The sequence below is a fragment of the Sceloporus occidentalis genome, unplaced genomic scaffold, assembly GCF_023333645.1.
Source record: "Sceloporus occidentalis isolate IW3139 unplaced genomic scaffold, rSceOcc1.0.p SCAF_14, whole genome shotgun sequence".
NCBI classification, from domain to species: Eukaryota; Metazoa; Chordata; class Lepidosauria; order Squamata; family Phrynosomatidae; genus Sceloporus; species Sceloporus occidentalis.
In genome coordinates this window covers 714,080-857,611 of record NW_028316994.1, presented here as the reverse complement: position 1 = coordinate 857,611, position 143,532 = coordinate 714,080, and the positions used below count along the sequence as shown (strand labels likewise).

At 39.4% G+C, this 143,532-nt stretch overlaps 19 protein-coding genes across 19 annotated transcripts; 5 read left to right on the top strand and 14 right to left on the bottom strand.

The window, feature by feature from the left end:
* Positions 1-8,900: 8,900 nt before the first annotated feature.
* LOC149303421 (olfactory receptor 11A1-like) lies at positions 8,901-9,941 on the bottom strand. Its single transcript, XM_089480702.1, has one exon. The coding sequence runs from the start codon at positions 9,927-9,929 to the stop codon at positions 8,901-8,903; it is 1,029 nt and encodes a 342-aa protein (XP_089336828.1). The 5' UTR covers positions 9,930-9,941.
* Positions 9,942-12,364: 2,423 nt separating this feature from the next.
* On the top strand, positions 12,365-14,749 carry LOC149303420 (olfactory receptor 11A1-like). Its single transcript, XM_089480701.1, has 2 exons — positions 12,365-12,406; positions 13,742-14,749. Exons 1-2 carry the CDS (start codon positions 12,365-12,367, stop codon positions 14,747-14,749), a joined length of 1,050 nt encoding a protein of 349 aa, XP_089336827.1.
* A 2,584-nt stretch (positions 14,750-17,333) lies between these two features.
* LOC149303419 (vomeronasal type-2 receptor 26-like) lies at positions 17,334-25,462 on the bottom strand. Its single transcript, XM_089480700.1, has 5 exons — positions 25,265-25,462; positions 22,267-23,076; positions 21,162-21,374; positions 20,472-20,598; positions 17,334-18,238 (listed from the first exon to the last, which is right to left on the bottom strand). The coding sequence occupies exons 1-5, from the start codon at positions 25,460-25,462 to the stop codon at positions 17,334-17,336; spliced, it is 2,253 nt and encodes a 750-aa protein (XP_089336826.1).
* Positions 25,463-31,314: 5,852 nt separating this feature from the next.
* LOC149303418 (olfactory receptor 2AP1-like) lies at positions 31,315-32,310 on the top strand. Its single transcript, XM_089480699.1, has one exon. It carries the CDS (start codon positions 31,327-31,329, stop codon positions 32,308-32,310), a length of 984 nt encoding a protein of 327 aa, XP_089336825.1. The 5' UTR covers positions 31,315-31,326.
* Positions 32,311-36,086: 3,776 nt separating this feature from the next.
* LOC149303417 (vomeronasal type-2 receptor 26-like) lies at positions 36,087-38,162 on the bottom strand. The gene is made up of 2 exons (XM_089480698.1): positions 38,045-38,162; positions 36,087-37,012 (listed from the first exon to the last, which is right to left on the bottom strand). Exon 2 carries the CDS (start codon positions 37,008-37,010, stop codon positions 36,087-36,089), a length of 924 nt encoding a protein of 307 aa, XP_089336824.1. The 5' UTR covers positions 37,011-37,012; positions 38,045-38,162.
* Positions 38,163-39,306: 1,144 nt separating this feature from the next.
* LOC149303416 (extracellular calcium-sensing receptor-like) lies at positions 39,307-40,908 on the bottom strand. Its single transcript, XM_089480697.1, has 2 exons — positions 40,156-40,908; positions 39,307-39,600 (listed from the first exon to the last, which is right to left on the bottom strand). Exons 1-2 carry the CDS (start codon positions 40,906-40,908, stop codon positions 39,307-39,309), a joined length of 1,047 nt encoding a protein of 348 aa, XP_089336823.1.
* Positions 40,909-51,066: 10,158 nt separating this feature from the next.
* LOC149303415 (olfactory receptor 12D1-like) lies at positions 51,067-52,002 on the top strand. Its single transcript, XM_089480696.1, has one exon. The coding sequence runs from the start codon at positions 51,067-51,069 to the stop codon at positions 52,000-52,002; it is 936 nt and encodes a 311-aa protein (XP_089336822.1).
* A 4,436-nt stretch (positions 52,003-56,438) lies between these two features.
* LOC149303414 (olfactory receptor 5V1-like) lies at positions 56,439-57,368 on the bottom strand. The gene has a single exon (XM_089481099.1). The coding sequence runs from the start codon at positions 57,366-57,368 to the stop codon at positions 56,439-56,441; it is 930 nt and encodes a 309-aa protein (XP_089337225.1).
* An 8,183-nt stretch (positions 57,369-65,551) lies between these two features.
* On the bottom strand, positions 65,552-66,484 carry LOC149303413 (olfactory receptor 6B1-like). Its single transcript, XM_089479949.1, has one exon. It carries the CDS (start codon positions 66,482-66,484, stop codon positions 65,552-65,554), a length of 933 nt encoding a protein of 310 aa, XP_089336075.1.
* Positions 66,485-73,766: 7,282 nt separating this feature from the next.
* On the top strand, positions 73,767-74,708 carry LOC149303412 (olfactory receptor 9K2-like). Its single transcript, XM_089480695.1, has one exon. It carries the CDS (start codon positions 73,878-73,880, stop codon positions 74,706-74,708), a length of 831 nt encoding a protein of 276 aa, XP_089336821.1. The 5' UTR covers positions 73,767-73,877.
* Positions 74,709-77,117: 2,409 nt separating this feature from the next.
* On the bottom strand, positions 77,118-78,098 carry LOC149303411 (olfactory receptor 6F1-like). The gene has a single exon (XM_089480694.1). The coding sequence runs from the start codon at positions 78,084-78,086 to the stop codon at positions 77,118-77,120; it is 969 nt and encodes a 322-aa protein (XP_089336820.1). The 5' UTR covers positions 78,087-78,098.
* Positions 78,099-84,849: 6,751 nt separating this feature from the next.
* On the bottom strand, positions 84,850-85,794 carry LOC149303410 (olfactory receptor 6B1-like). Its single transcript, XM_089480692.1, has one exon. The coding sequence runs from the start codon at positions 85,792-85,794 to the stop codon at positions 84,850-84,852; it is 945 nt and encodes a 314-aa protein (XP_089336818.1).
* Positions 85,795-93,140: 7,346 nt separating this feature from the next.
* Positions 93,141-94,076, bottom strand: LOC149303409 (olfactory receptor 6A2-like). Its single transcript, XM_089480236.1, has one exon. The coding sequence runs from the start codon at positions 94,074-94,076 to the stop codon at positions 93,141-93,143; it is 936 nt and encodes a 311-aa protein (XP_089336362.1).
* A 7,824-nt stretch (positions 94,077-101,900) lies between these two features.
* On the bottom strand, positions 101,901-102,833 carry LOC149303408 (olfactory receptor OR9H1-like). Its single transcript, XM_089479788.1, has one exon. The coding sequence runs from the start codon at positions 102,831-102,833 to the stop codon at positions 101,901-101,903; it is 933 nt and encodes a 310-aa protein (XP_089335914.1).
* A 6,770-nt stretch (positions 102,834-109,603) lies between these two features.
* Positions 109,604-110,536, bottom strand: LOC149303407 (olfactory receptor OR9H1-like). Its single transcript, XM_089480160.1, has one exon. The coding sequence runs from the start codon at positions 110,534-110,536 to the stop codon at positions 109,604-109,606; it is 933 nt and encodes a 310-aa protein (XP_089336286.1).
* An 8,949-nt stretch (positions 110,537-119,485) lies between these two features.
* LOC149303406 (olfactory receptor OR9H1-like) lies at positions 119,486-120,436 on the bottom strand. Its single transcript, XM_089480098.1, has one exon. The coding sequence runs from the start codon at positions 120,416-120,418 to the stop codon at positions 119,486-119,488; it is 933 nt and encodes a 310-aa protein (XP_089336224.1). The 5' UTR covers positions 120,419-120,436.
* Positions 120,437-127,441: 7,005 nt separating this feature from the next.
* LOC149303405 (olfactory receptor 6B9-like) lies at positions 127,442-128,454 on the bottom strand. Its single transcript, XM_089480404.1, has one exon. It carries the CDS (start codon positions 128,375-128,377, stop codon positions 127,442-127,444), a length of 936 nt encoding a protein of 311 aa, XP_089336530.1. The 5' UTR covers positions 128,378-128,454.
* A 5,510-nt stretch (positions 128,455-133,964) lies between these two features.
* Positions 133,965-138,379, bottom strand: LOC149303404 (olfactory receptor 6Y1-like). Its single transcript, XM_089480691.1, is given in 2 exon segments — positions 133,965-134,958; positions 138,369-138,379. A coding segment is annotated over 1 exon segment (993 nt). The 5' UTR covers position 134,958; positions 138,369-138,379.
* A 3,760-nt stretch (positions 138,380-142,139) lies between these two features.
* On the top strand, positions 142,140-143,099 carry LOC149303403 (olfactory receptor 6B1-like). The gene has a single exon (XM_089480690.1). The coding sequence runs from the start codon at positions 142,140-142,142 to the stop codon at positions 143,097-143,099; it is 960 nt and encodes a 319-aa protein (XP_089336816.1).
* The last annotated feature ends 433 nt before the right edge of the window (positions 143,100-143,532 follow it).

Below are 143,532 nucleotides of genomic sequence, written 5' to 3'. Positions count from 1 at the left end.
CAGGGTTCCAGTCTTGGTGTCCAAATTCCACAGTTCAGTTTCTTATTTCCATTCAGTTGATCATAACATTAGGCATGGCATAATGTGTTTGACTACATAAGAAGCTTTGTTGTTCTTGTTGTTTTTGTTGTTGTGTGCATTCAAGTTATTTCCAACATATGGCAACCCTGAGGCAAACCTATCGTGGTTTTCTTGGCAAGTTTCTTCAGATGAGGTTTGTCTTTGCCATCTTCTGAGGCTGAGAGAGTATGACTTGCCCAAGGTCACCCAGTGGGTTTCATGGTTCCGCAGGGATTTCAACCCTGGTCTCCAGAGTCATAGTCATAGACACAAGCCACTATGCCATTCTCGCTCTCCTGATAAGTTTTGCCATCGAATTATTCCACTGCTCAAACTACCAGCCTCCTTCCTCAAGACTATTTGCTGCCCTTTGCATCCCACCATCTCAAATTTGGGAAGGAGGGATTCAGTCTATATGGTATCAGTTCCATTGCATGTTTCTTCTTGCATTGCTGTGGTTCATGCCAATACACTACTGCAGCTTGTGTCAATAAATCAGAACAAGATGTTAATAATTTTTACTATGAATGAATCTACCATGAATCATTTGTGGAACAAATCTTTGTAGAACAAAAATATGTTACCCAGGAAGCAGCATTTTTGTGATGGACCTCACTCTAATATACATTGCATAGGGAACCCAGGCAAAGTTTAGATGCTGGGAGGTGGGAATGGTCAGAGACTGGGTTGGAGATTATCACCTGAAATGTGACTAAGGGCCTTTCAGACACTGGTCCAAAACCATGTTAGTTGGTGAGGGAATTTGTCAGGAAAATGCTGCATGCGTTTGTTCTATAGAATTTGTTCAATATGGGATTGATGATAGACTCACTCAAGTGGCTTCCACTGTCAGTGGAACAGTAAGTCTGTTGTGGATTTTATCCCAGCCTTTACAGGAGCCATCCAACATGGTGAACCGGGTTCAGAGATATATCCAACACCTTGGAAAGATCCTCTAAAGGATGACCTAAAAGATGGACGAGATTCACCATCACACTGACATGGAAGCCATCAACCACTGCTGTCAAGTCAGCTTTGACCCCTGGCAACCCTAGGAATGAAAAACTTCCAAGTCATTCTGTCAGCAGCTGTCCTGTTCAGGTCTTGAAAATTCCTAGCTGTAGCTTCCTTGATTGAGTCTATTATTCTGCAGTTTGATCCTCCTCTCTTCTTCTTGTCCTCTACTTTTCCAAGCCTTAATGTCTATTTAGTGAATTCGGGTTTCTCATGATGTGGCCAAAGTACAAGAGTCTCAGTTTAGTCTCCTTGGCTACTAGGGATAGTTTAGGTCTGATTTGCTCTAGAACCCATATGCTTGTCTTTTTAGCAATTTATGGTACTGTAGAACACTTCTCCAGCAGCATATTTCAAATGAGTTGATTTTCTACCTATCACCTTCCTTCACTGACCAGTTTTCCCAAACATACATAGAAAGTGGAAATACGATGGCTTGGACCAGCCTGACTTCAGTATTCAATGATACATCTTTATATAGCCATCACTATTTAACCATATATCAGTTTTCATTCATAGGGGAATAAGTGTGCTAGAACCATCCCCTCTTTATGTGTTCCTCTTGATCACCTCATGAAGAGAGCAACTTTCTGAAATACAAAGCTTGCTCTAACTGTAGAGGAGGTCTTGTAAGATCCGCCAACTTCCACCAGTGATCCACAACAGCAACTTGCTTAAAAGCAGTGAAGTTTATTGAGATACAGATGAAAGTGAACAGACAGACTTTTCAGTGAAATCTGAAAGGCAAACCTCAAACACCAAGTTAAAAGTACTCAAGCCCCCACCTTTTTTTCCTCTCCCGCCTTTTCTCCTCTCCACCTTCTTCCCCCCTTGCTTCCCAAGCTAACTAGGCTTGAGAAACCAACCTGACCTTGGACAGGCTCCGCAGATGTCTCCAGCTAATTAAACAGTGCATTCCAATCCTAAGTTGCAATCCTCCCCATCCCCCCTAGCAAAGCAAGCAAAGCTGGCAGAACTACAATTAAAGCCATTACCCAGAATATGAACAGAAACCAAAGGGAATGTGAATATTGATCAGTAATTGGCTTTGGAGTTCTGACACTCTGCCCCCCCAAAGCTCTATTTATCCAATTTAGGTTTATCAGGGTAAGCCAAATGAAACTCATGTATCAGCCGCTCAGCATTGACATGTTTAACCCCCACCCACTCAGCCATATCAACTGGGAAATGTTTCCACTGCACCAGGTATTCTAAGCCCCCTTTTACAACCCTAGAGTCCAAAATCTTCACAATTTCAAAATGTTCTTCCCCCTCAATGAGCAATGGCAGTGGAGCAGGTACTTTCAGTTCATCTTCAGTCCTCTTCCCAGCAGGCTTCAGCAGGCTGAAATGAAATGTAGGGTTAATGTGTTTGTACATCTTAGGCAGGTCCAACTCAGCAGTCACTTCACTAACAAGTCTTTTTACAGCAAACGGACCCACAAATTTGGGGCCTAATTTTTTACAAGGCACTCTACACTTTAAGTTCTTGGTAGACAGGAACACCCAGTCTCCCTCCTGAATGTCCCAACCAGGCTTCCTGTGCTGATCAGCAAAGCGCTTGTAGTCCAATTTGGCCTGTTTCAATGCCTCCTCAATTTTAGGCCAACTGTCCCGCAATAGCTGACTCCACTTTCCCACTGGCACCGGATCCTTTGGTTCAGGGGATAGTTGTGGGATGACCCTAGGCTCATAGCCAAACACCACTTGGAAAGGAGACATCCCAATGCTGGCATGACTAGATACATTAAAGGCCACCTCAGCATGGGGCAGCAAGTCCATCCAGTTATCTTGTAGGTAATTGACATAGCACCTTAAATAGACCTCCAGGCTCCGATTAACCCTTTCCGTCTGACCGTCCGTCTGGGGGTGAAAAGCAGAGCTGAACGCCAATTGCACCCCCAACTTGTCTTGCAAACACCTCCAAAATTTGGAAGTGAAGGACGATCCCCGGTCGGACAGAATCTTGTCCGGCAAACAATGGAACTTGTATATATTTTCAATGAAAAGGTCAGCCAGTTTGGATGCAGTGGGGACCCCTTTGCAACCCACATAGTGCACCTGTTTGGAAAACAAGTCTGTAACAACCCAAATGGTGTCTTTGCCTTTGCTTTCTGGCAAGTCAGTAATGAAGTCCATTGCAATGTGTTGCCAAGGCCTAGATGGGGTCTCCACCGGCTGCAATAGGCCACTCGGCTTGCCCGTGTGGGGTTTGGCTCTGGCACAAATTGAACACCCCTGTACATAAGCCTCCACCCCTTTACGAGCTTTGGGCCACCAGTACTTGGAGCTTAGTGTCAGCCAGGTTTTAATGAAACCCCAATGACCTGCGGCTTTGACATCATGACATAGTTCCAGCACTTTAGACCTGCAGGCCCCAGGCACATATATTTTCCCATCTTTGGTCCATACTCCCTGCTCTGAGCATTGGAGTTCAGTCTTTAGGCCTGCCAACTCCTCATCTGTTTCATATGCCTCCAAAATTTCTCTCACCATGGGGTCTAGAGCTTCCAAGCTAGAGTCCTGCTCCTTTTTGGCCTGGGAGCGCGTGGTCACTCCCAGCCCCAGTTGTTTGGAGGAGAACAGAGTCTGAAGTTCACTACGTTCTTGTTGTCCAGGGCCATGCATTCTGGACAACCCATCTGCCAGTACATTGTCTTTACCAGGGAAGAACTTTATTGTGAAGTTGAACTTATAGAACTCCTTTGCCCACAGCCTCTGTTTGGGAGTCAACTGCTTGGGGGTTTGTAGGGCCTCTAAGTTTCGATGATCCGTCCACACTTCGAACGGGTGTGGAGCCCCCTCCAAGAATTGCCTCCACACCTCCAAAGCCCTCTTAATGGCATAGGCCTCTTTCTCCCAGCATGGCCAACCTTTTTGGGTAGAATCAAAACGTTTAGACAAATAGGCGCAAGGCCTCAGTTTGCCCTCGCTATCCCTTTGCATCAGCACTGCCCCCACTGCTTCATCTGAAGCATCTACTTGCACCACAAAAGGCTGCTCAGGGTCTGGGTGCTTTAACACAGGCTCTGTACTGAACAATTTCTTTAGCTGCACAAAAGCCTCTGTGCACTCCCGAGTCCAGTCCACTTTAAAGGAAGGTTTCATTCGGGCTGCCTGTTCTTCAGCACTTGCAGGTTCACCAGATTCCCCCACCTTGGTTTTTAACAGATTGGTGATGGGTAATGCAATTTGAGCAAAATTGGGGATGAACTGTCTGTAAAAGTTAGCAAACCCTAGAAATCGTTGCACCTGTTTGCGGGTTTTTGGTTGCGGCCAGTTCATGACATCTTGTACTTTATGCGGGTCCATTTGTAATCCCCGGGTGGATACTCTATATCCCAAGAACTCCAAACTATCTGTATGAAATTCACATTTAGACAGTTTAACATACAGTTTGTTCTCTAACAGCCTTTGCAACACCTTTCGCACCAATTTCACATGGCTGGGAAGGTCCGGGGAGTAGATGAGGATGTCGTCCAAATATACCAGCACCCTTTCGTACAGCAAGTCCTGCAGCACCTCATGGATCAGCTGCATGAAACACGAAGACCCTCCCGCAAGGCCAAACGGGAGGACTAGGTATTCAAACGCCCCCAACGGGCAATGGAATGCGGTCTTATATTCGTCCCCCTCCTTAATCCTTACTCGAAAGTAAGCATCCCTTAAGTCCAATTTGGTGAAAATCTTCCCCGTGGCCAATCTGCTCAACATGTCCTTCATCAATGGAAGGGGATATTTGCTACAAGTGCTGATAGCATTCAAGTTCTTGTAATCTGTCACCAACCGCAGGGACCCATCCTTCTTTTCCCTGAAAAACACTGGCGCACCGAACGGTGAACTGGAGGGGCGGATGAACCCTCTGGCCAAATTCTTGTTAATGAACTCCTTCAATGTCACCATCTCCCTTGGAGTCATGGAGTACAGTTTGGGTTTAGGGAGTGGGGCCCCGGGGGTCAATTCAATGGCACAGTCTGTGTCTCGGTGAGGCGGCAAGAGGTCACACTCAGTTTCCTCAAACACTGCACTCAAATCCTTATAGACCTCTGGGAAACTCCCCATCTCCTGTAGCCGGTTGACTGTCGCTTTTGGGTAAGGGCCATAGACCGTCACCGCAGTGGCACGGTGCGGCTCTCTCCCCATGTTCCCTGCAGGCGCCACATGCTTACTGCACCCAGGGTCGTTGAACACCAACTGCTTGGTTTTCCAATTGATGAATGGGTTGTGAAACGCCAGCCAGTCTATTCCCAACACTAAATCGCAACCCCTGGTGGGCCCAACCACAAACCGGAGGGTTTCCCAATGTCCTGAAACCTGAAGCATAAGTTTCTCAGTCTGATAACTGCTGGGTTTTCCCCCCATGACCGTCCCATCCATCTGCAGGAAAGGGATCGACTCCGGCAAAGGCTCCTGTTCAATCTGGAGCGATTGCACCAGCTTTTCGCTGATTAGACATCGGGTGCACCCCGAGTCCAGAGCTGCCAGCATTGGCTCTGTAGTCCCTTTTATTTTATGTCCCAATTTAACTTCCAAGTAATAAATGGAGACCCCTCCACTCACCAAATCCGGAATGGCCTGGTCTTGGGCCGGTCCAGCTGGGCGCTCGTCCTCGGCCCCGGCCGGCTCGGCAGCCTGGCCGGCGGCCCCTTTCCCTGGGCCTCCGGAACCACCTGGCGCCGCCTTGGGGGTCTTTTTGCCGGTGGCCCTATCCGGGCAGGTCGCAATCATGTGGCCCTTTTTCCCACATGCCAAACACAGGCCCAGTCTCATCCGGCGCTGCTTCTCCACCTCCGCCGAAGTCTTGGGTCTGCCCTCTCGGCCCGGGGTCGCGGCCACCTTCCCTTGTTGGAAAGCTGCTCGCTGCTTGGCAAGCCGAATCCGCTCCCTGGTGGCCTCCGCCTCGCCGGCACAACGAATCCACTCTTGTAGGCCCACGGGCGTTTCTCTCATCAGGATCCACTCTAGCAGGTCTGCGCGGAGCCCATCCTGGAACTGGCGGGTCATCATCGCATCCGGATAATCCGGAATGTTTGCAGCCACGCTCCGGAACTCCAACACGTATTCTGCCACGGATCGACTTCCCTGCTGCAGGGTGGCGAACTTGGCCTTTGCCCGATCCACGCGGAACGGATCCTCGAACCGGGCTCGAAGTGCTGTCATGAAGGCGTCCAGGGACCGCAGCTCGGGTGCCCCACAATCATACAGCTGCACTAGCCACTGAGCCGCTTGGCCCTCCAGTCGGCCGGCCACGCATCTCACCTTCTCGGCTTCGTCCGGGAAGTAGTCCCCTCGAGCCCGCATGTGCCCCGCCACCTGCGCGAGGAAGAATGGGAGCTGTTCCGGGTCCCCGTTGAACTTGGCCTCCAGCTTGCCCACCAGCAGCTCGCGCAGCGCCTCGGCTTCTCCACGACAAATTCGTGAGGTTCCCCCCGCTCCTCTCCGACGAGAGGGCGGCCTTGAGCTCTGGTCATCCTCGTCCTCCATCTCCGAGTCGACGTCCTCCTCCAGGTCCACTGGACGGGCGGCCCGGGCGGCGGCGACTGCGGGTGCCTTTCGGGCTTCCTGCCCCGGTTTCTTCCCTTCCTTGGGCATCAGGGTGGCCATCATCTCCTTCAGTTGACGGATGTCGTCCTTGACACCTGCCACCTCCTCCGATAGGTCCTCAGGTCCGGGGCTCTGCAACATAGCTTCCCCCAGTCCTTGGTTCCACGCCGTCAGTCTGCCAGCCCGGCGCCGGTGTCTCCCGGTCCCCGCTGGCAGGTACCACCAGTCCTCTGGTTGGTCCTCTGAGCTGGTCCCTGTCTTGGGCCTTGCTCCCTGGCGTTCCTCGACGCCGCTCTTTCCCTCGGTCCCGAGGGCCCCGGTGTCTTCCACCACCTCAATCTCCAGATCGGATGGTTCAACCTGCACCTTCACCTCAGTCATGATGACAAGTAGATTACAGCAGATTTCACTGACTGTAAGATCCGCCAACTTCCACCAGTGATCCACAACAGCAACTTGCTTAGAAGCAGTGAAGTTTATTGAGATACAGATGAAAGTGAACAGACAGACTTTTCAGTGAAATCTGAAAGGCAAACCTCAAACACCAAGTTAAAAGTACTCAAGCCCCCACCTTTTTTTCCTCTCCCGCCTTTTCTCCTCTCCACCTTCTTCCCCCCTTGCTTCCCAGGCTAACTAGGCTTGAGAACCCAACCTGACCTTGGACAGGCTCCGCAGATGTCTCCAGCTAATTAAACAGTGCATTCCAATCCTAAGGGAGCCATCTTGGACTGCCTGAAGGAAGAGGCCCCTCCCTCTTCAACTGTCATCTCGGCCTCAGAGGGAGCCATCAGGCAGACCCAGCAACATCTTGGACAGCCTGAAGGAAGAGGCCCCTCCCTCCTCAACTGTCATCTCGGCCTCAGAGGGAGCCATCAGGCAGACCAGCAACATCTTGGACTGCCTGAAGGAAGAGGCCCCTCCCTCTTCAACTGTCATCTCGGCCTCAGAGGGAGCCATCAGGCAGACCCAGCAACATCAGGGACTACCTGAAGGAAGAGGCCCCTCCCTCCTCAACTGTCATCTCGGCCTCAGAGGGAGCCATCAGGCAGACCCAGCAACATCTTGGACTGCCTGAAGGAAGAGGCCCCTCCCTCCTCAACTGTCATCTCGGCCTCAGAGGGAGTCATCAGGCAGACACAGCAACATCGGGGACTGTCTGAAGGAAGAGGCCCCTCCCTCCTAAACTGACATCTCGGCCTCAGAGGGAGTCATCAGGCAGACCCAGCAACATCAGGGACTGCCTGAAGGAAGAGGCCCCTCCCTCCTAAACTGACATCTCGGCCTCAGAGGGAGTCATCAGGCAGACCAGCAACATCTTGGACTGCCTGAAGGATGAGACTTCTCCCTCCTTTAACTCTATTTTGTATTTTTTATGATTTTACTGTACACCGCTATGATCATCGCGGAATAGCGGTCTATAAATAAAACATATTATTATTATTATTATTAAGTTGCAATCCTCCCCATCCCCCCTAGCAAAGCAAGCAAAGCTGGCAGAACTACAATTAAAGCCATTACCCAGAATATGAACAGAAACCAAAGGGAATGTGAATATTGATCAGTAATTGGCTTTGGAGTTCTGACAGGTCTGAACACAAAAATGTTTGAAAAGTCCAGCTCCTTCTATATTTAGGCTAAAAAGCTCATTTGTTTAAAGTGTCTACTAACTGAGCTACAGATCCCTTGATTCAATAGTTGTTAAACACTATAGAGATTTGTTTTTATTTCTTTAAATATTAAAAAAGACAGTAGAATGAAGCTCAGCAAAAACCAAGTTCAGTACCATATTGCTAGAAAGAAGAAATTAAGACATGATGGGCTATTTCAGTTAGCATATCCATAAAAAACACCCCCAAACCTCAACCCTAACTCATTTCATTTCATTTATCAGTCATTCTGTCACCAAAGTTTCAAGGCAACATACAATAATTACAGAAGAAAACACAGTAATATTGATAGAATGTAGTGTTATATAGTCACAATTAAAAGCAATAATATAAAGACAATTTTCAGCACTGAAGAATATGAAAATGACAAAATTTACAGTAGTGGAATTTAAACAGGGGATGAATGCTATAAAACCATGGCGATTACAAACAATGTTAAAAAAACAATTAGACAATAACATAAAGAATACATTTGAAATCCTGAGGTAATTGAAAACAAAGAGTCAACTTATTTCTAACCAGAGCTTACTGCCAAGGATTTCCTGATAACACTAGCAAAGAACATCTCTTGACTTCTCCACCATCAGAGTCACAGTTCAATATTGGAACAAGCTGCTATGAAGAGTCAGTTCTTTTGATATTGAGCTTTCTCACAAGAAGTCCCAGTTGAGCGATCCAAGTTTTTGAACAGGGAGATGATGAATAGTTTGGAATAGCATAGGACCAGTGTATGGAAGCTGAAATATTGCCAAACAGTTTATTCAGAGTTTCTTTAACCTCTTTATTCCTCAGGCTGTATACAATGGGATTAAACATAGGAGTCAGGACAGTATACAGTAGGGAAAGTATTTTGTTAGATTCTACTGATTCTGTCCCTATGGAGACTGCATATGTAATGCCCAGTGTCCCATAGAAAGTACTTACTACAATAAGATGAGAACTACAAGTGGAAAAAGCTTTCTTCTTTCCAGAGGATGATGGGATTTTGAAAATAGTCAATAAAATATAGACATATGATGTGATGGTCAAGAGGAAAGGACACAGTGACACTGCAAAACATGCTACGAAAATAGCCACTTCTGCTCGGTGGGTGTCAGAGCAAGACAATTTCAACAAGGGTGTCAAGTCACAAAAGAAGTGATCGATATGATTAGGACCACAGAGTGTTAAAGAAGTGGATACAATCAAATTCAAAGCAGCAGCTGACAAGAAGCCCCATAACCATGTACAAGTGATTAACTTAAAGCAACAATTCCAGCTCATCAACTTTGTATAGTGAAGTGGGTTACAGATGGCAAGATAGCGATCATAGGACATAAGCAACAGAAGAAAACATTCAACAGTTCCAAGGGCACAGAAAATGTACAGCTGTATGATGCAACCTGTCACTGAAATGGTTTTCTCCTTTCTCAATAAATCTACCAACATCTTAGGGGTGATGTTTGAAATGTACCATATCTCTAGGAATGATAAGTTGCCAAGAAGAAAATACATTGGTGTGTGGAGTCTTCTCTCAAAAGAAATAGCTACTAAAATGAGAGCATTCCCAATTATCGTTAAGATATATATTGCTAAAAAGAGTGGGAAGATAAAAATTTGAAGTTCTTTCAGATTCCCAAAGCCATGGAGTATTAAAAATGGCATAGTGGTTCTGTTTCTATATGCGTCTTGCCTTGTGAGATCCTAATTTGGAGGAGAAAAGATATTTATAAAATTAATAATGTGTATATAATTATGGATTTTGCATTGCAAGTATTAATTTTATCTGCAGCATATAATCTATATATGTATGTGGGTCTCTAATCTGTAATTATTATTCCGTTTCTCTCTTTATACTGAATACTTTATATCATTTGAAGAGAATTTCTTATTACTTTGTCATGAAAAAATACATTTGAACACCCAAGTGGGATATACACAATATATACTAGCCTATTTCTGCAAGTTCAAAATCCCTCCTCATTTTGATAAAAGATGCCCTCATTACCTCCATGGTCCTTTTCTTTCTTGGATTCTTAAATCACACACCAATGCCACAATTGCCTGTTTCACGCACATCGAACCCAAACCGGCTGCACAATCTAAATTTCCCTTTGAAGGAATGACTTTTAAGCATGTCTCTTTATGCTATTTCCTACTTGCTCCTGTTGGCTGTTTCCTTGAATTAAAATTCTTTCCCTTGTGGCACTAAACTATGCTAACATTAAATTGTAGATAATTACCCCAGGGAATACTGCTGGGGGGTAATCATTTACAATTAAATGGTACAATAAAGGAGGTACATTTATAAACAGCACCAGAGATTATAGATTTTGAAGTCTGTGAGTTGTTTGTTTGTTTGTTTGTTTGTTTAAAATGATATTTGAGATTCAGTTTTCTATAAAGCCTTCCTACTAAAAGTGGTGACCCATGGACCAGTCACAAAGCTGCACTAGTTTCCATTGAAATGAGTTGGGCTCAGGTTAGCTTTGCGTAACCTTTTTGTGTTTTTGTATGTTTCCCCCAGTGATACTCAAGTGTGAGTAACTTTGTGCCTGAACAGACAGGCCAAAATAAAGCTGCTTTGGGTCAATGGGAAGTATGCTGTTTAAATGATGCATGCGTTCTAAGAGGCTGGAAGCCACACCAAATCCATGTTCCAATCCTAAGAACTGGAGCACAGCTTCTGGCCTCTTAAATGTGTGTGCCATTTAAACAGCATTCCTCACAAGTGACCCAAAGCAGCTTTATTTTGCCTGTTTGTTTGGGCCCATAGACATCAATTCTATGCAGACTTTTCACATTGAACACAGCAGGACTTGCTTTGAGATATACATAGGCTTATGATGTTTGTCTCAATCTAATTCAAAATGTCTAGAAAATCATGGGATCAAAATTTTGGGGGGAGGCACGATGGAAGAAAAATATAATAAATAAATGTTAACTATTTAGATTGGAAGCCCGAGGGCAGGGAACCGTCTAACTAAAAAGATTGCATGTACAGCGCTGTGTAAATTTACAGCGCTTCATAAATAAAGGTTAGTAATAATAATAGTTTATAGGCCGAAATCTTGCTGTTCACATACACATGTGTAACTCAGGACATATGGGAAATTGTATTGGGAGTTATTCATTAGCTCTTTGTGAAACATCCATCAACTTTGTCAGGCAGCTGTGAAGCCCTCAGAGGGATGCCACAGCTGTTTACTGGATGAGGAGGGGGAAACCAGTCAGCACCCATCTTGACTGCAAGTCTACAGTTGATGGAAATAAAATGAGGTTACTGTCCTACATCTGCAGTGAGTCAAGATCTTGGTCAAGGACCTCAGTTTTGTTCCCTGGGCTGCATAACTACATCCATGTGCCCTCTGGTTTTCCCTCACTCTGGAAGTAAATTGTTGTGGCAGAACTCTTGTGGCTTGACACCCACCTTAGTGGGGGAAGAAGAGTGATCTGTGGTTACATAGCCAGAGGCTTCTTGCCCACCCTCTCGCCACCAGCCACTGAATAGTTGTAGAGTGGAGTATAAGACTAAACAGTAAGTCAGGGAAGGGACTTTAGATGTTGTGGAGGTTGGAAGGGAATACCATCTTTCACACCCAAGCAAAGAAAGATGTAAACAGGTATAAGGGTTGGTTTTTTTACACCAAACCCACTTGGCTAAAAAAGCCTGCGATAGTTTTGCCTTGCGGTTACCATAAGTTGGAAATGACTTAAAGGCAAAAGGCACATGAAAATGTTTCATGCTTCTGGTTCCCATATTAAATTCGTTTCATATTTTTGTGCTGCGAAGACAAAAATTTCTAGTATAGAACTGTGATATAGCTTAACAGATAATTCAGTTTTCCACATGCTTATTGGTGAAACGAAGTATCATGGGGAGAGGTTCAAAGACAGAGCAAGAATATCTCAATGGTAATGTGTGAACCACTTCTCATATAAATATGTAGTGTAAATGACTAGAAAAAATAAAGAAGATTTTGAGCAGCGGTGGCAGCGGGAGAGAGCGCAGGTGGAGTCTCCAAGCCACCCCACCCCAAACCCATAGAAGAAGGGCACAAGGAGGGCTTTCATTTAAATTAGTAAGGGATTTTGGAGAGATGGCGTCTATTCCAGAAACCTACCAAGATGAATCATTGGAGGTATTTGAAAGAGTATAGACATGGTTTAATAAGATTATATACTATTCATTACATCTGTACTAAATTTTAACAACTAAAATGGGCAAAGATCAATTTTATATGTGGTGAGATGGATTAATTCAATTGTATTGCCCATATCATCAAGCATTTTGATGACTCAAGTAGCTTGCCCATTACTTTTATAGTTCCAAACATCAATTGAGACATATAGAGCAATCCTATACATGTTTATTCTAAAATGACTTTCATTGTACTCCATGAGGCTTACTTTGTGAAACTCTACATCAAATGGAGATTTCAATTAGTAAGATACTGGTTGCATTGAAATAAATATGTAAATCTTACTGGTGGCCAATTTCAGTCCCATTAACTTTGGTGGAAAATAATTGCCTAAGTTTCCAGTTGGCCTAACCTTGCGCAGTGAATCACACCATTGACAGATTCATATGGAGATTGCCCTGATCAAACACTATGCCCTTTATAAAATATTGGATCTCATATGTCACTGGACTTCAAAATTTCTATTTTCTAGAACTCTTCTTCAACAGTATTTTTCTTTCTCCAGTGCAAATCTCTGGTGTATTACTTTAACAAATAATGTAAGTACAAATTAATTGTCACAAAGGGGGGGGGGGGAGTGAAACACACTTATGTAATCCAACCAACCAGCCAACAGTTGGAAATACAAGTGGCATGGGGAGTGTATAAAACCCCTTCCTTACAAGCCATTACTACCATAGGAAGTGAAGATCACACTTCTGGTTTGGTCTACATGTGAGCAATCCAGGCCGCTGTGGTACTGATGTTACTTAACAATCTAAGAAAGAAAAGACAAATGGAGGTAATGGATTAAATGAGAAGTCGAAGGCTTTCACAGTAGGCATCCATAGTTTTTTGTGGGTTTTTCGCGCTATGAGGCCATGTTCTCTAAAGATGCCAGCCACAGCTGCTGGCGGAACATCAGGAATAAACTGTTCTAGAACATGGCCTCATGGCCTGAAAAATCCACAAAAAGCGATTAAATAAGAGTATTTGCAGTCAGATGTGGGGATGCTAACTTAACTGAAGATGGTTTTTAAGGGCAGATATAAAAATGGATTGCACATTTCTCTCTTACATGATGTGCGATCTTCAAAGATGTTTTCAGAAAACATTATTTTAGCTAAATATTTCTATAAAACAAGAGAAATTTAACAATAATCCTCAGCACAGAGACCCAAGTATATTTAATGTAACATGCAATAAGTAGTTTACTGATTTCATAATACATAATTTCCATTTGCTGGTCGATCCAGATTATTAATTTGACCTACTTCCTTCTTCTCCTCAAATCAGGATTCCCTAAAAGAAGACATTGTACATGGAAACAGAACAACCGTGGATTTTTTAATGCTCTGTGGCTTTGGGAATCTACAAGACCATCATTTATATTTTTTCCCATTGTTTTTAGGAATATACTGCATAACAATTATGGGAAATTCTCTCATTGTAATAGCTGTTTCAATCAATAAGAGACTCCATACTCCAATGTATTTTTTGCTTGGTAACTTATCATTCCTGGAAATATGGTATACTTCAAACATTGCCCCTAAGATGCTGGTAGATTCACTGAGAAAGGAGAAAATAATTTCAGTGACAGGTTGCATTATACAGCTATACATTTTCTGTGCCCTGGCAACTGTTGAATGTTTTCTTCTGTTGCTTATGTCCTATGATCGTTACCTTGCCATCTGTAACCCACTACACTATACAAAGTTGATGAGTTGGACCTATTGTATTAAATTAACTATTTGTACTTGGTTATGGGGTTTCCTGTCAGCAGCTGCACTGAATTTGATTGTATCCACATCTTTAACTCTCTGTGGTCCTAATCATATTGATCATTTCTTTTGTGACTTGACGTCCTTGTTGAAATTGTCCTGTTCCGATACAGATGTAGCAGAGGTTGCCATATTTGTAGCATGCTTTGTAGTGACATTATGTCCTTTCCTCTTGACTATCACATCGTATGCCTATATTATATCGACTGTTATCAAAATCCCATCATCCTCTGGGAAGAAGAAAGCTTTTTCCACATGTAGCTCTCATCTTATTGTGGTAAGTACATTCTATGGAACATTGGGCCTTACATCTGTAGTTTCTATAGGGACAGAATCAGCAGAATTAAACAAAATACTTTCTTTACTGTACACCGTCCTGACTCCTATGTTTAACCCCATTGTCTATAGCCTGAGGAATAAAGAAGTGAAAGAAACCCTGAGCAAACTATTCCGTAATGTTTCAGCATCCATAAACTTGTGGAATGCTACTCGAAAATATTTATCTCTCTGTTCAAAAACCTAGATTGTTCAACTTGGTTTTTGCTCTGGGAAAGCTCTGCAGCAACAGAAGGAACACTTCATCATAGAGTGTATCTACATTGTAGTAATAATCTAGTTTGACATCACTTTGACTTCCATGGCTCCATGCTCCAGAACACTGGCATTTGTAATTTTGTGAGGAACCAAAACTCTTTGGTAAATTAGGCTAAAGACCTTGTGAAACTACAAATCCCAGGATTCCATAGGATGGTGCTATGTCAAACTGCATTATTCCTACAGTGTAGATACACCCATAGTCTTGTAATGTTGAATTTGGACACATGAAGTACAGAATCCAAATGCAGTTGTTTGAGGGTGTTAGGCAAATGCAGTAATCAGAAATTTCTTGACAGCAGAAAAGCATTTGCAATGGAGTGTGGCTTCTCAAAGAACCCAACAAATCTGATTTCAAATACCATTTTTCTTATCTCATGGTTTCAGATTTCCTTTTATATTACTGAATTGTTGAATTTAATGTTGTTTGTATCTCCTTAGTTTTATACTATTTGCTCCCTTGCTATTTGTCAGTACTTTAAAAAAGTGCCTTGATATTTTTCACTACTGAAAACGGCGTTTCCACTTCTGCTTTTGTGACTTCATATCAGTATATTTGTATTGCAGTTACTGTGTTTTATTATGTAATTATATATGTTAGTTTGAAATTTAATAGAATAACTCCTTTTGGGGTGGGAGTTATGCTAACTGAAATAACCAGTCATGTCTTCATTTCGTGTAACTAGTTGTGTGTTTACCTTAACTTGAATCTTGATGTGGTTAATGCTGCTGTAGCTTTTTTTAAATAATAATTTTTTAAAATAATAATAATAATCGTATGGTGTTTATTCACTAGGATTCCTATAGCCTGGAATCTAGAAATCTGTAGCTCTATTAATGGAATTCGTGATTCATGAATTACATTGCCCATACAGGAAAACAATACATAGAATAACCAAAATAGGAGATCCTGGTTGCTCACAAAACTATGTATTTTATTTATTGCAAAAAGGATAGCTATTGAAGCTACCCAAGAAGTGCTATTTCACATTCATGACAGTTGTCCTTTGATTATCTACCAGTTATGGACATTGTGCCTAGCTTGTTATACTGTGCATTGTGATCTCCCTCTTTTAGGATGTGGTAGCTTCAACAGCCATCCTTTTTCAATTCATGCTTCTGACAGAGCTGGCCAGGCAACATTCCAGATGCTGTAAATGGTAAGTGCACCCCTTTCCAGATTGGATTGGCTGCAGAATTAAGATCAGAATACTTTGACATTGTGCTAATTGCTGTATTCTTTCTAGACAGGAGGAGATGCTGTGATAGATGTAATGCCATTATTTGAAGCCATACCATGATATTTTGGATGATGGACCTCTTTCAGGCTCAGTGAGCAGGCAAAGATAGAATGAATGGGTCAGTGGGGGAGTAGCTGGGGGATTGGAGAGAAGGAGGTGGCATGGATTCAGTTCCATGTTCTCTCTCACTGAGATTCCAGGGTCTCTCCTTATTTCTTTAGTTTATTTACAGTTATACACAATTATTTACAACTAATCATCATGTTGAGCAATGTATGTCTTTGGACACAGCTTCTGCCGCTGCCTCTGCCTTTCCCTCCTAAATTAAATTCCCAGAAACTTTTCACCTGGATGTAACAATCCTTTAAGGGGAGTATCACCATACAGAATTCAGGCCACTGACTACTGATCTTGTTTTGGTGACAAAAAAATTGCTTCTTTTGAACTCCAAGACCCTAGTCTTACACATCTTCCCAATCCTAGAGGTAGTCAAGAGGGCATGGCTGGGTATTGTCCTGTGGAAGCAGACAGGACAAGAGTACTCTTTAAAGTTTTTGGTCTTAGGAAGATTGTAAGCCTGGCGGGCATCCCTCAATTGCAGGAGGATGGCTGTTATCAATATCTGCCCATATTGTGAAACCTGAGGCATATCTTTAACTCTTCTGATTTGGCAGGGGCAGTTTTGATTAATCCTCTGTGGTCTCCCTATTTAGCTCCTTTTTAAAATGTCCCAATTTCTTTTTCTTCCTCCCACTTTCCCCCTTTGCCCTCAGCTTGCTTCAATCACATAAATTGAAATTCAAAGTGCAAAAGAAGTTTGCACTCAATTTAACAGGAGATAGAGGAGAGGAGGGAGCAGAATCTTGTTCTTCCCAGTAGCTCAGGCAAAAGCAAACTGCTGCCATATTTCCTTGCTTATATGTTCTTCTTCATTAATAACTTTTGCCATCTTGATCACACACTAATGTTGCTTGGCCAAATGTGTCCCCATTTTCATCAGTATGGAGGGCATACTGAAGCCTTAGGACACTTTTCCTTTAAAGTAAATCAGGAGGAGTTCCCAAAAGGACATCTGCCACAGCCCAGTTCTCCTGCAGTAGTAGGTTTCACTACTGATCTTGTTTAGTTTTGTTTTTAATATCTAAACTTTTGATCCGAGTTAATACCACTTGCCACCTTCCTCCCAGATGGCATGCAAATTTTTATCAAAGTAGAATGCTTTTGAAATGATACAGCCAACTAATGAATGCACTGAATTGTCAGAATTTAGGTTTATTTATTTATTTTCTCTTTGAATTGCTTCTTACAGTTGAGATCAGCTCTTAAAATAATAATGTAACACTTTGGAAGAAAAATGGAAGCCAAGAGGCCTGTGTTGGAGGCCAAAATGGCAAAAACTTCCACAGCAACTATGTATTTCCCATTAGTGCTCAGGTAACCAGGAATAAAGGAAATCCAAACACTGCAAAACACAAGCATACTAAAGGTAATGAATTTGGCTTCATTGAAACGGTCTGGTAATTTTCGAGCTAGGAAAGCTACAGTGAAACTGATGGTAGCTAGAAAACCCATGTAGCTCAAGACACAGTAGAACATGCTGAGAGACCCTTCATTGCACTGCAATATAATTTGCCCAGTCTGTGAGTGTATGTCAACATCTGGGAATGGAGGAGAGGTTGACAACCATGCTATGCAAATAACCAGTTGAATGAGCGAGCAGGAAATCACAACAGAAGTAACCATTTTTTTCCCTAGGCCTTTCTTCATTTTGTTGTCTGGCTTTGTGGCAATGAAGGCCAGGATTACAATGATTGTTTTTGCCAATAGGCATGAAACTGCAACAGTGAAAAGGAGACCAAAAGTGGATTGCTGAAGAAGGCAGGTCAGCTTTGTAGGCTTTCCAATAAATAAGAGAGATGAAAGATAGCAAAGCAAGATGGAACCAAGAAGAACACAGCTGAGTGTCTGGTTGCTAGCTTTGACAATGGGAGTATGCCAATTTTTTAGAAAAGTGTGAACCACAAGACATGTAATCACAACAAAAGAAACAGTAAGGGAAACCAAAATTGCCCCCAAAGGTTCTTGATAAGAAAGGAAGGAAACAATTTTAGGGATACACTGATCTTGGTTCTTGTTTGGATATTGGTCTTCTCGGCACTTGACACAATGAGCTGCATCTGAAAGAGATAAACCCGGTCATTAGCTGGGATTATAAATACAATGTTTCTTCACTTTGCATAAAAATCATGACACCCAGGAACCTATGTATCTTTTCTCCACAGGAACTAGAGTTTGCTCAAAAGAATGTGGAAAGCCCATAGTAGGTTGCATTTACAGCTGTGGAGATGCCATGACCATTTTCATATAAGGTTTAGACTGCAGATGAATAGTTCAGGAGACACTGCATGGATCAGTTGCAAAAACATAACTGTGTTGATCTGGAAAACCAGTATGCTAAGAATCTTGTAGCATCTTTGAGACTAAGGGAAAGAAAGAAGCTGGTAGCACAAGCTTTTGTAGACCTGAGCCAACTTCCTCATCTCATGCTACCACTTTCTTTCTTTCACAAAGGCCCATAACAGATGTGCCAAATCAAGTGGCTTCTGGCTATTTGGGGGGGGGGGGGGGGGTGTTAGATGACGCATGCTCTCAAAATGGCCAGAAGCTGTGCCGAGACTGCACCAAGCCAGCAAGAGCTGGCCCTTTTAGGAACAAATTTAATCTGCGTCTGACAGATGCTGGTTTCGGATCATGGCAGTAGCCTGCTTCAAGGATGGGCCGTGCAGTCGTTGCAGTCTCGACCCAATTGGAGCTGAAGTGGCTGGAGGCCAATCTTCCCAGGTCATATGCTTCAGCCCTTAGTCTCATAGGTACTATCTTTGTGTACTCAAAGCTAGACTGATCATGGTCCCACAGCTTTGATTTATAGTTTCTTCTGAAATATACCTCCCTGTGCTCAGAAATATAAGGTCATCTTCATCATCTCACTGATATTGTTTATGCTCTGGAAGGGGCTCTCCTCCCCCCCCCCCCCTCCATACACATACATACAAAAATGGAAGTGAGCAGAGGTTGTTTCCTTTATTCTCCTTACCCCTGTGAGAGGAGAAACATTGTGAAGTAACTATCTCCATAAACAAATTCCATAGGTGATGAGAACCCTTCTCCATTTCAAAACACACCTACCCACCCATCCAAGCAACCCCCCACACTTTTTTTAAAAAAAATGAGTGGAGATATGTGCTTTTATTTTGTTTTGTTCTAATTTGTTATCACATTGATTTACTTATGCCCCGTGGAAAACAATACAAGACAGAAAGGTATGAAATAATTTAATATATCTCTTTGAGAAGACATTTCCAGAGCTGAGGAAGAACCATCAAGAATTAATGTCTGTGTGTCTTTGGGGTCAAGCAGATAAGTGGGAAAATGCAGTGTATGGCTGTGCCAGTGCTGATCGTGCCAGGGCCGTGGAAACCGCATGTGCCCAGCTCCAATCTGGGTCACCACTATGGTCTTGAAATGGGCCACCAGAAAGAGATGCTTTGAGCCATTCCTTTTTGGCCCAGTTCTTCTGGATTGGAGCTGCTGTGATGTGACTTATGGCCTATTTGGGATGTGTGGTGTCTAAATACCATGCCCCCAACATGGTTGAATAGTGGCCTTTTTAGCCCATCTATTTGAGTCCTTTGTAGTCATGTATTGGCACATTGACAACGTACTGACAACAAAATTCATGGCCACTCAAAAAAGGCTTTACTGGACTATTATGTTTGCTAGAACTTCCAGTAGTGGCACTAAGTACTTTGGAGATTATTGATATTTTAGTGGGCTTCCTTTAGAGTGCTAAATACTTAGCTTCATTTGAGAGGCACATCTTTAAACCTCTTCTTCCCCACTTCATACCACTCAACCACCATTCCCTGATTTTAAATAACCTCTAAATTTCTGATATGCTATAGCAAGCAAAGAGAGAGGTGAACATGTTTGCTTTTCCTGATATTCTGGTTATGTGTACTTTCATATTTTAGATAAAATGAACCATAACACCATCATAATGAAATTTGTTCCTGCTCTTTTGATTCAACACACATTTACTTGGAAATACAACCTGTTTTTAGTTTTTTAAAGGCAAAAATTTAATGTAAAACACACACACACGCACACACACACCCCACACCATTTACCATTGGTAACCACCAGAATGGTTTGAGCATCCGTATTACAATTGGGAATACACTGTATAGGATGGATGTTAATTTTTCTTCCTGTCCTACAATTGTAGTTCTGAGGACTATCCTGAAATAAACCCCAGGAAACTAAACAAAAGCTCATGATCTAGGAGCATTGTAAATAAACATTTAGTAACATCTGAAAATATTGTGAGAACATATGTGTATTGTCACCTACCCTTGTGATCTGAAATCATGTCTTCTGAGCATGGAGTGCAATCATAGCAGCATATTGGTTTGCCCTCTTGAACTATCTTGCTATATCCAAGCTGGCAGCTTTCAACACACCTGGAATGTGGTGGTATCTAGTCAGAAACATGGTAGATAGAGTATTACTTTTTTTAAATAAAGAATGCACTAGTCCAGTCTTATTTATCTCAGGAATGTTTTGCTCACACTTGACTTTAATCACCACTTCTAATCAGATCCAGAATCACAACAGACTGTTAAGGGCCTTCCAGACTACAAAATTTGAGAAGGTTTGAGAAGTGACGCTAGACAAGTAGTTCTGGACTTCTGATGAGAGGTTCTGTTGATTCTGCTTCAGATGGGGGTCTAGATGTGGAGATCACTTGGAGTGTATTTTTTCCCAGAATTCCAGGAAGACTGCCTTTGGAGGATTATTGGTATCAGGTGATGAAGGACAGAATGTGGACATCCCTGAGCGTTTCTGATTTGATTGCTCATCTAGACCACTTTGAGATGAATCTGAAAATATTACCCCTTTGAATTCTTTCATTGAAAATGTACTGGAGGGTAATTTGTCACAGATGTGAATGCACTTAATTTTATATTCCGCAAAATTTAACCATTACAGCCATTGAATTCTATTCTGTTATGATTCTTTCCATGTGCAATCTATTCTTACCTGCTCCAGTTTCTTATGCCACACTATGGAATCTTCAGTAATGGTGAACCTTTGACCTGATAACATTTGCCCAACAGGGACTTTAAGGAAGGATTCATTGGGGAAAACAACCCAGTTGATGATATCATAGCTAGTATGAAATCCTCCATCCTCAAACAAGATTTCGTGCCCAGCTCCATTGTTAAACTGGATGTTTTTCATAAAAGAGTGAAGCTAGATTGGGAGACAATACAGCAATGGCAATGAAAAGGGATTCATAATTTATATACACTCAGGCTATAAGAATCAAGGTTTGCATTGGGCCTCTTCCATAGCCACCCCCCCCCCCCCAAAAAAAAATTAAGCCTAGATATCTAAAGCTTGACAGGAATGTTAAGGAGATTATGACAGTGGGTATTTCATTGTTGTTTTGTTTGTTTTAAATGTGTTTCATTAATTTTAATTAACTAAAACCTGTCTGTGAGAGCCAGTATGGTATTTGAGCATTGGACTACAATACTGGGTGACCAGGGTTTGAATTCTGGTTCTACCGTGTAAACCCACTGTGTGACCTTGGGCAAATCACAGTCTCTCAGCCTCAGAGAATGGCCATGGCAAACCCCCTGAAGAAACTTGCCAAGAAAACCCCATGATAGGTGACCTTCCATGAGCTGGAAACGACTTGAAGGCACACAACAACAAAACCCCATCTGTAGCCTGCAATACCAAGCTAAGGTCTATGGGTGGCACTGGGACTATGGTGGCAGATACTTGGTTCCTCAGAATTAAAAGCTCTGAGGTATGGTCTAAACACTTGCAGCTAGCTTTGCATGGGATACTATAAGATAAAGGTATTTCTTCTGTGTTTATATCAAAGACACCATAAGTTAAAGGTATTTATTGTGTGTATATCAAAGACTTGCTCCCTCACACTGCAATGTATGCATGACCCAAGCCACCTAACAATAGTAGGTATGTCATTCAAGGACAATAAAATGAAATAAAAAGGTGCCATATCATTTACCCTATTCTTTACAGAATGTTTTCTTAGAACCATTTCCCTAAAACTGCTTAGCCAGCATACATAATTATCATGCATACTAAGACATTTGCTTAAATGAATTACCTGCCATGGGTGAACATTTGGATCCTCCAATTTCCATTTATTCCGCATGGATCCTTGTCTGGAAAGGTACATGGCATGTAAAGCATGTGCCACAGCATAGGCAGCATTGTAGATACTGTAGCTCTCACCAGACATAGTCATCTCAAAAAAATGTGCAGGAAGATCCTCTAGTTTCTGTCCTCTACAGCTTCCACATTGTAAGTAAACACTTTTCCAGAGTAAACAGATAAAATCCATTAATGCTTTGTCAGAATTTAAGTTTTTTAGAAAGTCCTGGAATCCTGGCACAGATTTTGTATGGACTGTGAAAGAAAGTGCACCATGTAAAAGGTTGTTACCAATAAATTTTCTTTTGAATGAAATGCTGGGATACCACTGTGGAGGCAAAATCCAAACTTTCTTAATGGTGACCTCTCTGTTTTTCTCAAATCTTTCAAAGAAGATTATTAAAATATTGAGTAAACGACTGTCCATACTGAGAATAATCACATTGGCATCTGTTGAAACCAACCTTTGTATAAAATCTGGGATAGGTTCACCAGGTAAATTGTTAACATTATAATTTTTTTGTCTATCCGTTTGCAAGAAGGCAACACATATACTGTTCTTGCCAAGCAAAGGGATCAGTTTCTGTGCAAAGTTTTCACCACCGTCATCATCAGACACTAGAAGACCAATCCATGTCCATTTGAAATGTGAGAGTAGTTGAACAATGCCCATATGATAAGTATTTTCTTCTGGTGCCATCCAGTACAAAAAGGGAAAAGAATTTTTATCATTGAATGTAGCTTCAAATGAACCATAAACGAACTAGTGGGAAGAAAAGGAAGAGTGTTAAATTCTGGAACAATAACTACTCTCCAAAGCAAATGCTAATAATAATAATAATAATAATAATAATAATAATAATTACCAAGACAAATACTAACACCGAAAAAAGGAGCCATGAAAAATATTCAGGGGTAACCTTTTTGGCCATGATATATTTAGCCTTGGGGAAAAAAACTGGAAAAAATATTTTATTGGCAAAATTCACATTTGAGTAACACTTTTTTCTTGTTTCTGTGTGCCTTTAAGTCATTTATTTTTACTTGTGGCAACCCTACCATAGGCTTTTCTTGGAAGAATTTAATCAGAATCCTCTGAGGCTGAGAGTATGTGACTTGGATTTCCATGGCTGAGCAGGGATTTGAAACCTTGTCTCCCATCAACACTCTAGTTAATAATAATAATACTAATGATAATATTTATTTTAGCCCGGCTCTCCCTATGGTTCAAGGTGGGTTACAATAAAAATTATAAAATACAGTACATCATAAAATTTAAATTCAAATTGTTCAAAACAGTGAAAAATAGGCAGATAGTAAAAATAGCTATGGGCAGATGGGGAAGTCTTTTATTTTTTTAGTTGACTCTATTGGTCCAACACTCAAGCCACTAGAGTCAACTAAAATCCCACAGAATTGTTATAAGTGCATTCAGATTCTCCAGACAGATGATGATGATGATGATGATGATGATTATTATTATTATTATTATTATTATTATTATTATTATGCACCCTCCAGAAGTTGTTGGAATGCCACTCCTATCATTTCTTGCCACTGGCTATACTAGTTAGGGCCACTGGGATTTGCAGTCCAAAAACATCTGGAGAACCTCAGGAATCCCACCTCTGGACTAGATAATAGAAGTATTAGGGGGCAGGGAAGAAACTTGAAATCCAAAATGCAAGTCCTTAGGTGTACAGTTAAATATACTTCTAAGATGGAGACTGAGATATCCACTGGTTATTTATTTATTTATTTATTTATTTATTTAAATATTCTTCCTTTCTTCCAAGGTGGCTCACATATGAGTTACAACAAGGACCATGCATTTTTTAAAAAATAGTAGCAATTAAAAAAGCAAATAAAAAGGAATATTAGAACATTGATACTCTAAAATTATAAAATTGTGTAAAGCCATGACAAGAACAATAAAAAAAAAACAATACAGTGCATGAATCTCATTAAAAACCTTTTCACATAGCCACTTGGTTGTCAAATGGTTGACCAAATTTTTTAAAAAAGTCTCTTTGCTGGCAAAAAGATAACAGAGATGGAACCAGCCTGGTTACCTCTGGCAGAAAGTTCTAGAGCCACTGAGAAGACTCTCTGTTGTGTCCTCACCAAGCTATAGTTCTTCTTTTCTGAAAATACAGAGGCCTTGGAAACATGAGTATTTCATCCATTTCTGAGATCTCTGATTTCCCCTCAGCCCTGATTTTCAGAACTGGAGATGTACCTTTACCTCTTCATCTCATGACATTGCATGTTATGTATCTTCAAGTGGACTTGGATTTATGGAGACCACATCACAGAGTTTTCTTAGCAAGATTTATTCATTGCCTTTCTATGAATCTGAGCAAGTGTGACTGGACCAAGGCCAACTAGTGGAGTTCCTTGGAAGTACAACACTCAAAACACTGTACCATGCTACTTAAAATTAAATGTTGGGCACCTTTCTGAAATTCCATTTCAATGTCTTTTGGTGGTAGTAGTGGTCAACTGTGACATTTTATCAGTCTTGAATTCTCTATAAAGTTCAAAGATCTGGTCAATGGGTAACACACTAGCCACTGAATGAATGAACATTTTCTCTCAATGGTTGCTGATAAGAGGCTACCATTTCATGATTGGAAAGGGGTATGGCAATCCTTGTCTTTTGTTCCAAGAAAATCTTGCAGCAAAACTATGCACAGGGTATTGTGAGGAACATTGTAGCTACTACTGGAGCAACTGCAGGAAAATCTTCACCACCTTTATGAATGCTATTTCATATGGTTTGTATACATCAAATAAGCAATGCATTTGCATAAAATAATGTTTATGCTAAAAACGCTAGGTGCTAAATGTGGTCACACTTTCAAATACACAGCCTCTTTGATAGCTCTGTAAAGAAAGTGGAGCACAACCAATGAGTAACACCATTCATATGTAAACATATATATACATACGTGTGGGATCTTGTAGATACTTAAGATTCCTGCCATCTCAATGGAATTTTCTACAGTCAGTCCCCCAATAACAGACAACACGTTTTTCTCATTACACCTGTAACTGGGTATATTTTGTCCAAACAGTAGATCCAGGAGAGTCTCATAGGTTACCTTTGAGTCAAATTGGTTGTCATAGATCTGGAATCCCAGCGTCATATTGCTCAAGAGTCTTGGATTGCTATTGATCTCATGAATGGCAAAAGCCAAAGACAAAACATGTTGATAATGTTTAAGTTTTACTCTGTAGTAAGATTGATAGAGAGATACAGAAATATCAATTAGTATCACATTCTGTTAACTTTCTCCTATCATCACAAACCACCAAGAATTGCTAAATGCCTACCAATTTGAGAAAGACAGTTTAAAGCTAAGGAAGAAGAAGAACATCATGCATGAACCAATGAAAAATGTGTTATTTCACATGAGAACACAGGCCATGGGTCATGGGCAAAGTGGAAAGCACTGCAGCCACACTAGTTACATGGATATGCCCAATACAGAATTTAAAAATAAACCAGAAATCAACTGTATATAAAACTGCCTATATGTTCAATAGGCAAGATGCTCAGGAAAATCACTGCTTTGAGGGTAGACCTCTTGCTTAGCTTTTAACTACAGGGAAGTTGCTATCTCTGAAGAAAGAATTTCCAAGCTCCTCACCACCCCCCAAAAAAATGTCCTAATGTCACAAAACATTACTTCAGACTTCTAAAAGAGCATCTCACTCCGTTGTTCTTTTACTCTCAATAAAACGTTTACTATGCAAGCTACCCGAATATTCCTGACAAACACTTCCATGATGTGGAAAGCTGCATCCCATCATCTCCTCCCAGTAAATCCTGGTATACTCTCTGGGAAATCAGAAGAGTGGTGATTGTTATTTCTAAGTAGCTTACATAGAAATATTATGAGTCCTTTCTGGAACATGTGTAAAATTGATCAAATTTATTGCAGTTTGTATCAGCGAGAGAACTCCACCAATAATTACATCTCCAGGCTTATATAAATTGTCTTGGATACTCCTAAAAGAACTGCATCTTCCATTTAGTTCTTCACCGACAAAAACAGGGACGTGTAGCTGCAACAACAGCAGCAATAACAAACACTCACATTTAAATATATGCCCACTCATCTCAAAACAGTACAACCACATTCTTCACACACACACCCTTAAACAAATGTGTTTGATTATCAGTTTATCCCGCAATTTTGCCTTTTCCTCCTCCAAGCACTATGCCTTGCTCTGACTGGAATTTTTGCATCCAGTACTCAAATGAGTTCAGGATTTAACCACCAATCTTTTTAATCTGTAAAGTTTCTGTTGTTACCTGAATTACAGAAAGGTCAGATTAAATAACTGTACTTTTAATAATTACAGAGTAGATAAATACTTCCCTGATGGCAAAGATTCTCTGTGAAGAAGGGAAAATACTTTTTTTAAAAAAAAGTTTCCCCAGGTAACCATATGCTTCCTTTTGTAATATGAAACTATACACATACATATCATTCACAATGGCATTGCTATCCTAAATTAATAGCATTGTTATGAGGGGTAAGATAATAGAATTTTCCTCAACTAAATTCCACTACAGAATTTGCCATTCTATGTTTCAGATTTTTTCCAAGTGAAAATTGCACCATGAAAATAAGATTATGGTTTAGTTGATTCCTTTTCTCATTATTTTATTGGCCAAATGTTCAATCACACAAAGATCCAGTGAAAAAATGACTTAATTCTGCCTTCGTAGCATTGCATAGATTCACCAAAAAAATACAAGAAATGGGGAAGGGAGGTAAAAGAAGCCATGTTCACATATTCTGTCAAATTGTGAAATTAACAAGAACAAAAAACCTTTTCTATGAGGGTGGGGTGACCAGAGGTCCTCCATTCCAGTTTTATGCCCAAGAGGAATTCCCAAATGTCCTCCTTCCAGCTTAATGCTCAGGGTTAATCCCAAAATGTCTTCCCTGGGGATCTATCCCCAGGGTTAACCCCCAAACATCCTCCCTGGGATCTATCCCCAGGGCTAACCCCCAAACATCCTCCCTGGGATCTATCCCCAGGGTTAACCTCAAAACGTCCTCCCTGGTGACAGCAGAGCCAAAAGTGCTCCGCTTTTATTTTGGCTGCCATGGTGGGAGCAAGCCAGCGAAAGGGAAATGTAGTACAAGCATACACATTTTATCAGTATGTACCAATCTGTAGCACAAGCATTCACATCATCTGTCAAAAATAAATATTACCAAAAAAAAAAGCCAGTTGCAAACTGACTGCTGCAAAAGGGGAGGCGTGTTTTGCTCACTGCCCATCCTCTGACATTTATCCCTCCCCCTGAACTTGACCAAATCATGACCAGGGCCAAGTTCACATTTGCCGGCACCCTGGAAGAACGGGGTTTTCCAAAAAGAAACAGGGGAAAAACCTCTTTCGGAAGACTCACGCTGAGGGGGATTTGCCCCAGATCAGGTGTGCAAAATCCCGATCCGGGTGTGTAAAAAGTGGCAGCAGTGAGAATGTCCCACTTTTAAACAGTGTTGGAAACCAAAATAAAATGCAGTGTGAATGACCTCTACATTGGTAATTTGACAGATCTCGTCCAGCAGGCCGTTCCAAAGTCTGGGAGCAGTTGCAGAAAAGGCCCTCTGGGAGGTTGCAGTTAATCTGGTCTTTAAAGACTGCAGTAGATTCCTCCCAGAGGACCTGAATGTGTGGGGTGGATCGGATGGAAGTAGGGGATCCCTTAAATAGGTTGGACCCAAGCAATGTAGGGCTTTAAAGGTAATAACCAATACCTTGTACTGCGCCCGGAAACTAATAGGCAGCCAGTGAAGTGATTTTAGGAAAGGTGTTATCCAGTCACTCCTAGTTTTTCCTGGCTGACATGTTTGTACTAGTTGGAGTTTCCGGGCTAGGTACAAGGGTAGCCCCATGTAGAACACTTTACAAAAATCGAGTCGTGAAGTTACCAGTGTATGTCCTACAGTTTCTAGGTCCCTTACTTCCAGGAAAGGGCACAGCTGGCATATCAGCTGAAGCTGATAACAGGTGCTCCTGACCGTCACATTAACCTGATTTGTCATGTGAAACAATGGATCTAGAAGCACCCCTAGACTGCAAACACAGTCCTTTGAGGAGAGCATGACCCCATCTAGGACTGGAGGTTGCAACCCGATACCTGGTTTGGGGACCCCTACTGTAAGGGGTCAACATCAAGTTGAATCCAGACAATCCATTTTGTCTGGATTCAACTTGAGCTTGTTTTTCCTCCATTACCTCTTCAAGACACCACTGGAGAGGAGAAATGCCATCTGTCATCAAAGCTGTTGACCGAGACATAGAGAAGTATATTTGGGTGTCATCAGCATACTGATAACTCCCCACCCCAGGCTCTACTGAATTTCCAGTAAATAAAGAAACTATGGGCACAAATATGGCACTGATCCATGGCATAGTGGGGGCGGGGGGAATTGCTGCCCTCCCATGTCAGCTAGCCAAGGAATACCTGTTCTTCTTTGACTACAAGGCATCCAACTCCCAGAACCCTCAGTTGTAGTCCAGTGCAAAGTTTTACTTCAGGAGGATTACAGTTTACCAAAGATTCCCTTCCCTCATCTGAGTATTAGAAATGCCCTTCCGTTATTATGAATTTGTAATTACTCATAATAGCAAATTCTAAATTCAGTGAATAAGTTGGTGGTCACATGAGAGAACAAAAGATAATTTGGAGCATTTACACTGGGCTGTTGTTACAATTTATGAGACAATTAGGTCAGAAAACACAGAGGATTGATTCCCTCGGTTGAATGTTTAGAGAAATATTTTTAGAGGACAAAAAGGAAGCTGATCAAAGAAGCTTTTCAGCTGAGGCTCTTTGATCCTAGAGGCTACAAAAGAAGTTATACCTTGGCTTTCTCTCTTCAGGTAAAACTTCACATTGCTATTTTTATGCATTCTGACCTCAATAATATTGCTTGATGATGCAGAATGTGTCATTCCAGTTTGATGCAACTCTGAGCAAGGGGCTAAGTGCATTTTCCCAGCATTGGCTTCTTCATATGTACGTCCCACTTTTCAGGTAGGATTTAGTTACAGTATGGCCTTATTCAAGGAACAGTAATGCCAGTTTTTCAGTACTAAGGAGAATTATACAGCAAGGAGGGGAGAGACAGAGGAGGAACTGTATTATAAATAATATAGTAACAGCTCAGTTTGCTTTTGTATGTTCTTTGTCTATATGGTGACTTCACAATCTGTCTTGAGTGAAGTTCATTCTCCACATGCAACATATAGTTAGTGTCCTCCTTTTTCTCTTTCTACCCCACCATCAGCTGTAAAACCCACCTTAGATTCCGAGATACTTTTCTGCTGAAAGAGAGGTATCTGCTGGTCTACCTCTGATGAGAGTTATATTAGATCTTTTTATAGTCAAACATCAAAATGGGAATGTTCTAGATATTATTATTTTTTCCACATGGGTTGAAATTTGAGGTTTATGTTCCACTCAGAGGCACATTTTAACAGCTTAAAATAAAATCTGAGTTTGATAGTTCAAGTTTTTGTTTCTGACATGGATACTTCTGGAGTATTTTCTATACACTCCATAACATTGTACCTGTTTGTTTGTTTCACAATATAATGAATTGTTGTAGGTTAAAGCTATGGTTATATTTTCTCCCCCAAAATTGATTATTTTAGAATATTACTGTACGGTGTCATTTTTACTGTTTTATATTTTTATCCCATCTTTCCCCCACAAAATCAGAGTGGCATAAATTCATCTGATTTCATCTTTAGCACAACTTTGATGTGATAGTGATGAGGACCTCCTGGTAGAAGAATAAGCTTCAGAGCTCAGTAGTTAAATGTTAAGAGTGCATTTCCCCATGAACAAATACTATTGAAGTATTAAATAGATTCTACATCTTCTGAGCTATTGCATCAGCTCAGCTTTACTGACCTTTTGGAAATAGGACAATAACCAATAAGAGGCAGTGCATTCACACTGTATAGGAGAAGGGTTGGGGCCCCTTTTAAGGTGCCTCTTCCTGCTTTTTCCATCTTTGCCATTGTCTGTCTCACCCTCTATGTCAGTGTGAATATTCTGGTTGCTTCAGGGCAGGGTAGGAATTTTATCCCCTTTCCAAGGTGTTTTTTTCCCCATAGCCCACACTGTCATTTCAGGACATTGGCAATTGGCAGAGTTATGGACATAAATCGACAATCACTTGGCTGTCAGTGGGAAGAGATGTAGCATTCAGATGAACATCTATGGCAACCCCTTTGAGTAAAGGTTAGGCCTCCGAACCTGCTTCTTTATGTCTTGTAAACTGGTAGGGAAAGAGACCTTCCTTGAGGCTGACCTGGGATATAAACCTCACTCAAGTTCGGTGAGTTGAGTGAGGAAATCTGAGGTTGACATTTCAGGTGTGAGCTGACTGAGAAGAAACCCAACTTTGAGTTATCCCTGGTGCTCAGGTGCTTTGCCTTGAGGAAACTCTGCAAGTGGTCTGGAAAATAGACCACCTCCCACAGCTGCTCCCACACCAGGTTGCTTCAGTTGTTTTGCAGATTTCAAGAAAAAGCGTTTAAATCGGTGAATTTAAATAAAGTGGCCCATTTTACAACCCTTGTTTTGTCTCTGGTGTTGTTGTTTCCAAGTTGGTCAGCAAATGTATACTACAAGTCTTTGGAAACTTACCCATTAGCCTGGTGAGGAAACAGCCAAGTTGCAATTACCCTAGCTATGTCATTTTCAATATAGTGAAACTTTAAAAAGAAAAGAAAAGAAAGAAATACTAGTCACAAAGGCTCTTTTTAAAACACTTTTATTGCACATGGAATTGTCACTGGGTGTCTATGAAGAAATCATCCACAGAGAAAATGATGTTTATTTATAGAAAGTTTTTCTTTTCCTTTACTCCAGGGCAGTGAAATACTCTCTTGCAATTTGTTTTTAAAAGGTGTTAATATAGTATTGCTTTTTTCCATTCACTAACCATTTGTGTATCTTCTCCCACAGATGAAGATAACTGTTTATGAAACATGGAAAAATCAAACAGATACTACAGAATTCATCTTGTTGGGATTTGGAAGACTTGAGGAGTTTCACGTGTTTCTTTCTCTGGTGCTCATTGTGATCTACATCCTGACTATAACTGGAAACATCCTCATTGTTATTTTGGTTACATCTGAACAGCACCTTCACACTCCCATGTACTACTTCTTAGCAAATCTATCCTGTTTGGAAGTTTGCTATAGTTCAACCATCATGCCAAAGATGCTCATAGATCTTCTAACTGGTGACAAATCCATTTCCCTCTCAGGCTGTTTCACACAGCTTTTTTGCTTTGGCTGTCTTGTAATTGTTGAATGTTATCTCCTGTCGGTGATGTCTTATGACAGGTATATTGCAATCTGTAAACCACTTCACTATGCAACTATTATGAATGGCAAGGTTATTCTCCAATGTATGGCCGTATCATGGATCTCTGCAACATCAATTGTAATTGTTGTCATATCTCTAATTTCACAATTATCCTTTTGTGGCTCCAAGAAAATTGACCATTTCTTTTGTGATTTCAGTCCATTACTTCAACTGTCCTGCAGTGACACAAGCCACATTAGATTATTAGCTCTTATATTTGGGTCAATTGATATCCTGCCCCCATTCATATTGACTGTCACGTCTTACATTTGCATCATTACTGCCATCTTGAAAATTCCATCCACCACTGGAAGACAAAAAGCGTTTGCCACTTGCTCCTCTCACCTCATTGTGGTCACCATTTTCTATGGAACTCTAATGATTGTTTACCTACTACCAAACTCCAGCACACTCAGAGATCTTAAAAAGGTGTTTTCAGTCCCATACACCATCCTCACACCCCTGGTTAATCCTCTCATATACAGTCTGAGAAACAAAGAGGTGAAGGAATCTTTGAAAAATGCTGTGAGAAAACTAATGAGTTTCAATGAAAAGGAAAGTATGGAACCCAGGATATAATATTCAGTCATAGTTTGTTTAAACAGTGGTCTGTTAACCACCACAAGATGTGGACTGTGACAACTGGGATTGCATGACCATCCCTTTACTAAGTTGTTGTTTTGATGGCTTACTTATCCCTGGCCTGGAACAGACGACCCAAAAGAAGTGGCTTCTGGCTGCTTTGGAGGCATGGCATTTAAACAATGCATGGCAGTGCAGTTTGGGTTCTGTGGCCATGGTCCACTTTCAGAGCAGGCCCTGTGGTCAGCAAGGACCTGATCCGCTCACAGCCAGAGTGGACTCAGGCTGCTCTTTCTCACCTATCTTCTCCAGCCTTCCATCGTTTATGCATTTCCTATGAAATTATATCATCATGTTGCTGTCTCCTTTAAAAATTAATCTGTTTAGATATAAATCATACAACTTCCAGGGGGAAAAAGATGGAAATAACAAAAAGAAAGGGTATTCAGTGGTATGATGATATATCTGGCTTATGTGTGTGTGTTGATAATGCTTTCTGCTAACAATATGTTGGTCATTTGCAATATTTAAACACACAAACGCACACACACATACACACTCATGCCAAGAATGTATCATCAATGCATCATCATTCAGAAGTATTCAGTTTGATGGAAATAAATTGAAATATAGATTTTAAGACATGTGGAGCATGCATTAATATTTGAACTTGCATTCTTATATCTGATTTAATCAAACCATCCTCCCACCACATTTGTTTCTGCCTTTTCATGGTGGTGGGATTGCTTGCTCCTGTGAGGGAAGAGACTATGCTGCTAGTAGGGTCTTCAATGTCAAATAGACTTTTGTTGAGGAGCAACATTAAATGTGCCAAAAATCTACTAAGCTGTAGCAATAATGGTTGTGACACTGACAGAGAATCTCTCAGAGACAGCAACATAATAGCAAACATGTGTTAGTACTGTGCAGAAGGAGACACAGTAAACCCTTTTTGAAAGTCTTTTACCCCCAAAAAATGAGACAATAAAAAATGAAACTAGAAATAGTGCTAGAAGATGAAACTCCTAGGCTGGATGGCACTCAACAAGATACTGAAGTACAACAGAAGACATCTACAAGTTCTACAGATATTGTGGACTGTTTACAGTAATCGGTAAATAAATGGATCCCAGAGCAAATTAAACCTGAACTCCTACTGGAAGCCAAGATGACTAAACAGTCTGTTCCACTTTGGGAGCATCTTGAGAAGACATCACTCACTAGAAAAGCATGGTAACTTAGAAGACAGCAGGAAAAGAAAAATCTGCATTACAGATGGATAATCTTAATCAAGGAAGCCATGATCCTGAGTCTACAAGACCTGAGCAGGACTATTAATGATAGGGTGAATTTCAGGTCTCCCATTACTTCACTTGGCGATAGTTAAAAAGAACAATCTTCTTGAACTATTTTCAGCTAATATTCCTGAACTGGCCACAAGCATCTGGCTCCCAATAGTTAAATGGCTCCCCATGCCAACTTCACTGAGGACAAAGGGAAGTATGTGCCAAATGACTTAGGAATAAACTGCATGGTATATTGAAATTTTTGTAACTGAAACACCTAGTGTAATTTTCTTTGTGGAAAAAAAAAACAGTTGTGGGGAGAAAATTTATGTCGAGATGATGATATGGGGAGAGGAGGTTGCATTCTCCACTCCAGCCATTTCTCCATCTTAAATCAAAGCTATCTATCTAGCATCATTTTCATTTGAAACCCTTTTCTGAACTCATCTTGCCAGAAGGATTTCCCCACCTTGAGCTGTACTGAAGTCTGGTACAGCTTCCCAGATCAAAGATCTGGGAAGAAGGTTCACATGCCAATAATGTTTCAATCATCTTTTGGGGGGATGGGTTTAGTATTTGAAACCACATCAGCTCAGTGCTAGCTGGTAGCTTCTGTGTCAGTAGAACACTGGATCTGTTCCTGGTTTTAGTTCAAGCTATTATTCTGTTTTCAGGAAAGTGTTCAGTTCCTTGAAAAAATCCATTAAAGTTCAGACTGAAACCTGAAAGTTGTTCACCAGGCTATACTGACATGCTACCACTGTAGCAATAACAATAGCATTTACATTTCTATACCACTTAATAGTGAACTCTCTCTAAGCATAGTTTTTTGTGGGTTTTTCAGGCTATGTGGCCATGTTCTAGAAGAGTTTATTCCTGACGTTTCGCCATCATCTGTGGCTGGCATCTTGAAGATGGTTTGAGTGTTGGACTATGCCTCTGGAGACCAGGATTCGAATCCCTTCTCAGCCAAGTCACCTTCTTTCAGTCTCAGAGGAAAGCAAAGACAACTCCCCTATGAACAAATCTTGCCAAGAAAACCTCATGATGGGTTCATGTTAGGTTTGCCATTAGTTAGAGATGTCTTGAAAGCACACAACACTTGTGTCCATTTTCCCTCAACATACATTTTTCAGTTCATTCCTCCATTTCTTAAACTGTATTTGCAAAGATTTTACAACTGTTCCTGTACATTTTTTCCCAAATGCATACATGGTGTCAACCCTTTTTTTTCTTCAGCTGAAACACATTTCACTTCCTTCAGAGAATGAACTGAAATCATCTTTGTAAGATTTCACAACAGAAACTATACATGTTTATTCAAAAGCAGGTTTTCATGGTGTAGTGGTGTTCCTTGCTAGGAGTTCTGCTTTACTGAGCACTTTAAGAGAGGAAGTCAGACTTCCCTGGAGTCATTCTCTCAGATGCTAAGGAAAGCAGCCTGATCATGGATACAAAGAGGAAAATTTATGCAAGAGTGTAGTTTTATGTTAGCAAAATAATTTCAATTTGTTTGCCCTCATCTAGTCCTCACTTTGTGGTCCTCACATTCTTGACCATTTCTTTTGTGATTTCACCCCAGTGATAAAGCTTGCCTGTAGTGATGCCCAACAGATAGAATTAATAGTGTTTATTCTTTCTCCTTTGGTAGCTCGTGTCCCATTTCTTTTGACCATGATATTCTATAGTTTGATCATTTCCAATATCCTGAGAACACCATCAAGCACTGGGCAACAAAGACCTTCTCCAATCGCTCCAATTGTGGTAATCGTTTTTTATGGGATACTCATCATTGTCTATATGTTCCCTAAAACTAAAACTCTGAAAGACCCGAACAAACTCTTCTCTATCTTTTATACAGTTTTAAACCCCATCATCAATCCTATTGTATATTGCCTTAGAAAAGGGAAGTAAAGGCATCTATGAATAAGCTTTCTGTCAACTGTTTTTAAGAAGGATATCTGCAATGTGCAGGAGATGCAGTGGTTTAGCAGTTAAGATGCTGATACTGACAATCGCAGGGCCGACAGGTTGGCAGTTCGAGCTCCAAGTGCCATGTGACAGATTGAGCTCCTATCACTAGTACCAGCTTCTGCCAACCTAGCAGTTTGAAAGCATGTAAAAGTGCAAGTAGATAAATAGGTACCACTTTGGTGGGAAGGTAACGGTGTTCTGTACAGTCATGCTGGACACATGGCCATGGCATCATCTTTGACAATGCTGGCTCTTTGGCTTAGTAACAGAGATGAGCACCGCCTTCTACAGTTAGACACAACTAGACAATATTGTCAAAGAGAAAACCTTTACCTTTTTTTACTTTTATGCTTCAATGTATACTCTAGATTAGGATAGAATCAACAACTGAACTGTGCATGACATTTAAATTAAATCAATTAATAAATTTCTACCACACAAATGAATATTTATTGTATGGTTTATTATGGGGAAGGGGGCTCCAAACAAAATATTTCTTGAAAAATTAAAGAATCACCTTATAATTGTCCGGAAATGAGAATTTGATTTCCCAAGTATATGGATCTTTCTGTTCCTCTCAGGTTTCAGCATAATAATGTAGCATTTAGGGAAAAAGATAAAACCCAGTAAAGCACTGCTGGAACCCAAGATTGCAAAAATTTCAAAAGCCACCATGTATTTTCCTTTATTACTCAAGTAAGCTGGCACAAAGGACAACCAAACAGAGCAAAACACCAACATGCTGAAGGTGATCCATTTGGTTTCATTAAAACCCTCAGGTAGCTTTCTGGCCAAGAATGCTACAGTGAAGCTAACTATGGCAAGAAAGCCCATGTAGCCTAGTACAACATAAAACATGGAAACAGACCCTTCATTACATAAAAGCATGATTTTGTCATGTTCTGATGTTTTTTCCATATCTGGAAAGGGGGGAGATGTTCCCAGCCAAAGGCTGCAGATTCCAGCCTGAATAAGGGAGCAAAACAGAACTATGGAGTTGGTCAGTCTTTTCCCAATCCATCGCCGCCAGTTATTTCCTGGGTTTTTAACCAAAAAAGCCAAGACAACCATGATGGTTTTCGCCAACAGGGAAGAAACGGCCACTGAGAATACGATGCCAAAAAGTGTTTGGCGTAGAAGGCAGGAAACTTTACTTGGTGGTCCAATGAATATCAAGGAACAAAGAAAGCACAGGAGGAGGGAGATGAGAAGAATGAAGGTAAGATCACAATTGTTGGCTTTCACTATTGGTGTGTCCCGGTATTTAAGAAATATTCCTAGGACCCAAACTGTGATGAGAGACAGAAATCCTGATGTAAGAGCCAAAATAGCTCCTAAGGGCTCTTTATATGTGAGGAACACAATCTGTTTTGCAATACATTCATTATGGCTGCCACTTGGATACTGGTCTTCTGAACATTTGTCACAATGATCCATATCTGGGGTGGGGGGGGGGAGAACAGGAAAGATTTATGCTAACCTTTATCACAGTCAAAAACAATATAGCTTGGGCCATCTAAAATAAAATGTACAGTGGTACCCCGGGATACGAATTGATCGCGTTACGAAATTTCCGGGGTACGAAAAAGTTAGATTGGAAAAAACTGTTCCGGGTAACGAAAGATTTTTCGGGTTACGAAATTCATTTCAGCGCGAAATTCAAATCCGAAGCGCGGCTAGCGGCTTTCCAGCGCTAACGGAAAGCCTTTTCGGGTTGCGAAATGTATCGGGTTACGAACGGCGCCACGGAACGAATTAATTTCGTAACCCGAGGTAGCACTGTATTTAGGCCTCTCCTGGGTCTAAAATGGACCAGGAAGGGATAAAATGCATCCTTTGTCCTTTAGAGGGCATTTGGGGTGGGGATGGAGATTTGTGGTGTGATGGAGCAACCCATCAAGTGCATTTATGCATCTTCACACACATCATGACATATTTCCAATCAGAAAATACAGACAATTGTGATGATGTATATAAACAAGTACATTGCACCAGTTTTTAGCTTTATCAGAGAAGATATTTTAAATAAAAATAAATAAATAAATTTTATTTATATACCGCCCTGTGGCGAACCAATGCAGTGGTTCTAAATTGCTCATCCAACATATGTGAGCAAAATGTTGCTCACCCCAACATACATTAGATTACCATATGATGGGGGTATTGATATAATAGGGATAATTCACACTAATATAGTACTGCTGAGAAATCCCTCTCCCGCCACACTCACATCTACAGCAGTCATTGCAGCTAAATTGAGAAGGATCGGGGAAGCCCAAGGATGGTTAGAAGATGAGATAAATATCCCTACTAATCAGAAAGGGCCAGACTTGAAACCCTTAATCCTTGGCTTCACTATACTATTAGTACAGACTATAATCTTGGGTGTTCATTAGCCGGTCTCCAGGCCTGAAAAGTAACACTGCACGGATATATCCTGACAGACAAAGATTTACACAGTGGACACATACCCTTCTGGCTAGAGATCTCTCCTTCTGTACATGGAACACAGTCAAAGCAGCACGATAACTTCCCAGCTACAACCGCTCTTCTGTAGCCAGGATGGCAACTTTCACTGCACACAGAATGTGGGATCTAAGCACAAAACCATCTATTATTCTTAGGAAAAATTATTTTTAGAAGCACAAGAGTGTAGTACTAAAACATTTGCTGAAACTGGCCAACATCTATCTACCATGTCATACTGGCCTATATCCAATTGCAAATTCAACTGGAGTAGACTCACTGATTCAGTAAATAAACAATTACATACATAATATTTAATTAAAGTGGCTATTCTACCTGGGATTAGTAATTGGATTTAGGCCTCTGTTTTCAGCAGCAGACAGCACAGTACTTCTCAGAAACCCAAAAGGAGCTATCAAAGGCAACAGGAGCAACAGGTTTTCATAGATCCAAAATCTGATGGTTTCTTTAGTTAGTTCAGTCAGTAGTCATAGTGTAACCGCCAACATTTCACAGAATGAAAACAGAGGCACATATGGCCAAAGATCATAAGAGTGTGGTTAAGATGGCAAAAGTAATTAAATGAGGAAGAGTACCAGAGCTAGGAGAGACTGCAGCAGGTTGGTTTTGCCTGAGCTTGTTGAGAAGAGTCACTCCTCTCCCCACTGCTGAGTTAATTCACCACCAACTACTTTTGAGCCAGTTAGTGGTTACTGAAGTAAGTTGGGCACAAAATGGGAGGAGAAGAGAAAAATAAGAACATTTTAAAAACCTTTAAGAAAAAAAGTGAGACAACAGATGATTAACTGAGACTGTCCCTAACAAATCAGGACAGTTGGATAGTTGTAGGAAGACAGGAGGAAGGCTGCAATGATCAGAACTGGACCCTTTGAGACAATTACTCATCACACTACAGATTGCTGGCAGGAGGGGGTCAGGAAACACCAGTCTGCTGCCCCTTGATCATCAGCAGAACAGACTTCTATTGCTTCACGTGGCTGCTGCTGGCTATTAAGATTGTTTTGGAAGATCCTGCAACACACTGACAATACTCAGGCAAAAGTGTTATGGACTCAATGCAGGAATTTCTTTTACCCATTTCTTATTCTGAGAAAAATGTATGCATACTATCCAATGTTTAGAACTGGGTTTTATTTAAAAGAAAAAGAAAAGATAAAGAGATATCACAGTGTATGGAATAAACAGAGTAGATTGATTTCATCAAAGGAAAACATTAATTACTATCTGCTAGTTTACATACTGAACTTTACATTACTGCTCTGTCTCTTAAATGTACTGGTGAGAGATAAGGTTGGAAAGCAATGGTCTTGACCTGGTTATATCTGTTGTTCCACACCATAGTTTCATCATTGATGGTGATGGTGAGATCCATGGCAGACTGATGTTCCAGACTTCCAACTTGGATAGCCACTGGGGTATTATTTGGCAATATGATCCAGTTTAATATGTCATACCCAGAATACAAGTCACCATTCTCATCAAAAAATACCTCTTCACCAGCACAATTGTTAAATCGGATATTCCTCAAGAAGGAGTGAAGCTAAATTGTAGGGGAAAACAAATAGAGTTTCAGTTCCAAATAAAGTCATACCAATATGTTTACATTGCTTAGCAGAGCAGCATGCTATGTAATTTCAGGACTATTGTCACAGGAGTTCATTTTCTTTTTATCCACTTTCTTCCCTGTCCAACTCTCACATCCATACATGGTGATGAGGAATACAATAGATTGCATAATTCTAACTTTGGTCCTCAGTTGCATATCTTTACTCTTTAGGATCTTGTCTAGTTCTTTCATCACTGCCCTTCCCATCCCTAGTCTTCTTCTTATTTCTTGTGTCTGTTCTGATCAGTGTTTGACCCAAGGTATGAAAACTCTTTAATTATGTCTACATCCTCATAGTCCAGTTTGCATTTAGATTCTCTATGGTCATTATTTTTGTTTTCTTTATGTTCAACAGCAAGCCTGCCTTTACTCTTTCTTCCTTGAATTTCTTTAGTAATTTTTCACTAATTTAATCTAAATTTGTATTGTTTTGTTTAAGATCCCTGTTAGTGTTTATTCATATAACAGTATTATAACACAGATGTGTACCTGCCATGCCTGAATATCAAAGAGTTCCACTCTGGCATTTCTTTTCTTCTTTAAATGGAGAGAATATATTTTATGTAAAGCGTGAGCTATGGCATAGACAGCATTGGAAATACTGTAGCTGAGACTAGATGTCTTCATATTGAACAGGTCAACGCTGACATCCTTTAGCTTTTCAGTCCCATTACATTCAGGCCAGGCAGGATCCAGCATGAAAAAAGGCCATGAACACTTGAAGACTTGGGCCCAGAAGTTTTTCAGATAAAAATCATTTGAGTATTGCTGAGGGTCAATACTACTAAGAAAATCCTGGAACCCTGGAATCTCACGCTTAGGTACTCCTAGGGAGATAGCACCATGGAATGCTGTCAAGTTCCAGGGTTTGTTGCTCAAATGGGAGGTGAAGTCCCACACGGCTGTTATGATCCAAACTTTTCCACCAATCTGGTTTTCTGACAGGGCAAGATTTAGTAAGATTAGCTTATCAGTTTCTCCATGAACAACCATGACATTGGATGATAGTTTGGAAAGCCAGGTGGACAACTCATTCATTGGTTCTGCGTCAAGCTGACAGTAGTCAGGCAAAAGTAATATGGACTCAATGCAGGAATTTGTTTTACGCATTTCTTGGGAAATTACGCTGGTAAATTTTACACCATCTTCATTATCTGGAGCGATTAAGCCAACCCACTTCCAGCCAAAATGCACCAATAAAAGTCCCATGCCAATGAACTGTGACAGTTCATTTGGAACCATTCGGTAAAAGGAAGGAAACTGAGATTTGTCACTCAAAGCAGAGTCAAATGCACCATAGCTGATCTATGAGGAAAAGCAGGTTTATTTTCCAAAGTTTGTGAATTTCCAGAAACCCATATGAACTGCACACTATTAACAATTTTCATGTTATATGGAGTTTACATCAGTTGAGTTCCATGACCATTAATGACATTCAGCATACATAAAAGAGAGAGAAAATAAGAAAGAAAAAGAAATGGCAACAATATTTTTGCACATGTGTTTCTGTTGTGGCTAAATCTGTAAAAAAGTTATTAGATATAGTGATGTTTTCACTTATTCTGCAATTCAAGACTTCCAGCCTATATATAAAAATCAAGTATATTCTCCCTACTATTTCCTTTACAGCATTATGTAGTATTTGGAGGTAGCCCTCATTGAATGCATGACAATATACCTCAGTACACTTTCCATTCCTTCAGGGCAGTTGTCCATTTTTGCTGTGCTTTCCTTTGAGACTTGCTTTGTCTTTTCTTAGGCTGCATCTGCACTGCAGAAATAATCTAGTTTGGTGCCACTTTAACTGCCATGGCCAAATACTATGGAATTATGAGATTTGTAGTTTTATGAGGTATATAGCCTTCTCTGACAGAGTTCTGTTCCCCCAACAAATTACAAATTCCAGAATTCCATTGATTCATGGCAATGAAAGTGGTATCAAACTGGATTATTTCTGCAGTATGGATGCAGCCTTAGATTGCCTTATCCACATGTTCAAATCAACATAAAGCTTTGTAGAGTGGGATAAAATTTTACAGAATACTCAATACAATTATATCTAACGTGATGATCCTGAAATCCTTGACAATAAAATACTAAAGGTACAAAAATAACTACTGTCATTACCTGGAAAGCTTCATGCGTGAGGCAGAGTGGTACATAAAACCCAGGCTCTTCTTTTTCACAAAGACTACAACTTAAACCCTATTAGTAGAGTATTAGGAGACTAGAGTAGAATCACTGAATAAATGAATTTAGCTACATGTTGACATATCATTCAACAATTTATTTAATGGCTGAGACTAACCAACAGCATTCCAGTCGTTATCTTCCATTTTCTTTTGCTTAATCTATTGCTATGAGGACAATGGACATTTCTATATTAACCAAAATACAGATATTTGTACTCTTGGGGTGCGTGGCGGGTGTGTAGCTGAGGGGCAATCCTTCTAGGGAAAGTAATGCAGCCTTCTGTTCTACATCACTTTTACTAAATCAGTTCTTAAACAAATTTTGAAAGATCAACAAACTGCATCTTTCCTTTAACCTTACCTGTGGAATCTTGTATATCCTTAGGAAGTTTGCTATGATGATGGTTATGTCAGACCTCAGACCTCCAATAAGTGAAATAAGCCATTTTCTATCACAGTTGTAGTTAGGGAGCTTGCTATTTTTTCCAGACATTAAGCCTATAGTATTCAGATACATTTTTTGTGGAAACAAAAAATCCTGAGACATGTGAATTCCCAGTGTGACATTGGGTAAGAGGGTGACATCTTTATTGGTCTCCTGTACTGTAAACAAGAAGGCCAGGAGGTACTGAAATGTACTGGGAAATAGTCTGAAATGGAAAATCATTGGCAATATAATGGCAGTAATTTCTCAGTAGATCTTTACAAGATTATTGTTAACAGTTAGTCACTGAATGTGTAAGCTGGCACCTTGGAAATGCATTCATTTTGTGCTCACTGGAACAATACTACTATATTGTTGTTATTTGTTGTGTGCCTTCAAATTGTTTCTGACTTATGGAGACCCTAAGACTAGCCCATCACAGAATTTTCTTGGCAGGATTTGTTCAGTGGAGTTTTAAGGCTCTGCTGTTTTATAAGCAAGCCATCAACTCCACTTCTGCTTTGCCAATAAAAGCTAGTTTGACACGGCAAGTTAGACTGAAATAGTACATTAGTGCTAATGAAACAACCATCTAAACTCAAGGAATCTTAATTCCACATCCTGTTCTTTTATCAGCAAGACACTGACACAACCTGCCCTTTGGACAAAATTCCCAGTGAAAGATAATGTGAAAGTGCACTTTGGATCGAAATAGTCATAATCAATCTAACACAGCCTTGAGGACACAAAAGGCTATTGCAAACAATGGACTCAAACCAAATTGTTTTGAAGTGATTGAGGACAAACATTGTATGTTTGTGTATGTTTGACAGAGAGAGAGAGAAAGGAAGGAAAACATGGAGACAGCTACAACCATACAGTTTTGAAGAAAAAAGAAAAAGAATGAAAAGAAAACACCTGCATTCTGGTTCCATGTGCAAACTTTGTCTGATGACTGCTGTTAACATACATTTTTGTTGATTTATTTACTTCTTGAAAATAATAATAATAATAATAATAATAATAATAATAATAATAATAATACAAAATTTTAACATAGTTTAAGGGACCTTATTCCTCTGGCCAGACTTGTAGATCACACTGAACCAAGAAATCATAAGACTAACACAGTATGTGAATTGCACAATGAATAATTTCATGTTTTGCTCAAGATAATTGCTTTCCTTCATAAGAAACTATATCTCTCCTGCCATGTAATAATATGACATATGGTTTAGCCCTTTGTATACTTCATTACAGAGTGAGAATTTGAATCCAGATTTCCCTAGAACCATTTCCTATCAATTACATTGTAATGTTGTCAGACAAGTAACTCACTGGCTCTGGATGAATTATATCAATAAGTGTGCTTACAATGCATCCAATAAATAAGAAGAAGGCTCTTGTTCAAAGGTACTATTGGACTCAATCACTGCAAGGAAATTAGAGAAGATGCCACCAATGATAATATCTCCGTCTTCATAATACTCATTGTTGCTAAGTTTTCTCAAAGCACATGTGTGACATTCAATCTGAATAGGAGGTTGAGATATCATCAGCCACAATAACAGTATCCAGTAGGACATTTTGAGGCTAGGGAAAAGAAAGTTCTAGGAAAAAAGCATGCTTCCAGGAATAACCAAAGTAGGGGCTCCTAATGAGACCTATGGAATAAAAGGGGTGAAATTAGACAGTAATGAGAATAACATGGTTTTAGGAGGACAGAGAGCACAAATAGCAATAGAAGCACACACAATATGGATTTCAAAGACATATACATTTCTCTTCCATGGGTCAAAATTGGAAAGATCATAGATGTGTGCATATGGAAGTATTAAGAACACAAATAGTTTTGACCTCTTAAAGGCATGGCAATGATTTCATCAACAGCCATAAATCCTCAGAACAGAATGCAAAAAATGAAAATAAATGTGTAAAAATATCTCCAGAAGATAATAAGATTAATTAAGAACATGCAGAAATAAAGGAAGCTATACTTAGCATATTGAGCAACTAATATTGGGGAGAGACTGGCATAAAAAATATCTCATTTTCCCATAGAAGACATGATTGTGTTTTTGCCCAAATGTATACATACAGCTCATTCTCATTCACAGATAAAAAAAGCAAAATATAAAGTTATATAAATTATAAATAAAGGATTTTTGCAATGAAAGTAGTGGCATTTTTAAAGTTCTTCACTGCAGTGCCACAGGGTTCTCAACCAGTTTATGCAAGCAATGGGTCTCTTTAGGGGAAAAGACCATATTTATTATCATTCCTTGAGTAAAAAAGGCAAGGTGTTGTCTTGAGAAATCTCTCCAACTTTTTCATCTTTCATGATTATAGTAATTCTAGTAATTACCATTCTGCAGTGGTTGCTAGCATGACAATTGTAGTTGTCTAAGTAATTTTGTGTCAGAACTCCCCTCCAACCCCTCCACACACAAACCACACATTTATTTGTTTTGTTATCATCCCGTACCTCCTAGTAGCTGAGGGGGAAAATGAAAAACAACATTACGTAAAGCTGTAATAAACATAACAACATGAAATGCAAACCTCCACAAAATTAAAATATAAACACTCAAATAATAAAAAAGCAGGAGAAAGCCAAGATCAAAACTAAGATCAATAAACTTACCTTGATGCTGAATAGGTGTATCTAGTGGGGATAAAAAAGACTGGCGAAAGGGAGAGGAATGATGGCCTGAATCCTATTGTTAGTCTCAACTAAAGTAGACCTATTGAATAAATGGGATTTCCCTATGTGTTCACTCATCACTCAACAATGGATACAGTTGGTTTACACTAGCTAGAATTAACTAATAGAATCCAAGTCTACATTAGCTAATGTGGAGAAGAAGAATGCATCTGTCTGCCTAACTAAGCTAGGACTTGGAGACTTACTGAGTGGTCCATTTGTGGGCTGCAAGAGCACTGAAGCCACCAGGGAGCTATTTGCACCCATCTGCTTTCCTTGACTATTAGTAGCCTCCCCAGAGGCCACACAATCTTTGTGTGGGCTTCTGTGGCATTGGTCATTCAGGAGACTGTGTGGGTATCAAGGAGGCAGGCCTTTTCTGGGCAGATGTTAAAGTTGAAGGCCTTCACGCATCTTCACGTCAGGAACATATAAACAGTTTCCCAGTATTCTTTCACCATTCACTGTCTGTTTGCCTTACAGAAGAGCTCCAGGTGATACCACACATGGTGGCCAATGCAATAAGCCTTAAAATTGTTACATAGGAAATTACACTTTTATATTGGAGTGAGTCACTAGAGGAGAGATAGTGGATGCTACATCCTAAGTGGATAAAAGAGTGTCCTCCACACTGTAAGGAGGTGAGGAAGATAGAGACAACCTGAGTGCAGAAGTTGAACTGGGAAGCAGCATGGGCTAAACCCTCTCCCACTCATTCTAATTTAACCCTTCTCCTGGGTTGCACTGGAAACGTTTAGTGGCCACTGGGAGTAAAAAAAAAAAAGTTAGCCAGGTTAACCTAAAACTTGCTTGATGATCTATTATTATAATATTTCCCCCTCCTCAAAGAATGATTATTGTTATAAGATTAATTTACTGCTCAGTACAAACTCTTGTTCAGTTTATGATATACTTGTCAGTTCCACAGCTGGTGGAGCATCCAGTGGAGTTGCTAGCTACGGTGTCACCCAGTGCAGAGGTCTGCCAGTGGGGGTGGAGTGGGGGGTGGCAGTGGTCTGCCTCAATTCCTCCCACTAATTCAGAACCCTGCCCATTTTCTGGTCACCCAGTGACCCACTGGCCAGACTCTGGAAGGATGGAAGACTCCCTTGCCTGCCCTCTCTCTCCAGCTGCTGCATCATCCTGGCCAGGCAAGTGAGGCAGCAGGAGGAGACAGAAGGGGTGCATTCACCCCTCCTCTCCTTTGTCACAGTGCTTCCTTCCCAGTGAAGCAACCCAGTGAAAGAACAGCTGGGAAGGGTGCACGTTCACCCCTCGTCTCCTATTTACTAGTCCTCCTCCTCAGGGAGGCAGTCTGGCAACAGAGCAGCCAGGAAGGGTGCATGTTCATTTCTCCTGCACTGAAGGGGGAGGACGGCCCAACCAAGTGTCACCCCTCCTTTGGGGTGTTATCCAAGGGGTCCTTAACCTGCACCTCCCCATGCTGCCACTGGGGCACCAGTTTTCCATGTAAGATTCCGAGTCTATTAAATGCCCTATACAGTGGTGCCTCGGGTTACGAAATTAATTCGTTCCGCTGTCAATTTCGTAACCCGAAAGGCTTTCGCAAGCCGAATTCCCATAGGCGCTAATGGGGAAAAGCCGCGATTCCGTGTGAAATCGCGCCGAAAAGCACCAAAAGTTTTTTCGTAACCCGAAAAAACTTTCGCAACCCGGAACAATGTTTTCCAATGGGATTTTTTCGTATCCCGAAAATTTCGTAACCTGGGTATTTCGTATCCCGAGGTACCACTGTATTATTACATATCACCAAGCTAATGAAGGCTCAGTAGGTTAGGTGAAGACTTCCCTCTATACTCAGAGTTATGCCAAACAGCACATCTTCAGAAACCATAGACCTGACTAGTGGCAGGAAAAAGGCCAAAAGCAATCAAAACATAATACAAGAGAACAATGCATGAGCCTAATAATAATAGAACCTTACAAACAAATAGTGGGACTTTACAAATCTGAGGCTCAGTACAGACGGGTGTGAAGCACAGTCATGGGGCCAAAACTAGGGCTCAGAAGAGCACAGCAACTGCATGCTTTCGAGCCCTAGTACGTGTGGGTGCTGCCATGATTGTGGGCCACATTCACATGGAGCGCATGTCCATGACATTCAGGAGTCCAAGTGCCCATACTGCTTGGGACAGAAGAGCCATGATAGGGCTGCATCGCAGCCCTTATGACAGCACCAAAAAAGGAGCCACCTAGAGCAGCTCATTTTAGGCAGCGCATCTGTGCTGCAGCATGTGGATGATGCAGTACAGATGTGGGGCAAAGATGAGTGGCATGGAGCCATCCGTCTGTGCTGTCCCTGAGTAATTTCAGACCCAATCTTCAGGTCATTATTTGGCAGTCATGGAGACATTAGGCCTTTTATAAAAGGATCTTGCATGGTGAGAAGGCCAGATGAGACTGTCAGCAGCAAGCCTGGGCTTTTCAAGAAAAGGGGGAGACATAGAAGCTTGTTAATGAAGAACTAAATAGGATGCCAGTGTTGGGAATATAATCAAATATTGGGAATGTAACCAAACTGAGTATGATAGTGAGAGCTGTCTGGCTTCACTCAAGTCTTACTTCTTTATCCTTGGGAACCAGTGGACCTTTATGGGAAGCTGCTCCACACCACAGATAAATGGGAGAGAGGCTCCAGCACACCCAGTATTTCTGTTCACATCACAAGCAAATAACATGTTTGTAGGAAACCAACTGACATTCAGTGGTGGGTAGATTGCTAGGAGGGCCAGAAAAGCATCTGTCTATGTCCCCATAGCAGACAAATAACATCATCCACAGACATCTGTTGGGGTCCTTCAGATATCTTGGTCTGAACCAGCCACTTCTTTGATCCCTCAGCTTACCACCACCCTCTGAAAGTCTGGGGGAGCTGCAGGAGCTAAGCAATGAGTCCATAGGGGTCATTAAAATACCATCCTTTGAAACAACCAGGAAAAGACACATGTGTGTTTATGTCACTAACAGGATGCTGGTCTTCTTAGTTTTCAGCTGAGTCTTTAGCTTTTCAACTTGCTGCATGAAGATACAATCTATCCAAAATATCATTAGACACATTATATCTGCCTTTCTCAAAGTCATTGGCTTCCCTTTACATATTCCAAAAGCCTGCCTTATAAAACTGTTATGTACTATGAATGAAAGTCAAGAGGAGACTCCAACCTAAAAGTGCTAAAGTAGAGTTTTCCATAAAATTGCCTCCTTTTCTTCAGGATTCAATTAATATCAGGACTTTCCCCCCCCCCCCCCCTCACTCAAGAGTTTGCCTGATAATTGCAAATTAAAGCAGTTTAATATTTATTTGTTTGTTTGTTTACTTATTTAGAGTACTCATGTCCCACACTTCAGCCAAAAAGCTTCCAAGAACAACTTACAAATAAATTAATTTTGCAGTTTTCTGCCTGCAGGCTTGCAATCTAAATGAGATATGATGCACAAGGAAAAGGAGATGGCAGTAGAAGAGGAGGTTACTTCCAACATACATTGGCGCGTTCCAGACACGCAAAAAGTACATACTAAGTACGTACTAGGGTTAGGAAAGGGCGTTCTTTCCGGATGCCCTAACCCTAGTACGTACCTAGTACGTACAAAATGGCGGCGCCCATTCTACATGGGCGCCACCATTGGGACGTCATGACCGCGCCGCCTCCAAATGGTGCAGATGTGATGTCCTGGCACCATGCGAGGGTGCCTGTGGTGCCCTTTCTGCAGCGCAGGAAGGAGCTCCTTCCTGGGTTTGTGGCACTGGTGCAGACTTTACATGGCTGCACCAGCATCACAAAAGAGAAAGGGGCCGACTGGCCCCTTTCTCCTTTCCCCACCGCTGTCGGGGTGTCCTTGGGGCTTGAAGCCCCAAGGACACTCCTTTCCAGGCCGCAGGGAAGTGATCTTTTGCTGCTTCCCCACAGCCTGGAAAGCGGCGGATCGGGGCCTCGGAGGCTGCCACTGTGGCAGATAAGGCCCCGATACAGCGGTGAAAGGGGCGGGTACAGGCCACCTCAAAAGGGCGGTCTGTAAACCGCCATTGACTACTTTTCCACAGTGGCCAGAGCAATGGTGCTTGGAGTCTGGAGAGAAGGTCTCTTACTAGCCATTGAGGCCAAGAAATGATGTAGCTTTTCCTGACTGCTCTTCTCTCAAATACAGCAAGGACAGCTGGTACTCAGAGGGATGGGTTTTCACCAGACACCAGGCCAAGGCAATTATTGTTCAATTATTTAGGTTTTCAAAACAAAAGGAACTTTTACTTGGTTCCTAGAAGCTGTATGTCCCAGGAGTTTGATTACATCTAAGGAACTTCACTCCACATATCTGATAAAGTATCAAAGCTTATGCTACAAACTTCTTTCTCTCAGTCTCAAAGGTGCAACAAGAATCTTTTGTACTCTAAGGAATATTCCTCCTAATGAGATTTTTTTTAAAAAATCACAGATGTAATATATCGGTATTCTCAAACGAAACAGAGAAGCTTTAACTCTCATATACTTTAGCACTGGCAAATGAACACTGCTTTTTCTGTCTTGATATGGTGTTTATTGTATATAGCTGTTGCTTATGTTGATTCATAGAAGAAGACAGTATATCTAGGTAAGTTTGTCAGAGGCAAACCATTGCTTCTTGAAATAGTGTCCAAGCTACATGTAATATCTGAATATATTCAGTCTGTTGATTTAACTGCCAATCACACAGTTCATATTCTTAGCTCTGGGTTCTTTCCTTTCTGGCTGTATGCAGCAACAATGGGGATATGAACTAAAAATTGGCAGCTCACTCCATCCTGGGGAAAATCTGATGTAGTTGCAGAAATCCTGGTCAAGCTATCAAGCAAGAAAAGGAGGAAGGTTTGGAGGCAGAGAAGGAAGGAAGAATGTGATGTGTGCTTCATTTCATTTACCCTGAACAATTAAATCAATTTGATGCTACAGTACTTTCATTGTCATGGAGGAATCTTGTGGATTGGTTATTTCAAGACTGATGAAGCACTAATGTTATGTGACAGAGAATGCCAAATACCTCACAAAACAAGAAGTCCCAGGATTTTCACACTGCACCTGTGTACTGAAAAAGAAAAGTGTGTGTGAGAGACGGGGAGAAGGAGGGAAAGGAAGGTTTTAACGTTCATTTTCTGTATCAAATGGATATGTCCTGTTATTCCTTAATCTTCAATAGCTGTGTGTTCTGCAGGAATTATCATGTGGTCACATCTACCCACGCCAAACAAAATTTAATACAACAGCTCTTGCCTATAACTAGAAGAGAATCCGATGGAGATGAAATTTGACATGTATATGCAGATCACATGGAGCAACTTTATGTTGATGAGTTTTATCACTTTATATTATTCGTTGAATGTTTTTTTTAAATTTCTTTCATACTAGGAAAATCATGAATGGTTCTTTTCACAAATGTATCTGTAATTCCACTGATAGATAACAAAATTAGCTCCAATATCATGCTACATCTTTACCTGCTGCTTTATCTAATGATCAGGTAAATTTTGGCTGAAAATGATTTCATAGGAAGCATCTCTTTAAAGGTTCAATTATAGGGACCTACTAAAAATTGCTAACTGCTTTAGATATGATTGTTCTCTCTCTTAACAGCAGAGGCATTATAGGTGGAAAAGAGGGATATCTGTAAATGATGACCAGTATTTTATATCACCAACTTAATTTTGTAACCTCTCCTGGACCACCTACTCAAACCCTGAAGGAAACATCATTCACCCATGCGCTGATTGCTAGCATAATGGACCTCCAGAAAGGACTTAAGCCTCACTAAACTACAAACCCCAGAATTACACAGAGGGCCGCCATAGCAGTTAAGGTAGAATAACAGAGTGAAAGTACTGTAGCATGATATTGACCTTAATGATTTAAAAGGGCTATAGATAAATATTTAGATATCGATATGAACATGCTGTAGACAGGTACACAACTCATATCAATTGCCTTCAGTGGTTTCTATATATCATAGCAACACAATCTTCTTCAAAAATATCATTTTTTAGTTCCCATTAGGGAACTAAAGACATTATTTTTTTTTCTGTTTCCACAGAAATGAAGAACCAGACAGAAGTGCATGAGTTCCTTCTTTTAGGTTTAACAAATGACCACAAATACATTCTTTTCACAATTTTCCTGCTACTCTACCTGGCCTGTTTGCTGGGGAATGGTGCTATTTTGGCAGTAGTCCTGAATGAGCCCCGGCTTCAAACCCCCATGTATTTCTTTCTAGCCAATCTCTCTTTTCTGGACATATGCTACTCTACCATTACAGTGCCAAAGATGTTGAGAGGCTTCCTGATGCCACACCAGACTATTTCATTTGTTGGCTGCTTCATTCAGTTGCATTTCTTCCACTTCCTGGGCAGCAGTGAGGCTGTACTTCTTGGTGTCATGGCATATGACCGCTATGTAGCTATATGCCACCCTCTGCGTTACACCATCATCATGAGTAAATTGGCTTGCCTTTTGCTTGCTGGGGCTACCTGGACAGCTGGCTTCTTTCATGCACTGATGCACACAGTGGTCACCTCCCACCTGTGGTTTTGTGGCCCTAATCTTATCCAGCACTTTTTCTGTGACATCAAGCCTCTTCTGAAATTGGCTTGTAGCAGCACTGCTCTCAGCCTCACACTCCTTAATATTGTCACTGGTTCTGTTGCTCTTGGTCCATTCGTTTTCACTGTTCTCTCCTATCTCTACATCATTGTCTTCCTCTTTTTCAAATACCAGTCATGGCAGAGCTGTTGGAAAGCCTTCTCCACCTGTGTTTCTCATCTCACAGTTGTGACTATTTTGTATATCCCGGTTTTGGTAAACTACATGAATGCCTCTGGAAATGAGTCATCACAAAGGGAGATGAGCATCACTTTATTGTACAGTGTAGTCACTCCAGTTTTAAACCCATTGGTCTACACTTTAAGGAATCAAGAGGTAAAATCTGCTCTGAGGAAATTCTCATGCAAGAAACTTTGTTTTAGGAGAATATAATATGTCACATGATTCTGATTTATACTGAGTGGAATTATTGATCACCCTAATCCAGTTCTAGCTTCTCCAATGACTGCTTTCATAGTCTCAACTGAGCTGTTGCCTAGCCCATATGTTAATTCTTTAACAGATTATGCCAATAGTTCAATCTATAAGTATGCAAAAGATTTCTTCAACTTCTGATGTCATTGTTCAGTTAGATGTGTATAACCATTACAGGAGTACATCTTTTTAGTTGGAATGTCATGGGGTCATAATAAAAAAAACTAATCATAAGATGAATGTATGCAGGAGAGTAAACAAATTTACTTGCCTGGTGTATGATGAACATATGTCAGAGAACTCATTATTGCTGGAGACTGAGAGCTGTCAGGCATAGTCAAGACTAGAGCAGAGCTTTAAAGCAGTACATTACAAGGACAGTGCGCCCGCATCACACACAGGTGCATTATATGTTGCTTTCAGCATATGCTGAAAGCAGTGCTGCTTCTTCCGGTGCCATGCGCCAGAAGAAACAATGGCGCTGCCGGCCGCGAACATGAGTCCCATTACTTTCAATGGGGCTCAAGCATACGCGTTTTTTGTTTTACGCAGGAGGGTCTGGAACGGATCCCCCATGTAAAACAAGGTTGCACTGTAGTGCTGTTACCAGTAATGCAGTATTGTTTGATATAATGAAGGGACATCACTGTTCCCTCTTAAGGTAACATAGGGCCTGTACAGATGGGCCAAAATAAAACTGCTTCGGGTCACTTTGGAGGTATGCTGTTTAAATGACACACGCATCTTAAGAGGCTAGAAGCTGTACTAAAGTTGAGCTCCAATCCTCAGGACTGGGGTGTGGCTTTGGCGTGGCTTCTGGTCTCTTAAAACGCATGCATTTAAAAAAAAATCCAAAGAGCAAACCTTAATTTTACAATTTTATAAAAGGGCCACAATTTTAGTATGTCATTATATATAATGGGACCTAAGTATCCATGGATTTTGGTATCCATGAGAGGTCCTGGAACCGAACCCCAATGAATACTAAAGTCCCATTGTCATTGGAACTAGAGGTAAAATGGTCTTTTCTTGGCATGGGTAATTGCTAAGGATGTGAAGACGCTTTATTGTTGCTGAGATTTCAGCTGAAACTTGCCATCCCAATACAGCATGATAATATCTCAAGGTATTTCAATTCCAGTGTGCAACTGAGTTATGAATTGTTCATCACAGTTTCTGTAATTTGCACAGAGTGTACAACAGGTTGATAAATCACAAGCAAGTCATCCAGTCACTACTACTTTTATATAGATGTACAAAGTTTTTACATAAATGTTCAAAAATATCACATGAGAATCTGCATTTTTGTCTCCAAGACTAACAACAATAGCAAATTGACCACCATCCTGAGGCAGGTTGTATTCAAGGTTTTTTAAAGGCTCTTCCTCCATCCAGTTTTCTGTTTTTTCAGAAAAAATTGCCAGTTTTCTCAAAGCACTAATCTTCTCAAATCTTACCATCATGCAACAGGTAATGCTACTAGTATTTTAGACAAAACCCCACACACCTTATTTTCTAAGCAAGGACAAATCAAATCAGGGTTTATATACTCCAATAAGTGTAACTCATGATTCTCTTGCTGCACTTACGAGGATGAGGCAATATTTCTGTTATGATGTGAATGATATGTTTATCCCTTAAAAATAGAGAGAGTGCCTGTGACTATGAATGCCTTGTTTTCCTCCCTTATAATGATGAAATCAACCATTATTTCTGCTCCAAGTCCCTAGAGAGTGCCAATTACTTCTAACAACCTTTGTGCTGTTCTAAGATGAAGATAAACAGAGCTCTATTTTTCTTATTGAGGCTCTTTCACATTGTTTAGTTGAACATGCAACCATTCAACACAGACTTTGGCATTAAAGGACAATGAAATGACAAAGTGGGATGAGATGGAATGATATCTGGCAGGAAAATATCCATGCAGGATGCCTGTGGTGGTGTGCAAATTTGGTATTGTTAAATGTGGCATTGGTAAACCTCTCTCTTTCCTCCACAAATATTATCAGCCAGAAGGCTTCATCACTGCTGGTATTACTTTTCAACTCTCCTATTGCCTCCTATTACATAAATGGCTGAAAGACATTATTAATGACTACAAGCCCTCTCCACACCTCTCTAGCTACTATGGTCCAAAACAGATAGGCCAAATAAAGTGGCTTCTGACCACTTTGGGGGCATAGTGTTTAGATGAGGCATGTCCCCAAAGTGACCAGAAGCTGTGCCGAGACCATACCAAGCCAGCAAGAGCTGATCCTTTAAAGAGCAGATTTAAGACACTCCTGCCAGCTGCCAGCTTGGGACCGCTGCCATGGCCTACTTCAGTACCAGCATAATCAGGGACCACTCCTTCTGGGCTGTCTGCTTTGGTCCTATGTCAAGAAATCAGTCAATATTGATGGCAAGAGATATCACATTCTTCCTCACCCCAGTTAGAATGTTTAAACATCTTCCCTTTTATTTTTGTTCAGTCACAGCCCATTTCTTTATACAATGAACAGAGAGAGGGTGTGGCTAAGACCCACAAGGAAATGACATGATATATACTATATCTAAAGTCTTAATGTATACTTAAAATCTACTGAGTATAGGCATGCTGAAATTGCTACCTTTAACATCTCAGTCTGTGTGAAGTGGCAGACTAAACACTGCCTGGTTAGGGGAAATTACAAAGGAAAATACATGCACTGGCTCATGCAGTTTAATAAAATGCAGAATGGTGTGGAATTTGGTCTGAAAACATGCAAAACAGGCATGGTTGAAAAATAGAATAATTTGTTCATTCCTACTTGGAGTGTACATTTACTTTGATTTAACTTGCAGACACTGGCGGGTTACAGACCGCCATTTAGTACGTATTCTATACGTACTAGGGTTAGGAAGGGGCGGTGCTTCCGCACCCCCCTAACCCTAGTACATATAGAATACGTACAAGATGGCAGCGCCCTGTTCATACAGGCGCCGCCATCTTTACGTATCGGACCCTGTGCGTCCGAACATGTCGCAGCGCTAATGACGTCGCGAATGCGCCCCTGGCGCCTCGCGACGTCATTAGGGCACCGCAAGAAGAAGCTCCATTTTGGAGCTTCTTTTTTGCTCCGTAACGGAGCCGCGCAGTTTGGCTGCGACGGCTCCCTTACGGAGCAAACGGCGGTGGCGGCAGACCGCCTCAAAGCGGCGGTCTATAACCCGCCACAGATATTTATTCCCAGACCAGCTACTAGCTCGAAAAGTGGTTTGATCTCTTTCTGTTCAGATCAATCTCTGTACTGGTAATTGTGCTCACCAATGCCTTTTTGCTATGAAGACATGCCTGATTATTCTTGTCTAGGATTCAGTTTACACAATTTTCCTTCCTTAGCTCAATGACTCCATTTGTTTTCTGCAGGGTACGCCCAGTTTCTTTCAATGTGACAGATTTAACTGTGTATCTATTTCTTTTCTCAGTGATATCAATAGGGTTTAAAAGTGACTAGGTTTGGTTAGATTTTGATATAACTGGTACTATACCATAAAATCTGTGAAGCAGCATGTAGTCAGCTATCCCTATCCATAGATTCTGCACCCATGGATTCAACCAGCTTGTAAATATTTACATCTGCCAAAAAGCAAGTCTTGATTTTGCCATTTTATATAAGGGACACCACTTTACCACTCCACTGTATATAATGGAATTGAGCATCCATGGATTTTTGTATTCATGGGAGTCCTGGAACCAAATTTATTATTATTATTATTATTATTATTATTATTATTATTATATCCCACACATTAAGTATGTTTTAAATATATGTTAAAGAAAAATTCAGTATACAATTCCAGGCAGAAAAAAATTGATATCGAAAAAGATAAAGCCATTGTCTAGCTCCAGGATTAGAAGGGGGAAAAATTTAAAGAAAGAATGATGATAAGGATTGGAACTCTATAGAAGTTTCTTCTTATGTGCCTTCAAGTTGAGGTCAACCCATGGAAATCATATCATAAGGATTTCTTGACAAACTTTATTGAGAGAAGGTTTGCCATTGCTTCATTCTAAAGCTAAGTAAGTGTGATTTGCCCAAGATCTCCCAATTTCCATGACTCAGCAGGGATTCTAACCAAGGTTTCCAGAGTTCAACATTCACACTACTAAACCATGCTGGTTCTGACTATACAGACTGTTCCTAATATATATCACATCTGAACACTGAGTCAGCTAAATAACTCATGTAATGCTACAGTTCTGAAGCCATGCTCTGATCCTTTGGACCAGAAAAAACAAACAAACAAAAAGCTGGGATAATTCGGCTCCTGGGTGTGTTGTGTGGTTGTTGGGGTTTGACCTGCTTCTTACTGGAGCAGCTTCGGGTCACTCTTTTGTGCCCATCTGCTCCACCCCTGAGTTGAATGTTAGCCTAGTTTCTGTTTAGCCTCACAGATTTCTTGAATGCCTCTTTCACTTCCTTGTTCCTCAGACTATAGATAAGAGGGTTGAGAACAGGAGTGAGCACAGTGTACAGTACAGCAACAATTTTGTCTATATCCTGGTACAGGTATGGAGGTCTAACATAGGTGTAAATTGCCGAGCTGTAGAAAATTGTCACCACTATTACATGGGAAGAGCAAGTGGAGAAAGCCTTCTTCTTCCCTTGTGTGGAACGTATCTTCAGGATGGAAGAAGCAATGTAGACATAAGAAACTAAAGTCAATAAAAAGCAACCAAATCCCAAGAAAATGTCTGTCATCAGCATCAAGTATCGGTTGAAGGATGTGTCAGTGCAAGAGAGCTGAAGCAGTGGAGGTAGTTCACAAAAGAAGTGATTGATGGTACTAGGTCCACAGAAGGACAAGCGGAGGAGGGAGAGAACATGAATGTTTGCAAGGAGGACACCGCATACCCATATCCCAATCACCAGGTAATTGCACACTTTCTGGTTCATGATGATAGTGTAGCGTAAAGGGTGACAGATGGCTACATAGCGGTCAAAAGCCATTACAACTAACAGTAGCAGTTCAGTGGTCAGGAAGATGACAAAGAAATATGCCTGTGTTAAGCAGCCTTGGAAGGAGATAGTTTTCTTCTCATTCATTAAATTCCTCAACATCTGGGGAACAACTGCAGTGGTACAGCAAAGGTCCAAAAGAGAGAGGTTGATTAAGAAAAAATACATGGGAGTATGAAGAGTAGAACAGAGCCCAATTAGTGTGATTATAGAAATGTTACCTACCAGAGCTGCAACATAAGCTGATACAAACACCACAGACAGGACAAGCGGTGATGAAGAGATGCTGGAGAAGCCTATTAGGATAAATTCTGTCACCATGGTTTGGTTATTTCCTTCCATCTTTACATACAGTTCTGTTCATACTGAGAGAATAAACTCTTATTCAGAAGGTTTGTTGAACAACATACTTGTTCCTATGGAAGAAGACCACCTGATGATGAAAAAGTCTTCTTATCTAAAGTACTGCAAATGAAGAAGATAGTTCAACTAAATAATTTAAGCATACATTGGTTACAGGATACAGATGGATTGTGTCGTAACCTTCACAGCCCACAATCTATTATCATGGTCATTAAAATCAGGACATATGAAACGTACTTAGTACCTAAGACAAAGGATAAGATGTCTTTTGCAGTTTCATCTCCCAATGACAGGTTGAAAGTACCACTAGCTGAATTTTACTGGCTGTAGGCCAGTTTAGGGAATCAGTGAAAGCTATTTGGTACATACAGATCTGTTCTCCAACAGGGGCCAAGAACAACCATGGACCTCTGAAACAGTAACCAAAGGATTACTACTACTGCTCCCTATATCTGGTGTCTGAGAGAAGTGCCTCATTCTGTCTCATGGTTGGGTCCGTCTTGACTAGAAAAATCTCAGTTGGTGGGATGTTTCCAAAAAAGCCTTTTTTTTTTAATGAATTGTTGAATCAACATAACAAAGAATCATCTTGTTAAACATGGGGCAGAGCAGGGTATGATTTACACCCTGTACTTTTTCTCTGTGTTAGTGAGGTCAAGGGAAGGAATTGAACTTGCCCATACCAATGTGTCTTCTCTTATGGGTTGTCTCTTCAATAAATAAAGCAGAATTGGTGGACTTTGTTGATTAGTCCCCTCCCTTATAAAGCTATTTATCCGATCATTTTAAAAAACAAAATCAGCAGAAATTCCAAGAAATGCTAGAGAATCTAGGAATTGCCCATTGGAAAGTTAACTACTGCTAGCAATGCACATATAATTTGAATGAATGATTGATTCTGAACCAAACTTGCTATATTCGCAGAAACGTGGGACATAAATACAGTTGGTTCTTCTTATACACTGGTTTTTATACACAGATTCAAGCATCCACGGTTTGAAAATGTTCAAAAAAGGTATACATTTCAAATATCAAACCTTGATTTTCCATTTTTAATAAGGGACACCATTTTACTCTGCCACTGTATTTAATGGGACTTGAGCATACACAGATTTTGTTATTCATGGGGGATCTTGGAACCAAACCCCAGCGTATAACAAGGGTCCACTGTAATGTTGTTTTTTGTTTAAAAAAAGAAGATCCAACTATATTTGGGATTTGACTCAAACAGGGTTTTTTTCCTGAATTGCTCCAAGGTGACTCTATGGTATTCTAAAGGTTTGCACAGATTCATAAACTCCCCACAACCTTAGTCACACTCCTCTAGCACCTTCTCTCTACTTGCTGATCAATTATCATTATATCATTATCACTAACGTCTACATTGCTTATGATGTACTTTGACTTATTTAGAAGTCAGCCTTCATGTGTTAACTTGTTTCAGCTTCAAGCGCACTTGGAGTTATAGGCATTAAAGAGCATACAAGTTTTGTTTAAACATACCATTCTTGACATGATAGAGCAGAAATCTTTTAGTACTTTTGCACTAAGGATGTAATTCTTTACTGAGTTTACTTTCAAAGGTAGCAATGAATAATCTCAGCAGTTTTCTTGCCACTCTGAGAAGGTCTTCAAAAACCACACAGTTTTCAAAGACTATTCACAATTATGGACTTTTTCTGCACAAAATTTCATGTGCCTGTTTTCCACAGGAAACAGCATTTCCTGGGTAGAAAATGATATTTTAATACTGAAATATGAAAGCAGATATATTAATTTCTGCATAGAAAATGCTCTTTTCTTCACCAAACAACAACATGCAAACTTTGCACATAATATGAACAGCAAATACTCAAATAATACTTATATTCTTCTCACTAGGATTTCTTTACACATGACAAAATATATTTTTGACCATTTTACAAATAATTTTGAATGTTTTTTTTTCCATTCCTGTTGTGCACCGTACACATTTTGTAAAGCTGGGCTTTACACAAAGCTGAGAATGCAAGAAGAAAGGGTAAAAATCTTTAACTTAAGTGAGCTTACCAAATTTGTAAATACCTTGCAACATGCCAAAGATGAATGAGAGATCTCAGTGCCTGGAGCTCTTCTAATGTTGAAGTAAGGTGGACTAGGGCTGATTTAATACACAACAGAAAGAGAAAGAAATGCACCGGTGATTAACCTTAGTGTATGTAGTAATGAGCACCCTGAGCTCTGAGGTTTACTCCCATAGGTTTAAGTACATTGCTCTAGCACCTCCGCAACATGGAAGCATTCTGTGGTCCCAAAAGATACATTGTATTATCAGCTTTTCTGGACTACTGTGTAATTCATGTAATGGCAGAAGAGGAAAATGGGGGGGGGGGGGGCAGATGATAGTGAAATATAAGAAGTTCTGTCTGTAAAAGCCAGCTATAAATCTTAAGGTGGGAACATGTAGACCACCATCCAGATTTTATTGCTTTCCAAATCCCATCACTTTTACATATCATAGCCCATGGTTAGGAATGCTGCTATGCTGAAGTTCAGCTGGATCTAGAAGGCCCTACTTTCTCCATCCTTAGTTAGTCACCATTCACAGTAGCACTAGCAGGTCCTAACATTTCCATCATTATTTCAGCATGATAATTAATACTTATAATTGAGATTAAGGGCCAATACAAATGGGCAACAAGCGCTGTCCTGGGGCCAAAATTAGGGCTTGGAAGCATGGAGCAACCACATGCTCCCAAGCCCTATCGCACCATAATGGTGTGCCCCCATCTACACGGGGGCTGCCATGATGATGTATGTGTGGCGCAGTGTCCAAATGGCACCATGTTGTGTGGATGTCATCAGTGCACACGAGGGAAGTAATGGTGCTGCATGCGTACCCTAAAAACAACCCACCTGTAGCAGGTTCTTTTCAGGGCTCCCAGAGGCCATAGCGTTTGGTTGCTGCAGCCTCTGTGTGGGGCAGAAAGATGCGGCATCTCGGAGCTCCTTTCTGCCTGCCTGTATTGGATCTAAATTGCCCATGCAGGTCTAACTAGATTATGCTCAGCAGCTTGATAAAATCTATAGATTTTTGTGGCTTTTCGGGCTATCTGGCCATGTTCTAGAAGAGTTTATTCCCGATGTTTTGACTGCATCTGTGGCTGGCATCTTCAGAGAAATGCTTAATTGCTTCATTGATAAATTCATTGATAAATTTTCATTGAAAATGCTTCATTGATAAATTCTATCTCTAGTCAGCTGTTTGGTTGTTCAGCCTTTCTTCTTAATTAATCATGATTGCTTAATCATGTTTTTCTTTCTTATCAGTTTGCTAATTTGAACAGTAATGTGTTCAATACATGTGTGTCTGTGCCTAGAATCCTGGTGGTTAGTCCCAACTAGAGAAGACCATTCAAGCCATTGTAAATCCCATGATTCAGGGGATCACTTGTACTTGTGACTAACAATTTAAGCCTGTGTGTGTTTTAGGTGGTGAAACTTATTCTCATATCCATCCCACATGCATTTTTTTTTTATTCTAGCTGGCCTACAGTATGTACTCATGTGTAAGTATGCCAGATTAGGGACTGAAACCATAAAAGAACATCTGTTAAATCAGCTATATTAAAGGAACATTAGGAAACATGCCTGGTCTGTGAGGATGTATTCTTTCTCAAAGATGATCTTTCAGGGCCCTACAGTTCCTCTAACACGCATAGCTCAAGCCTAGGTCATTAATTTAACCGTGTTCCTGATTCTGCTAAAACATTTCAGAGCATCAGCCAGCTGTTCTGTTCATCTTTACATGGAACAACAAAGAAACAATAACAAATAAACAGTTTTCTTTCCTCTTTCCTCTTCATAGTATTCTACACCCTCTCTTTGCCTCCATCACATCCTTAAATGACAAGAAAAGGAGGAATAAGTGAAGGAAGGGGACTGAGTGAAGGTGGCTGCCTCTAGTTCCTGCTGCAGTTCTCTAAACACAGGAAAGAAGGGCACATTTTTGGAGAGGGCTAAAGAACACCCCCTTGCAGCCCATTCAGAGAAAATGTACATATTTCTGGGGCCTTGTCTACATGGACCAAAATGCCCATTCACCCACTTCCATCCTGGCATCGTTCTGTTTGGATGGCACACAGCCCAAACCCTGGTTCTACTGCAGGCAGTCAGAACATCGTCTGACACATCCCACACCAGAACTCTGGCAAAACAAGGTTAACCCAAAGCAAAAAAGAAAAAAAAACCTTAACAATTGTTCTCGAAAGATCTGGAGCCTTCCATTCTACATTGTGGTGGCTATCTGAATGGGCACCTCTCTGGGCAATCTGGTGGGTCTGTCACAACCATGGGCTGCTTGTTCTGAGGTCAGAATGAGGTGTCTAGCATGTGACCATTACTGAACATCTTGTTTTCACCATTTTTTTTGAGACTGGTCTTCAATTCTGTTTTAAATTTGGACAGTGTAATCAGTTGTTGACTCTCTTCCAGCAGGTCATTCCATAGTGTAGGGGTGGCTGAAAGAAAAGTCCTCTGGCTGACAGTTGCCAACCTAGTCCTAGTTGTCTGGAGTAAACAAAGTCCATGCAGAGAGCCACTGCGATGAAGAAATTGAGATCAAAGTAACAGGGGCAGAACAGGACAGCTACAGGGCAAGGATACTCCAAGCTGTCCCTCTAGTATCCTAGCCAGTGCAGATAACCCCTGAGTTACCTACATCTGTATCACTAACAGATCTGGGTTTACTGCATTTTCATGCCCTTCAAATGCATTTTTGTCACTTAGGGCAGCTTTCTACAACTGGAGGATATAGCAGTGCTATCCCTGAACAAACAGTCTCCGGATGGACACTTAGGTTTGGTTTTCTTCCATTCCACTTAAATTAGCAGCAATTCCTCATCACTCTTTTTGATCATGTACAATACTGGCTATATCAGTTTCTTTAAAATTTTCATTTTTCTAATATTTTTCTTGTCCTACATCTGCTATAGTTTCTGTATTTTTTCTAGCTTCACATAAAACTTTGTATGCATTTTCATACAACCGTCTCCTAATAAAATAAATAAAGAAAATGTCACTACTACTTTCCCCAATGTTCCATATTTTGTGTCATTTTCACTTATATATTTTTGTGTGTATTTTCAGTAGTATATTAATGTTTGTATTATACAAAAAATGGTTAACTATTTCATAACTTTAGCAGACAGTACTAAAGCATTGATATATAATTGTGCAATTTGTATAATTATGTTTCCAAAACCTTCAAATTGTGCAAATGCACTTCTTTCTGCACAGAAAATGTGTTTTCACCACACACACACAAAAAAAACATTTTTAATGCAGAAATCAGTGCATTTTGCACAAAAACACATTTTCTGCCCAAGAACACCCATATGTTGTTTATTTATATACAGAGCTGCCTGAATGAACTCCCAAGGTATGAACATTGCTTAAAACTTCACATAAACCATTGTGTTCAAGTGGTGCAAAAAAAAAAATCATAAAAATTATTCATGTTTGCATGTGGGCATGAAATAAGTGGAGATTTGCATGCCATTTTCCTAAGACTGCTCTGTTCATACCTGTCCTCCCTTTATATTGAGTTCCACATGTGCACAATCCTAATAGGCATTTGTTTATGTAAATTAACCATATCGTAATATGAAGAAATGGAAAGAGCTAGTTCTTAGTAAGAATGGGGAAAAATAAATGATACTAATGTGCAAGAGTGCCTAAATATGCCAAAGGCACCATGTCCTGTCTATGGGCCTGAACAGACAGGCCAAAATAAAGCTGCTTTGGGTCAGTTTGGAGGTATGCTGTTTAAATGCTGCATGTGTCCTAAAAGGCCAGAAGCCGCGCTAAAGCCATGCTTTGGCGCAGCTTCTTGCCTCTTAAGATGCGTGTGTCATTTAAACAGCATACCTCCAAACTGACCGACCCAAAGCAGCTTTATTTTGGCCTGTCTGTTCGGGTTCTATCTTGTCTAGATTAAATTTCATTTTGTTCAGCCTTATCCAGTCCATTACAGCTGCTGACAGTGATTCAATAAAGAAACAACTTGCTTTGATTTAGGTGGAAAGGAGAAATATTGAATTGAGAGTCATGTGTGCATACTTGAGATATCAAATGCCAAAACTCTGGATAACTTCTTGTGGTTTTGTGTAGATATTAAACAGCATTGGGGACAGTACCAATCCCTCAATGAATCCACAGGACCATGTGATTTCTAATTCCTGGTGTAGGTCCTCTACCAAGGTGACCAAGCTGTCTCCATCCCATAGTTGTTTCCATGAACTGATTATTTTAATTGTACTTTAACTTGCTGCAAATTATTTTATCTAACATAATGATATACATGGTCTGTATAGTAGCAATATTCTTATTATTTTGAGGGTGATTACAATGGTGATGTTGATGATCATCTTCTTATATGACTGTAAAGATATCTTGCATCAATATAACTTTTCTTCCCATTTTTGTTTTTTGTACAGGCTTCTTTCCCCCTCTTGAATTTCTTTACACTTCCTATTAATGGGACATTTGTGTCTTCATAGCATTCCCCTACAGGGATACAGTAAAGGTATCTTGTTATTTGTTTAGAAGAAAAATATTTGTGATGTTCTGTGGATACACTTGGGGCTTCTTAATTTAACTTGACTACGTTGCACCCAAGGGCACTCTCTAGATAAAGCTGTTTGCATCATTTTTTTTACTCTAACGCTGACAACTGATACTCCCTGTTCTTACTATTTCAAAGATTGGCATCCAATTGATATATATTATTTATATACAATCACAATCCATAATTGAATTATAGTAAAACACACACAAACACAAATGCATGCACATGCACAGTTGTCCTTTTATAAACTACATAAATGTCTCCCCTGAGACAAGTTTGGTCACATATGTACTTTTCTGTCAATGAATACAAGAAAAAGCATCCGAATCAGGCATGCTTGTGATATTAAACAGAATGTGATGTTTTCAAAAAGCACGTTGACAGTGATTCAGTAAAGAAAGGACTTGCTTTGATTTAGGTGGAAAGGAGAGATACTTAGTTGAGGTCATGTGTGCATACTTGAGAAATCAAGTGTAGATATTAAACAGCATTGGAACAGTACCAGTCCCTCAGTGATCCCACTGGTCAATGTGATCTCTAATGCCCCTTTCCCAACTGTGATAAACACTTCTGATATCTGTTTTAATTTTTATTTGCTTATTTATTTATGGTGGCATCCCAGAAGCCATGTGAGTCAATGCACACATTAACAATAAAGTGTCAGTGGAAAACTGTCATATCTTGCCATTTGTCCTTTTTTATTACATAATCTCTTTTGCCAATTTTCCAGGTGTATTTTAAAGATAATTGTGTTCCATTTATTCAGCTCATCCATGTACACAAAGAAGTTTAACAAAAAATAAATCAAGAGAAACTCCATGGAAAACCAGGCCTATATAATCTTGGGGCAAAGGCTCTTTACCCCAAGGTCAGACTGGATCTTCAGGATCCATGTCTGTAATGGTGGGATTGGGCCTGATCCCACCACAGGCATTTTGGCCTGCATCATCTAAATCAGACGATGCGAGGCTGATGGGAACCCAGGCCATTTGGTACATGCAGAGAACCCCATAATTTCTCTTCTCCTTGTTTTGTACTAGTACACCCTTTCATCTCTTATAGTCATCTAGTTTTTTTATCACAGTGAAAACATGACAAAGAGAAGTTCTCAGTAGATATATTTCATCATGAGTTCTTTAGATCAAGGTGGTAGAATGTATGTTGTTCAACTCCAGCTCCCATTATTCATGCCCATTGCCCATGCTGGCTGGCCTTATGGAAGGTGGGGTCTTATAGTTGCTGAACCACCACATTCTCCCAATATTATTTGCAATATAACCACACTCACAAATGTTCCTCCTCATATGTGCACTATGAGGATATATAAAAATAACCTGTGTTAGAGTTGACATGAGAGTTACAAAGATAGACATAAAAGACAGAAAGACATAAACTGCTTTAAACTCTTCAGATATGCTCTGTAGATGTTTAAGGATGGTACAAAAGATAATGTTTCGAAAGACAAATCTTTAGAGCCCCTCAGTTTCCAGTCTTGAAATCCATGCATTCACCATCTCAATTCCTTTTTTCCCCTTTGGTTACCCAGTATCTATGTTTATCCAACAGGACATTTCATCCCTATATTTCTCTTCAATGCCTCTTTCACTTCCTTATTTCTCAGGCAATAGATGAGCGGATTGAGAGCTGGAGTGACCACAGCATAGAAAATGGACACTATTTTGTTGAGATTAAAAGGATGAATTTTTCGAGGCCTGGCATACATGAAAACTGTTGATGAGAAAAAGATAATGACCACAGTGAGGTGTGAAGCACAAGTTGAGAAAGCTTTTTTCTTTCCTTGGGTTGTGGGGATGCGAAAAATAGAAGTGATGATGAACAGGTAGGACACGATGGTTACAGAGAGTGGACCAAGGAGGATGACCAAGGCCAAGATGAAATCCACCAATTCAGCCACTGACATGTCAGTACACGAGAGGTTGAGTACTGGGGAGATATCACAGAAAAAGTGATTAATTACCCCAGGGCTGCAAAAGGTCAATCTGGATATAAAGATGACTTTGACAAAGGATACAGAGAAGCCACACACCCAGGACAGCACACCAAGCTGGAAGCATAGTCTATGGGTCATGATAGCTGAATAGCGAAGTGGGTTACACACAGCTATGTATCGATCATATGCCATGACTGCTAGGAGGACACATTCAGTGCACATCAGTGAGATGAAGAAGTAGAGCTGAGCCATGCAACTCTGAAAGGAGATGATCTTGTTCTGTGACCAGAAATCTATTAGCAGTTTTGGAAGTGTGACACTTATATACCAGATTTCCAAAAAAGATAAATTTCCAAGGAAGAAATACATGGGTTTGTGAAGATTCCTGTTACTTTTTACTATGCAGATAATGATGAGATTCTCTGAAATGGTTAGTATGTAAGTTAGGAAGAAGGTCATAAAAAGGAACAGCTGGAGCTCCAGTCCAGAGGGAAAGCCCAGAAGGATGAATTCAGAAATGACAGTGTAGTTCTCCATCTTCCCAAAAGAATGGATCTGCTTGTACCAATAATGAGATCCTATATATAAGGAAGACAATAGTGAATCATGAAATTTAATTTTTAAAAAATTACAGCAAAAAAAGTATACACAGGGAGCACATATATCTACTTGATATTAACAGTTTTAAAATCACATTTATTTTCCTAAAAGAGATTTTAGTGCATGCTTAATTCATTTAAGGAATTTGATTGATCTTAAGCATATTTAACATTGTATGTTTAACTTTGTATGGTGGGTGTTCATACATTTTCAAATAAAATCAGTTGAACATTTGTTAGTTGATTTAGTTAAGTTCAGATCCAACTCCTTATCTTCTAGCAAATATATGATTTAAAATAATCACCTTAAACCTAAAATGTCCTTGTCTATGCTCAAAAGAGTCACATCAGTCATTTATAATAACTTTTATATGCTCATTACAGAATTTTTTAAAAAAATCTTTTTCCCTTTGACATAATAGATGCTGTGGTATACCAAAATGTATTTTAGAAATTTCCCTCAATATCAAGGCTATTCAGAATAGAGATGTGATGAATAGTTGCACATTTTGGTCCTGAAGCATGCTGCAATACTTTGAAAAAAGGGTCAACAAGCATGGCTTTTTTTTTTTTTTCATTTCTGGAGTTTCTATTTGGCAAAAATAAATAAATAAATAAATAAATAAATAAATAAATGGCCCAACTGTGGGTGTGAGTGTGTGTATGGACATCAGCAGTTTTTGCACAATATACACCTTTGTCTTCCTTTGCCTTAATGTCTTCCAAAGACATTATTTTCTTTGGAAGAAAACATTTTAAATTATATATATCTTAAAATGTGAAAAATCAGCAAAACCTGCCCCCAGTCTACTGTCTTGACCAATGACCATGGAAGGTCTGTGTCCTTCATTCACAAATTCCCTGTGATATCAGTGTTTCCCACACTTTAAACCAGGTTCAGATGAGATTAAGGATGGTACTGGTGGTCTGGTCAGTGTGGACATCTCTCTGCCCTTTCCATACATTAAATTTTCCAACACATTCATTGAGTTTTATTTTCACTGAACCTCCACTGAAATTAATGTGACAATTTACTCATGACTTAAGTCTATGTTGACTTCAGTACAAACAAAGTACAACTGACATACTCTGGATCCACCCCAACATCTCCTTTATCACTGGATTTCAGCATATAGAGGCACAGGAAAAGATAGATATAAATTAAGATTATTTTTTTCCAAAACAATCTACAAATTTCTTTTATTTTTAATCCATAAATTATCTTTTCAAATGAACCTATACATGCGCATTCCACACAGGCCATATCTGCTTATCTCTACTGTTTTTTTGCCCATATATATAGTCTGATTGTCCATATACCTTTCCCTATGTTTCCACACGTCTATCCATCCTTAGAAAAATAGATCCTATGTGTTGTGGAAATAAGCCCCAAGCTCTTTATACAATCTTTTAAACACATATCAAGGTATTGGTTAAACCAGCATCTTCATCAGCCAGAATTTACATGAACAACCCGCTACCTGTCTCTTCTCTGTTATGTCTGATGATGAAAAGGAACGTCTTGTTGACACCATTAATAATATATTACACCATGATCATTAGAAGATCTTTGCAACACCATTTAGATAAAAAAAGAATATCTTTATTTTAGTCTTGTTTTTATCTAGACATCATTGCAAATTCCAATAAAATATTACCTGAACTGCATTCTTTGGACAAATAAGAATATTATAACTTAAACATCCACTGGATTTTGCACTTCTCCAAATACTGCAGCACTGTTTCAGCGGGTTTGCACACTCCTCTGGGATTAGACTCCACTGAACTCATGAAACTGGAATATATGACTACACTGTAAATGCATCAAAACCCATATAATAGAGAGCTAATGACATTCCAATATGCATTAAAATATCATTTATTTGTTTAATGCAAAAATGGAATGGAAGAGAACATACAGAATTGACACACTTAAAGAGAAATCCAATTCCTAAACCTTATCTGATTGCAACATTACTATTTCCATGAAAATTCCTTTTCCTTTAGTAGTTATTTTTCTGGAGAAAATACTTGTTCTATAACTTATAAACAAATGTCCTTTGGTGCATAACATTAGGAAGGGAAATGGTATGTGTGTGAAGAATAAATAATAGCTGAAATTCTGTTGGTTAGTCCAAGTGGAGTAGACCCATTGAATCAATGGCGTACCAACACAAAAGAAAATTCAGCTGCTTCCATGGCTCTGCCTGTCATCAAGACCAATAATAGAACTTAGGACAATGATTTTAGATCTGTTTCCCATACTCTGTGTTGAAATGATTTACTTCCCTTTCATGTTATTTGCAGGAGCATCATCATCACCAACCTCAACCTCAACAGCAGTCTCTGCAATAATCTCTTACAGAGCCACTCATTTCTGGATGGTAGCATCTAGCTATAAAAACAGAGCTAGAGAACAGAGGACTCATTTGTGCATTTGGAAAGAAGACAACAATGACATTCATTTGCCCATTCAGTGCTAGTATCAATGAAAATAGAAGCATTGATGTATTTTAACTCACATTTGCTTTAACTGGCTCAAGAAGCAAAAAAGTAGCATGACAGGTCTGCTTGCAGGTTTTCAGATAATCATGTTGCTGGTTTGAGAGTGCTATCAATGCATCAAATACCAAACAATATTTTCAACATGCCTATAGCCTTTCATAGTCTTCAGAGATTTTACGGTGGTGGTTTCTTTGCTTAGAGCAAAATCCCTTGGTCTTTTGAAAGCAAATTCATGAGTGGATGTCTTGATTTATATTTAATGAGAAGGCAGACAGTCTCCATAGTTCCTCATGATCCCTTAGTGGGAAAACAGGGTTAAAGGAAACAAAGTCTTGAGTGAAGCATAAAGTACCTGTGTAATTTACTTTATGGCTTGGTGTTAACTGTCATGTAGAAAATTGTTACTAGCACTGAATGGGCAAATGAGTGTTAATATATCCAAATTAGCCTGAAATTCTATAGTTGTGAGGAGGACTCATTGAAATTGTATGATGAGATAAATATAGAATACACTTTTAGCTAAACATGGATAGGATGGTAAGGAGTCAGCCATTCTCATCAACACATTTTTTAAGCATAATCTTAAATAAATAAAAAGATTATGGGACTATTTAAAAAAGGCGAAAGGATGACAGATTAATTCAATGAAGCCACAGTTTTAGAAAGTGAAGTGGAAACTACTCTCAAAGCACATGGGAGAAAAAAAATCACCAAGAATAGATTTCATACCAATAGAACTGTTTCAAGCTACAGAGACCAAGATACAAAGCACACTGCAGAAATAATCCAGTTTGAGACTACTTTAACTGCCTTGGCTCAGGGCTATGGAATCCTGGGAACTGTAGTTTATTGTGGCACCAGAGCTCTCTGACAAGGACTAAATGTCTCACAAAACTACAGATCCTATAATTCCCTAGCTTTGAGCCAGGGCAGTAAAAGCTGTCTCAAACTGCATTATTTCTGCAGTGTGTTTTGGACCAAAGTCCACTAAAATTGTGACTAAATCTGCCAGCAAACATGGAAAACAAAATAATGGCCCACAGACTGGAAATGCTTAACGTACATTCCAGCCCCTGAGAAAAGGGACACCAGGGATGGAAGTAACGACAGGACCATTGCATTAATCTCCCATGCAAGCAAACCAATGCTCAGAATTTCAAAACAAAAACTTTTATCATACATGGAATGAGAAATGTTAGATGTCCAAGCTGGGATCAGAAAAGGAAGAGTCAGTAGGGGTCATAATGCATGCATATGTTGTATAATAGGGTGCATCAAGTAATTTAAGAAGAAAATCAACCTGTGTTTTATAGATTACAGCAAAGCCGTTAATAGTGTAGAAGATGATTTTAAAAAATACCACTCGCTCTGAAAGATGTGAGTGCCACAACATTTGCTCATCCTGATGTGTAACTTATATGCATGACAAGAGGAAAGAATATGGAGAAAGAGCAAAATTAATTAATTAAAAATCTACACCTGGATTATACAGTTTCTGAATAGGGCATGAGGTATGTCCAAATCTTGACTCAACACAGTGTGACATTAGGTTTATAGTGGGGTGCACCAGCAGTCTACTTAACTAGTAATATCAGAGGTAAAATGTTTAGTATTGTTAGAGTCAGATGCACAGTTGTGAAAGCTGGACAATGAAGAAATTTGACAGCAAAACAATCAACTCATTTGAAAAATGTTGGAGGACAGTTCTACAAAAACCATGCACTGCCAAAATAAAAACAAATACACACACAAACACCAACAAATAAATGGAGTAAGGTTGCATCTGCACTGCAGAAATAATGCAGTTTGACACTACTTTGCGTATCATGGCTCAACTCTATGCAATTCTGGAATTTGTAGTTTGTTGTGGCACAAGAGCTCTCTGACAGTGAAAATATCTCAGAAAACTACAAATTCCAGAATTCCATAGCATTGAGCTATGGCAGTTAAAGCAGTGTCAAACTGCCCTATTTCTAGAGAGCAGAAGCAGCCTAAATTAATCCTGAACTCTCCCTATTAGTCATACTTAATATTTAATTAATACTTAATTATTACTTAATTAATAATACTTAATAATAATACTTAGGAGACCGCCTACTTCCATACTGTCCGTCCCGCACTCTAAGGTCCTTGAAGGGGAAGAATCTACTTCAGCCAATTAAATCTAGGCTCACTTCATTCACCCAGAGGGCCTTTTCCACCGCAGCTCCGAAGACATGGAATGACCTGCCGAAGGAGATCCGCGACATTTCTACTCTTACAGCCTTTAAGAAGGCTCTTAAAACGGATCTCTTCCGGCAGGCCTTCCCTACCTAGTTCTACTCCCCATTTACTGTGACTTATGTCACTCTGTCCACCAATTCTTCTCTTAAATTTAATGAGAAGAATTAAATTAAAATTAATTAAAATAAAATCCTTGCCTCAAGAAGAGCCCTCCCTCCATGACATCACCATCAGACCTGGGAGGGAATGACAAAGAGAGGCCCAACTTCCATCAGGCCTCACTGTGAATGTTCTCACTTCGCTCTCTTTAATTTTATTGTATTTTATTTATTTATTGTATTTTATTTTATTATCTTTATTTTTACTGTTGTAACCCGCCTGGATTCCTTGTGATTGGGTGGGCTATAAATAAATTATTATTATTATTATTATTATTATTATTATTATTATTATTATTATGACTAAACTGAGGTTATTGCACTTTGGCCATATCATGAGATGACATGACTCATTAGAAAAGTCAGCAATGATTGATCAAGTGGGAGACAGTAGGAAAAGAAGAGGATCACATTCAAGATGGATAGACTCAAATAGCCCTGAATTTATAGGATTTGAGCAGGGCTGTTGATGACAGGTTGTCTTGGAGGTCTCTCATCTATAAGCCTCACTATAAGTCAAAACTGATCTGATGGCAATCCACAGAAGTCATTCTTACATGGAATGTGATGCCATCTGTGTTTGTTGGTTCTCAGGGCCCATTGACCCAGCAAGAAGGTTTTGATGGCCTCTCATTGGAGAGACCAGAAGATTTAAATAAAAACGGTGCACTTTGAGCAGCCGTTAGACAGGGAGGGGGCAGGGCTAAGCCTATTTAAGGCTCTCCTGCCCTTGCCTCCCTGTCAGTTCAAAAGAGCTGGCCCACCCTCCCACCTCGACAACAGTGTAAGATTCATTCTGGTTGCTTCGGAGCCAGGTAGGAATTGTTGCCCTTGTTTTCCCAAGGGTTTTTTGCCTACCCTACACTGCTGGATGAGGAATTGGACGATTGGCTTGGGGTGTGGCCATAAATAGGCCTCATGCATAGGCGGGGGGAGATAGTCGGTTCGGTGAGCACCTCAGCACCCTCCTAAAGGGTGAAGGTGGGTCTCTGGAATGGAGGTTTACGTCTTGAGGCTAAACACGAAGGGAAAGAGACTTGCCTTGGGGCGGGCTTGAGATTCAAACCCTCACTTAAGTCTTGAGAGTTAAGTGGGGAAGTCTTGGGTTGGCCTTCCGGATGAGGGCCGGCCAGGGGCAACCCAAATTATGGATTGCACTTGGGGCTCAGGTGTTTTCGCCCTTTTTGGAAGCTGGGGAATTGGTCTTGGAGCAGACCATCCACCAGCTGTTCTTACACAAGGTTCTCCCCCCGGGCTTGCAGTTCTCAAGAAATAAAGTTAAATAGGTTGAATTTTAATAAAGTTGCCCATTTTATAACCCAGTTCTCTGTGTCTGGTCTCGTTATTTAAGGAGTTGGTCAGTAATGAGGGAAGATGTGTAACTTCCTGGATATAGTTTGCAAACAAATGGACTGATTTGTCTTTGTAATTAGAAATCATGGCTAAGAATATCAATTAATTCAAGGTTAGTTGCTGCAGTCCTTTCATGCCAATTTACTGGCTGCTGTAGAGTATGAGTGGCAGAGAAGTGTCCATCTACTTTCTTGTCAATGGATGCACAGCACCAAAATATGATGACATCCATTCTGTGCCTCCAACTTTGTTGTTATATTTCTATGTGGCTTAGGCTATTCTATTACTTTGACCAAATAACAAAGTTTTCCCTCCACAAAAGGCAGGTGGAGGAGAAGAATATGCATATTGTTACCATCACACTCCTCCAATTCCTTGCACATATGGCAAATGCCAGTTATGGTGTGCTGGCAAGTATACATTTTGGCTTGTTAATTGAGACCACCTAAAACTCATTGGTTGATGCTTTAGACAATCTGGACTACTGCTAAAATAAATAATGAATAAAAAATAATCCTATCTTTCTTATGTAGTTGGTTTCCATGGGTGCTGCCACACTGCAGGATGAATGCAGTTTGAGTGATTTAATTGCCGTGGCTCCATCCTATGGGATCCTGAGATTTTTTCTTTGCTGTGTCATCAAAGATCTCTGAGGTGGGATACAGACTGCTCCTTTGGGGCACCTTCACCTGCCCCTTTCTCCGACGGATCAGGGCCTCAGCGGTCACAGCAGCAACCTCAGAGGCCCCGATCCGCCGGTTTTCCAGGTCGCGGGGAAGCGCCAAAATGCCGCTTCCCTGGGGCCTGAAAGGGGTATCCTTGGGGTTTCATGCCCCGACAACAGTGGGGAGAGAGAAAAAGGGGCCACTCAGCCCCTTTCTCTTTTGTATCGCTGGTGCAGCCATGTAATTTGCAGAACATCTTTTATTTTCATAATAATCCATCACAATATTTTGCATGGTTCTTTTCCACTAGGTAATCCCTTTGAGAAATGAAACCACGATCACTGAATTCATTCTTCTGGGATTTGGAGACCACCCTGACCTGCAGATTCTCTGTTTCTTGCTATTTCTTAGCATCTACATTTTGGCCATGACTGGAAACCTCCTCATTGTTTTCTTGGTTGTGAATGATAGGCATCTTCACACGCCAATGTATTTCTTCTTGGGGAATTTATCTTGTTTGGAGATCTGCTATTCCTCAACAATTGTGCCCAGAATGCTGACCAGCTTTCTAACAGGAAATAGAACTATTTCTTTTTCTGGGTGCTTTGTGCAGTTATATTTATTTGGCCTTTTGGTGATTACAGAAACATGTATATTATCTGTGATGTCTTATGATCGGTATTTAGCCATTTGCAAACCACTGCAATATCAGCTCTATATGAATAACAAGGTCTGTATCTCTTTAGCAGCTGGGTCTTGGATAAGTGGTTGTTTCTCTGTCTCTGTAGTGGTTATATGGATGGCACAGTTAACTTACTGTGGTTTCAATGGAATTGACCATTTCTTCTGTGATTTCATACCTCTGAGTAAGCTGATCTGTGATGATACTTCATGGATTATAGAGGTTACTTTCATGTTATCTTCTCTCTTCACTCTCCCATTATTCATATTAACAGTAACGTCTTACATTTGCATCATATCAGCCATTCTAAGAATTGCTTCACCCTCTGGGAGGGAAAGGGCTTTTTCCACCTGCTTCTCTCACCTTATTGTGGTCACCATTTTCTATGGGTCCTTAATAATTGTTTATCTTCTACCAGATTACCCCATCATGAAAGGCTCAACCAAAGTATTCTCAGTTTTCTATACTATTTTTACTCCAATGGTCAACCCTCTTATTTACAGTTTAAGGAATCAAGAAGTGAAAGAGGCCTTGAGAAAATTTGTCCATAAGTTCATGTTGCCCCAAAGAATTTAAGAAATCATACTAGTGATTGTAAGTGGGATTCATCTAGATACTTTCAACTCCATCTCTTACATCCCTGAGATAGCATTTCCAATGGTAAAGCATGATGGGGAATGAAAGTTGAAATATCTTGAAGGAGAAGCACATTGAGAATACGGCTTTATTAAAATATTTGACGCATATCATTTTTTCTCCCAAGGTCCTTGCCAGCTGGAGAAAGCAATGGGGTGAGGGCTAGCCTAACATCCCCTGGCATGGACTTCCAGAAGGTCCTCTCCCCCATCCCTAAACATGGCTATGAAGATAGCAAGAAAGAGATCCTAAGATCTATAAGAAATGAGAACAAGGGAATAAGAAAGAGCAGCAGCCACCCCTCATCAGTGTTTTCCCCTCACCATGTGTTGCAGTAAAAAAAAAAGAACCAAATAATAGCAAGTTAAATAATTATGTGTATAATCATGTTCATGATACTCAGAATGTATTGTTTTTTCACCAATCTGTTTGTACCATTGATGGCAGCCATCTCTACTCTACATGAGCCAGATGATGCCAAGGAGAATGACTATGCTCCTGAGTGTCCACTAACATCTCATTTCCATTGGTGCAATGCCAGAACAGATGTTGTAGTGGGAGACAAAATTTATTTTAGCCCTCACTTTCATTCGGGAGAATATGAAAGGGGAAAACAGTTGTGTGTGTAAACTAAATGACAACTGCAGGAGTGTTCTATCCTGTGCTAGGCAAAGCTTTCAGGTACTTCTCCAGTGAGAAGTTGGAGATAAATTCAAAAATGGGACAAATGGGACACCTCCCTGGGCTTCTTCCTAACTGAGAGCTGAGTGCTGTTGTATTCACTCCATTTTCTCTGATCTCTAATAAAATATAGAAGGAGGGGAGTCCATCTCTCTTTTCTCTATTCTAAAAAGGAAAGTTTGGGTGGAATTAACAGGGATTGTATTTGAGGGAAGGAATAAACCTTTGGTAGAAAATGTATCTCCTGGACTTTTTGTGGCTTCATTGGGATGAATTGTAGGCCAATGTAGGCTCACAAAGTAAAGGTTCCCCTGCCCTGCCCCTTAAAGCACTCACTCACCTACAGCCAACATTTGTGTAATAGTTATTGTCATTGTCTCTTTGGATCACATCCATGTGATAATGAAAAGCTGTGCTGTGATTATTGTATCAGTTGATGATTAACTGTTTTGATATTTAAATTATACTATGCAGATCCTATGAGATCCTACATTAACATGCAGGTCTGTGTCTTCCCTCCATCACACCCCATGCCACTCTCAGTTTTTCTGAGGCACTGGAGGTTGGGATGCTGGGAAATAATATCAGCAGCACTTACTTGGTAACAGGACACATTAAGAACAGGCACCTGAAAAGACCCCTCAGGAACTTGACACAATTACTTCTTCCAAGGCAGTGCACCACAGACATCATTTCCTAGCATCCTGATCTTCATTGTTTTAGAACCTCTAGTTGGGTGCTGTCAAGCTGCAAAAGAAGGCTTTGGGGGTCACATTCAGTCCATCATGTCCCTGAATGTGAATCTCCAGCAGATTCAAGATTGTAATTCCACCTAATGTGTCCCACATTAAAAACAAATAAACAAACTTCAGTCACATTGCTTAGGTCTTCACTCCTACTTGAATTTTCTTAATGCTTTTAATGCTGTGCATTTTGTTGCTGTTTTCTATTTTTTAATGATTTTTTTAATATGGATTCCAGCAGAGGAAATGGTGAGAAAAAATGTTATGTGTATATATGCAATAAAATAAAAAGTCCTGGTGAACTGGGAATATTACATACCTAATAACTGAGCAGATAAAAATGCAGCCTCAGCTTCCAAAAATATCCAAGGAAGGGACAAGTTGTCCTTCAACCAGCCTTTACTGTGCAGCAAATATTTTGATAAGATTTTATTTAACACTTAGTGTGGGGGATGAAAAAAATCCACCAAGATGTTATAACACTTTTAAATAAATACATTTTATTTATTTTTCTTCAAAACATATACACAACAAAAGAAATATAAGCACTGTTCATAATGAAAAAGTCTTAGATTACTCCGGGGTGTTGGCCATGTGAAAAAAACACTGGGGGGGGGGAAGTGTTTCTGTGGCATTAAACTTGCATTGGTTCGCTGTGACAAAGCTTCCTCTAAAAGGGACATGGGAACTGTAGGTTGGTGGGGATGATTAAATTTCCCATTATAATCTTTTCTTGTCCTAGCGACACTTCTCAGAGATCCTTGAAGCAAAGAACTGTTAAACCAATTTATATCTGTATAGGAGGAAGGAGGGAGAGATGAAAAATGAGATGAAAAAAGATTGATTAAAAAAGGAAGAGAGTGAAATGCTTTGGCACATTAGAGGCAAGGAGCACCTTTAATCTTGCTCATTTGATGCTTTGTTATCAATAGATCATGGTCAGAGCTCCAATACTCTTCACAAACACCCTGCTGTTTCTCACCATCTTCTTCAAAGCTTCTTTTACATCCTTGTTCCTCAAGCTATAGATCATTGGATTGAGCAGTGGGGTAACTACTGCATAAAAGACTGATGCTATGGTGTCCAGCTCTGAGGAGAAAGGCGAAATGGGCCTTACATATATGAAGATAACTGTGGAATAGTAAATCACCACCACAGTAAGGTGTGAACCACAGGTGGAAAACGCCTTCTGCCTTCCAGTGGCTGAAGGGATGCGGAGGATGGTTGAGATGATGAAGATGTAGGACACCATAGTGAGCAGGCATGTGCTGAGGATGACAAGGGAAGCCAGGACTGAGACCAATGTAGAGCTGAGAAAGGCATTGCCACATGACCGCCTCAGGAGTGGGCCAGCATCACAAAAAAAGTGGCGAATCTCCTTAGGCTCACAAAATGAAAGCCGAGATATTAGCACAATGGGTAGCAAAGGAGCCATAAAACCACCCACCCAGGCTGCTGTCACCAGCCAAGTGGTTAACTGCAGGGTCATGAGGGTTGGATAATGAAGTGGGCGGCATATGGCTAAGTAGCGGTCATAAGCCATGGTAGCTAGAAGGAAACACTCAGTTGAGCCCAATGAAAAGAAAAGATAAAGTTGGACTATACAACCTGCCACAGTGATTGAACTCCCACCAGCCAGGAAGCTTTCCAGCATCTTGGGCACAGTGGAAGTAGTGTACCAGATCTCCATGAATGAGAAATTGCCAAGGAAGTAGTACATGGGACGCTGCAATTTATGGTTTGACTTGATTACTGAGATGATGACTACATTGGCTGTGATGGTGAGGATGTAAGTAAGCAAGACGAGGATGAAGGACAACATGCGGAGCTGTGGAGAAGCTGGGAACCCCAAAATGATAAACATCTTCACCACAGTCCTGTTGGCAGATTCCATGTCGAAATCCTTTCTGGTTAGCAATGCAGTGAGAAAGAAGGAAATAAAAGGGGAAATAAAAGATTTAATATTGTAAAACATGCTATGATTGTAAGAGGATTTTATATTTGTCCCTGTTATCTTTTGAAAGTTGTCAAATGAGTGATTATTCACAACACAAATTTGCAGATTTAATGAATTCCATCTTAAAATGCTAGACATGTGCTGATGTGTGTTACCGAGTTCTCCATACATTTAAAAAATAAACACAGGTGAATGATAGAAAAGCAAAACAAAAACTATTAAACATACAAGCATGCAGCAAAGAAATAGAAGACAAATAAAGAGCCTTTTAAAAACCCCAGTAGAATAGTATGGATACAGACAAGATTATTCAGTCTACAGCACAGTTAAAATCAAGCTAGTCCCATTGTTTTCTTATCTCACCTGCCAGTATGTCTAACTGAACACAGTGGAGACTTACCTTTGAGTAGACATCCAGAGTTTGTACTTTTTTAGTTACTCTAAAGTAGGAGTGGGTATGCTCTGGACAATGGAGGGTCTCACCTCTTCAATTTCAACTGCTCTAGAGCTTTAGAGTGCCATTTTTGGATTACCAGAAGTATTATGACAGGTTGTGTATCAAGCCATTGGGGGCAGGGTCTACTTGAGGTGAGATCCAGAAAGAGTTTTAAAATCTGCAAATGATTTCAAAAGTTTGTTAAAAGGTGATGAATAATTTATTAAAGCCTTTTGAGGGTGTATCAGGGCCTTTGGATGTCTGTGTGGGTTCTAAAGTCCACATCAGACCCCTAAAGAATCTAAAGCAGCCAAACCCCAAAGGGTCCCCATCTCTATTATACCAGAAATACAGGAGGCTTTCTTTCTCTTTGACCTCATGGTCAATGTTCCATCCCCAACCATGCATGCTATAGATATCTCTGGACATCTCAGACTGTGTTCCATACTTCCAGGAAACTGAACTGTGCTACATGAAAGCTCACATTAAAGGACATTATAAAGAAACTGTATGGACAAGCATGTCGTTATAAGAAGTTAGCCATTCACAAAAATAACACAAAATAATATGAGGATTAGCCATTCACAAAATATTTAGTTGTGTCCAAGTTTTTTAAAACAACAACAACCCAAAGAAACCCAGAAAAACTAGCCACCACATATATCGAATAAATGACACCCAACCATCCAACCAAACAACCAAACAACAAACAACATTAGCATACAAATTATTGTGCAAGTAGCTGGGATTTCCTTGGCAAGATTTGTTCAGAAGGAGTTTGCCACTGAAACTGAGACAGTGTGACTTCCGCAAGGTCTCCCGTTGGTTCTCCATGTCCAAGTGAGGATTCAAATTCGAGTCCAACATCTATTTATTTCCAAACCACACTCTGACTTCAAAATAAGAAAATAAAGCATGACCACCTAGATTTGAGTAAGGGTCCATCAACTTCATTTCATGTTGTACCCAATTGCTGCAAACTAAATGAAATGATATTTAGGCAGAATAGAATGCAAGTCTTAACACTTGTACTGCTTTTTCCCCCTTGGGAAAAAAAAGCTCAGAACCTCAAAGATTTTGTTTTCTCAGTGTGAATTAGTGGTAGATGATGAATTCTATGAGGACATAATATATTCTTATTATATATGAAAATAATATATGGACTTTCAACTCAACTATTCCATCTTAAAAATGGACAAAATATAGGGCTGGGTAGGCCAAGGACTGCAGACTACAGAAATACATCTGTGAAGATAAATGGATGGGTAGATATCACCTTGTATCATTGATATATAAATACAAAATAATATGCAAACTCATCAGTAAGGCTTTTACTGTAAACAAAATCTGTTCATAATTAAGAAGGGTAATGCATATAATTTGCATGTACTCTTCATAAGTGCAGCTTTATCTAGATCACAGCTATATCTTCAGATATATCTACCTGTTTACAAAATAGAATATGTTGGAGGCAAGTCATCTTAAATGTCTCCACATATGATTCCAAGCTACTTTCATGAGAACTGGTGCTGCTGGATGTACATGGAGCACTGATTCACATGAACAGATTGGCACAGGTAATTTCCCTGCCTTGGTAACAAGAGAAGGTATACTACAGAGGTTGAAAGAACTGATAAAAAAGAGAGGTATTTTTGTTAGCAAAGACAACATATCCACCTGTACTTTTCTACCTCTGCAAGGGAAGAGCCATACACCTTCCAATGAGTTATAATGACAAAGGCATTTCTGGGAATTCTGAAAACAGAATGTAAAGCTCACAGACCTCCCACAAACTTTGTCACTAGCATCTGGAATTCAGAGGTACAACCTCTAAACATGGCATTACTGCAGTACCACTGCTGGTAGGAATCCCTGAGTTTTCCTAACCTTATTAAAATGACAGCCTATTGCCAGTCTCTCCGTACCCATCTTAACAAGTAATACTGAAGGAGTTTCTAATTCTTTGATCTTTTAGTGAGCAAAAGGTCCTCCTAACACATTTTTGCAGCTTGGTATTTTCTCAATAAAGTAGAAAGGCAGGAAGAACAAATCCAAGAAAGAATGAAGATAGATAGATAGATAGATAGATAGATAGATAGATAGATAGATAGAGATGGATAGATAGAGAGAGAGAGAGAGAGGAAGAAGAAGAAGAAGAAGAAGAAGAAGAAGAAGAAGAAGAAGAAGAAGAAGATTAAATAGATATTAAAATAATTAATCAGAATGCATTGCAAGATTCTCATATATATATATATATATATATATATATATATATATATATATTCACCTTAACAGAGTGAGAACAGAATGATCTACTGGAGTCACAAAATGATTCAGGTGACATAAATACATTCTAACCATTATATAAAAATATTATTATTGAATGAAGCATTGATACCTACATTCTTCATAAAAGAAATACAATTTTCCGCTGATAATCTTAAAGTCAGTTAGTGTGATAATCTCTTTTGCTTGTCTTTCTCAATTCATTCACATGCTTAAAATCCTACATCTTACTGTTTCTTATTTTTTAACGTATCAGGAAAAATTTGTACAGTTGGAGACACAGAAAGTAGGTTTTCCTCACTTAGTGCTGCTATTTCTAGTGTTGTTCCACACACACTGGAGACTTAATGCATCTCTCTCAGCAATAACCTTAGGGATATGTTCACTAATAATCAATTATTTAAGTCATCTCTCTGTGTAGTCTCTCCCCCCCCCCCCCATACACACATATGGTCATAATTCTTGTTTACTTAACTTGGAGAGATATGAAAAATGCTCCAAGAAAATTGGGGGTCAAGAAAAATGATTCTTGGAATTTGAGGTCAGCAAAAGGGATAACCAGAACCTTATTTAGAGGAGGCTTATAGTGCTCTGTCTCTCCAAGAAGATTTCAGATCACCCAGGTTACAAAAATATACAAAAGCTTTTGATCAAACTCAGTGGCCAACTATTTTGCAGGCATCTGGATTGCTAACATTAGACATTTCATTTTGTAATACCATCCTAGGATTATTTGTGTTCCCAGTCTAGTACAAAGGAATCTTGTTGCAAGACTGAGAAAAAAAAAGTTGGTAGCATAAGCTTTCATAGATTTAAATTTACTTCATCTAATTCATGGAGTGAAATGCCTAGGAATAAACATTTATGAATGTTCTGTTTCACATGTGAATAGCAATAGAAATGTAAAACTTATGAGTATTAAAAAAAGAAAGAAAAGGCCAAGATCCTGCATCAGATACATTGGCCCAGTACACACCGTCAGGATGCAGCGTCCTGGTGGCGATGGTAGGGCTCGAGACCGCTCACCAACTGCAAGGTTCCGAGTCCCACTATGTGTGGGCGGCACCATTACAGTGCCGCCCTACCCACACGGGGGGCATGTGCATGATGTGTGGGCGTCACAGCGCCCACACGTCATGCAAAGGAAGAGACGTCATACGGGCTGCAACACAGCCCTTACGACGTCCAAAAAAGGAACCGCTCTAGGCAGCTCCTTTTGTGGTCCGCAGCATTGCTGGGCAGTTTGGTAGCTATGGCCATGCTGTGGACCAAAAACAGGCAGCTACAGACCGCCCTGAAAGGGGTGGTCTGTACTGTCCCATAGCTATGAAGACATAGCTATGTGGTGAGTGGGGCACTGAAGGATATGTCCAGCCCACTCCTACCAGCTCTTCACTGTGGGGCTGTACAGACAGTCCCAAAGGGGCAACATGTAGCCACCCCTTTTACACCTAGATTGGGGCCGTGGCAACCAAAAAGACGCTATAGCCATGGTGCCACAGCTTTATGGTGCTCCTTCAGCACTGCTTCATGTAGATGCCGCGCCAGAGGAGCATCGTGATGCCGCACACTGTTCAGTGTAGCACGCAACATCACGGTGCTCTGCCTCCACCCCCAGGCTGGCCCAAACTGCTAGTCTGCACAGGGCCTGTGTGAGGAACAAAAGCAGGGATGACTCTGGGGTACTCTCACAACTCTTTGGCAAACTGTGGCTCACTGGCAGGAATAAACTAGATACATAATCTGCTGGTGCCTCGCTTGCCAGTGCTGCAGAACTCCATCTCTCAGTTCTGTTTGGTGGATTTTAAAGTGAATTTTGAGGACATTCAAAATTATGGCAGTGTCATTATGATTGTAAATGTAAATAGGGACCATTTACAAAGTTGTAAGACTAACTTGTGACATCAGAACTGACAGGATGCCAGCCCATGGATGAATTTTGCACAGAATAATTTCTGAACTCATTGGTGCATTATTCATTTTCTTAGAGCTTTCCAACACTTAAGAAGCATTTTCATTTTTTAAAAAAAATGTTTTGAATATTCCCTCCATCTCTATCAAACAGAAAGGGAAGATTAATGAAAACAGATTAAATCAAAATAAAACAACCTAAATATTACTTTCTTAAACTTCTTGGATTATTAGGCCCAGGACTGCATTTTGTATAAAGCCCTTTAAATTCAAATCAGAGTGAAATCAGGCTAATGGCAGGTAATGGTGGCACAGTGGTTCAATGCCTGTACTGCAGCCATTCACTCAAAACCACAAGGTTGCGAGTTCAAGACCAGCAAAAGGGCCCAAGCTCGACTCAGGCTTGCATCCTTCCGAGGAGGGAGCTAAAATGAGGACCCAGACTGTTGGGGGCAAATTAGCTTACTTGCTAATTAGCTTACTTGCTGTTCACCGCTATGATCTTTGGAATAGCGGTATATAAATAAAAAAAAATATTAAATTATTAATTATTATCCATGTTTAAGGCCATTCTGTGCCATTTCTGCAATGGATATCCCATTTCCACACTGAACATTTGAATCTGTAAATAAATGTGAATATCATTTTGTACACATTTTCTAAAATTTAGCATAGAGATTTCATATATCCCCCCACCCCCATGCATGCATTTTCCCATGCCTTTCTGAAATGTACATATAAGATGTGTGTGTATTTGGAATTTTTTACAATATGACCATTGTTTGATAAAATCTATCAAATATATGTAGTTTTATTTCTGATTTTGAAAATATGAATGTAACAGTTTATACTTTTAGTTTCTGACTCAACCTTAAACTTCAAGAAAGCACAGATTTTGACATCTGCATGCCAATTGCCTTTAGGTATTTGGAGTAAAAAGTTTGGAAATTTGCATTGAAGTGCAACCAAACAAATTTCTCACATGTCTCTAATAACATGCTTAGTGCCCATGGTGACACCAGATCAGGAAACCAGACTTGAAGATCATCTCATTCTGCCAATGATCTGAATCAGGTCTAGAAGATTCAAGATTATTGTAGCTGGCATTTAGCCACCTTGAACCTCAGGGCTGTGGAAATGGTGGAATACTAATCATCATCATCATTAGTAATAGCATGGATAAAGGCTTGTATAAACCTGAATGCAAAGACATACTCTGGAAAATCAGTATGCAAAGAGATTTTGCAGCATCTTTGATACTAACTGGAAGATAGATATAGCATGAGTCTTTGCCGACTTGAACCTGCTTCCTTAAATGAGTTACAATGGGTTAGATTGATATGTGGTCACAGTTAAAGTAGAATCATTCAAGTTGCAAGGCTTAATAGTAAATCTCGTGATGTGCCAGAGCTGTTTCAAAAAGAACCTGCACAGCCAAACAGGCCGCCGCCACCCCACCCTTTTCCAGAGGTCTGTACCAGGCCTGAGAAAATTATATACTGCTTGATCCACAAATGAGATATACATATGTATCATATTTCATACAATCATAGAGTTGGAAGAGACCTCAAGAGGCATCAAGTCCAACCCGTTGCCATGCAGAAATACACAATCAAAGCACCCCTACAGAAGGCCATCCAGCCTCTGTTTAAAAACCTCCAAAGAAGGAGACTCCACCGCACTCAGAGGCAAGACATTTTGTCATCTCTGTGTGACATACAAATGTTCTGAAAACATGGACAAAAGCCTTCTCTTAATCTTCTCTTTCAGCCAAGATACATAAAGCATCTAAAGTACTGCTTACTTCTTTGAATGATTTATTTGCTTCCTTTCAACAAGTTTCCAAAATGAATAAAAATAAGTAGTAACAATATGCATGAAATTTAAACAGTGTTGTCATCTGATTTCATAAACATGCCACTTTATTACTACAAATAGTTTATAACTACAAATAGTGGCAACCAGTTCCCAAGGACACTCTCTAGTGCAGTCATTAAAAAGCAGGTAGATTCATATAAAATCAGTTGCCCCTACAGATATCCTAATGATTCTGTATTCAGTGTAATTTTAATCCATGTTACTTGAAGAAACCCTGTGAGCTATTCTGCTGAGAGTATCTTTGAATTCCCGATTCCTCAGGCAGTAGATAACTGGATTGAGAAGTGGTGTAAAAACTGTGTAGACAACTGATACCAGTTTGTTTGAGTTAAAGGAGGTGAGAGCCCGTGGCCGTGCATAGATGAAAATGGTGGCAGAGTAGAAAATAGTCACAACCAGGAGGTGTGAGGCACATGTGGAGAAGGCTTTGTGCTTTCCTTTGACTGAAGGGATGCGCAGCACTGTTGAAATTATGTAGAAATAGGAAGCAATTGTTACAGAAAGTGGACCAATGAGAATGAGTAAGGCAAGAATGAAATCAATCAACTCAGCCAGTGACATATCAGTGCAGGCCAGATTGAGAAGTGGAGAAATGTCACAGAAGAAGTGGTTTATGATGTTGGAGCCACAATATCTCAGACGTGAGATGAAAACCATCTTCCCCAAGGCTACAAAAAAGCCACTTATCCAGGAGCCTCCTGCTAAGCGGATGCAGAAGTCATGACTCATGATGACAGGGTAATGCAGTGGTTTGCAGATGGCAACATAGCGATCATAGGCCATAACAGCTAATAGGACACACTCAGTGCATGCCAGAGCAATGAAAAAGTACAGCTGAGCCATGCAACCAGTGAAAGAGATATCCTTCTTTTCTGTCAAAAAGCCAATAAGCATCCTTGGGACAGTGACAGACACATACCAGATCTCCAGGAAAGAAAGATTACTCAGAAAGAGGTACATAGGCTTATGAAGCTTGACATTCAGCCAGATCAATACAATGATCAGCACATTCTCCATTATTGTCAGTACATAAGCAACCAGAAAAACTGTAAATAGTGAGAGCTGTAGCTTCAGGCCTCCAGGAAAACCTATCAAGATGAAATCAGACACCTCTGTCCAGTTTGCCAGCTGCATCTCAGATTAGTTCCTGTTGTTGTGAAACTGTAATAATATTCAAAATGAAGATGTCACAATTTGTAATGCACACAGAAAGCTCAAAATAAAAAGTTATTTTTTCATACAGAGCCCTTGGACAGTAAAAGCCTCTGGACTTTATATACAGAGCCCTTGAACTGTACAAAGAGTCTGGACTTTTTATACAGAGCCATTAGACTGTACAAAGTTCATGTCACATATACAGCCAAGTTTTCTAATTCAGAAGCCTAATTTCACAGTGCAAAATCCACACCAGTTCCCATAAAATACAAGTGAGGATTAAGTTGCATGTTTGGCATAAAACTTGACCAAAATAAAGTTGCTAATTACCAATAGAATACATTGGGGGTTACTTCTGAGTAAACATGTATAAATGTGCTTGCTAAGGCTAGGATCCAGCATAACATTTCCACTGGATTTTGTCATTTCTACAAGCAGAATCATAAAGGGGCAATTGTCTCATCCATAAAAATGCCATATGCAACTTGTTTTCTGAGCAATGGAGGGCCATAGAGAGAAGGCAAGAGTCTTGATTCCACTGGTAAAAGTAGTGGAATCTAGTAGAGAGAGAAAAAGGATCCTTATCCATGTTTCAATACAATATATTGGTTTAAATATATCATGAACTGTGTGGTAGCTTTGGGGATTTTTGTCTGCTCCAGCCTGATCTGGAGAGGTTTCCAGAACAGGTTTTTAAAAGGTTTTTGCAGTGCATGGAGGCTTCATAAGGGAGGATGATTGTGTTCTTCCTGCTTTTCAGTGCATAGAAATCTTCCCTAGACACAATAATGGTGTTAAATATGCCCTGTCTTGACTAATTGGTTATTTTTACACATTTAGTGGATATCTCAGATAGCCAGCTTGGTGTACTAGTTTGACGGCTGGACTAGCACTCTGGGATCCCCTCTCAGCTGTGGAAACCCACTGGGTGACTCTGGGCAAATCATACATTCTCAGCCTCAGAGGATGGCAATCCCCTTTGAACAAAATTTTACCAAGAAAGATTTGATCACCTTACGGTCACCATAATTAAAAAATGACTTGAAGGCACACAAAGATGACAAAGTGGATTTCACTGCCTACATATTTGCCAAAAAAGAAAACAAAATAAAAAAAATCTCTCTATCATATCCTTCAGGATATAGGTAATAATTACATAAGAAAAAATTGACTAGGGGCTAAATCCTACTGTAAGACTAAATTAGAATAGGTACACTGACTTCATGCGTGTGTTGACTCATTCAGTCTTCTAATTTATTATTTTCTTCCATGTAATGTTTGTATCTCACCTTTACATAAAACAAAAAGAATCTCTTGACACCATTAAGACTGATGCCCTTATTTTGACATGAAATGTCAAGATTTAAATCCACTTCCCCAGATATACACTGGCCACAAACATCCTGCCATATGAAATTTTCAAAGGGATAAACATGCCTTCTGGCATCTTTATGAGCAATAGAATTAAGGATTAATAGCATTCAAAGCTTGCAATCTATTTTTTCCAATGTATGTTTTACACTCTTAATTCGTGTATTTACACCATAAGTGGTAGAAAGTAAGATCAGAGTGGAACAGTTTACACTGATCAAAAACAATTAGCACCAACATTCTGACACACTCCATGTATATGTCAGGGAAACCTACATGCCAAAGTAAATGCAAATTCATTTTAAAACACATAACACAATGCAATGCATATACTGAGTAGAGCAAATTCATGACTAAACACATTCAGAACTGACATGGACCAAACATACATTAATTCATGGAACACATTGATCGTATCACTTTAGAAGAGGGATGCAGATGAGAATTTAATCCTATATTCACTTACCTTTGAGTAAGAGAGTTTGAATTCAGTGGTATGCATCTAGATTTATTTCATACTTAAGAGCAGTGTCGTAGAAAATAATGCAAATGCAATCAGTAATAGAAAACGTAAGTCCTATTGTTTTCAACATCTCCACTGAATATATATCTATATATGCATCTCACCCTATGGGACCTCTGTCTGACTAGCATTGTATGGGATTGTACCAGCAGAATGAGAAGAAGATTTAAAGACATTAAAAGAACTCTGAGCTATTGCAAATGATATATGTTCTGCATTTAGAGATTCTTCTTATTGAACTAGAATTTAGAAAATCCAAGGCACAATAAAGAATTAGGAAAACCTGTTCATTCCAGAAGTTCCAGCACTCAGACTTCTACACTCCACTGGCTTCATTACTTTAATAACCTCTAAAAACAATATTTTAAGGATGCTTAAAATGAATTCTATTTTTCATTTGTGCTGATAATTTATATCTTGTGAGAGAAAGCAGTAATTCATAGTAATTATAAACACATTATAGATAATATCTACTCCCCTTCAAATTATATCAACAAGATTTAGTTCTCTCACTTCATTTTGCAGGAAAAACTGTGGTGGAATTTGTCATGAATATAATTTATCAAGTAATAACTACAGTTTGTTGGATCCAGGACCTGTCTTCCACTGTCAGCAAGGCTACTGAACTCTTTTGGTGAATGTCCTTGTCCCCACTACAAAATAGCTCATCCCATTCAATAGAGTTCCCTAATGTTCAATGTGATATTTTGAGACAGCTGGAGAAGTTACTATGAAAAAGATGTATATGTCTAAATGTGGGCAACTCACATTCAAGAACCACATTTGAGAATCTGTCAGCAAAATTTTCCTTTCCAAGATCTTATTGTTGTTGCATTCTGCTGAATTTCTGATTAGTTGCAGAAATGTAGAAAGATTTCTTCCCTTCTGGTAGGGCAATGAACAGCTTTATGCCTTGTAGATATGCAAATTCTGGTGAATTGCTATTTGGTAAATAGGTTTCAGTTTTCCCCATTAGAGTAAAGCAAAGACTAACTACTGAGTTCCATTAAGAAAACTCTCAATCTCAGCAAGGTTTTCTATATGATACTTGCAGTCCCATACCAGATTTTAAACTATATGGGGAAAGAATGGAAATACATTGAATAAAATACAGATGATCTCAAAACCAAGTAGTATGTAAAAGGACTGAAAAACAGACATGTGATTTTTTACTTACAGTGAAAAGGGGAGAAAATATGAAAATAAGGATTAAATTCCAAAGCATTCACCCAGCAAGAAAGAAATTGTGAAACTGAGTAAATTCCCAACTCCGCCTCAAGTACGGAAATTCTTCACCCTCGAGGTGTCAAGAAGAACAATCCCTCAAGAAGAATAGTCTTCCTGGTGTTGATTTCCGTGTGAAATGCAGCAGAGGTCTTTGTGGAGGTTGACATATTCTGGCTCAGTAGTGAGGTATCTCTTTTAAGGATGTCTTCACCCCACAATAACAGGAAAATTTCTAGGAGCTTTTTCTAGCATCATTTTGAGTTCTCTTTTTCTTGGGTCATTATCATTAGGAAAAACTTTTTAAAATCCCCTATGACCATGACACATTGCGACTTGGATTTAGTGATTCCCTTGCATGGGGAAAAACCTAAACTCACATAGAGGAAGGGGAGACTCAGAATTTGCTAATGCCTAAGCCTCCCCATTTCTTCATCATCCCATACTTTGCCCTCAGTTTTGTAAGGGCCTTCTTTACTTAAGAGCAACTTTTCACAGAGTAAATATGGAAACCCACTGAGGCTGACTTCCCTTGTGGATATCTGGATCCAAGGCTCCATCAATAATTAATGTAAAGTTGGAGATGAACCATCTGAAATCAAGGAGAACTGCTATGCGTATGGATGTGTGTTTGAACCAAAAATGTCAAAGATTGCCTCAGAAAAAGATAAAGAGGGAAATGTCACAGACATATAAAAGTGATAACATTGACATTTGATGGGGGGGGGGGGCAGTGGATAAATTGAGGGTGGGATGCTTTGCTCATCTTGTAATGACCTGTTTTACTCAGAAACAAGCATCTTCTCCTTAAATTCTTTGCTAGCTCAAGCCATAATCTGAATCAGAGGAGAGCTAATGAATAATGGCTGTCACCTCTTCACTGACATGGGATACATCCATACTAAGTGATTATAAAATGGTGATATCATCTCAGTTCCCATGTGTCCATCTTACACAATCCTGGCATAGTTCTAGTGCTATAGTCCACAGGAATAGACTAGAGTTCTGTGACAGGAAATTCTAAATATGTCTTCAAACTACAAGTACCAGGATTCCATAGGATGAAACCATGTCAGTTGAAATGCAATGCTTCTAATCTGAGCACCGAAATGCAGTTATAAGCCTGATCTGCCTGGATGGTAGAGATGATAAATCATTTGTTTTAGTGGATAGTGAGATCGGTACAGTGTGCCCATGTCATATACAGGCACCCCTTACGTGGCTTTCAGCTTACTCTGAAAGCCGAGCGATGGAAATAACAGTGGTATGCCTCCCTGCACCGCACATGTTGTGCAACATGCACAAGCCTCATTATTTTTAATGGGGCTCAAGCATATATGCTATTTGCCTTATGCAGGGTGTGTGTGTCCAGAACAGATCCCCCATGTAAGGCAAGGGAGCATTGTATCACCTATTTATTTAGCTCTTTTCTAACCACTCTTTCAGTTAAAAATGTTCAGAGTGTTGGCACTTGCTAATGATCCAAAACAAAACTGCAATGATTGATTAACACAGTAAAAACAGTTAACAAAAAGGTGCACTGAAAAAAAATCCCCTCTCAGATTTGAAGCATAAGAACATGAAAAGGGTCTTTTCCTAGCACAGAAACGGGCTACTAGTTCATAGCCCTGTCCCCAAAGTTGATGACACCACATGCCAGCAAGGAGTATAGACATCTATGTATACAAACTTTACATCCACTGTGCAAGCTTGCACAACTGGCACTATTTCTATGTATGCAGACATAGGACATAGTCGCATTGACAAATAACCTGACTGCTCCCTAGCAGGATGCAGGTGGGTATTAATGCATGTAATTTGCAGCTGCTGCCACCAGGCGGCTGCATCCCAGCTCCATCCTGGGTCCCAGCCTCACTTTGTAGGGGAGGCTGCTTTTCAAACTCAGAAAGCTCTCAGCTTCAAAAAGCAGCCTCTGAAGCCCAGGATGCAGCTGCCTTGTGGCAGCAACAAATAATTACTTATGATAATACCTACCTGCATCCCGCAACCTGGCTGCATCCCATTAGGGAGCTGGGTTATCCATTAATGTGATAATCTCCATAGTTCCAGATGTCTGTGTATGCAGACTTTCTTTGGCAGATGTCTCTCTCTAACTCTGCATTATAGAAAGACCTGGAGATGATAATCTATAGTCTTATTCAATCTGGAATGGTTCTTCATGTGTTACTCACAAGTGCAAGGTTTAAAATCCATTATTAACATGTATGCCAGACCCATGTTTTCAATCTATTGGCTATGCAATTTTACACCAGCAGGTCCCATCGCTTCATCTTCCTTCTACTCTCCTCCACAATGGGTCCAACAAAGTATGTTGCTTGAGGGTGAAAATAGTGCCCTCGCTTACCTATATTAAAGTACATCGTATCCAAAGCCAGCCAAATTATGTCAGCACTTGCAAATCCCACAAGCATGCCCCACTATCCCTGGAAGTAAACAGAACAGTAACTACGTGAATACCTAAGAATTCACTGCTCTTTTATGACACCCTTAATTTGGTACATGTGGCAGCCATCTCACTCTGCAAAATGCTAAGGCCAGTTCTGGCAATCATGAAACATACTACTTTGGAAAAACAATGATAATTTAATTCAGATACTTTCCGGTGAAGAAAGCACATAGCTAAACCAAACCTGACAAGTTACAAAAACAAAGAAGGATGCCCAAAAATTGATGTCAAACAATTTTTATCATCAAAAAGTTCTTCTTAGTGTGTGTCTGTGTGTCTCTATGTGTGCCTTCAAATCACCTGTTGGCTTTATGTGACCCCATAAATTTCACAGGGCTTTCTTAGGCAAAGAATACTCAGAGGTGGTTTCACCACTGCCCTGCTCTGAAATATAACCTGTGGCCTCTGCTATGTCTTGGAATTCCCCAACCCTAGTACTAATCAGGGCTGAACCTTCTTTGCTTCCAAGATAAGACATGATCTGGTGTCTTCAGGCTTATTTCAGTATTTCAGGCTTATTTTCAGTATGACTGAAAAATTTTCTGATGATTGGATTTTCAGGAGTAATTCAGTATTATTATTTTACAGATTGTCCTTTTAGAATTGTATTTTGTTGTCTTAATGATGTAATGCCACTTCGATCCTTGGAAGGGGGAAATAATAATAATAATAATAATAATAATAATAATAATAATAATATAGTAGAAATATACTTGATGTAAATAAAACAGCTGGTTCAGATCGTATCCCCAGAAGCAATAGAAAAACATTTTTCCACCTTCTACAAAATAGACCTTCTTGAATGGATCCAGGTTAAGATCTTCATTTTCAAAACATTCACTTTGGAATATATTCATAACAGTAATCAACAAACAAGTGAAAACAAAACACAACAAAAATAGACAAAATATTAAAAATAATTTTAATTAGATTATCATTCAACCCAAAAGTTCTGAATAAAGCAATTACCCATTTCATTTGTCCACACCCTTCAGTCTCATATAGTGTTTCAGTTTCCTGCATTACCATGATATTTTTATCTTCCCCATTTATGTTTCCCTCTCTTAGTGTGTTCATATCAATGAATTTAGCCCCAGTGATGTGGCAGAATTTTGGATTTTCTGGTTTGGGAATAAGAACCTCAAATGTTTGCAGTGCTCACACCAAATAAAAAAATACACATTGCAAATATGTTTTTGCATAGATATAATAATGCTCATTTAACATAGAACTATTTCTACTTCATTTCTGCCACACTGAATGCTTACATACACTAACCAATATTTTCATTTGCTTTTTTCCTTTTGCCGGAACAATAGGGAAATTTGGGGACAGTCCAAAACATAAAGAGTCCTATTTTACAATTAGCCAGTCTCTGAGAAATTTACTAACATAACCTAAGCAGAGAATAATAGAAAAAGAATATTAACATCTAAAAATGTAGCCAGCAGACATAATGCTACCCCCTCCACATGATCATTTTTTCCTAGATTTTGGATACATATCCAGAGTGCAAATAACAGTTTATTGGAAAATATTACACCGTCTCAATGATATCAGTATACATTTTTTGAGCCTACATAGATGCATTTGTGAAAATGAAAATATACAGAACTTCTTCAGTTCTGAAGCATGCAGTCCCTTCTTCTCTGGCAGCACTACTCTCAGACATTTGATACATCCTAAAGCAGTTAGCCATCCAGATACCTTGGTGTTTCCATGTTAGGCTGTATTATATTTTTACATGCTTCTTGAAGAAGCTCGCTGTATTGTTTTACTGAGGGCATCCTTGAATTCCTGATTCCTCAAGCAGTAGATGATTGGATTGAGAAGTGGTGTTAGGACTGTATAGACAACAGACACCAACTTGTTGGATTCAAAGGTGGAGAGAGCCCTTGGTCGTGCATAGATGAAAAGGGAGGCAGCATAGAAAATAGTCACAACCAAGAGATGTGAGGCACATGTGGAAAAGGCCTTTTGCTTCCCTCTGGCTGAAGGGATGCGCAACACTGTGGAAATGATGCAGAAGTAGGAGGCAGTTGTCACAAAGAATGGAACAAGGAGAATAAATAAGGCCAGCAGAAAGTCCATGAGTTCAGCCAATGACATATCAGTGCAGGCCAGATTGAGAAGTGGGGAAACATCACAGAAGAAGTGGTTAATGACATTCGGTCCACAGTAGCTTAGGCGTGAGATGAAAAAGACCTTCCCCATGGCAATGGAAAAGCCACTCAGCCAGGAACCAGCTGCTAAATGGATACAGAGGTTTTGACTCATAATGGCAGGATAGCGCAGTGGATTGCAGATGGCAACATAGCGGTCATAGGCCATAACAGCTAATAGGACACATTCAGTACATGCGAGTGCCAGGAAAAAGTACAGCTGAGCCATGCAACAAATGAAAGAGATGTCCTTTTTTTCTGTCACAAAACCAGTAAGCATCTTGGGGACAGTGACAGATACATACCAGATCTCTAGGAAAGACAGATTACCCAAAAAGAGATACATAGGCTTATGAAGCTTGGCATTCACCCTGATTAGTACAATGATCAGCACATTCTCCATTACTGTCAGTACATATGTAGTCAGGAAAATCATAAATAGTGACATTTGCAGTCCAAGGCCTCCAGGAAAACCAACCAAAATAAATATTTCTGTCATATTCCCCTTTTGCATTCTGAATTGTATGTGGTGTTGTGGAGCTGAAATGAAAATTTAAGATAAATAAAGCAGAGGTTATAATTTTGGAGACAACTCAGTCTTTAGCACCTCATCACAATGGGACTGTACAAACAACCCGTAAGGGGTGGCTCTATGCTGTCCCTTGAAGCGCTGGGTTGGGGACATGGCAACCGCATGCCACACCCCCAACCTGGTCTAAAAAGAAGCCGCGAAACACAACTCCTATTTGTGCCGTACAAGGGTTGCCATAAGTGCCCCAGTGTGGCATTATGATGCCCTTTGTGCACAACGTCATTTGGGACATCATCATGCCACACGTCATCTGGATGGGCGCGCACCAAGATTGTGGCCTGCAGGCGGCATTAGGGCTCTGAGCATTTGAACGCTCAGCCTTACCACAGCCCTATTTCGGGTGCAGGCACTGAGAACAAGGCTGATTATTAAATGAGATAAATCATTAATTTGTCAAAGAAAAGGCATTGAAGCATGCTATTGCAGAAGCTAACCTGGGCAGCGATAGTGGAAACAAGAAGGTTTGCGTCCTCATGGTCAACACCTTCCCATTTGGGGACGATATACTTCCCCACAAGTCTGCACAGATTTGAATGTTGTTTCTATTGTCTTTAAAGTCATAATACATTTGTGAAGTTACATGGGTTTTGTTCTTCAGCAAAAAAGTTCTGATTCCTGATGTTTCAAAATTATAATTACCAACTCATTCTTCTGTAAATCAAACAAATACTTTATTTGTTTTTAAGAAAATGGTTAATTTGATTACATTTTTTAAAAAAATCCATTGCTAAGATACGTTATTTAGGAAGTTGCAATTGTACAGATATTGCATATTTTATTGGTCAGAAGAAAATCCACCAATAATGAATTTAGCAAGCAAATTAATGATCTGAGTTTGCTTATATCATAGAAGCCTTGTGTAGTATAAGTTAAAGGCAGTGGAGTAATGGGGACTGCAGCCATTGGTTTGAAGGGGAAGAAATCAGTAGTGTTTGTTAGTATTTTGTGTGTTTCATGTTAGGATTGTTGTTGTTGTTTTGTTTGTTCATAGTTTAAGTATGGTAGTTTTTAGTCACATTGGTATAGATTGTACTTGTGTTTGTTATTTTATTATGCGTATTTAATAAAAATTCATAAAAAGAAAAAAGAAAACAAATTGGAAGCCTAACAAAAGACCCATTTGTTCATGATATTCCTCCATCCTGTTTTTAATACTTAAACCCAGAGTATGAAAACACCGTCTCACACACAGTGATAGTGAGTTCATTTAAGCAGTCTTAGTCTTCATGATAATTGAATTAATATAATTGTCCAGGACATAGATATAATTGCAGAAAAATTCAGCTTTAGGAGTTAAAAAGAAAGGCTTCAAGTGATTTTCATCAGGAAAATAGCACCAAGGAAAGACCAAAACCTCATTCTGCCCATGATGCAGATTTAATTTGGATAGAAGAGTTTTGTTGTTGTGAAGAAAAAGATGGTTTTAGTCTTAAATACTACACGAATGTTGTGTACTGGCTAAGGTGCTAAAGGAGGTGGGACCAAGGAGGTGGAATCAAATCCTTGCCAATCTTACTGCATAATCTTTCCCATTCACTGTCTTTCAGCCTGATTTACTTCACATTGGTTTTCATGAAGCTAAAATGGAGTTGCGGAACTCTTGTGTGCCACCTTGTTCTTGTTGGAGGAAATATGGGATATACATGGAGAAAGTACATATTTAAGGATGCTACTAACAATGTCTAGTTTGGCTGACTTTTTTTCTTTCCAACTTTACTCAGTTTGGTACTCTCAAAACATTTGAAAAATCCAATTTAGTGTGTAACTGATTTCCGCAGTCTTTTTTTAATTGAAAAACTATACATTCGAAAACTCTAACTTACAATAAAACTTGTTATTTTTATTTATTTATTTATTTTAAAAAGAGACATCATTATGACATGATTGTTGAAGCTGGGATATTGCATTGATTTCTCACTCTTTTCTCTTGGGGTTAATGATAGTCTCAAGGATTGTTAGTTTTGGTTTAAAACACAGAATAAACATATCAGTGTAAATGACTATAGCCAACTGCCAAAAATGTAGTATTTAAGCAGATTTAAACTGCACTGAATGTGGGATTAGAGAAATGCATGACAGATAAATCTATCAATGATTACAAGGTGTGATAGCTAAATGGATCTTGGAGTTTTATTTTGAATATCTGTTTCTTTCAGGGGTGGGAATAGGAGCGTGGAAGTAGTTAATGCCTTGCTATAAGCTTTCCTCAGATCATTTTTCTGGTCACGGCTAGAAGCAGAATACTGATTTCCAAAACATATTGGAGTGGAGTTACAGATACTGATGAACCTCTGCTCCTATCATACCTCATCATTATCTGGATTGCTTACGGGAACTTGAGTTCAGTTACATCTGAAGGGGCTCCGTCTACATCATAGCCCTGGTCGACACCAGAGAACTTTGTTATGATACAGCAATGCAGTTATTGTCATGTTCATTGTATCTTTATCTAACTGAATCAGGAAAGTAGTAATAATAATAATAATAATAATAATAATAATAATAATAATTATATTTTCCACCTCTTCCTGCGGATCAAGGCGGGATTACAGCAATAAAACAATTCCATATAAAATACAATTGTTAAAACAATAACATTACTATTAATTCACTAAAATAACTAACATTTACACTAACATTCATACAATCAGATCAGAAGCAGAGTATTTAAGATCTCTTATAAAAGATGAGGTGGGTAGGCCCACCGGAAGAGATCCATCTTTAGTGCCTTCTAGAAAATGAAGAAAATTTAAGAGAGCCTATATATTAATATTTTCTTCTGAAAAACAGCAAATATAATCCATAACATTCTCTGCACATAGTATTTTGTGAGGAGGTCAGTAGCAGGAATGCTTCAGATAGCAAATATTGGAGAATTCTTTTACACATCTGGAACTAAACTTCAGACTGGAATGAAACGATCCCCAGAGTTTTGCACTTAGAATTTTCTAGTGCAAATATTCCAAAAAGCAAGTAAAATGCATGCGTGACAGAAAATGGATGCTGAAAAACATATTTAAATATAATTTAAGATGTATTTTTGTGTTGTTCTTTTAAAAAGAACAAACAAACAAAGACACAGATTAATGAGGAAACAGGATGGAATACGTTTATGGTGAATAAACTTTTTTTTTTACAAAAAGGTAGTCAGGTAAACCATGCAAAATTGTAAAATTCAAGCGTTTGACATGCCTTTATTATGAAAAATGACTTTATAATACAAAACTATCAGAGGAAAAATAAAGTAACATCCTTCTTTAGTTAGAAGTAAGAGACTTTCATGCATGGAGTGACTATTAGGGATAATAACAACAGATATAATCTTTTAAAAGTTCACATTTTTTAAAAAATGGGAAAAAATACAAATGCAAAGCAAATATTTTGGTAGATATTATCCAGAAAGCTTACTTACATAGCAAAATATCTTCAGAATAACTCAATAACTTTCTCCCTCCAAAAATTCTCCAAAAAAAAAGTATTCCATGAAAATGGCAATGGGAGAGTTAGGTCATCTTTAAAGAATTGAAAATATTTACAACAGCCAGTTCTGACAATAAACATTTATTTTAATAATATTATCTGGAAATCCATCTTTTTGAATATGTTGTTCTCTATATAATGTATATTATATTTTGAATGTATTGTTATTGTTGTGTGCCTTTTCAGCTTTATGATTAATGATGGTATATCGAAATCATCAAAATTGTGGAAAATAAGGAGAAATGAAAGAATTTCTCATGAAATGTTGCAGGAAGAAAATAAGTGGAAAAGAACACTCAGGATACATTTTTGAGTTTACTACAAATAATAAAGTCGCTTTACAATTTAACTTGGTGCAATTTTTCATAAGCCACTTTACAATTTTTGTTGAAGCACATCAAAAGAGAGTTAGACCGTCTTTTTTATAAGCACACTCTTACCAGGTTGCATCTACACTGCAAAATTAATGCAGTTTGACACTGCTTTAACTGCCATGACACAATACTATGGAATTCTGAGATTTATAGTTTTGTAGGTTATTTAGCCTTCTCCGTCAGAGAGCTCTGGTGCCACAACAAAATACAAATCCCAGGATTCCATAGGTTAGAACCATGATGGTTAAAGTGGTGACAAACTGCATTAATTCTCCTGTGTAGTAGCAGCCTAGTAGACAATGCAACTGAACAAGAAGTGATACACACACAGAGAGAGAGAGAGAGAGAGAGAGAGAGAGAGAGAGAGAGAGGGAGGGAGGGAGGGAGGGAGGGAGAGAGAGACAGACAGACAGACAGACAGACAGACAGACAGACAGACAGACAGACTCAACTTCAGTTATGTCATAGTAAAAGAAGTAAAAGAAGTGACAAAATCTGTCTTCCATGACACCTGGAGTCTAGGCAGTATCTCACTCACATAACAATCTTCTAGTCCATCTCCAGTCTGGTATCTAACAGATACATCACTGCTGTTCCAATCTGGTTTCAAATTGCACTTCCAGAGATCAGCTTAAAGAAATATATTTCAGAAGAGCCAGTTCTCCACAGCAAATAATTATAATATATTAACAGACAAGAATGGTTAAACTTACCCACAAAAAAGCTGGCAGAAGGTCCAGCTTTACCAAAAGAGCCTGTGAAGATTTATAACTCAATAAGTCTTGTAAACCTGAGGGATATTTTATTCCCCATGGTGTTATTAAATACACAGCCTATAATCTATTAGAAACCTTTGTGCTCTGCGTTATAAAGTTTGTGGTCATCTAAAGTGTCTTTAAAATGTATTTCATCATGTTTAATATAAGAAAACATAAAATGCTTACTCAGATAATTTCACATGAATTATTTTTTCATATCAATTTCTTTCAAGTTATGTGTCAAATAAACACTGACGTTCAAGGAACTGTTTTGAATCCAGACTATTTATTTATTTAAATATCTATATCCAAAGAATTCAGTGTCATGTAAAATAAAAGCAATTTTAAAATTTTAAATAGATAAATAGTAAAATATAATGCATAGCTTAAATGCGTATTCAATTACAGAACAATTTAAAAAGAGTTAAAATAGTTAAAACCATGTTCCTGTACAACATGGACAAAATTATTAGATCTGAAAGACTAAAATAATAAGTAGGAAAGTAATGTTTTAAACCTGGTGCTGAAACAAAGCCAGCCTTATTGCTAATTGGGACTTGTTAGTGAAAGGCATTCAACAACAAAGAAAGCTTTTCCAGTGACAATACAGTCTATAGCTGTCTATTCAGAAGCAAGCATTGTTGACTTCAAGAGGCCTAACTGAGCTCAAGTAGCATTTCAATGAAAAGACAAGTCAAAGGGTTTATCAGCAACCTTGGTGGCATCATTGGACAGGTACAGGGGGTGCGCACTGTACCAGGTGACACCCTGGAGGAGGGGTGACACCTGGTGGAGCCCTCCTGCTGTTGCAGCAGAGTGTGCCCCTCATGGCTTTGCCACTATGCCAGCTCCTAGCGAGGGAATTGAGGTGGCAGGGGGGGTAGTAGAAAGGCAAGTATAACCCTCATGGCTTTGTTGCCAGGGCAGCTCTCTCCCCAGGAAAGCTGGACCAGCAATGAAGCCATGAGGAGTGAGAAGCAGGAGTGAAGGGTGGGGAAGGTCACTGCTGCCTCAACATCCCCTCCCCACTGGGTGTCACCAGGTGATACCAATGAGCAACCTCAGTACTTTAAAACACACACATACAAATACATAAACTTTTGGAGTCTTCTGAACATAACTTCCCTGACTATGGCCTGTTACAGACTGCCAAAATAAAGCTGCTTCGGGTCTCTTTGGAGGTATGCTATTTAAATGATGCATGGGTCCTAAGAGTCTGGAGGTCACGCCAAAGCCACACTCCATTCCTAAGCACTGGAGTGCAGCTTTGGTGCAGCTTCCGGATTCTTAGGATGCATGCATCATTTAAATAGCATACATCCAAAGAGACCCGAAGCAGCTTTATTTGGGCAGTCTGTAACAGGCCTATGGCCTGATATAGATGGGCAAAAGGCGCCTTCCTGAGGCCAATTTAAGGGCTCCATAGGGCTGGGCGTCCATACGTGCTCAGCCCTAATAGCTGCACCCGTGCGCCATCTTGCTGCGGCCCCACCCACACAGGGTGCACGACAATGACACGTGGGTGTCCGTGCGCCCAAACGGCACTCACTGGAAGTAGTGACATCAGGATATGCAAGCACCATTATGGCGCTCCTAAAAAGAAGCCACTCTAGACATCTTCTTTTTAAGGAGTGCTTCAGTGCCACACAGTGCGGTTGGCACGGCACTGATGAGGGGTAAAGACGGGCGGCATGGAGCCGCCCATCTGTATCCCTCCCTTGTCTTGCACATAGTACCTGTATGGTACATTGAAGCCTTGAGCCACTATTCATCGCCTTGTGTGAACTGCCTAGTCAGCAGGGTGGTCATGAAGACAGTTCTAACAATGGCTGTCATTTTCAGCCATCATGGGTCTATAATGAAAGATCTTGGCTTGACGTCTCTTGATACATGGCACCTCACCAGTTTGCATATATTAAGAGATAAGGTCCAGTCGTTCTTCAGCTAGGAGTAAGAATAGAAGGTTGCTCTGTCAGAGGAGAACCAATACTAAGCCTTGTTCTTGAGCAATTATGTGCCTAGGCACAAAGAAATAGAGCAGAGCAGGGGAGAACTCTAGAACAAGGCATTGGAGGGAGTAATATGTCTGTCTGGCCAGTTTAGGAGAATTTTGGAACGTTATGGGTAAGTGGGGATGATGATGGCCAGCAGAGTAAGAGATTCAGGGAGAGGTAACTTGGGGTTGGGGTGCCGTCTGGTAGGTGTCAAGGTGATCTTAATGGACCACAGAGCTGTGTGGCTTGCCAGAGTCAGTTCTGGGGTAGAGGCACAAGTTGGAGGGGGACATTGAGTGAAATATACAGGGAAGTTAGAAGTCTCTGGAATGGGCAAGTAGGTGGACAATTGTAGGACTTCTGTGGACGATGCAAAGGAGGGCCTGACATGACAGAATAATGCACTTAGATCTGATATATTTTAAACAGTGCATAATCACAACAATTTTTAAACACTGTAATGATTAATGGACAAATTTCCTTTAATGAGAAACTTTATAAACTTTGTTCAATCTTCTAAGAGATAGACGTACATGAACAACAACTGAGATTATCAGATGTGAAGAAGTTATGGAACTGTGCTCAGACTGTGGCTTTTTCTCATTCAAAGAACAACAACGTTTGGATTATTTTACAAGCAGGGACAAGTTACTAATTTTGAAAATGGCACACCAAAGTGACATAAAAGAGAAATACATTGAATACATGACAATATACAGTACAAACTAAATCTCTCTCTCTCCCCCTCCCTCTCTCTCTCTCTCTCTTAACATTGTCTCTTTCTCTCACATAGCCTGTTCCACAAATCCTGCATACACTTATGGTCCTTAAATGTAAATCACTAGGCTTTAGTCTTCACTTATTCAGGACTACCAGCAGTGTTCATTGGTAGTGTCTAAAAACAGATAAAGTAAGAATTGAATAAAAAACAAAACAGCATGGTTGCAATTTTATATGCTCTTACTTGGAAATAAGTGCCACTGAAATCAGTAGAATTTACTTCTTTTCCCCCCAATATATATATATATATATATATATATATATATATATATATATATATATTATAAGAGAAAGAAAAAGAATTACATACGTATACAAATATCACTTAGTATATGGGATTGCCCTTTTTCAAGTTATATTTCATAGGGCAATACCTTTCTTTCTGAATTGTCTGTTCATAGCCTCTTTGACCTCCTTGTTCCTTAAACTGTAGATTAATGGATTCAGCATTGGGATAACAACTGTATAAAAGACTGACACCACTTTCCCTCGATTGGGAGAAGACATGCCCCCTGGTTGTGCGTACATAAAGAAAACTGTCCCAAAGAATAAGCTAACAGCCATCAAATGGGAGGTACAGGTCGAGAAGGCTTTGTGTCTCCCTTTGACAGAAGGTATGCGTAAAATAGTTGTCACAATGTAGCCATAAGACACTACAACAATCACAGCTGTGGTCACAATGATAAACCCGCATAACGCTAGAAGCACAAGTTCATTCACAAATGTGTCTGAACAGGAAGCCTTCATGACAGCTGGGACATCACAGAAGAAGTGATTTATTTCTGTTGGCCCACAAAATGACAAACTGAATGTGAATCCAGTTTGCGTACAGCAGTTGACAAACCCGAAGAAGTAAGAGATGCACATGAGAGAAACACACCTTTTCTTGGACATAATGGTATGGTATAACAGAGGGCTACAAATGGCAGTGAACCTGTCATATGCCATCACAGCCAGGAAAAAAGCTTCTGTGGTCCCAAAAAGAGAAAAGAAGAACATTTGCATAGCACACCCATGGTAGGTAATGACCTTATTCCCACTTGCAAAACTCATTATGGCTTTAGGCGTGATGACCGAAGAGTAGCAAATATCCAAGAAAGACAGGTTTTTAAGGAAAAAGTACATGGGTGTGTGGAGGTGGGAGTCAACACTGGTGATTATAATCATGCCAGCATTCCCAAACAAGGTGATAATGTACATGATCAAAAAGAGGGTTAAGAGAACAGCTTGCATCTTAGACTCCTCCTTAAATCCCTCCAAGATGAATTCAGTGACCTCAGTATGGTTTCCCATTGGGTTGCTATGAAAAGGTCAAAAGCCAAGAAAAACATCTTCTATCAATATTCGTGGATATATTGGGTGTGCATACTTGGAAAGACAATTGCCATAGTGAGTGCATAACACACTCTGGAAAGATAACCATGATAGTCAGCATGCTAGTGCTTCCATGTGTCAATAGTATAGCTGTTTGTGAAATTATATCACCTGATGCCTGCAAAAAGGAGCAAAACAAAGAATTAAAAATAAGTAAATAAGTAGGAAAGCAAAGCAACAAAATAAAACATTTAACTGAAAATTCACAGAAGCTTACAAATCTCAAAAATTGTGAGGTGAGATCCTCCTCCCCAAGTCAAATATCACCTTACATGCCACCAATTCCTTCTTAACTGACTCAGAATAACACCCAGTCCTATAAAAAGCATTTGAATTAATAAATGAATTAGTTTCTACTGTTGATGCTGTTGCTGCCAGTTGTGCTGGTGAATAGGTATTTGATATTGTAAGAGTGCTGATCTAGGTATTCTAGGTAATAGACAAACAATGTATTGTCAATGGCTTGCTAATGTAATAAAACAGGAGCAAAAGAAGGATATAGCATCGGAAAGGAATTATAGAATTGTGAAGTCAAAGGCTTTCATGGTCGGCATCATTAGTGTTTTGTGGTTTTTTCAGGCTATGTGTCCATGTTCTAGTGGAGTTTATTCCTGACAGTATCATGCAGATGCCAGCCACAGATGCTTGTGAAACGTCAGGAATAAACTCTTCTAGAACATGGCCACATAGCCCGAAAAAAACACAAAAAACTAATTATAGAATTCTCTTTTTAAAAAAACACAAGTAAACATTTCCTGATGTAAAATGCTGATGCCAGCTAGGGAATACCAGAAAGAAGAGGTAGATTCTCATTTTTTTAGGATTTGTTTGCAAGAGGAGAGTGTAGCAATGTGACATAATAACCAAATTCCAATCAGGGTTGGAAAGACATTTCACCGGACTCAACACTTAATGAAAGAACCATTTTTGCTCCTACCTGGAACTTGTGAGAATATGTCTCTGTTATTTCCACATTGCAAGGCAGTTTCTCAGACAGGAAATATGCACAAAGCAATGCGCATATCTTAAAGTGTGTATAACTAAGTGGTGCATCATTAGAAAGAATTAGTTAAGGCTGGAAAGTGGCATTAATTAGGTAAATTGTGCAAATAAACATGGCAGCCATAAGAAATGTATGAAATTGCACAAATTTCAATGAGCGAGGAAAACATAAGTCTCCAACATGATACACAATAAAGATAAGAAGAAAGTACATGCAAGATGAAAATAAATAAGAAAGAAAGAAAGAAAGAAAGAAAGAAAGAAAGAAAGACAGACAGACAGACTTTTAGGCTGAATCTGCAGTACAGAATTAATACAGTTTGACACCACTTTTAATGCTGTGGCTCAGTACTGGGGATTTCTGGAAATTTTAGTTTTGTAAGCTATTTAGCCTTTTCCGTCAGGGCTGTGGTCACAAGGCAAAATGCAAATCTCAAGATTCTAGAGCACTGAACCATGGCATTTAAAGGAATGTCAGCCTGCATTATTTCTGCAGTGCACATTCAGCCTGAGAAATTTTCCTACCCTTAATTCTAATTGTGGGGAAGAGACATAAGCAACAAAGTAGATCTGACAATTAGAGTAGTATCATTAGAACAAAGGAACCGAACAACAAGAGATTATATGACAAAGACAGTGAGGACCAAAGACTTGAGGTTTGAAGGGCAACCTACTTTTGAGTATTGCAGAGTAATGGCATTTTAATGGCCATTGTCACTTATGTATTGAAAATGTATTACATTTTTTAAAAAAATAAATGCTATGAAATGGTAGAAAAAAATGCCAATGGGGTGATGATTGTGTACCCGGTTTGACTCTTTAAATTGCTGTTCTATTACTCCTATTATCCAGAATCCTTCTCTATACTGAAACAAGCTGATGGGAGTTGAAATCTAACATTTTGGAGGGCAGAGGGTCCTTCACCCTTGCTCTCTACATACTGCTTGTAGAGTTATAGTTTATGGTGATTTTATTGATTAGCTTGGCATGGAAATGTTACAAAATGTCTTATGAACACTACCCCACCACACACACAAATCAATAGACAAAGTCTAGAAACAGATAAATAACAATAATAAATTTTGATTTATGTTTCCCCGCCTCTCCCATTGGATCCAAGCGGGGTTACAGACTATTATGTGGCTGATAATGGCAGAGAGGGATGAAGGCAAGGTAAAAAGACAATATCAGGAGTTTGGCTGAGTAGTGTGTGGATATACAATGAGTTAAGTGAGTGAAAATGTTCTGTGAGTGACATGAAAGAGCAATGGAAAATAAGCATACCAAAAATATGTATTTTTTTAAAGCATGTGCAAACATATTTTACTCTGTGGCAAAATAAAGTCTGTTTTAAAATGTATAGTAAAAATGTTTACACAAATTATGCATTTGAGGAAAAATGAATGTCCATGCAAGAGGGAAAAAGAAGTCTTGCAACCTTAAATGAAATGCAACAGCCAGGCTTTCACATCCCCACCTGATGGGCAACACCTACCTTTTTGTCTGTGTTTTTTTTTTGTTGGGGGGAAGGGGGGGTTATAATCATTTTCTGATTTTTGCAAGCATGTTCTTCATTGGAACATGTGATGCTGATAATTACGTAACAATTTTTGTTATCTAGTTCGTAATTCCTTACTTGCTTTAATGTGTAAAAGATTGCAATTGGTGGTGCTGGGAAGGATTATTCTTCTGATTCCTGTCTGAAAATGTCCATCTTATAATGAGGCAAACATACCAGGTCTTTCAGCCCAATGTGATCGCATATTAAAATCTCCCATCCTCTTTCCCCAGACCCTTATTCATGCATTTTTCCCAGTATGAAAATAACTTAATAGGATCCTGATCCTCCTGTCCCATCCACAGAAATAATGTCATGCTTACCTCCAGCTTCTATTTGAAAAAAATGGAAAAAGAGCAGTTTGGAAGTATGGTCTTGTCCTCTCCAGCCATACTCATTGTGCTTAACCTACAGTATGTAACAAATTATATTCTTTCTGTGTTCACATTTATTGCCTTTGTAAATAGCCTCAGATCACTTGAGGGACAGCTATTGTAAAACTCAGCCTCTTGGGTAAACTGCAGGTTAAAGATCCAAAAGTGTCTAGTGAGACTGACTAGTTCATTTGAATATTCTCTTTTACTAAAAACACAGCATATATTTAAACCATGTTTTCGATGCTTTTAAATCCATTTTTAAATTAACTGTAATAGTATTGTCTATTTAGTAGTATTTCTAACAAATGGTTAGTTTTATTTTGATTTTAATTTACAAAGCTGCCATAGGTGTCTTATTGAAAGAAAAGTAGGATATAAATTAAACAAGCCAACAAAATCTCATGTTTCTCTTCAGTTTGAGAGATTCCTTCATGCTTTGCCAGGGTGTGTGTGTTTGTTATTGCATTGTTTCTATTATATTTGAAGGCCACAAACCAGAGAAGGCTCCTTGCTCAAGACCCACAAACATTGATAAAGTACGTTATTATAATTGGATGTCCCACTGGTTCAATAGAATGGACAATAGAATGGAGCATCAAACAGACCGTTATGTGTTTATCAATCAGACAGTGGCCAGAATCTTGTTGCAATAACCAGGACTAAGAGTTATGCTTGCACATGTAACTGAAGTATGGCAAAAAGAGGTATACAATACTGCCTTTTGCAACCCTCCCCCCCCCCCCCCATTTAAAGCAATTTCTTACTTTTGGTACATGGCCTGTGGACATTTATAGTTGCTGTAGGAGGACAGAGGTTCCCAGAAATTGACTGTTGTTCTCTTCTCCTAGCTCAAATACTGTGCCTTCTAATTTCTCCCATCCACTACAGGTCCATGGGTGTGATGTTTTCTATGGGAATATTTCACAAGCCACAAGGGGTGGAAGCCTTCTGGAGGTAAACACATGAAAAACCACATTCTCCAAGCATGATATTGGATTGCAGCGCATATTGTCTGATGACGTCTATCTTTCAGACCATATGGAATCAACTGTTTGCCATGTTTCTAGAAATATAGTCCACAATGAATAAAATACAGAACTTGTTCTATACACCCAAGGGGAATCTAGGTTTGGATTTCCCCCAGAGTCACATATACATTCCACATCAATCTATCTTTGAAACTTGAAGGGCTTTCAAGCTGTATTTCATATGTGGCATGGATGATTGCTACTCAGATATGAAAAACTGTAAGAAAATTGTATTTTCAATGAATTTCTCTGAACTTTATTTGACCTACTCACCCCATTACTGATCAAGCGGAGAGGATAGGTCAGCTCACGGTGGACAATGTCTGGACAATGAGGAGACTTGCTCTAGGGCACACATATCTTCCCAGGCATTTTTATTCTATATGGCAGGGGTAGGCAACCTTTTTGAGCCGGGGGCCGGGTTGCTGTCCCTCAGACAACTGGGGGGCCGAAGCCAAAAAATAAATAATTAAATAATTTTTTAAAAAAATTAAATAACTAAATAAACCGGGACAGATGTAAGACAACATTTTCAAATGGTGGACACTTTTTTTAAAAAAAGTGGAGGACACACAAAAAAAATTGCTGATTTTTTTTTAAATGTTAATATAAATGCATGTTTCTGAGGCGTCTATAGATAATTGCCTCCCTTGCACATGCGCGCGAGAGGCCAAAGGCCCCGGCGGCAATCGGCGGCAGGACCGGGCTGGGGCCGGTACCAAGGCCTTGCCGGGCCACATCCGGCCCGCGGGCCGCAGGTTGCCTACCCCTGCTATATGGCTTTCCTCCTTCACACTGTGTATATTGGAGGTTATTTTGTCATCCATAAGAGTGCTGAGTAAGCTTGAGGGCACCCCCAATATTTTTTTTGTGTAAGAAGGGACATTTCTCACACAAAAAAGCCCTCGTACTTCTTAGAATCATAGGTGGCATCTGAATAGAAGAAATAATGTTGTTTCTAACTGTTTTTAACCATCATGGCTAAGTGCTATAGAATACCAGTATTTGTATATTTGTGAGATATTTAGACTTCTCTCTCAGAGAGCTCTGGTTTCAAAATCCTACATGACACTGGCTCTCAAGTATACATGTGTGTGTGTGTGTGCGTGTGTGCGCACACGCGCCTTCAAGTATCCATGTGTAATGCTAAAATTAGCATGTACATCATGCAAGATGATACCACCTGTGCAATTCTGCATCCAACAAAAATGTCCAACCAGTTCTGTAAGGAAACTTACAAATGTATAATACAACAATGTGTAATACAAGTGTATTTTTGTTCTGGGCTGTTCTGCATTATAAACCAACATACAGAGTGCTGATGGCTCTTCCTTTTAATGGTGCATGTGTGTGTGTGTGTGGTGGGATATTCAGCTACTTTGGTTTTTATTTTATCTTTCCTAACACATTTTCTCTGTGAAAAAAGTGGGAAAATAATGAAACACACATTTTCAATTAAGCAAACATGGAAGATATCATCTACAAACTGAAGCTATCATCTATGGGCATGTCTACATGGGCTAAATGATTCATTTCCCTCCTCCATCCTCATGTTGTCCTGTCTGGATGAAAGAGGGCCAAAGCCCCAGTTTGACTGCAGATTTCCACAAGTTGGAAGGACAGTCCCACAATAAATACAAACCATCCTTGCCTTTATTCACTTTTAAAAACTTAACTTTTACTCTGGTTCTTCCTAGGAAATCTGGTGCGCTCTGGAGCAATACAAAGCAAATGTCTACACAGCATCCTGCTGTGCCCAACACTACATTGCCCAACACCATTTCCACTGGTGTTAGTTGCTCCTCTGAGGTCAGGACAAGGCACCCTGCCTTATTTCTGACCTCAGAGGTGGCGGGCAGCATACCGAGACACTGTATAGACAACTTCCAGGCAACCCTCCAGAATGTGCAGACAACAAGAGGATGTTTTACCTTAACAACGCCTAAAGGTTTTTTTGCAGTAATAAAATAGAAATTTCCTGAGAAAATCTCTTCTTAAGAAAGGGGGTTGTGGCTTCACAAAGGATCTGAGATCTTGCAATACCCACAAAGCCAGAAGGAGGAGAGGCCCATCTGCATCATACTATTCCATAACATTTGAACTGAGAACTAGGTAAGCCTGAGGGCAGGGAACCGTCCATTAAAAATATTGTATGTACAGCGCTGTGTAAATTTACAGCGCTTTATAAATAAAGGTTAATAATAATAATAATAACTACAACTACATTTTGATCAAATGCAGGGCTATGACTCACATTGCCTTTTCCTTTTATCCTGTATAATTTTAACACCTTTGCCTGATGAAGATACTAGTGGAGCTGTGAAAGCTTGCAGCATGTATAATGTCCACTTTGGTTGGTCCAATAAAGCTATCACTGGGCCCAAACAGATAGGCCAAAATAAAGCTGCTTTGGGTCACTTCAGAGGTATGCTGTTTAAATGACTTAGGACTGGAGCATGGCTTTGGCACAGCTTCCAGCCTCTTAGGATGCAAGCATCATTTAAACAGCGTACCTCCAAAGTGACTTGAAGCAGCTTTATTTTGGCCTGTCTGTTCAGGGCCACTGTTTTGTGGAGAGGGGAAGTTGGGGTAGGTTTGGGGCGAGAATACTGTGGGGTTAGTCTGGAGTATTTGGCTCAGTGTAGACCCACCCTATATCTCCTGTAAACATTCACAAATGAGGCAGTACAAATGCAAAGTGAAAGCCTAATCTAGAAGCATCATTTAGTGGAAGAATGTAATCCTTCTTAGCTGTCTCACCAAAGCTTCTTTAACCTCCTTGTTCCGTAAACTGTAGATCAATGGGTTCAGCATTGGAATTACAATAGTATAGAAGACAGATACCACTTTGCCCTGGTTAGGAGAAGTGATGCTTCCAGGCTGGCCATACATAAAGAAAGCTGTCCCAAAGAATAAACTCACAGCAATGACATGAGAAGAACAAGTTGAAAAAACTTTGTGCTTTCCCTGGACAGAAGGTATGTGAAGGACTGTAGCTGCAATATAGGCATAGGAGATTAAGATAATTGAGAATGTTGTTATTACAATAGACCCACACAGCACTAACAGCACAATTTCATTTACAAAAGTGTCAGAACAAGAAGCCTTCATGACAGCTGGAACATCACAAAAAAACTGATTGATCTCCACAGGTTCACAGAAGGACAAGCTGAATGTGAAGCCCGTTTGTATGCTACAATTGAGGAAGCCAAAGAAGTATGAAACTGCCACCAGAAGTGCGCAGGTCTTCTTAGACATCATAGTATGGTAAAGCAGTGGGTTGCAGATAGCAGTGAAACGATCATAGGCCATCCCAGCCAGGAAAAAAGCCTCAGTGGTCCCAAGAAGAGAGAATAAGAACATCTGGGTTGCACATTTATTACGGGAAATTGTCTTGTTCTGAGTTGAGAAGGTCAGCATGGCTTTGGGAGTGATGACAGATGAGTAGCAGACATCTATGAAGGACAAATTCTTCAAGAAGAAGTACATAGGAGTTTGAAGGTGAGCATCAGCTGTGGTGATTATGATCATACCAATGTTCCCCACGAGAGTTATGACATACATCATCAAAAAAAGAATGAAGAGAGCTATCTGCAGCAGTGACTCACCCTTAAATCCCAGCAAAATGAATTCAGTGATTTCAGTTTGGTTTCTCATGGCTCCTTTGCTACATGGCGGAAGAAAAGGAAAAGGGTGTTTTTCTTAAGGTTTCTGTCCTTGCAAAACCTAGGTGAGATGCTAGCACAATTTCCTCCAAAATAACATATATGAAACACATCTATTATCATTACTCACAAATAAAGAAGCTGTGAAACAAAGGCTGTACTGTTGGCCCTCCATTTTTGTGGGGGAGGCTTGCGCATATTCAAGCCCCATAGGTTTGAATGGGGTGTGTGCTCATGCACACGCCTGGGGGCAGGCCCCATTAAAAATAGCAGAGGTTGCTTCTCTGTGGATTTCTAAAGTCACAGATCTGAGTTCCGTGAGTTAGGAGGGGCGACTGTACCTTAAAAAGAAGCAAACTTTATTTTATTTAAAAAATCTGATTAGAATGAACTAAAAGTACACCTTTTGCCTAGAAGTCATACTAGGGGTGAGGTAGAAGAAATCTTAGCCAAGGCTTATTTCTTCTAAAGTATTATTCCTCCAGCCAATACTCTATTTGCCTTTCCCCCCTCCCATTTCAGCATAAAGAAATATTAAAAGCAGCATAGCAACAGCAAATCTATTTGATAAATAAATGAAGAAAAAGGATTCAGGCTGAAGGTTAGAGGTTAAATCTCTTTCTTAATGAAAGATGTCAAAGAAATAACTTTTATGCCATTTTTTGATGAGTCAAAATAGTTAACTTTTAAACAGGAATAATGGTTTAAAATGGTAATAATTTATTCTAACATTCTGGACTCACATCATAACTAGCAGAAATGCAAACTTTCCTCTCTCCAGGACAAACTTAGTTGCAATGTGATTGGTATCAATTATAAAAATGATCCTTTTTATAATGCCTTATGCATGCCTTGGTCCATTGACTTGAATGCTGAGTCTGGTAGGAGCCATGAATACACTGAACTGGAGAAGCTGAATTATCACGGAGGCAGATCAGAACCAGGGCACTCATACACATGCATCTGAACAGTTCAGTGATTTGGTAGTCCACTGTACCCTCCACAGGTTAAGGACTGAAAAAAAGGACAATTGTGCAAATGCAATTTCCCCTCAAATGTGAAAGAAATACAGTGGGCCTTTGGTTCCAGTATTCCCCATGGATACCAAAATTCATGGATGCTCAAGTCCCATTATATATAATGTCATGGTGAAATTGCATCCCTTATATGTAATGGTAAAATGAAGATTTGCTTTTTGGAATTTTTAGAATTTATGAAAAAATATTTTCAAGCCATGGTTGAATCTGTGGGTGCAAAATCTGTGGATACGGTGGGTCAGCTATATACCTAACCCATTAAAATTAACCTTATATTTCTATTCAGCTATTTCAAAGTATGTCTATATACACTTTGGAAACTTTAGCAGATTAAAAACAAAAACAAAAACAGGAGTTAAGACACCAAGAGGCTGGGGTGTGAATCCTTGCTCATCCACAGATGCCCACTAGGAGACATTGGGCAAGTCACACTCTGCCACCCTAAAAGGAAGGCAGTGGCAAACCTCCTCTGCATAAATTGTGCCAAGAAAACCCTGGGATTGGGGTTGTTGTGAATCAGAATTGACTTGGAGGCACAAGGCAATAATAGCAATCCTTTTGTAGATATTAATAATATAAATTAGGGTGATTGTTTTGGATTTAAAATTGGCCTTGGCAGTTCATGAAGATTAGTCTGTTACTCATTGGAGCTAAATGAAGACCTCAACATTCAAGGGTAATACACTTCAAAATGTTTCATACTGTGGTTGTCATCACTTCTTTGTGAGCTTCTAAAGGGAATTTCAAGAGCTGTAACTGGACTTGATCTAGGGAATTAATATATCATTTGATGAACTATAATATACTTTTGAAATATATTGCCAAGAGATTACTGGATATCCATCACATTAGAATCCTGCCCTTCCTTCTAAGAATTACCAACATTATACACATTCTTTTCCTCTGTTTATTTTTAAACATCCCAGTAAACTATGTTGGAAAAAGGGGAAGGAGAAGGTACTGAACAAGATTCATGCTTAAGTACATGGAGATTAGAATGCCTTCCAAACCTTCTCCAACATAACTGCTACATTCATATTCAACAGTGCTTTCTTTCAATTCACATTATTGACTGGAGTAATGGGCTAGTGCAGGCAATAGAAAGCTGTCTGTTTACTGCCCCACACTGAGATATAGAGGCAGAGTGAAAGTCACTCTGAGATGCAAATGGAAAAGGAAATTATTAAGAATCTCTAAGCAATTCATTATTTATGTTTATATGGCACTGGCTGTATGTAGAATTATTTACAAAGCACAGCAGTATGTGCGTTACATTCCTTAGGAAGGGACAAGGTACCATCATGCTCTCTCAAAATGCAGAAAAAATATTTAGTGGAACAATAGATTACCTTTGTACTTTTAAAGCATTAAGGAGCAAGAAAATTGTGCTAATCACACATTACCCGTATTTACTAGGATGAAATAGTTGTACAAACAAATGAGCACATCTACTTGATAGCCAGCTAAGAAACCCCCAAATGCAAAGGAAACGAGAAGTTCTCATATCATCCTTTCTGTATCACTCTTAATTTTCTCATCGGATTGTCTTGTCTGTCTGTCTTCTTCTCCTTTGACACATCCATTATGACCTTTCAGTTTTTCACTCCCCATTCCTTTCAATATATAGTGCTGATGATATGATGAATGCAATTGGGTTCATATGAAATGTCTGCTTTAAAAGTATGCATGCTGCATCTCATTATGAGGCTGAGTATCATTCTGTTGACATGGTCTGAAGCCTATCCCCATCTTTAAAGGGCTACTTAGATTATTTAATGACCTGTGGCAACATACACATTCTAACCTTATTCAGTCAAACTGAAAGTTGAAATTATCCCCCTCCCAAGAACTACATTAACTTGCAAAGAACTGGACTGTAATCATGTTTTCTGTTGGAGAAATACAGTTCTCCAGAATTCCTCCCCCCCCCCCCCCCAAACAGTTTATTACATCCTTTTGTTGGGAGATATTTCAGAGACTCCTCTGTAATGTTCTTCATTCTTACCTTTGCCACAAATAACCACAGCAAGATAATCTTTCCCTACTAGGCATTTGTAAATGGCCCTATATACCCTTAAGAAAAAATAACAATAACACCACGATCTCTTGGGTATCATAGATACAAGATATAATAAACCCTAAAGAGACAAACTTCTTGTTGCGATTAGATTTACAATATTACAATAAACCAGACTGGTTCAAACCTCCCACCCCACTCCCTATCAATGGTGAAATGAAGATGGCCAAGTTAATCATCCAGAAATTGTTTGGTCAGTTAATTAATTTATGCTATCCTTTTCTATCTTGTCCCCCCAAATAGCTGATCAAGGAAGTTAACATTACTAAAATAATAGAATTAAAAATTAAATCTAGATTAAAACATAATTAAGCTCTATTGAAACCGCATAATTAAATATGTATAAAGCAGCCAAGCCATGAACAGACCAGTGTATAGATAATAATTTTGCCTGTAAGATGAAAGGTAACAGAGGGGACCAATGTGTCTTCCCTTGACAGACAGCCTGGGAATAGCCATTGAGAAAGGACCCTAATCAGGTCCATTGGCAACTATAATTTGCTATATTATAGCAAAATACAACAAATTCCACTAAACAGTAGTATCTTTATTGGACCAGGTAAAAAGCATGAAATATATCATGCAAGTTTTTAAAGCTACAGTGGCTTCTTCATTGAGCAAAGGTGTTAAACATACAGGAGAAGCAACAAATCCGTGTTAATAATAAATAATAATAAATTTTATTTCTACCCCGCCCTTCCAAGAAATGATCAGGGCGGCTTACAAAGTTATAAAAAACATTACAATACAAGTAAAATTCAATCAGCAATTAAAACCATTATTACAAAAACAGGAACAGGAAGACGATAAGTAAAAAATACATATATCAGGGGCAGTAGAAAAATGCAAAAACAATCATCAATCCAGGGTCAGAGAGAAAAAAAGGGGCAGGAGAAACAGACAAACAATTTAAGGTGGGAAGGCCAGCCGGAATAGATATGTTTTCAGCTGTTTTTTAAAAACATCTAACGAGGCAGCGGAGCGAAGCTCTGCAGGGAGCTTATTCCAAAGTACAGGGGCAGCGGTGGTAAAAGCCCTCTGTGAGGTCCGAGTCAGATTAGACCTGGGGACCTCCAACAAGTTGGTCCCAGATGTTCTGAGTGTGCGGGGTGGATTGTGTGGGGAGAGGCGGTCCTCCAAGTACCCTGGGCCCAAGCCATTTAGGGCTTTATAGGTGTTAGTGTCACAAGCCTATGTTTTGTCTTAAGTTGTTAGTTTTATTGTCAGTTGATTTGTTATGGATCTTGGTACAAATTATACTTCCCCATCCTTCCTAATTTAATTTAAATATACACCACTGTCCATTATTATTAGTAATGTCAGTTTTAATGTTCTTGTTTTCAGAGGCCTGTTACAGACAGCCAAAATAAAGCTGCTTTGAGTCACAGTGGAGGTATGGTGTTTCAATGATGCATGCATCCTAAGAGTCCAGAAGTTGCACCAAAGCCACACTTCAGCCCTAAGGACTGGAACGTGGCTTTGGTGTGGCTTCTGGACTCTTAAGGACGCATGCATCATTGAAACACCATACCTCCACTGTGACTCGAAGCAGCTTTATTTTGGCTGTCTGTAACAGGCCAGAGTCTACCCTTACAGGTTTTCATTAAAAAGAAACTTATTATTTTTTGGCAATTTAGCAAACTACATCAGAGTCTTTCTTTGTTTCTCTTGCAATATGACCACTATCAGTATTTCTTATTTTCTCAGAAGGCATAGAGGATCATGATGATGATGACAGTGACATAGCTAAGACTCACTTTGATGTTATCAAAAATTATCACATCCTTACTTAGCCCTGACAGAACATATAGAGCTTTCTCTCTCACGGTCCTTTATTTTGCCAGATTAAGAGAGGTAATGTTATCTTTTGGTTAGCTAATATAATAGCAATCTTGTTATGAGCCTTGAGCCTTCAAGTCGATTCCAAGTTATGACAACCCTATTATAGGGGTTTCTGGCAAGATTTATCTACAGGAAGCTTGACTTAACATTCCTTTAGCAAAGAGAGAGGACCCAGTGGGTTTCCAGGGCTGAATGGGGATTTGAATCCTGGTTCCCCAGAGTCCAAATCTAACATTTTAAACTACACTACACTATACTACACTACACTACACTGGTTATATAGTAGGAATCTACTAACAGGGATTTTTTGAAGGCTAAAAATTAATACACTGTCGCCCTTTATATAAGGTTTGAAAGATGATGGCATGATGTTGCCAAACACATAGAGACAGACTGCAAAGGAGACAGCCTGAGCTTTGTGCTTCTCAGTAAAGAAGAGGGAGGAGGAAAATATGGGGTTTCTTCCTCTGAGGATTTAGAAGAGTTTTTGATCTCCATCTTGTGGAATTTGCAGTAAAGGGCAAATGAAACGGGACTTTTCCCCTGTGAAAAGGTGATACTGGGATTAAAGCTTGATTCTCCTTAAACTTTCATCACATTGTGCTTGTGGTGAGGGGTTATTGTGGTGATGGTCTTCTTGCTATACCTATGTTACACTGGGATGTCCACACATTTTTGAAAGAACTCTGTTGAACAGTGTTGAACTTACCACAGGCTGAATCTCCTTTATCCTTCTGAAATCCAAAATACTCCAAAATCCAAAATTGTCCAGTTCTGGCTAAGATATTGACACCTTTGCCTTCTAATGGTTCAATGCAGACAGACTTTGCATACATATATAGGTGTATACATAAATGAATTTCATATTAGGTTTGGGTCTCATCTCCCAGAGATCTCATTATGTATATGCAAAATATTTCAAAATCCAAAACACTTCTGATCCCATCATTTCAGATGAAGGAGACTCAACCTGCACCTCATTTGTTATCCCTAGCTCCCATCCCTGATTCTGGGCTGTTTTACTTTATATAATCTTCTAAGGTTCCATAGCTATGTACACTTATGTACAAGTAAATTCCATTTGAACATGGTGCAGCTTACTTGCAAGTAAATATGCATATAGCCATGCTGTTGTTATAACAAAAAGTGGTTGCTTGTCACAAATTGATGCTTGTATATAAGTTCTGCTGAGTTGGAGGGCAGAAAACCTAGGATTGGAACTAAATGGCTTTGACATATTATTAAAATCGGAATATGTACTACCACATTATCCATGGATTCAGCAATCTCTTTTCAGGCCCAGCCTGTTAAAGAGCATGAAAAATGAACATCCAGAAAGTTTGAAAACATCCTCTGGCAAGTTGGAATTTTCACAGAAAATAAAGTTATCTCCATGTATTTGGGGTGGGGGGGGTGGGGGGTGTTAAACTAAAGATATATAAATTGCTCTAGAAAGGTGTTCCTTCTCCCTGAATGACAGAAGAAGAGGGACAAGGGAGGAGGAGAAGGAACAAAGGAGTACAACAAATTCCTCCCCCCCCCCAAAAAAAAAAAAAACTTGCTTGAACACAGGGTTCAATTTGAGTAGCAGGCTGCAAACAACCTCTGCTGTTGGTCCAAATGAGATATAACTATGGGTGTGTCTACAATGCAGAGTTGAAACAGTTTGACACCACTTTAAATGTCATTATTCCACCCTACAGAATCCTGGGATTTCTGAGGTATTCAGCCTCATCTGAACTCTGGTGTCCCACCAAACTACACATCCCAGGATACTATGGGATAGAATTATTGCACCTAAAGTGGTATCAAACTGCTTTGATTCTGCAATGTGCGTAACATCCCTAAGTCACTGTATCACCATAGCTAGATCAGATATTTTAAGACGTGGGTGTTGTGTCTCATTAGGCAACATTTTATTTTATTATTATTTTATTATTTTATTTTCTTATATCCCACCTTTCTCCCAACATAGGGACTCAAGGCGGCAAACAGCATGTATAAAACAATACAATTAAAAATAGTATAAGACTATTAAAATATATAAATATAAGATTTAAAAATAATTAAACAATTTAAGGAGTTAAAACAGTTATAAATTAAAATATAACATATGAGAATAAAAACCGTTAAAATTTGTAATATACAGTACACAACATTAAAAACCCAGCCCTTTTCAATTCATTAAGACCTGCCAGCACAAGAATATCTTTACTAGCTGCCAGAAGGAAAGCAGGGATGGAGCCATCCTGGCCTCTTTAGCAAAGGAGGTCCAGAGCAGCCACTGAGAAGGCCCTCTCTCTTGTTCCCACCAAATGCACCTGAGAGGGTGGTGGGATAGAGAGAAGGGCCTCTCCCGGTGATCTCAATGCTCTGGGGGCTCATACAGGGAGATACGGTCCTTCAAATACCCTGGACCCAATCCGTTTAGGCGTTATAGGTCAAAATCAGCACTTTAAATTGTGCCCAGAAACAGACTGGCAATCAATGGAGCTGTTGCAACAAGGGAGTTGTATGCTCCCTACAGCCAGCTCCAGTTAACAGCCTGACTGTAGTTCTTTGGACCAACTGAAGTTTCTGAGCATATTTCAAAGGCATATTCACAAAGAGTGCATTACAGTAGTCCAGATGGAATGTAACCAAGGCATGTACCACCATGGCCAGATCTGACTTCTCTAGGAACAGGCGCAGTTGGCACACAAGTTTTAGCTGTGCAAAAGCACTCCTGGTCACTGTCAATACCTGGGCTTCCTGGCTCTGCGCTGAATCAAAAAGTACCCCCAAACTACAAACCTGAGTTTTCAGGGGGAGTGTAGTGCCATCTAACACAGGTCGAATCCCTATTCCCGGGGAACAGCTCTGACTTGTCAGGATTAACCAATTTGTTTGCCCTCATCCAGTCCATTACAGCAGCCATCCACCAGTTTAGGACAGGAACAGCTTCCTTGAAATTAGGTGGAAAGGAGTGATAGAGCTGGGTATCATCAGTGCACAGGTGACACCTTACTCCAAAACTCCGGATGACCTCTCCCAGCAGTTTCATATAGATGTTAAAAAGCATAAGGGACAGGACTGAGCCCTGAGGGACTCCACAAGCCAATGGCCAAGAAATCAAACAGGAACCCCCCAGCACCACCTTCTGAGAACACCCCTCCACGAAACAACAGAGCCACTGCAGAACAATGCCTCCAAGCCCCATCCCAGAGAAGTGACTCAGAAGGATACCATGGTCGATGGTATTGAAAGCTGCTGAGAGGTCCAGTAGAACCAACAGGGACACACTTCCCCTGTCCAGTTCCCTGTGTAGGTCATCCATCAAGGCGACCAAAGCTGTTTCTGTCCCATAGCCATGTCTGAAACCAGACTGACATGGATCTAGATAATCCGTCTCATCCAGGAACTCCTGGAGTTGAGAGGCCATCACACATTCCAGCACTTTGCCCAAAAATGGAAGGTTGGAGATTGGCCTGTAGTTATCTAATACAGTATGATCCAGGGAAGTTTTTTTTCAAAAGAGGTTTTACCATAGTCTCTTTTAGGCATGTTGGGACCTGCCTTGCTGTAGAGAGGCATCAATCACTTCCCTTACCCACTCCACCAGTCCTACTTTGGCCTGTTTAAAAAGCCAGGAAGGGCAAGGATCTGGAATACATGTGGTGGCTTTCACCTCTCCAAGGATCCTGTCCACATCCTCAGGCTACACAAATTGAAAGGTATCTATAAATACTAGACAATCAGGAGCCAAGGTTACATCCACTAAACCTGTTCAACTCTGGCATCTACATCAGAGCAAATCTGAGCAATTTTATCAGCAAAATAATGGGCAAATTCTTCACAGCGAGTTTTTCCACATTGAGGTGGATCCATACATCCTAAAAACCTGCTTCAGGGACTTTCTCTCTCTCATTGGATTTTATGTTGCATAGTGTGCTGCTTTAAAGTAGGAGATCACTGATTCAGGCACTTTAAGCATCCAAACAAATAGTTAGCGCAAGAAAATCATCTTTGTAAGGTGTCTCTTCAATGCTGCTTTGACCTCCTTATTCCTCAGACTATAGATTAATGGGTTCATCATTGGGATTACAACAGTGTAGAACACAGACACTACTTTGCCTTGATTAGGAGAAGAGATGGCCCCAGGTTGTCCATACATAAAGAAAGCTGTCCCAAAAAACAGGCTTACAGCCATGATGTGTGAAGTACAAGTGGAAAAGGCTTTTTGCTTACCTTCAACAGATGGTATATTCAAAATGGTTGCCACAATATAGCCATAGGAGATTAGGACAATTGTAAATGTTACAATTATGATAAGGCCGCAAGCTGCTAGCAGCACAATTTCATTTACAAAAGTGTCTGAACAAGAGGCTTTCATGACAGCTGGAACATCACAAAAGAACTGGTTGATCTCTCCTGGCTCACAATAGGACAAGCTGAATGTGAGACCTGTTTGTGTGCAACAGTTGAGGAACCCAAAGAAGTATGATACTGCTACCAGGACTGTACAAGTCTTTTTGGACATGATGACCTTGTAAAGCAATGGGTTGCAGATGGCAACAAATCGGTCATATGCCATCACAGCTAGGAAGAAACACTCAGTGGTCCCAAAGAGAGAGAAGAAGAACATCTGTGTGACACATCCATTGTAGGAAATGACCTTATTCCCAGTTGCAAAGGTCAGCATGGCTTTGGGGGTGATGACAGATGAGTAGCAAATATCCAGAAGGGATAAATTTTTCAGGAAGAAGTACATAGGACTGTGAAGATGGGCATCAACAGTGATGATGGCAATCATTCCAAGATTCCCCATCAAAGTAGCAGTATATAACAGTATAAAAAGTAGAGACAATCCTAACTGTAGTCCCAGATGTCCTTCGAATCCCTCCAAGAAAAATTGTGTTACCATGGTGTGGTTTTTCATATTGTTTTCTAGACTAAGAAGAATGTCATGGTAAGCACATGATGCTGTGTATATACATATATATTGTCTTAAGTATGGTCTATGCTAGTTCACAATCACAAGTCCTTGGATATGAGGTCAAGAGCATCCCCATACATCTCCTGCTTTTTGACAAATTGCTTTTCAATAACCCACTCTTTCATCTACTCCAAATTATACCCAGTATCTGTATGTGTGGACCTCTTTTGGCCATGTGCCAAAATAATGGTTTATTATTTATTTATTTGGAGTATGTAGTTATTTAAAAGTGTCTAAACAGTGGAGATGGGGTCTGGCATACATAAGACAGGTACATTAAAGAGAGAGGATGTAAGGCTAAAAGCCTACAGTAGGACCCCCCACTCTTCGTAGAGGCATTACAGACAAGTTACAGTAAGACGGAAATGTAGTCCCACAAGGGCCTTGTTGCCTGATGGATGCTCTGGCCTCTTTCTCTTCTCTTCTCTCCTTTTCCTTGCCTGAGGAAGGGCAGAGGAGGCCTCTCCTGGTCAAAGATGGAGGCCACGAAAAGGAGTCTCCTGAAGTGTGTGATCAGTCAGTGTGTACAATTGGGGAGTGTAGATGAGGGATGGAGAGATGAAAAAAAAACACCTCCCAGGTTCAAAGGAAGGGGTTTTCTCTGTTGTGTGTCACACATTCTCTTCTTTTCTGGGGAAAATTTAGCCATTTTTGGGGATACCCACTTATTTGACAGTTTAAGGACCAGAGCACTGTGCAGTAATATTCATAATGGAACATAATGGTTCTGCTTTCAACGATTTCCACTTTTTCCAGTGCTCTGGTCCCTACCCTGTCAAATAAGTTGGGGACTACTGTATATCTCCCAGAATAGCCCATTTGTTTCTCTTTGAAAAGCATACATTGGTTATCCAATGTGAATTGAATCCAGTCCTGAAAGGTAGTAACAGGGGTGAGAATAATTATTGGCAAAGTTGATGTACATTTATCTCATGTTGCCTAGCCCTTCCACAAGCTATGTCCCACAACAGTCAGATCTGTAACTTACCTGAGTGTTTTGTTTTCTGTTACTCTATATACGCCCCTTGATAAAGTTTTCAAAGAAGTAGCCATGTTAGTCTGTTGTAGCATAAAAGAGGAGAGGGAGGGGAAGAAGAAAAAAAGAAATCGAACAGCATCTTTAACTGATTTATATTTTAGCATGAGCTTTACTGAATATCAATCCAGATCCTTATATGCAAAACAGAGGCTGCATCCACACTGCGGCAATAACCTAGTTTAACACCACTTTAATTGGGGTGCAATGGTGTCACCCCCTTAGTGTGTAACCAGGTGTGATCCACATCTCTGCATGCACACACACACACACCATGATGCTCCTGCCTTGACCTTCAGACGTAGCCCTCCCCTGGCTTACCAGGCTGATGTTTTTTGGCAGGGTAGAGTGACAAAAGGGATGAAGTATAAACCTAGGATATCTACTTCTCAAGGGAGAAATAAGAAATGACCAGTCATTTATCTAATCTGATTTATTTATCTTATTCATTTCATTTTTAGGCTGCCTTTCTTTCAGAAAGGGACCCAAGGCTGTTCACGGATAAAACTGTTTAAAAGCTTTACAATAAAAATTTAAAAACAATAAAAATCAACTTGTTAAAAAATAATAAAATTACACAAAACAGACAAACATTAAAATGTAATTAAAGCACACATGCACACACCATTTTAAAAGCTTTCTTAACATAATTATATACTGAAAGCATGCTTGGATAAAAATGTCTTTGTCTGCTGGTAAAAGGAAAGCAAGGAAAGCCTCCCATGGAAGGGAGTTCAAGATGGTAAGAGCAGCCACTGAGAAGGCACTCTCTCATGTCCTCACAAAGCAACCTTGTGATGGTGGCAAGACTGGGGGAAAACCCCTTCCCCTGTAGATCTTACAATTTACAAGTTCATGTGAGAAGACACAGTCTTTGATTGTAGTCTTAGTCTGGGTCGTTTGTGTTGTATTGTTTTGTGCTGTTTGTGTTGTTGTGTGTTGCTTTCCTTCAAATCATTTCTGACTTATGGTAACCCTAAGGCAAACCTTTGGTAACTCTAAGGCAAACCCTAATAGGGTTAAAGTAACCCTAAGGCAAACCCTAACAAGGTTTTCTTGGCAAGTTTATTCAGAGGGGGTTTGCCATTGCCTCCCTCAGAAGCTGAGAGAGTGTGACTTGCTCAAGGTCACCCAGTTTATTTCATGGCCAAACATTAATTGCCCATGAACAGTGATCTCAATTCAGATTATCCATTCGCTGCAAGCAAAGAAAATTCTGGCACGCAAGAGAGGAAAATATGGCCACAATGAGCATGTACTGTAGAATTTATTGTACCTTACCTTACAATAAATCTGTAAAATAGTAAGTAAATAAATAAAAGAATACAGCTCTTGAAAATCTTTTAAAAATAACACACTTCAAAAACTAAAGATATGCCTTCTGCAGTCTTTGAATGAACATTAGGACAGTAGGGTTATAATAAGTCTCAAGGAAATGCATTCTACATTAGACCTATCAATTATCATGCTTGACCAGCAGAAGATAAGATTAAAAGATCAAGAAGAACTAAATAATGCAGGCTATAAGTGTAGTTGGTTTTTATACCGACAGATTAAAGAAAGGTTTAAAATTGATTATAAACTTCATGGATTTGAGGAATGGGATGCAGAGTTGAGTAATATAGTTCTGGCTGAGGAGAATCATCATACAGCCAAATTCTACAAATTGTTATTAAAATACGAGCAGGAAGCCAAAACTGTTAAACATTATATGACTAAATGGGCCCAAGATATAGGGCATATTATTCAATTGGACTGGTGGGAATATGCTTGGAAAAGAGGCTCAAAATTTACTCTGAGCTATAGTTTGAGGGAGAATTGGTATAAAATGCAATTTCATGGGTATTTAACTCCATATAAACTATCCAGGAGGTGTAAGAATACAAGCGAGTTGTGCTGGAAATGCAACAAGGAAATAGGACATTTTTACCATGTATGGTGGAATTGCGACAAGGTCAAAGGGTATTGGAAACTAATCCATGTACAGATCTGGGAGATATTAAAAGATAATATTCCGTTAGATCCCAAACTGTTTCTATTAAATATGGTAATAGATAAGGAAATTAAGAAGAAATATGAAACCATAGTACTATGTATTGTGTCAGCAGCGAGAATATTGTTCGCTTCAAAATGGAAAAGGGACCATTGCCCAAAAATATCTGAATGGTATCTTAAGCTGTATGAATATATGGAAATGGATAAGTTAACAAAATAATTGAAAGGAGAACCCATAGACCTATTTCAAAAAACATGGAATCCTCTAATAACTTATCTAAAGGAACATAAAAAATCTAATTACACAATTGGACTAGAGTGAACTTTGGGGTTTCCATCAGTCTAGTAAAATTAAGAGGAAATGGTTAACACACTTGACTTGATATTATAATTACACAGAAAGCTTTTGAAGATTTATTTTTAGGATTATTGCATGGGAAGAAACCATAAAGACAAGGAAGTCACTTTTAGTTATGTTAGTTTTATGTGGTAATTTGGTGGTAGATGTCGTGCTAATGTTATTGTTATCAATGTGAAGATTGATGTCTGTATGTTAATTGTATGTGTCTTGTACTCTGGGTTTTTGTTTTATTTTGTTGTTGTTTTTGTCTTTTTGTTTTTATGATAATGAAAATAATAAAAATTATTAAAAAAATTATCATGCTTGGAAGTATTTCTATCAACGGAAGAGGATTTAACATCAGTTTGATTTTGAAAGTGTGTTAAAATAATGACATTTCTTCTTATTTGGGATGGCAAGAATTTGAGGATTAAATAAAATTGAATGTGCGAGAAAAGGTGTGCGCCTGAATAGTCATGATTGTTCATTGCCAGTGTATTACTGGGCAAACCTCTGCTCCGATGCCCTGTCCCAGTCAAGGATTGCAGGTGTGACTGTGTGGATGATCAAAGGGGCAGCCATCCAGTGGGATGGTATCTAGGCAGAAGGCAGTCCCTGGCAGTGCGTTTGTGTGGCGGTGCGCATGGATGGTGAGGAAAAAATACAAAAAATATTACACAGCAATGCGGCTTGACACTGCACTGTGCGACTGGGCTGTCCGTATTTGGGCCACCTTGGGAACAGCCAGTTCAAACAGTGGGGTTTTGAACCACTTTTGTCTTGCCCATCTGCTTCACCTCTCCCTTAGCACCAAATGATTCAAGATAACAGAACATTATGGATGTACTTCATTTCAGAACATACCAGCTAAGCATCCACACAGCTGACAGCATGCCTCAACTATTTTGAAACCTCCCTTTCTCTAATTATTAACCAAGTACTTAAAATAAAGAGCTTACAGTTCTCTGGATTTTAATAAAGACAAATTATTCCACTTTGTTTTCTGTAATTATAGGAGAAAATCTTTTAAAATGATATCTACATCAACATTACTATGATTTTTTTTAAAGGTGGTACAAGTCAACATGAAGGAAACTCACCTTCAGTAACTGCAGAATGGGAGAAACACTTCACGTTTCTATCTTTTAGATGAGTTTCATGAATTCATAGCATTGGATGTCTTCTTCTCATCTGAGTTGAGATATTTGGGAATGTTCAGAGATCTTATTCCCACCGCTCAGTGAAAACAACAAAGACACCCAGAACTAAAAGAGCAAACCTGTCCCTATAAAAACCTGAGCTAAATGGCATTGTTCCTGAGCCTTGCAACAGTTTTCTGTCTTTTAAATAAATTGGTGCTCCCCTCAGAGCTAATCCCTGGAGTATTAGTATAAAAGATACATTTCTTAACTGTAAAGAAACCATGTGAAGTTTTTTTGCACATGCCTTCTATGTACATACAATGAATTACAAGAGAGGGGTTCTTTTTAAAAATGATTTTTATATTCCAGGAATTTAAAAAACAAATAAAAGACAATGCTTTGCACAAAACCTTATTTTTTCTGCATAATACATTTTTGTGCAAAATACAGCTTTTCATGGAAAACCAATGGGTTTGTTTTATTGGTTTTATTTCAGTTTTCCTAATGTGTTGGTCTTTTTGCTAAAAAAGAACATTGTGGTGTTTGAATATTTATTTATTCATTTTGGGGTAGCAATGCAAATCTTTTAGTATTGTTTCCTTATGTTGCAGGGGAAAATGCATATTCCTGGACAGCTAGTATTTCCATATCCCATAATGTTTAAGGACATTATTCTGCAGGAAAAAACAAATGATTTTTGTGTGTGCAAATACTGACTGAGTTTTCTTCAAAAACCATATGTTTCATATTTAAAAAAACTGCTTTGAGAAACATATTTTTGGTCAAAAATATAATATAAAATATAAAAATATATAATTGTCTATGTTTAAAAAATCCTATGCATCATTAAAGATAAAAACACAGTTGTTTCAGGTTTTCCCCTCATATACGTAGAAGGGTTTCTGCAAAATAAATAAATAAATGCTGGTTGTATAGTAGACTTATGGGGCTGTATACATGAGTCAAAAGGCCTTTCCCTTTATGGTCTGGCATTGTCTTGACACAGGCCAACAGCCCCAGACAGGGAATGGGCAGACTGGACACCATGGACATCATTAGCATGGTTTAAAAAACCAGTGGTGAAGTTTCCCAGAAAATGCACCACGTCAGTCTGTAGATGGCCATGCACCACCTTACCTGCAGGGCCCAGTCATTGCATGGCTAAAAGAGGGCACATAGCCACACAGGCTAGGAAACATGGCTAGAAGAGGGCACATGGCCATACAGGTGTAGCCAGGCACCCCATTTCCCCCTCATGGTCTGCAACAGGACAGTTCTTTGCCTGCAAGTAGGACTGCTACAGCATTGATGGGTATGCAGCAACAGTGGTGATGGTTCCACCACACAGTGGCAGGTGGCTGTCTGAACATCTGCCCACTGCTGTGCTGGACAAGATGAGTGCAGGAGGGGAATGGGCCAGATCCACAGTCAGGATCAAACAGAGCTGGCTTGTTGTATCCTACCCATGCTTTCAGGGCCTTGTGATTTGATATGTGTTGGGGATTTGTGTTTATGGTTATGAATGAATGTTGTGGCCCCAAAAAACTACTTTTCCAGCCTGGTATTTCCTTGGTATTTTCTGATATATCGCAGGTTGTGGAACTGTCAAATGATGTCTGCAGTACTCTCCTGGTCATGGGGAGCACTGGTTCAAGCAGTTGTGTTAAGACTGCCAGGGGTATCTCCTGCTTCCTGCTTCAGTGTGTCTCATAACTAGGAGGCCACTAGATTCATCATTTCCCAATGCCCCATTCTGGAGCATGTCAGAAACACTTCAGTCTGACTGCTTCCACTATGGAAAGGTAAAGAGGGTGTGTGTTTTTTGTGGCAGGGGTGGGGGTGGCATCATATAATGATGATAATTGAGCTCTGTCATCATAGTTATACCTATGATGCAGGATTGCAGCCAGTATTTTTATACAGGAAACACCATTTCCAGAAACATGAAATCTTTGTGTGTGTGAAGGGGAAGTTTTTGTATGTGCAAAAAGTTAGCGGTTCTTAGGGTGAAAATGTGTTACTGTCCAAAGCCATTTCCTGAAGCATTTTGAGATATGTCCATACTGAGAGAAAACTGCACAAAATTCTCACCTGTGTATTATGCTTTCTGACTGAGTTGCTCATGTGCAGGATACACATTTTCCAGCCAAGAAAGAGTGGTAAATACTTTTTCCATCTCTGATGTGGAGACATTCTTTGTCCTTATTATTATTATTATTATTATTATTATGTGTGAATATTATTTACATTCTTAAGACAAGATACCTGGAATACCACAAGTTGTCAAACACTGCATTAAAACAGAGGGCTGAATGAAATGACCATTAGATGCATTCCACTACACTGAAAATCTTATTCCTCTTGATTTTTTTTAATTGAAAATGCAATGGAAAATACTGTTTACATCATGTTACACAGTGCATCCCAAAATAAAATACTCATACATTTCTTCTTTATAAGATAGCCTTGCCACCCATTGTTCTCCAAATAGCCTTCTTGACCTCCTTATTTCTGAGGCAATAGATGAAAGGATTTAACATGAGTGTCAACACAGCATAGATAGCAGAGATCAACTTGTTGGAATCATAGGAGGTGATTGCCTTTGGCCTCACATATATGAAGATCATGGCCGTGTAGTAAATGATAACAACTGCAAGGTGTGAAGCACAGGTGGAGAAAGCCTTGTTGCGTCCAGTGGCTGAAGGAATACGTAGGATGGTGGCAATGATATAGATGTAGGAAAGAGCAGTCACAGACAGAGGAAGGACCAATATGATGATGTCTAGTACAAAATCTACCATCTCAGCTAGTGACATATCTGTACAGGCTAGATTAAGCACGGGTGAAATGTCACAGAAGAAATGATTGATGATGTTGGAACCACAGAAAGTTATTTGTGAAATGAAGGACACTTTGAAAACAGAGATAGTAAATCCACTAACCCATGATCCACCTGCCAGCAGAATGCAGAGCCTAGTGCTCATGATGGCTGTATAGCGCAAGGGTAAGCAAATGGCTACATAGCGATCATAGACCATGACAGCCAGGAGAACACATTCTGTGCATGCTAGAGAGACAAAAAAGTAGAGCTGTGTCATGCATCCAGCAAAGGAGATGTGCTTGTTCTGAGTAAGGAAGTCAGAGAGCATCTTGGGGATGGTGACATTGATGTACCAGATTTCCAAGAAGGACATGTTGCACAGGAAATAATACATGGGCTTGTGAAGGTTTCTGTTCACCCAGATGGTTATCATAATGACTATGTTTTCTGCCAGCACCAAAAGGTAGTTTATCAAGAAAACAAAGAAAAGCAAAAGCTGGAAATACATTGAAGTAGGGAAACCAACAAGGATAAACTCTGTAAGAATGGTGTGATTCCCTTTCCCCATGCCTGGTCCTGGTTTATGCAGTTTCTTCCCTGCAAGAGAAAATGAATGAATAATCTCCGTTGAATAAAATTATACATATTTATCTCAGTGGGTTTATATGGAAGAAAAGCTATGGAGAGTTCTTCTTAATAACTTAAGAGATGGCATGCATAAGGAAAAATACACTTTCTCCACATTACTGATCCAAATAATTGTTTTCTTTTGCATACCATTACCTCCAAACTATTACTTCCACCTAATAGTCTGCCTTCAAAACCAAAGGCATGAGACAATACATGATGAGTCCTATTTATCCAAAATGCTTGGGATCAGAAGTTTTTTTAGATTGTGGATAAATGTGAAATTCATTTATGTTTCGTATACACCTTATACACATACCCTGAAGGTTATTTTATAAATAATATTTTTAAAATAATTTTATTGATTAAAACTTCAACTAACAAACATATATACAACAGAGTTAAATACAAAACATACTTCTAATATCATACAACATCCAACATAATACATATATATAACGTACTTTAACATATATTAAACCTTTAAAATCACTTCCCTTCCCTCAAACTGAAGACATCTGATTCTTATGTACTTTTTAGTTATGCTCACTCTTTTTACAGTTAAATTTTATTTTCCTTAATCTTGAATCGTAATATTAGTTCTAAACTCTATATTGTTAAAAAACCTTTATCTTATATAAATAATATAACTTCTACTTTTTCCATACTCGTTTCTATATCTCCTGTATGTTACCAATATTTTTTTCTATTAGGAATGGTGGGGGATTCAAAACTGGAAAGTAAATTTGGGAAGATTATATTTTATATGATAAGCGCTGCAAGAATGATCGTCGCTAAAAGGTGGAAGAGTTAAGAAGATTTGCTAATAAAGGACTGGCACTTAAAAATATATGACATGATTGAACTAGATAAACTCACAAACCTACTGAGGGATGGAAGTGAAAAGAGATGGGAAGAGGCATGGGCATCCATAGCTGAGTATCTTAAAGAACAAGTGAAGTAAGCACCAAATTAAATTTCAGAAAGAAGAAAAGAGAGTTGGAAATTAGTAATCAGTATGGAATTTAAAGGTTCAAGGTGTCTACAGCAATTTAGGTGCGAAAGTAACTCGAGATAAAAGGAAATAATTGATGCCACATAAAGGAAATAATAATGTAGAGTAATATAGAGGGTACAAAAGAAGTAAAATATTTTATAAATAATATTTTAATAATTTTGTGCATGAAACAAAGTTTGTGTACACTGAAATATCAAAAAGCAAAAGTGTCACTATCTCAGCCAGCCATGAAAAAAGGTTTTGGGGTTTGGAGTATGTTAGATTTTGAAATTCTGGATAAGGGAGACTCAACCTGTACAAGTTGGTTCTGTGACAAAACATTAAAGTGTATCTTTGTTAGAAAGATAGCTCCTGTTCTGGGTTCTAGCCATGTCCATTTTGAAAAGGTTTCATCCTGTTCCACTCCCTTGTTTTCTATGTGTGCTATTTTCGTACAACTGTTCCTCAACATCCTATGGCTAATGAATATGCTCAGTATGCAAGGGGTATTTGTAGGTTTTTGCCCCACATACCTACCTTGATAAATGGATTTCCTTCTTCTTTTACAAACCTTTTCCCTAAGTATGCTGATACGTCCTTGTTGCTCATTGTCCCTATTTTCATTATGAACCTACCAGACTTCACTGCCTCAACTAACAACTAGATGGAATGATAATGAATATCTAAATCATTGCTCATCTCATGGACAGTTTGCATAACTGCATTTTCTCTTGTCCATCTGGTCATTTCCCCATGTGAATGTAAGTAAAAATTAGACTATTGGTCATCAACCTGAGAGACTGAGGTTCAAGTCCCTAATGAGAAATCTCTCTCTCTCTCTCTAACCTGCTTAAGGTTCACATAGGATACTTGTGAGGATAAAATAGGTGGAAGAAAGACATGTATAATGCCTCAAGGAAGAAAATAGATATAAATGTAACAAATAATTACACAACATTCTTTAATTGTGACAATGTTATACTATTATATGTAACATTATAAATTCTCTAAATTGCTATTTAATTGTTTAATGCTAACTGCTGGACATCAAATTCTGAGGTTTAGTCTTAATAAGAGTGACAGCAGCAACACCTTGCTACATATTCAGGATATACCTATAATAGCTAACATGCAGTTTTCATGTTAGAGCTGAAAAATCAATGGTGTTTGCAAATATTCTGCTGCCACACACTTGCTTCTCTAAACAAGTATTACAATATTTAATAGAATCATGGAGGCATAGAGTTGGAAGAGACCACAAGGGCCACGCAGTCTAACTCCCTGCCATGGAGGCAGACGCAATGAAAGCACTGCCCAACAGATGGGCATCCAGCTTAAGATAATTCTTTTCTCCCCCGCCCCCATGATATATTATTAAAATATAAATATATAATGTGCTAACAAAATTACTTACAAATTACTTTTGATATTTCAAAATTGGACAAAAGAGTAACACACAAAGAAACCAATTTTCAGTTAACTCAGTTCAAATAAATCCTTAAGATTTGAGGAAAAGCAACAAGAAATATTGTACAGATAATATCTGAATGATAGAAGGACAGGAAACCTCATGGCAATAAAGCAGTCAATAGATGGACAGCAAAACAATATTTCTGTAGGCTATGGAAGGAAATGAATCCATTTATAATTATAATGCTGTGCTGTGGTACCTTTTAAATAATATGCCTCCTGTTGGCTAGACTTATATTTCTTTCATAGACATTAGAATTAGTAGGTTCTTCAAACAACCTTTGCAACTTGCATCCTTAATTATCTTTAATTTCCCATGAGCTATCCTTTAACTAGTTGACTAACCTTTTAAAGCCATGTATAAATAAGACAACTGGATTTCTCAAAAAATAAGGCTGTGGCTATCTAGGACTTTCATTGGAACTTAGCAGCTATTCAGACAGCCCCGAAGGGGTGGTATGGAGTTGACCCTTCTTCAGTTAGATTGGGGAGACAGCAACCTCACACTGCAGCCCAGATCTGGCCTTTCCAGGGTGCAAAAAGGATCCATAAAAAGTGGCTACTTTTTGCACCCTGGAAAGGGCGCCATAGCCATGTTGCCGCAGCTAGGTGGTTCTTCTTTGGCATTGTGTTGTATGGACGTAGGGCCAGAGGAGTGCCATGTTGCCATGTGCCATGTGGAGTGGCGCACAGCATCATGGCACCCTGGGGGGCAGAGTTGGCCATGAGTCATGTAGACATGATACCCCAACTCTGTCCACAGGGCAACCTTTCAGGACAGTCTGTACAGGGCCTAATATTACGATGTAATGCATAGTTAGTTGGGAGCATATAACGATGTAATGCATAGTTAACTGGGAGTAAGTCTCATTAAATTAAGTGTGAGTAGACATGCATATATGCTACCTGGAGCAAAAGCCCTACTTTGTAGATTGCTTATGTTCAGGATACAAGCCAACTGGTCAGATCTTTTCCAGAATGCTCCATTCTATACTGTTCCCTAGTTTTTCTGTTTCTTACGCCCCAAACATCACATCAGCATTCTGTATCCACTAATCATATTCATCCTTCATTATCTTTTTTCCACACATACCACTATTGGGCCTCCCCTCACCAAATACTCGTGCCCCATAGGAAACAATGGGGCACATGAATGAGGCGGCGCGGTAGTGCAGCCATTCAACTTCTGCTTATTTTTGCAGTAGGGCAAATGATAAGCAAACCAGCAGATGGTGCATGGTGTGTGGAAAATGTGCTAGCTTCTCATCATCTGGAACAACTTTGTTGGGTGGCATCTTGAGAATAAGAAAGATAGTAGAGGGTGATATGAGATGTTATGTTTTTGTTTTTGCCAATTTCACAGCCACATAAAAGCCACAACAGAGTCCTCACTGATCTGTGGTCATACACACACCAAGACCTACATTGGTTGCACTGTATGTGTCATCTTGCCATTTTAATTACATGTAGATAATCTGTAAATTTTTAAACCAAAGTGAACTATGGGCTCCATGGGATTAGATTGGGTGTTTGGATATGTCTTGGTGGCCTTTTCAGCCTCACTTTTCCATAGTGATAGCAAGGTCTTTACTGAAACTTTATGTAAACCACACAAAACATTTCATAATCATTTTGATCTGGGTCCTCTTCAGGTCCTCTTAATCAGTCACCTAGCCCTGCAAAAAAGGGCAGGTACCACCAAAACAATCCTCACAAGGAAGAGACTGACTGTTGGCCCTTCTCCCATAAAAAAAAACAAAACCCAGATGACCCTCCATCCATCAGCAAAAAAAAGTTTAAAAATGTGTTGCTACATATATCATGCCAACATTACACTGTAACAGCAATGCACGATGACAGTAATTATGATGTATCAAGTTAGGAATGTCAGGATAGTCTGTCATGGAGGTTTCAGTCTCATACTCAGTCAAACTCATACTCTTTGGATTCTTCAGTACCCTCTTAAGCCCCAGAAGCAAGAAGATATCTGGGCAATAAGATTAGCAGTAAACCAGTAGCTTTCCTGTTGTTTTTCTCTGGCCCATCATAAGAAACAAGCCTACAAAACTGGAGGTCAAACCTTTATGGATGATAGCAACTCCACCCCTTTGGCTCTCCAGTCTAGACTGGCCCTGCACTGAGTATTTGGGTGGTCAAAACTGGGACAAGCCAGAGCTAATTCAGCAGAGTTTCTGTAATAAATATCAAATCACCCCCTTCACCTATAACCAAGTCATACATGCACTATTTTATTTTGGACCAACCTATAATGAAATCTTTGATAAGTAAACAATAAATAAACAGGTTATATTTTTATTCTTCTCTGGAGTTTACACAAGATTTTATTGAATTTAGTTCTTTCAGTGTTTGAAATGAACATTGTCATTTTTTTAAAAAAATACCTCTTTTTGAGTTGCAAGCTGCTTTCTGAGAATAAGCATTAATAGGCAGGAAATAAACCTATTGTTTAATTACATATTTCAGTATTTTATTAATTGCCAAAAATCCATATTACTAATAAATGAAATTTTAAAGTATCCATTGTTAATGTGTAGAATTATTGTTATTTTTGTCACTTGAAGGAGAAGGAGGAGGAAGCAAAGGGAGAACGGAAAGGAAGAGGAGAAAGTAATGAGGGTAGTGAGGATAATCAAACAACCGATAATAAAATTATGCTTATTTTTTCATAGCACGTCTGCTTTCTTAAATTGAATGAGAATGGAGCAGCCCATCTCAAATTCATTGATTCTGGTAGATAAATCCTAAGCATATATACTTAGGGTAGGGTTGCCATAATTGTTCACCAAAACCTGGGACAAAATGTGGAACAAAATCTAGACCAAACGGTAGGACAACTGCAGGACAAAACTCAGCCCAAAATGTAGAACATTCAAGAAAAATGGAGGACCTTAAATGTCCTACATTTTGGGCTGAGTTTTGTCCTGCAGTTGTACTACAGTTTGGTCTAGATTTTGTCCTACATTTTGTCCCGGGTTTTATTGGACAATTATGGCAACCCTAATTTAGGGGCAAATCTTAGTCAGTTCATTGGACCTTACTCCTATGTAAGTATGTCTAAACTTGCATCTCTATTATATTTTCCAGATTGCAAAAAAGACGTGCTCAGTATTTAAGCTGACAATGTCCTCCTCAAAGCATCTTTTACTTCTTTATTTCTGAGGCAATATATCATCGGATTCAGAAGGGGTACTACTATGGTGTACAGGACTGAGACAAGCTTATTGGAGTTGTAAGCATACATGGCTTTGGGCCGTGCATAAGTGAAGAGTGTGGTAGAATAGAAGAGTACCACCACTGTGAGATGAGAGCTGCAGGTGGAGAAGGCCTTCTTCCTTCCTTGGCCTGAAGGGATTTTCAGTACGGCTGAGATGATATAGATGTATGACATAATGACGATACAGAGTGGGACCATGATAACCATAAGAGCCAGGATAAAATCTACTAGCTCAGCCATGGAAGCATCAGTGCAGGAGATATTCAAAAGTGGTGAAATGTCACAGAAGTAGTGGTTGATCTTGTCAGTGCTACAGTATTTTTGTCTGCCAATGAAGCTCAGCTTGATTGCTGAAGTAATTAAGCCACACGTCCAGCATCCTGCTGACAGCTGAGCACAGAAATTATTGCTCATGATAGTTAGGTAACGTAATGGGTAACATATGGCCAAATATCTGTCATATGCCATGACAGCCAGAAGAATGTATTCACTGCACACAAAAGTCACAAAGAAATATAACTGGGTCATGCAGCCTTGGAAGGAGATCTGTTTGTCTTGCATAAGAATATCTGCCAGCATCTTAGGGACAATGACAGTCACATACCAGACTTCAAGGAAGGAGAGGTTACACAGAAAAAAGTACATGGGTTTGTGCAGGTTATTGTTAATCCAAATGACTACAATGATTATGAGATTTTCCATCAGGGTCAGCAAGTAAGCAAGGAAGAACAGGACGAAAAGGAGCTTCTGAAGTTCTGCCGAAGTGTGGAATCCCAGAAGAATGAAATAGCTGACATTTGTCTGGTTGGTTTCTTCCATTCTTTGAACACAAGGTACAATCTATGACTTACAAGAACGAGAAAGAAACAGTGTAATACAGCTTCTGGTGATCAAAGATAATGTTTTCTATTTTTTATTTTACACTTTTAATGTTTGAGAATATATTTAAGACATTGACACACACACTTTGTATTTCATTTTGTTTATGTTCATTAAAAACAAAAATATAATAAATAACCATTTACCCTACTGCAATGTAATAATATGTTCCAAAGAACAAAGGTACTTCTAAATTAAGTACTAGAAAAATAATGTTGCAGTTCTGGTCATCCACAAATTTCTGTGAATTCTTTCCCTGTGTCTACACCCACAACATCAATGAGGCTGAAACAATGGCACTGAAATCAACAAGAAAACATTTCCAGTAGTCCAAAATGTTTAAATGAATTTACATTTACTGAAATCAAAGCAAGATTGTCCTAGTCCATTTCAGTATATGCGTCAGTCCTGGCTATTGCAATACTTCATCTGCAAGCATTTATAAATCAAGGGGGGGGGGATGAAAGGGGAGAATCTTGTTGCTCATGACTAGCATGCAGCACCCTTTATCTGATTTTGTTTCTTCAGATCTTAATGTATTCCTACATACTTATGTTGGCAACCTGTTGGTGTTTTAGGCATACATGTTCCCTTACATTCTGACTCCCACCACACACACAAATGGTAATGAAAAGGAAAACTTAATAATGATAATAATAATAATAATAATAATAATAATAATAATTTGTTATTATTCTACCATAATATATCTTACTAAAAAGTTTGACTTACTAGAGTTATTAGTAGCCATAACTACAGATTATTGTACCATTCAATTTCTTTCTCAAAAGCCATCTCAGTGTGGAATGACATGACCAACATCCTATGCATAATGCACATCTCATTTCAGGCCAGTTGAAACATTATGCTTTTTAATTGAATCTGTTTATACATTGAGAAGACAATGAGCTCATGGTTTACATGGTTAATTGTTCCTACAATTTTCATTTTACAGAATGGACACAAAATTTAAGGTTGAATGTTATGGTAAAGGACTCACAGGTGCAGCTTGATGGCAAGCCAGCCTTGAGGAACTGAAAATCAGTACTCTATCCAGCCGACCAAGAGTGGGGTATGTTTGCACCCCCACAAAAAAATTGACAAATTGCACATCTCTTCATGTTTTCCAATTCATCAGGATCATTAAGTCTAATGTAAAATGAAGTTCAGCAATATCTGGAGAGCCACAACAAGTTCTCCAGTCCTAAATTAGATCATTCCGTTTCATATATTCTCAGTCTCACAAGCGTTTATCCACAAGGGCAAAGAAAACCTATAAAAAGAACAACTGACAAAAGGTGTATCAAAATCTTGATTAGGATAACTAAAACATTGCACAGGAGGGATATGTCAAGAAAAGAGTAGAGGGCAAGAAAAGCAGGGAATGGGGGGAAAGGAAGAAACCAAACTGTTGTTGAAATCGTGAAGTCTCTGTTTAGTCATAGCTTTATGATGAAATGTGGTATCCAGTAACAAATATTAAGATTAGGCTGTGATATATGATGTGATGATTTCAGGTTGCACCTAAGATTGTCCTCAAGACTGTTGAGATGAAGGGGGGGGGGGGGGGACAGCAATTGCAATCTCATTTTAAAAAACACACAATAAAATCTAACAGTTGCTAATGTTTCTGTCCAGCCACACAAAAAAACACCTGGATATGATAGCTGGTATGGTCTAGTGAAGGAAAGAATGGTACCTCCCCATGATTAAATGGGGTGTAGTCCCACCCCTGCTTATATCATCCATGCAAAACACTATTGTCTCCCTAGTCTAATATTAGTATATTCCTCTTCTAAAGATGATAAACTTTCTGTAGTTTATCTTTCCTATTCAATGACAAAAATTATACACATGGTTTTAGGAGGAAATAAATAAGAAATTCACCTTGTATATTCCGTTAGAAGGTTTTTGTCCTGGTCTTCATCAACAAAGGGACACATAACATTTAAATTAAATGAATGTCTTCTACTGCATGCATATCTACCTCCTTAACTTCTCAGAACTCTGTCTTGGGACTAGGCCTGGAAATTAGCACTTCTCTCCCAAGGATTGTTGCCTCAGAAGATAGCTTTCACCCTTCCTCCCAACTGACTATTTTAAAAAAATGATTCCTATCTTAGTGGTTGCAAACATAAACTGCTGAGAAAATACAGAAGTTAAAACTAGGCCATAGAGAACGCTGACTGAAGGAGGGAAAAGAAACTAAAAATGAACAAAAATAAATTGGTTGACCAACTAAGGCAATGGAACTGGTGAACTTTTTGGAGAAAATGCTGGATTTTTAAAGGTTTGTTTTTCACAATGAAAGTAAAATTTGAGTTAATTTGAATTAATAAAACATGGTATTTTAAAGCTGTAATCTGCAATCTACTTCCAAAAAGTATTATTTATACATTCTTTCAAGATTACTGGAGCCTGCCTTGTTCACCCCTCTTCTAGCTTCATATGCTCAACAGTATACATAGGATAACTGGGAAGGAATTCTGCCTAGCATTTTAAATTCTTTCTGTTGCTCTTTTTTATGTAAGGAATGAGAAGACAGACTTTCTGGTGAGCAAAATAATGTTTTTTTCCTCTCTATTTGTCGAAGTCTACTTGAGGGCACTTAAGAACAACAAAATATCATAACAGAGTAGCCAGAATGGTGTAGTGGTTTGAATATTGGACTAGGACCTGGGAGAGCAGGGTTTGAATTTGGATTTAGAATCATAGAATCATAGAATCGTAGAGTTGGAAGAGACCGCAAGGGCCCTGATCCAGTCCAACCCCCTTCTTCTGCCATGCAGGAAATCTAAATCAAAGCATCCCGGACAGATGTCCATCCAGCCTCTGCTTAAAGACCTCCAAAGAAGGAGACTCCACCACACTCCAAGGGAGTTTGTTCCACTGTCGAACAGCCCTTACTGTCAGGAAGTTCTTCCTAATGTTGAGCTGGAATCTCTTTTCCTGGAGCTTGCATCCATTGCTCCCTGTCCTAGTCTCTGGAGCAGCAGAAAACAAGCTAGCTCCCTCCTCAATATGACATCCCTTCAAGTATTTAAACAGGGCTATCATATCACCTCTTAACCTTCTCTTCTCCAGGCTAAACATCCCCAGCCCCTTTAGTCATTCCTCATAGGGCATGGTTTCCAGACCCTTCACCATTTTAGTCGCCCTCCTTTGGACACGCTCCAGTTTCTCAACGTCCTTTTTGAATTGTGGTGCCCAGAACTGGACACAATATTCCAGGTGGGGCCTGACCAAAGCAGAATATAGTGACCTTAGGCAAGTCACACCCTCTCATCCTCAGAGGAAGGCAATGGCAAAATCCCTCTGAATAAATCTTCTAAGGTTCCGCAAACAGAAAACATAGCTCTCACCTGCACCACTGCCAGTTGCCCATTTCTAATCTAAGTAATGTACACAAGCTTCAAGCAGCTGCTTGGAGCTGTCCTTTAATGGAACTTTAAAAGTCATTTTTAAGGAGAATGAAAATAATGACATTCCAAAGTTGTCCATAAATATGCCCATCAAGAACTGTCTCTCACTGCATCATTCTACTATTGCTCAATTATGACAGTTTCAACATATGTATTGTTGCATTCATTCTTCTTAAAGTTCTCCATAGCCTTATAAGTCATTTTTATATATTACTTTTAAAATGATTTTATCCTTTTTAAAAAAATCCCTTTTAAAAAATCCAATGGCATTTTAATGTGGTAACTTGGTTAACTATGGTTTATTTTTTATAAATATATAAAGCTGAAAACTTCATCTTGTTTTAGCCTTGTAAGCTGCCTCTGGTCCCATGCTGAGAGAGATATGACCTAAATACATCTAATAGATGGTCACAAGCCCCTTTTTCTCAGTATTGATCCTATAGTGGTGTTGAAGTGAAATCTTACCCGAGGGATGTTCAACCCACCTCCAGGTCATCTATCTAGACCTCTTTAATACCATGTCAACCATTATGAATGACAGATAATTTCTGGTGAAATAACATAGTAGACACTGATAATGTTAGTAGGCCTGTTAGAAAGCTGATATATCAATTCAGACAAATGAGGAAGAAGACGAGGAGAAAGGGTAGTCATTAACTCTTTGTCTAGTTTTTCCAATACCTATTGCTTCATCTCTTCATATCATAATGGCCTCAGCTGACACTACTCTAGCCACTCACCAAACAATGTAAAGTCAGCATGTTGGTTTGAAATAGTTCAGTTAACCTGTCTTTCTTTGTCCATTTGTTTGTCTTTAGGGTGAAACAGATGGTTCAAATGAAAGTTTTCACCTTGTTTAAAGGCAAGGTGTTTGGATGATGCACACCTGCAAAGTGGGCAAAAACCAGATTGAAGCCGTACTCCAGGGCTAAAAACTGGAGCAAAAAGAAGCTGGGATGTTCTGACTTAGCCCAGAAAATCTGCACCTTTAACTTTGCATATAAACATCCCAATATGAGAGTGTTTCTGTAGGAGCGATCCATCCTAAACCTAACTCTAAAGCTGCATATAAATGCACTGGTGCAGGCGCACATTAAAAAAAGGAGGAAGCTGGCATACCTGAAAGGTTGGGACAGCAATGCAAAAAAGTGAAGTTTAACCTTCAATGGTTAAAAGCACAACATACATAAACCAGAGAGTCCAAGAAGCGGCATGGGGTGAAGGGATGAAAGGGGCATCTGGGGGCATGACTGTGATGTTTATCACACTGTACTCTTAAAGTGCTACTATTCCACTTTGACTCCTCTAGCTGCCTCCTGTTGCATTCTGGGATTGGCAGTTTTAAGGAGGGGTATTTAGAATTCTCAGGCTAAGAACTTCTCTGCCTGAGAATAAAATAAAACTTTTATTATTATTTATTATTATGTGCATTGGAGCTGCCTTGGGAGTGGCCAGTGCGGACTGCAGGGTTTCAACCTGCTTCCAGAAAATGCAGGTTTCAGCTGCTTTTTCATGCCCATCTGTTCTGCCCCTTAATAATTATCATCTTGACTTTTAGGATACAAATAATACGGTCTGCCCTCCCCTTATGAGGGGGATCTGTTCTCGACCACCACCACCACCACCAGCACGCCACCACCACCACCCCACATAAGGAAAAAAACACAGATGTGAATGGGACTCGTATCTGTGGCGGCACGTGGCAGCGCACACAGCATTGCTACTTCCGATGCGGCTTCCAGCGTATCAAAGTAGGATACAAAGATTAATTAAGATAAATTTGTTTCACTGTAAGACCTTTGCCGAACTCATTTTAACTGTCATGCCCTAGGCATTTGTCTCCTCCAAACCATAGTCTTCCTAATTTACTTCCTGAAGGAGGGGGGGGGAGTTTTATACAAATGATCAACTGTAATAAGAAGCTCTAAGAGAAAATGAACTGATGAAACTTCAGTTATTGTTTACATGACTGTGACAATCTCAGATCCTGATGTGCCATTAGTAGACTGGAAGAAACTGAGACACACCTACTGGACGGAGCACAGCTAAATGCAGTATTTTACTGAAAGAATAAAGGATTGAAGAACGTCTCACAAGTTCTGTAGCTGAAGCTGATCTATTAATGACCCTACTATAGTCTGTATGTTATATCTGCAAATTTTGCATTTATGTTCTGCTTTCTTTCTTTTTTTTTGTTCTTGATGCACTCTTATGGAAATTTTATGATAAGGGTTTTATTTGAATGCATCCATTGTTTTCAGACATTCCCATCCACTGCAGGTTGTAAGTATATACATTTTATTTCATTAATTGAAAGTATTTCATCCATAACGTCCAGATGTTTTTTGTTTGTTTGTTTGTTTGTTGCAGAATATGTTTATTCTCCCCTCTATTTAGATGTTTTTAATTATTTGAATGGAAAAATGATGGTCAAATTGGCAAAGCTTACACATTTCCTACACAGGAAAGAAAACAAATTAAGACAATTTTCCTTTTTTAAATTGCATTTTGGAAATATGCAAAGGGTTTTTTGTAGCACTTTAAAGTAACTGAAAGAGAGGAGTTAATATCATAGTTCCTCAAATGTATGGGACATGGATGTGAGGAAGTAGGCTCAAATCTACGGAAGCTCATGCTGCTAAATTCTCTTTTTCAGTTTGTCTCAAAGGTGCTATAAGATCCCTTTGCATACTGATTTTCCAGACTAACATGGCTATGTCTTATAATATAAGTGAGGTTGAGAAGTATTTATTCTGACTCTTAATTATTTACCTTCTATTTTGTAACCCTTTCAGAAGTCTTTGTCTACTAGGTCATATAAAAATGTAATTGATCACTCAGTATGCATATAGATATTGCACCTTCCATAGATAATACAACTATCTCACAACTTGTGAATAGAAGACTGTAGCTAGAGCAAAGCTGAAATGTTCAAGAATTGTATAGGTGTATACTCTTAGATTCAGATCTTAAGTTATTTATTTTATGGATGTATCAACATCTTCTTGCAAAGTGGCCTATGTTGTATTTTAACCCTGTAAAGTTAGGTAGACTGAGAAATAGCGACCTGCTTGAGGCATCCCAATTAACTACATGGGATTTTACCCACGAGCAGGGATTTCACCATAGACTTTTCAGACCTACAACCAATGTTGTAGTCCCTTTACCATGCTCCCTATGTAAACAATAAACTGGAAGAGTGTATGTTTTTTTTACAACACAATGGTGTTATAACACAATGATAACACCCATCTATTGCTTCATACATTCATGTCCAAAAACAGTTTGGAGTCCTTTCACTCTGTGGAATCATATTTTGGGAGACAGTTGTAGACAGGGGATGTTCTTCCACATTTGCAGGGGGGAAAGTCTTTAGATTCCCTGCTGTTTATTTATTTATTTGCAGTGTATCACATCTCAGTGTAGAGACATAGCCATGTTGTTCTGGAATATCAGTAGGCAAAGGGATCTTGTTGCACTTTTGAGACTGTGTGAAATAAGCTGTAGAATACATTTTCATAGATTTGGTCTACTTCCTCAGTTACATAACAATGTAATTTTCCTCATTGTTTCATTTCCTGGGTTCTGGATTTCCTTGAGCACATCAAAATGTTGTTGTTGTTTTCTGTGAAGACTCTCTCTCATCCTGCACATTGTACCATGATCTTTCTTTCCTTTTCTGCAGATCATTTAACCAAGCATGGAACTAGAAAACCAGACCAGAGTCCAGGAGTTTATTCTCCTTGGTTTCCCCACTATCATGGAATTTCAGATACTGCTGTTTGTAATATTCTTTACTGTCTACATCCTCACCCTGCTGGAGAACATTGTGATCATTGCATTGATAAGGATGAACAAACAACTTCATAAACCCATGTACTTTTTCCTTAGTCACCTGTCCTTCCTGGAGACTTGGTACATTTCTGTTACTGTTCCTAAGCTCCTGGTTAATTTCCTAGCAAAGAACAAAAATATTTCCTATGAAGGATGCATGACCCAGCTGTACTTTTTCATATCTCTAGTCTGTGCTGAGTGTGTCCTCTTGGCTGTTATGGCTTATGATCGCTATGTAGCTATCTGCAACCCCCTGCGCTACCCAATCATAATGACTGCTCGGTTTTGCTTACAGCTCGCTGTCGGGTCTTGGCTTACTGGTTTCGCCATTTCTATGCTTAAAGTCTTTTACATTTCCCGGTTGAGTTTCTGTGGACCAAACATCATCAACCATTTCTTCTGTGATATCTCACCTTTGCTCAACCTCTCCTGCACAGACCGCACAGTGGCTGAGATGGTGGACTTTGTGTTTGCTCTCCTTATCCTCATAATTCCACTGTCTGTCACCATTGGGTCCTATGCATACATAATAGGAACCATTTTACATATCCCCACAGCCCAAGGAAAAAGGAAAGCCTTTTCCACTTGTGCTTCACACCTCACTGTGGTTATTATCTTCTTCTCAGCTACCCTCTTCATGTACGCTCGACCAAGGAGAATCCATTCTTTTAATCTCAATAAGCTTGTTTCAGTTGTGTACACCATTGTTACTCCCATGTTAAATCCCTGTATTTACTGTCTAAGGAATCAAGATGTCAAGGAAGCCCTGAAAAAGGTTTTTTGTAGAATGTGGAATGATACTACAGTTACCTCTAGTGACCATTAAATTTGTAAGAAAGAGAGAAAAGCTCTTGGCTTCATCAGCATATCAGCCTATCCATTTATGTCGGATAATCGAGACTCTACTATAGGAAGATAATAAATTGTGTTCTCAAAAGCCTCTTGTTGCACTAACATGTATTGTCACTGTTGGTACTCTGGTGGTGGCTGGGGCTGAAAGGGGGCATTGTATGTGTCTGTTATGGTCAAAATCACAAGAGGGGTTTAGAATTTGTCAAGTGCAAATTCATCCAATTCACTCCTTTCCATTTTCCTGGAGGTGGCATAGATTTCTCCTCCCGCTAAAATCAACAGGGCTTTTTAAAACTGATGCTAGAAACTCCTCCCAAAACACTTACTTACACATACACACATACACGCTTTCAGCCTTGGCTGCTGCATGGCCTATGCCCCATCTTTCCCATAAAAGAACAAAATGA

Bases quoted from the DNA above. Each gene is read 5' to 3' on its own strand.
- LOC149303421 (XM_089480702.1), bottom strand. From the start codon at position 9,929: ATGCCATTTTTAATACTCCATGGCTTTGGGAATCTGAAAGAACTTCAA.
- LOC149303420 (XM_089480701.1), top strand. From the start codon at position 12,365: ATGGCGTCTATTCCAGAAACCTACCAAGATGAATCATTGGAG. The intron at 12,407-13,741 runs GTATTTGAAAGA...TCCTCAAATCAG, and splicing joins ACCAAGATGAATCATTGGAG to GATTCCCTAAAAGAAGACAT.
- LOC149303419 (XM_089480700.1), bottom strand. From the start codon at position 25,462: ATGACGCTGGGATTCCAGATCTATGACAACCAATTTGACTCAAAGGTA. The intron at 23,077-25,264 runs GTATGTATATAT...TCTTCCCACTAG, and splicing joins GTATCTACAAGATCCCACAC to TTCGTTTATGGTTCATTTGA. The intron at 20,599-21,161 runs GTAAGAATAGAT...GTTTCTGACTAG, and splicing joins GGCATAAGAAACTGGAGCAG to ATACCACCACATTCCAGGTG.
- LOC149303418 (XM_089480699.1), top strand. From the start codon at position 31,327: ATGAAGATAACTGTTTATGAAACATGGAAAAATCAAACAGATACTACA.
- LOC149303417 (XM_089480698.1), bottom strand. From the start codon at position 37,010: ATGGATCATTGTGACAAATGTTCAGAAGACCAGTATCCAAGTGGCAGC.
- LOC149303416 (XM_089480697.1), bottom strand. From the start codon at position 40,908: ATGGTTCCAAATGAACTGTCACAGTTCATTGGCATGGGACTTTTATTG. The intron at 39,601-40,155 runs GTACACATCTGT...CCTACAATTTAG, and splicing joins TTGATATTCAGGCATGGCAG to CTTCACTCCTTCTTGAGGAA.
- LOC149303415 (XM_089480696.1), top strand. From the start codon at position 51,067: ATGAAGAACCAGACAGAAGTGCATGAGTTCCTTCTTTTAGGTTTAACA.
- LOC149303414 (XM_089481099.1), bottom strand. From the start codon at position 57,368: ATGGAAGGAAATAACCAAACCATGGTGACAGAATTTATCCTAATAGGC.
- LOC149303413 (XM_089479949.1), bottom strand. From the start codon at position 66,484: ATGGAGAACTACACTGTCATTTCTGAATTCATCCTTCTGGGCTTTCCC.
- LOC149303412 (XM_089480695.1), top strand. From the start codon at position 73,878: ATGACTGGAAACCTCCTCATTGTTTTCTTGGTTGTGAATGATAGGCAT.
- LOC149303411 (XM_089480694.1), bottom strand. From the start codon at position 78,086: ATGGAATCTGCCAACAGGACTGTGGTGAAGATGTTTATCATTTTGGGG.
- LOC149303410 (XM_089480692.1), bottom strand. From the start codon at position 85,794: ATGCAGCTGGCAAACTGGACAGAGGTGTCTGATTTCATCTTGATAGGT.
- LOC149303409 (XM_089480236.1), bottom strand. From the start codon at position 94,076: ATGCAAAAGGGGAATATGACAGAAATATTTATTTTGGTTGGTTTTCCT.
- LOC149303408 (XM_089479788.1), bottom strand. From the start codon at position 102,833: ATGGGAAACCATACTGAGGTCACTGAATTCATCTTGGAGGGATTTAAG.
- LOC149303407 (XM_089480160.1), bottom strand. From the start codon at position 110,536: ATGAGAAACCAAACTGAAATCACTGAATTCATTTTGCTGGGATTTAAG.
- LOC149303406 (XM_089480098.1), bottom strand. From the start codon at position 120,418: ATGAAAAACCACACCATGGTAACACAATTTTTCTTGGAGGGATTCGAA.
- LOC149303405 (XM_089480404.1), bottom strand. From the start codon at position 128,377: ATGGGGAAAGGGAATCACACCATTCTTACAGAGTTTATCCTTGTTGGT.
- LOC149303403 (XM_089480690.1), top strand. From the start codon at position 142,140: ATGGAACTAGAAAACCAGACCAGAGTCCAGGAGTTTATTCTCCTTGGT.